Source organism: Peromyscus eremicus, chromosome 2 (genome assembly GCF_949786415.1).
Source record: "Peromyscus eremicus chromosome 2, PerEre_H2_v1, whole genome shotgun sequence".
NCBI classification, from domain to species: Eukaryota; Metazoa; Chordata; class Mammalia; order Rodentia; family Cricetidae; genus Peromyscus; species Peromyscus eremicus.
Window position 1 is genome coordinate 48,900,801 of NC_081417.1, and position 144,179 is coordinate 49,044,979.

The 144,179-nt window shown below is 36.8% G+C and overlaps 1 long non-coding RNA gene across 4 annotated transcripts; it reads left to right on the forward strand.

Annotated features, from left to right (window-relative positions):
• Nucleotides 1-12,567: 12,567 nt before the first annotated feature.
• Nucleotides 12,568-67,904, forward strand: LOC131904633 (uncharacterized). 4 transcript variants are annotated; one of them, XR_009377785.1, is made up of 4 exons: nt 12,568-12,630; nt 17,887-18,184; nt 21,960-22,138; nt 35,187-35,364. It is a non-coding gene; the product is annotated as an uncharacterized LOC131904633 (long non-coding RNA). The 4 variants fall into 4 exon arrangements; XR_009377782.1 differs by lacking the exons at nt 12,568-12,630; nt 35,187-35,364 and adding exons at nt 14,622-14,752; nt 67,709-67,904; XR_009377783.1 differs by lacking the exons at nt 12,568-12,630; nt 35,187-35,364 and adding exons at nt 14,622-14,752; nt 59,842-60,264.
• The last annotated feature ends 76,275 nt before the right edge of the window (nt 67,905-144,179 follow it).

Here is a 144,179-nt window from a genome sequence, read left to right on the forward strand (position 1 = left end):
GCTGTGACAGACTGCAGTCTCAACTGGGAGACAAAATGATCCCTTCTCCTGAAAGTTAACCCCCCCACACACACACACAGTATTTTATCACAGCAACAGAAAATATGGCCAAGCCACAAAGGTCAGACAAAGCTGAGCCTACAAGTGAGACTATTTCATCTGAATATTGAGACAGACTAATAGTTCAGATGTAGTTTCTTAGAAGAAAATGTGAAATGGTGGAACTGACTAAATGATATGATCCTACATTCAGATATAATAAATATAAATTAAATGAGTAAACACATATTGAGAAATAAAATAACTATTGAAGGAAGTCTCTGGAATGTTTGGATCTGACAATATAAGATTGCTAGAGGAAAACATGTGACAAAATGTGTGTAGACAAGATAATGTGACAGAGAGTAAGTCATAAGTAGGCGGCAAATTCATAAAGATAGATGATAAAACACAGTGGCCAAAGAGTTGCTCTCTAGGTCACTTTGGGGAACAGCTGAGAGAAAGCACAAATCTGTGGATTCACTTTATCTACCAGGCTACCACAGTAGCAATGCTTTCCCGAGCTATTGCTTTTCAGCCACAAAACACCGGAAAGTGAAACATTCCTCCTAGCCCCTGCCCCCCCACAAAATGTCTTCTCATATTGTTTATACAAACAACAGTTAGACCGGGTCCCAGCTCTGAAAGGGGTAAGGGGAACAGGCTTCCATCTCTATCCAAGAAGCTATATCCAATTGACATCCACTTGCAAAGCAAATGGGTTTTCTGTAATGGAGTCTAACCCCATGTCCAGCAGTAGATGTTCAGCACAAAATGAACTCGGTGGTATTTTCGTAGACATTTTGTCTCATATTGCTTTATTTGAGCAGTTTTTTGTCTTACTTGCCTTTTGCTTCTATCATGTAAGTTCTGAGTTTGTGTTTTTATGGATTGTGTGCATATTTCTTATATTTCTGTTCTTTTTGTAATTCTAGTTTGTTTGGGTTTATTTTTATTGGCTTGCTTGTTTGTTTTCTAAACACAGAGAGAAAAAGGCTGTAGAGTTGGCTGGGTAGGGAGGTAAAGAGTATCCAAGAGGAATTGTAAGAGAGAAAATGATGAAATTTCTTTTTTCAATTCAAAGAAATGTAAAGGAGAAAAGAAACGAAACAGAGAAGAAGAGACAGAAAGAAATATAGAAAGTCATACTGTAGTTCTCAATTTGGATTATATTTTCTATGCTCTGAAGGTCCACCTCATAATCACACATTTATCTATTTGTCATTAGAAGCATACAGAAATTTAGATGCATTAATTCAGCCCTTTAACTTACAGGACTTTTCTGTAAATTAAAGATTTTTTTCCCTTTTTCTTTATTCATTTCTCATACATTATATACTAACCAGTGTTTCCCCCTCCCTCCTCTCCTGTCAGCTTCCTCTCACATCTCTTCTCTCCCTGTTTCATTATTCCTCCTTTCCATTCAGAAAAGGGCAGCCCTCCAGGGATATTTACCAAACATTGCATATCAGGTTATATTCCCTCATATTAAGGCTGGACGAGGTAACCAAGTAGGAGGAAAAGGGCCCCAAAGCAGGCAAAAGAGTCAGAGACAGTCCCTGCTTCCACCTTTAGGAGTCCCATAAAAACACCAAGCTACATAACCATATACGCAGAAGACCTAGGTGAGGCCCATACCGGCTCCCTGATTGTCACATATGTCTATGCGAACCTCCATGAGCCATAGTTGATTCCGTGGGCTGTGTTCTTGTGGTTTCCTTTATGCCTCTGGCTCTTGCAATCCTTCCTGACCCTCTTCTGCAGCATTCCCCATGCTCCACCTCGTGTTTGGCTGTGGGGCTTTTAATCTACTCCTATTAGTTGCTACATGAAGTCTCTGGTGATGACTGTTTGATAGGCTAAGGCCTATGAGTATAGCAGAGTGTCAGTAGTGATCATTTCATTGTTTTTTGTTTTGTTTTTGTTTAGTTGTTTGTTTTGCTTTTTTGTTTTGTTTTGTTTGTTTGTTTGTTTGCCTTTCATGTTTGGTTCTATCCTAGGCCTCTGGGCTATCCAGTCTCTGGTTCCTGCCCCTTCAGGCAGTGCCAAGGGTGGGTTCCTGCTTGAAGCATGCATCTCAAGGCAGACCAGTAATTGGTTGGCAAATCCCACCATTTCTGTGCCACCTTCACACCAGCACATCTTGTAGGCAGGATAAATTGTAAGTTAAAGGTTTTATGGCTAGGCTGATGTCCCTGTCCCTCCACTGGAAGCCCTGCCTGGTTAAAGAAATTTCAGTCTGGTTCAGGCTCCATGTGCCTCATTAAGAGAAGTCTTCAGGAGAGTCACCCTGGTGGATTCCGGGGAGTTTCCATTGCCCTATGTGTCTACTTTGCCCCCAACATGCCCCCCAATTACATTTGTTTCTCCTCATCTCTCTCCCTTGACCTGCCTCCTACATGATTCCTCCTGCTCCGATCCCTATCATCTATTTCTACTTTCGTTCTATTTCTCCTTTGCAGGGAGATCCATGGTTTTCCCTGCTTGACCTCTCCTTGTAACTTAGCCTCTCTGGATCTGTGAATTGTAGCTTGAATTTTCTTTAGTTCAGAGCTAATAATCACCTACAAATAAGAACATACCATGTTTATCTTTCTGGGTCTAGGTTACCACACTCAAGATTGTTTTTTCACAGTTTCATTTATTTGCCTGCAAATGTCATGCAGTCACTTTTTTAACAGCTGAGTAATACTTCACTATATAAATATACAACATTTTTATTCTATCCAGTTTTCAGATGAGGTACATGCTCAAGTTTCTGGCTATGATAAATAAGGCTGTTATGAACATACTTGAGAAAGTGTCCTTGTGGTGGGATGGAACATCCATTAGGTATATGCCAAGGAGTGGTATAGATGGTTCTTGGAGATCAATTCTCAATTTTCTGAGAAAACTGCATATTGATTTCCAAAGTGGCTCTGAAAGTTTCACTCCCATCAGCAATGAAAGAGTGTTCCCCTTGCTCTGCATCCTTGCCAGCATGAACTGTCATTGGTATTTTTGATCTTCATCATCCTGAGAAGTCTAAGATGAAATCTCAGAGTTGTTTTGATCTACATTTTCCTTATGGATAAAGTTGTTGAACATTTAAGTGTTTCTCAACCATTTGAGATTCATCTCTTGAGAATTCTCTGTTTTGATCTGTATCTCATTTTTAATTGGATTATTTGGTTTGTTGGCATTTAGTTTCTTGAGTTCTTCACATGTTTTAGATATTTGTTCCCAGTCAGATATACACATGGTGAAAACCTTTTCCCATTCTGTAAGCTGCCATTTTGTCCTATTGATGGTGTCCTTTGCCTAATAGAAACTTTATCAACAAAGAGAGTAATACAAAGAATGCATGAGAAAATAAACAAGGTAGACAAACCCTTATCCAAACTAACTAAAAGACAGAAAAAGAATATCCAAATTTAAAAAATGAGAAATGAAAAGGAAAACTTAACAATAGACACTTAGAATACCCAGATAACGATAAGGACATGCTTTAAAAAATCTGTATGATATTATATTTGGAAAATATAAAAGAAAAGGATAATTTTCTCAATTGGTACTACTTACCAAAGTTAAATCAAGACATGATAAGCTATTTGAATAGGTCTGCAACCCTTAGAGAAATAGTAGCAGTCCTTAAAAATCTCCCAACCAAAAAAGCCCAGGGTAAGATGTACTAGAAGTTTTCTTGATCCAGCCCAGCTCATGGTAAGGACAAATCTCTCTCACCCGATAGACCAGAAGTTGCTTGGACTCAAATAAACACAAAAAAGCTTATTTTTTAAAATGAATTCTTTTTATTAAGGCTTATATTAAAACTGATTGGCCATTAACTCAGGCTTCCTACTGACTAGCTCTTACACTTAAACTCAGCCCATTTCTGTTAATCTATATATCACCATGTGTTCTGTGGCTTTACCTGATTGTCATTACATGTTACTTCCTGGATGGTGGGCTGGCATCTCCTCACTCATCCTTCCTCTTCCCAAAATTCTCCTTGTCTGCTTATCCTGCCAATATTTCCTGCCTGGCTACTGGCCAATTAGAATTTTATTTATCAACCAGTCAGAGCAACATATATTCACAGCATACATAGCATCCCAGAGCATTTCACCTTTTCTGTCTAATCAAAATGGAAGGTTTTAACTTAAACATAGTAAAATTACATATAATAGGATAGTTCTCAAGCAAGGATTACAGTTATAATATCTAGTTTATTTGTATTTGGTAAAATTAAAGAAAATATTTTATATATCCTATATTTGTGAGTCTAAAGTTTTATATCTAATTTACCTCTTACCATAACCAAGGAAAACAATAATTATAACTTTCTAGTCTTCAACTACATCAAAGACCTCAGAAGGATATAATATTACCTAAGTAAACAGGAAGTGCATTGTAAGCAACTTCCAAAAATCTAGAATGACAGAGACACCTGCCTTCCTAGACAGTAATCCAAAGTTTCTCTGCAATGTTGGGGCATCCATCTTCAGCCTATAGACCTAGAGTCTCTCAGTCATTTTTTCCTGTGTCCTGTAGAATGTCTGGCAGTTTTGTCTGCAAAGCAGGAATCTGAAGGATTACCTCACCTTACAAAGTTCAGTGGTCACTTTCTTATGGGTCCTGCATGTCCAGTTGATACATTTTGTCAAGCAGTCTAGGCAAGAACAGTTTCTTGTCCAAATGGCTATTTTTGCCAAGAATAAGATAAACTCATAATGAGTGTCTTTGATGTCCATCCTCCTCTTTGAAGTAAATCAGTGCTGCCAGGAGCAGAAGTATCACACTGTCCAGAAAGTCTAAGTTTTTAAAACATTTTAAGTGTCATATTCTGTAGGTCTTTGAACTGTTTGAAGATTATCTACCTAATTGAAATATATCTATGTACACCTAGAAAACTTAACATGACTATAAGTTTGACTATAATAGAAGACTAATTGCTAATCTGTTTCTTAATTATCCCTTACAATTTAAATGAGCTGCACAAACATAATACCTTAAACAAGAGTAGAAATATGTACATACAGTATAACAAAATTAACTTTAAATTTGTATCAATAATCTAAAATCCATAGCAATGTAAAACATTTCAAACAAGTTGTTGCTTTTTAAAAGTAGATTCAATAATCTACCCTTTTATCCTATCATATTTATATCCTATATATCGATATCATATTCCCCTTTCTTCTTTTAGAGAGAGTTTGACAATGACAAATAACAATTTGTAACAAACAACCTAACCATAGACAAACATCCATAGTCCATTTTGGGGGGAATGTGGATGTAGTTTTCTAGGCTGCTTCCTGCTGATAAAGGGCACTGTATTCTTATAGGAATCCTGAGAAAATTAGGAATTATGGTCAAGTCCTGAATAGAAGAGTCTGTGAGGCTACACTGTCTGAGCCAGTTGCCTTGAAGCCATTTTGGATGTTGGATAATCTGGGCCATGATGTCATTGGAGACCTTTCAAGGGATCTTGGCTGGTCAAACCTGATGTATCTTAACCTGGAACAAATCCATAGCCTCTTGCTTCCTATGGAAACAAAAACAGAACCTCCTTTCCAAAGCAACATATTCTTAGATCCAAATTTTGAAGTCAAGATACCTTTAAAATATACATATGGGTTTAACTCAGCAGCCTTTTCAACCAAATGTCTCTCTGCAGTTAAAAATCCCAAACACCATATAATCCAGACTCTCTGTGTAATATCCATCTTTACATGGCTTATTTTTTATATTACTTTCACTGTCCCTTTAAAAAACTTTATTTTTTAAAACTATTTCTTTATACAAATGTCTATATTCATTTTTTCTCTCTTCCAAGCCTATGTACATATTTACAAACACTGTAAACCATTTAAAGTTTTATTCCATCTGAATCTGTCTTATTGTGAGTCTATTGCTTTAAACTGCAGTGGCTAGTACTGAAATGGCAGCTTTGGCTGCTGGCTTTGCCCACCTCAGCTTTCCAACATGGCAGAACTACGTTTACCACCAGCTTTGAGGGAACCGTGTTCACTGCTGAACTCTGGGAGACAGTGGGTCTATGCTTCCATCCAGCAGCATATAACCCAAAAAACATTTTTTTTTTGTCTGTACTAGCAAATTCTAAATCCACCAGGAAGTGTAATGTGCAGCTTGGAGATGCTTCATTCCTACTATGCTGTAGGTCAAGCCCACATGCCACAGACCTACCATAATGTAGCTCAAGCCACATGTTACAGTGTCTTGCCACCTGCATGAGACATGAAGCAGGGACCTGTTTTTGGGTCCATTTAGAATCTTTTTTTTAAGCTTTCTCAGGTTTTAGGTAGAAACTCTTACCCATGTTTTGTTACCATTTGTAGCTAGAAGTTTTCCAGATCCCATCCAGCTCTTGGTCAGGACAAATCTCTCTCACCCTACAGTCCAGCAGATACTCAGACCCAAATAAACACACAGAGGCTTATATTAATTAAAACTTCTTGGCCATTAGCTCAGGCTTCCTACTGACTAATGCTTACACTTAAATTCAGTCCATTTCTGTTAATTTATATGTCGCCATATGTTCCATGGCTTTACCTGTGTGCCATTACAGGCTGCTTCCTGGATGGCAGACTGTTGTCTCCTCACTCATCCTTCCTCTTCCCAGAATTCTCATTGACTGCTGATCCCACCTATACTTCCTGCCTGGCTACTGGCCAATCAGCATTTTATTTATCAACCAATCAGAGCAACACATATTCACAGCATAAAAAAAAATCCCACAGCAGTAAGATGACTTTAGCACAGAATTCTATCAGACTCTCAAAAAAAGAGGTAATACCAATATTCCTCAAATTATTCCGCAAAACAGAAACAGAAAGAATGTTGCCAAGTTAGTTTTATGAAATCACAGTCACTCTGATACCCAAACCAAAGATTCAACAAAAAATAAAGAATTCCAGACAAATTTTCCTCATGAACTTTGATGCAAAAATAGTCACTAAAATACTCACAAACAGAATCCAAGGACACATAAAAAAGATTGCCGGGTGGTGGTGGCACACGCCTTTAATCCCAGCACTCGGGATGCAGAGCCAGGTGGATCTCTGTGAATTCGAGGCCAGCCTGGTCTCCAAAGCGAGTTCCAGGAAAGGCGCAAAGCTACACAGAAAAAAAAACAAAAAAAAAAAAAAAGATTATCCACCATAACCAAGTAAGTTTCATCCCAGGGATTCAGAGGTGGTTCAACACACAGAATTTTGCCAATGTAATTCACCATATAAACAATCTGAAAGAAAAAAAGCATATGATCATATCATCAGATGCTGAAAAAGCCTTTGACAAGATCCAGCACCCCTTCAAGATAAAAGTCTTGAAGTGATTAGGGATATAAGGACATACTTTAATATAATAAAATCAATGTACAGCAAGCCAACAGCCAACAACCAATATCAAATTATTGTCAAACAGGTTTTTTACTTGCTTGGTTAAAGTTATCCCAAGATATTTTATATTATTTGTTTCTATTATGAAAGGTGTCATTTCCCTGATTTATTTCTCAGTCAGTTTGTCGTTTGTATATAGGAGGGCTACTGACTTTTTTTTAGTTAATTTTGTACCTAGTCACTTCACTAAAGTTGTCTATCAGCTGTAGGAGTTCCCTAGTAGAACTTTTTGGGTTGTTTATATATACTATCATATCATCTGCAAATAGTGATACTTTGACTTATTCCTTTTCAATTTGTATCCCCTTGATCTCCTTTAGTTGTCTTATTGCTCTAGCTAGAACTTTAAGTTCTTTATTGAATAGATATGGAAAGAGCAGACAGCTTTGTATTGTTCCTGATTTTAGTGGAATCACTTTGAATTTCTCTCCATTTAATTTTCTTTTCTAAACAAATTGCAGTGTGAAACTTTCTGTTCCTTTACAACCATCAGACACAGACCTGGTGCACTAGGGTGTGGTTGAACATTAGAATATCAAGATCAGAGTTAGAAGGTTGGGAAAGAGTAAAACATGATGAAGCCTGGGAGCTGACAGATGGAGAACAGCTCCAGCTCTCTATGGTATTTTCTGTTTTCCCAAAATAGAAGCAAGAAACCAAATGAGTTTCGAACTTGCTATGTGAGAAAGAGAGAGTGAAAGGGAAGGAAGAGAGAGAAAGGGAGAGAGGTAAAGAGAGAGAAAGTCTTTCTCTACTCCTCCCAGTTCCTGCCTAGTTCCATTACCATCCAGATCCTCTCCCTTCTCTTCTACATTGGAAAATAGTGTGGGGGGGATTGTAAGGGAAAACATTAAAATAAAATATGACAAAACAAAAACTAACACACTAACACACACACAACACACATTGTAACTGGAATAAACACACCACACACACACACACACACACACACACACAGAAGTAAAAGAATTCAAAAGAAGGCACAAGCAAGATACAGAAACCCACTCTTTCCCACACTTGAGAATCCCATAAAAACACTACACTGGAAGCCATAATATTTACACAAAGGACCCGAAGAATAAAAAATATATAAAGAAAAGAAAAAGAACAGATAAAATTTAAAACAAATAAGAAAGCCCTGACACATTATGAGACATGTAACCACCAAAGAGAGTTGAGTTCATTTTCTGTTGGCCATCTACTGCTTGACAGGAGCCTACCATAAGAGTTGTTTATTTCCCCAGCTGGACTCACTTGGAGAAACTAAATTTCTATGTGCAAGTGGTTATCAGTTGGAGATAGCTGTTGGGCTAGGGATGGGGGCATTTGTCTACTCCTTTCAGCTCTAGTTCCCCATCTAGTTCCCCAGACTTATGTAGGCTCTGTGCATGCTGCCTTGTGCCATCATATGTTCATCAATCATATGGATTTAAAGACTCCTATTTTCCTTCTGTCCTCCATCTCTTCTAGCTATTATAAATTTTGGACCACCGTTTTTGTAAGGTTCCCCAAACCCTGAGGGTGGGATTTGATGGAGATGTTCTGTTTAGATCTGAGTGTTCCAAGAATTCTCATTCTCTACATAATGTCTTGTGGTTCTCCATATTTATTCCCATCTGCTGCTGGAAGAAACTTTTCTGATGATGACTGAGCAATGATTTATAAGTATACTGAAGTGTGATTAGGAGTCATTTTATTTCTAAGGGCTTTGTTTGTTTGTTTTGTTTTTTGGGTTTGTTTTTTAGTTATTTTTGTTTGTTTGCTTGTTTGTTTAGAACAGTAGTATTTGTTTTTCCCCTACATCTCTGGGCTATTTAGTCTCAGGTTCTTGGTCATACAAGCAGTGTTAGGTATTGGGCACATCTCAATGAATGGGCCTGAAATCAAGTCAGATATTGCATGGTTCCTCCCACAAAATTAGTGCCAACACTAACCTAGCATATCTTGAGGCAGGACACCATTGCAAATCAAAGGGTTAGTGGCTGGGTTGGTGTTTAAGTTTGTCCTTCAATAGTATGCAGAGTACCTTCCAGTATCAAAGAAGCTAACACACAGGGGTGAAGGCTGTATGTAGGCACCAGCTTGACTTCTGTATGTTCAATGTGTTATATGGGTGTTGTCTGCAGCAATGGGGCTTTGCTAGCAGTTTGTGGGAGCAACCTAGAGTCTTCACAACAGACTGTGTTTGTTTGGATGTTCCCACGAAACCCCCTTTGGCCAATATCTCAAACTGGATATAACTAAATCTCAGTCCTGGAAGCTTTATTTGGTAAATAGTATGTATCAAATTTATTTATTTCTCTTAGATTTTCAAATTCGATAGAGTACAAGGTTTTAATGTATGTCCTCATGGTTTGTTGGATTTCTTGAGTGTCTATTGTTATGTACCCTCTTGCTATTTCTAATTGTGTTACATGGATTATTCTTTTTCTACTGTTTAGTTAATTTGGAAAAGGGTTTGTCAATTTTAGTGATTTTTCTCAAAGAACCATCTCTTTGCTTCATTGACTCTTTGTATTGATTTATTATTATGTATTATTATTATAATTATTATTATATTTATGTTTATTTCAGTCCTGAGTTTGCTATCTTCTCCTTTTGGATGTGATGTCTTCTTTTTGTTCTAGAGCAGTGTTTCTTAACCTGTGGGTTGCAACCCCTTAGGGAGTACAATGATCCTTCCACAGAGGTATCTTAAGATCATCAGAAAACACAGGTGTTTACATTATGATTCATAACAGTAGCAAAATTACAGTTACAAAGTAGCAATGAAAGTAATTTTATTGTTCAGGCTCACTACAATATGAGCAAATGTATTAAAGTGTCACAGCATTAGGAATGTTCAAATCCATGGTTCTAGAGTTTTGAAGTGCACTGTTAAATTACTAGTATTAGATATCTTCATATTTTTATATTAGCATTTAGTACTATGAATTTACCAGTTAGAACTGGCTTCATTATGTCCCATAATTTTTTATATGTTGCATATTCATTTTCATTCTATTGTAGAAAGTTTTTCATTTCTTTTTTAATTTCTTTATTGACATATTTTTCATCAGTAGTGATTTGCTCAGTTTCCATAAGTTTATAAACTTTCTGTTGTTTCTCGTGTAGATGGTATTCAAATTTACTCTGTGGTGGTCTGTGAGGATGCAGGCTGTTAATTTAATTTTCTTATAACTTTTAAGAATTGTTTTGTGTCTCAGTAATGTGGTCAGTTTTGGAGAAAGTTCTATACACTCCTGAGAAGGTACACTTTTTTGTGTGTTTGGGTGAAATGTTCTCTTAATATCTGTTAGGTCCAATTGTCCTATGGTATCAGTTAGCTCCAGCATTTCTCTGCTTAATTCTGCTCTAGATGCCCTGTCTATTGGGAAGAGTGAGGTATTGATGCCTCACACTATGAATGTGTGAGAGTCAATATATAATTTAAACTGTAGTAATGTCAGTTTTATTAAATTGATTACCCTTATATTTGGTATATAGATATTAAGGATAACAAGGCTTTTTTGATGGAACTTTTCTTTGATGAGTATGTAGTATCCTTCCATATCTCTTCTGATAAGTTTTGTTTTGGAGTCTATTTTTTCAGATATTAGAATGGCTAGAATACCATGCTTCCTGGGGCTTACAATACCTTTTTCGATCATTTTACTATGACATCATGTCTGTTCTTGATATTAAGGTCTGTTTCTTGAGTGCAGCTCAAGGATGAATCCTCATTTCTCATCCATTGTATTTTCCATGTCTTTTTTACTAGGAATTGAGACAATTGATGTTGAATGATATCAATGAGCAGTGCTTGTGGATTTCTGTTATTTTGTTGCTGTTGTTGTCTGGATGGTGGTGGTGGTGGTTGTGTGTGTGTGTGTGTGTGTGTGTGTGTGTGTGTGTGTGTGTGTGTGTATTTTGCCCCTCATTTTGATTTCTGCTCTGGGATTGTTTTTCCTTATGTTTTCCTGGGTGTGGTTAACTACTTCTGGTTGTGGTTATTCTTTTAGTGCTTTCTGTAGGATGGATTCATTGGTAGATATTTGGTTTTATCATCAACTATATTTATTGTCACTGAAAGTTTTGCTGGGTATAATATCCTGGGCTGGCATTTGTGTTCTCTTAGAATCTATATAACACTTGTCTAGAACTTTCTGAATTTTAGAGTCTACTTTGAGAAATCTGGTGTTATTCTAATAGATCTTCCTTTATATGTTACATGCTTTTTTTTCCTTTTGCAACTTTGAATATTCATTTTTCCTGTATATTTAGTGTTCTGATTATTATGTGCTGAGTGGATTTCTTTTTCCTGTAAAGTGTACTTGATATTCTCTATGCTTCTTGTATCTTGATAGGCATCTCACTTCATTAGGTTAGGTAAATTTCCTCCTATGATGTTTTTGTTAAAAATATTTTCTGTATCTTTGACCTGTATTTATTCTCCTTCCTCTGTTCCTATTATTCTTAGATTTTCTCTTTTAATAGTGTCTCAGAGTCCCTGAATGTATTGCATAAGGGTTTTCATTTTTCTTGCTCTTCAGATTTAACAGTTTCTTTGACTCAGGTGTTTACTTCATCTATCATGTTTTCACTGCTTTTGATTAGCTGTTCCATCTCACATATTCTGTTATGAGACTTATCTCTGAGGTCCTTTTCAAGTTACTAAATTACTAAAATGAAAATTTTCAGATTTCCCTAAGTTTGTGTTTTCACTGTTGATTCTATTTTCACTTTCAGGTCTGGAACTGTTTTATTTTTTTCTTTGCACTGTTTGTTTTTTCACAGACTTCTTTAAAGAATTTATTCATTTCCTCCTAAAGGACCTCTATCATATTTGTAAAGACCATTTTAAGGTCTTTTCCTTTTGCTTCAGCTATGTTGTAATATTTAGAACCTGTTATGGTAAGAGCGCTCTACTCTAGTTTAGAATTATTGTCCAATCTGTTATTCATTGTCTTTTCATGATGGTGCCTAAAAGTCTGAGGTTGAGAAGATTATAATTGTGGAGTATGATATCTGGTCTTGTCTTTATTGGGTGGGTATTCCTTTGTTTCTGTTGCCTTGTCTGATTCTTAGAAGAATGTGGTGGCTGTGTGATGCCTGGTAGAAAACGATTCTAGAATCCTGGTAGGTTTGGCCACTGGTGGTTCCAGATAAAATGTACTTCTACATATTAGGAGCTGACACTTAGGAATAGGTATAGGTTAGAAGTTGGGGAGGGACTGAGGGGCTCCACAGTAGATGGAATGCAGAGTTTTGTGCCAGGATCTTTTAGTAACCTGGGAAAGGGGTAAGAGTGAAAAAAGACCACTAAAAGTAGTGAGAAAAAAAAGTAGCCTTTTAGGTAGCTGAGGATGAGACTGGGGGATTGGATATGGAGGATAGGATGGCGACTGAAGATCTGAAGCTTGCCTACCTTGTTGTCAGGCCTACTTGCTCCTCTGGCAGGTTTGCCTTGTGGGTTCCTAGAGAAGGCCTGTTGGAATTGGGGGCTGAGACAGTAAACTGAGGTAAAAGGAAGTTTGGAGGAGAAGATCTGTGTGATCTGATGGAGATAGGGACAAACAGTAGGGTTAGATTTCAGCAGATGGTTTGTTATAGTGCTAGGAGGCGGGGTGGAAGTTCAAGGCTCGATTTGGCAAAAAGGAGGAAGAAGTAAAGACCCACAACTAGGATAGTTGCTTCATTGGTGGAAATGGCCTGGTTCCCAGGTAATGCCTTCTGTTGTTGGAAGTTAGGATAATGGGATGAGTTAAGGGAAAGAAATATTGGAAGAGGTCTATGTGTCCTTTCGAGTTGAGGGACAGAGTGTAAGGGAAGACTGCTGCAGTTGGCCAGATACCAAGCTGGGAATGAGATTCCGGCCTTGAACTTGGAAGAACCTGTGGGGAGAGCTGAAAATCTGCAGTTAGCCTACCTGCTTCCATAGTTGGAGAGATCTGTGGATTCCTAGATCATTCCTGCTAGAATTGGGTGCTGAGATAAAGCAAGGAGTCTGGAGAAGGGACTTTGGAGGGTAAGATCTGTCTAATCCACTGGAGAAGGGGCAGGAAGAGGGAAGGAAGACTGCAACAGGCTGTGTGCTTGATTCAGGGAAGAGATCAGGGTATTAGATTTGCAGGAATAGAGGAATGATGAAGATGTGCAGTTATCCTATCTGCTTTCCTGCCTGGAATGGTTATATATTCAGAATATATGCAAATAGATGGCTCCTTATTCAGAAATCAGTTCATTTTTATTATTCAAGACTTTGTCAAAATTTATTTTAGTTTAATATTTGGGAAAATAAATATCATCCTTGATAATTAGTGCAGATATGCAAGCTTCTTAATAATACTTAAAAATATAGGTACAAATTATTTTCTTTTTTTAAATATAACTTTTCCTGTCAACTTAATTACAAATGTACTCTTATTTCTTTGGGTCAAGCAAACATTGTTTATTTCTTGATATTTTTGTTCTTGGGCTTTTGGGGTGGTTCTTTGTTTTGTTGTTTTTGCTTTCAATTTCTCTAGAATGGTGAAATGAAGGCCAGCAAACACAATAAAATTCAGCACAAAGAAGTCCTTTATAATTAGTTCCCCAATATGAAGTCATACTTTAGTGTGAAACTGTATTTTCTGTCCTAAATTGATCATCTCCTCAGACTGTAGCAGTTGTAAGATTTTCCAACTTACTTTGTGATTGTGTAATACCAGCACCATGATAACTCTTCTAGAAATCACTTTGGTGAATGTATTATTTGTTGTCTTTGTTTCACCAAATTCAAGAAAATATTTTAAAAAAAGAAAAAAAAACACAAATAAAAACAGTTTATGAGTTAATATAGGGTTAAAGGTTATATTTGTAGCTTGGATTATAGTTTAGTAGGAATAACTAGTGTATTGAAGGTTGAGTGTAATACCTAGTTTCACCAAAACTAAACCAACAAAAACAGGTGAACACGGAGCATGCACAGCCAAATATTTGGGTTATTCTTTCAATACATAAGGCCTTGTGATGATTTGAATGAGCTGCCTCCATAGTCTTGGACATTTGAATACTTGGTCCTAGTTGTAGACTCTTTGGAGAGGATGAGGAGGTGTGGCCTTCCTAGAAGAAGTATGTTACCAGGGTGGGAAAACTTTGTGGTTTCAAATCACATGTGACATTATTATGGTTGTTCTCTTTATCCTGTTGGTGGTGTGAGATGTGAGTGAGCTCTCAACTGCTTCCATGCCATGCCTACCTGGCTGATACTGTGTTGTTGTATTCCCATCTTGATGGTGATGGATTCTTACCCATTTGGAACCATCATTTCAAAATAAACCATCCCTTCTGTAAGTTACCTTGGTCTTGGTCTTTTAACACAGCAATAAACAAATGACTAATAAGGCTGAGTTGGATATTTAAAACAAATGTAATTTCTAAAATATATGAAATATATGTTTCCTTTCTATTTCTATGTGCATATATATGTTATATATATATATTGTATATATATATATATATATATCTTAAGAAGGCACTAATGATATTCTTAGTCTTGTTTCTTATTTATTATTAAAGTAATTTATAGGGGTCCCATCATTATAAATTTTCACCATCGTTCATATGGAAAATGAATCAAAACATGTCTATAATTTGAATTACCACTAAGGGAAGAATCTATCATTTTTATTCAGTTGAAAAACTGGGACTGATTGGCACATGTCAGAATGCAAAGAAATCCAACTGAGAATAAGCTGTCAGCAGCATAGCAGGCAATTTTAGTGATAGCTGATATTTGTGTACGTGTGTAGACAGGGAGAGAAGGGAGCTGACTAGATGATGACACTATACCACATATTCTGCTCTTGAGGAAAAATAAAATTTAAATAGTAAATCCTTGCCCTACTTATATTTGTCTATAAATTTCTATTTCTCTCTCTCGAAAATAATGGGAAGAATGTTCTGCTCTTATTCATTCTGCACAGTTTTGGTCAAAAATAAAAAAAAACCATAGATTTTAGATATTTTTATTCCAAATAGCACAAGTCCCTCCGAAATAGCTACAATGTTACCACATCTCTTTACCTTGTTCTAGATTTTGAGTCCTTTATATTCTTCTAGGTCCCACTGCTATTTACCTTTTTAACATTAAATTAATACTATGTTCCTACTACATTAAATTCTCTAATAATAGTTTTAAAAAAACTTGTAATACTACATGAAACAGAATTTTCAAGGCAGGTGTCTCTCCTAGAGGTCCACTTGCTTCACCATGACAATAAAGCTGCATTCAGTGTTTGGGTACTTGTCCATGCTCCCTATACTATAGCAAAGTAGGATGTTTCCAATTACGTATTACTCAAAAATTTACACAGCTGTAGTATGTAACCATTTTACCATCTCAAAAAAGTATTCTTTGAAAGAATATTTTATTAAGGACCAACACGGAAAAAAAAATCTTATCCAAACACCTTAAGCAAACCTGACTATGTAGCTACTTTGACATTTAAAATAAATTCACAAAGATAAAATCTGAAACATTTATAATATTTTTGTTGAGTAGTTTAAAGTATTGAACAAAAAAGTTATGTTGTGTTTTCTTCTGTTACTACAAAATGAGATTTAAAATAAAAGCAAGAGAATAGTCTAAGAGATGACTCCAGATAAAATGGCAAGCAGCTTCAACCCACTCTTGTCAGGTTTCATATCAAGATAATGAATAAACTAGATACCACCTAGTAGCTGAATATTTGCATACTTGGAGTCATAGAGTACATGGGTTATGATGGCTAGTCTAGGTAAACAATTGACCAGTGTAACACTTCTGGCAAAGTAATTTCTGTAGGTAAATAAAATTAATTCTTTTCCATGAAGGAAGGCATTGATATATTTCTAGTAGCTTTTCACTCATTTGTTAATCAGTTCAATATTTATTATAGTATTTTAATTGTATTTATTAGTTTGGTTTTTAAATGAATGTTCTATTGTTTTAATATTACAAGTAATATAGTTGGTGCACCTGACCAGTGTGCCCTGGTTTCCAAATTGATGTTGTCTTGAGGTAGGAACTAAATTTTCCATCTGCCTCCTTGTTCTATTTCTTATTTAGAATCTAGGAATTGTTAATGCTGAAACTTTTCCAAACTGCACAATAGTTAATCATTTTGGCTTCATACTTAAGATTCTCAGCTATTCTATTCATAAGCTTAGTTATTATATTCTTTAGTCTAAAGTGCTTTTTTAATGATAATTCAATATTCAAGTCAATTTCTTTTTTTTCTGACATTGAAATCCATATTTTTATTGAGAACATATGATGTTTGTTTTTCTGGGTCTGAGTTATTTCACTCAGTGTAACATTTCCAGCTCCATTCATTTACCTGAAAATTCCATTTCTCTTTACACTTGAATAATTCTATTGTATATTAGACAGCAGTTTCACGATCCATTCCTTGACTAATGGCCATCTAGGCTCCTTCCATGCTCTAACTATTATGAATAGAGTGGCTATGAACATGTGTGAGCATGTGCCTCTGTAGTAGAAAATAGAGTCCTTTGGGTACATGCCCAGGAGTAAGATAGCTGGGTCATATGGTGGATCTATTTCTAATTTTTTGGTGAACTGCTATACTAATTTTCATAGTGGCTGCATCAATTTGTACTCCTGCCAACAGTGTGTGAGGGTTTTCTGTTCCCCTACTTCCTCACCAGTACTTGTCAGTTGTTTTCTTTTTTTTTTTTTTATTTTATTTTACAATATAATTTAATTCTACATATCAACCACGGATTCCCGTGTTGTCCCCCCTCCCACCCCATCACCTTCCCCCCAGTCCACCCTCCATTCCCATCTCCTCTAGGGCAAAGCCTCCCCGAGGATTGAGATCAACCTGGTAGACTCAGTTCAGGTAGGTCCAGTCTCCTCCTCCCAGGCTGAGCCAAGTGTCCCTGCATAAGCCCCAGGTTTCAAACAGCCAATTCATGCACTGAGCACAGGACCCTGTTCCACTGCCTGGATGCCTCCCAAACAGTTCAAGCCAATCAACTGTCTCACCCATGCAGAGGGCCTGATCCAGTTGGGGGCCCCTCAGCCATTGGTTCATAGTTCATGTGTTTCCATTCGTTTGGCTGTTTGTCCCTGTGCTTTATCCAACCTTGGTCTCAACAATTCTCGCTCATACAATCCCTCCTCTTTCTCACTAATTGGACTCCCGGAGCTCCACCCGGGGCCTAGCCGTGGATCTCTGCATCCAGTTCCCTCAGGCATTGGATGGGGATTCTAGCACGACAATTAGGGTATTTGGCCATCCTATCACCAGAGTAGGTCAGTTCGGGCTGTCTCTCGACCATTGCCAGCAGTCTATTGGAGGGGCATCTTTGTGGATTTCTGTGGGCCTCTCTAGCACTTTGCTTCTTTCTATTCTCATGTGGTCTTCATTTACCATGGTCTCCTATTCCTTGTTCTCCCTCTCTGTTCTTGAGCCAGCTTGGATACTCACAACACCAGGGAGGCTACCTGAAAAACAGGACCCCAAGAAAGACATGGGGATCACCCAATGACGGAAAAATGGATGAGATCTACATGAACAGCCTGGACGTGAGTGGGGGTAATGAAGGGCAAGGGTCAAGGGAAAGAGAGCTTGGGGGAGCAGGAGATCCCACCTGGATCAAGTCAATTTCTAAGCAAGGAAATGTTATCTGAAGAAATGTAATAACATCTGCAATTCTGCTTATTCACATCACTGCATGACCTCCTTTCAGTTACTTTTCCTTCATATAGACAGGTATATTTTGTGAATACATTTTATAGTGTTAAATCATTCCTCTCTACAAATGCCTTTTCATGATTTATGCTACTGTAGATTATATGATTTATGCTTCTATGTAGACTTGCTAACCCACAGATAAGTCATTAAGAGAAGAATTGGTCATTTTTAAGAGTGAAAAACTCTGGCATGTAAATTAAAAGCTTGGAGCTGCCTCAACTGAATGTACCAGGCTCTGTTGACTCCCCATGGGAGACCTTGCCTTGGGAATGAGGGTGGGTTGGGGGAGAAGGCTGGGGGTGGGAGGATGGAGGAGAGGGAACTCTGTGGTTGATATGTAAAATGAATAGAAAATCTCTTAATAATAATAATAAAGAATGCAGCAGGTCAAATGCAGGTCTGGAACAAATATAGGTTGCTGTGGGATGGTCTGTATGTCAAGTGTGTTGCTGATTGGTCAGTAAATAAATCACTGATTGGCCATTGGCTAGGCAGGAAGTATAGGCGGGACAAGGAAAAGAATTCTGGGAAGTGGAAGGCTGAGAGAGAGACACTGCCAGCCGCCATCAGGACAAGGAAGATGTAAAGTACCGGTAAGCCACAAGCCATGTGGCAAAGTAAAGATTAATAGAAATGGGCTAAATATAAGAGTAAGAGCTAGACAATGACAGGCCTGAGCTAATGGCCAAGCAGTTTAAATAATATAAGAGTTTGTGTGTTTATTTTATAAGTGGGCTCTGGGACTGGCGGGACTTGGTGGCGGGAGCTGGAGAAAAATTCTCCAGCAACAAATGGCGCCCAACGTGGGGCACGAACCCACGACCCTGAGATTAAGAGTCTCATGCTCTACCGACTGAGCTTTGACCAGCCAAGACCCCCTGAAAGGTCTCCAGTGACACCATGGCCCAGATGATTCAACATCCAGAATGGTTTCAAGGCAACTGGCTCAGACGATACAGCCTCATGGACTACTCCATGATCCTAAAATTTTCTTTCTGTCTCCATAAGATACAGCGCCCCCCTCCAGCAGGAAGTAGTAAGAGAAGCTACGCCCAAACTCCCAAATATACCAAGCTGGCTTTAGAGATGGAATTGGCTCACTCCCCCTCTAAACCCAGACATATTGCTCAAAAAAAAAAAAAATGGTTAAGAGATTCTTGTGTCCCAAATCAGAAGAGCCCTCTGGTGTGGGACAGAGAAAAAACAATATTTTTATTTAAATCAGGTTGATTATAAATACAATCTCTTTCTAAAACAAAAAGGGGGATAGTTTAGATATGATAGGATGAAAGGGTAGATTAATGAACCTACTTTTAAAGAGTAACAACTTGTTTAAAATGTTTTACATTGCTATAGATTTTAGTTTATTGATACAAGTTTAAACTTAATTTTGTTATACTGTATATATATTTCTATTCTTGTTTGAGGTATTATGTTTATGTAACTCATTTAAAATTATAATGGATAATTAAAAAATAGATTAATAATTAGTCATCTATGATAATCATATTTGTAGCCATGTTAGTTAAGTCTTCTAGGTATACATAGTTATATTTCAGATAGATAGGTAGTCTTCAAACACTTCAAAGACCTACAGAATATGGCATTTAAAATGTTTTAAAAATTTAGACTTTCTGGACAGTGAGACATGTCTGCTCCTGACAGCACCGATTTACTTCAGAGAGGAGGATGGGCATCGAAGACACTCCATACGGAGTTTATCTTCACCTTGACAAAAATAGCCATTTGGGCAAGAAACTGTTCTTGCCTGGACTGCCTGATCAACTGGACATGCAGGACCCATACAAAGGTGACCACTGAACTTTGCTTGACAAAATGGTCCTTCAGGTTCCTGCTTTGCAGAGAAAACTGCCAGACATTCTACAGGACACAGAGAAAAGTGAATAAGAGACTCTAGGCCTGTGGGCTGAAGACAGATGCCCCAACTTTACAAGAGAACTTTGAATGACTGTCCAGGCTGCCAGCTGTCTCTGTCTACCCTACAAGACTCCTAAAAGTTGCTTATATCCTTCTCCATTTCTCAGGTAGTAGTATATCCTTCTGAGGTCTTTGATGTGGTTAAAGACTAGATACTTACAATTTTCCTTAGTGATAATAAAAGATAAGTTAGATATAAAACCTTAAACTTACAAATATAAGATAGATAGGATCTCTTCTTTAATATTGTAACTGTAATTCTTGCTTGATAATTGTTTTGTTATATGTAATTTTACTATGTTAAAGTTAAAACCTTCCTTTTTAAGAAAAGAAAAGGGGAAGTGCTGTGGGCTGGTCTGTATGTCAAGTGTGTTGCTGATTGGTCAGTAAATAAATCACTGATTGGCCATTGGCTAGGCAGGAAGTATAGGCGGGACAAGGAAAAGAATTCTGGGAAGTGGAAGGCTGAGAGAGAGACACTGCCAGCCGCCATCAGGACAAGGAAGATGTAAAGTACCGGTAAGCCACAAGCCATGTGGCAAAGTAAAGATTAATAGAAATGGGCTAAATATAAGAGTAAGAGCTAGACAATGACAGGCCTGAGCTAATGGCCAAGCAGTTTAAATAATATAAGAATTTGTGTGTTTATTTTATAAGTGGGCTCTGGGACTGGCGGGACTTGGTGGCGGGAGCTGGAGAAAAATTCTCCAGCAACAATAGGTGATGGAAATAGCCCCGATGAAGCGCTCCAGTTCAGCCTTCCTTTAAGTTATTATTGTGATTAGTAGAATGATGTTCCATTAAATTTAAGCTAGCTCACATTTGCTTTTGTGTTACACATTATTCCCATTATGTTGTTTGTTGAAATAGGTACTGAAATTATTAACACATTTAAACAGTTTGTATACACCACTGTCTTTTTTTTTTTTTAAAGTATTCACCTTTTTGGCAACATATGGTTTTATTTCCTTTCCCCTTACCACTCATTTGCATTACTTCCCAATTTTTCTTTCTTGCTTTTACTTACCCTGGTATCATACAATTAAGTTTTCAGTTCAACACCTGTAAGTCTAATGTAATGCCTCTATTCAGTAGAATATGAGCTTTTAGGGCCCTTTAAGGAACATCAAAGCTGACAAGATGATTCAGTGGATTAAGATTATTGCTGCATAGCCTATTGACTTAAATGCAATTCCTGAAACACACATGATAGAAAAAACTAACTCTGGAAAGTTGTCCTGTCCTCTGACCTTCACATGCACACCATGGTTAGTATACACACACACACACACACACACACACACACACACGAAATAAATAGATACAATAAAATATAGTAAGAAATCTCAGGAAACATTATTTATTAATCAGGTATGTATGCTGGACATTGATACTTATTGATCCATATTTTAGTTAAAATTACCTTCATTATAAATTTCATCCATGATATGCAGCAAAATCATCACAAATTAATAGTGCTTGAACATTAAGATCTTGTGTTGGCATGACTCCTTTCCAAGCACGTTTAGCACAGAAAACTGTTTCAGTTAGTTTATACTATCTTACTTGTGAAGCTCTGTCAAATGGCATAGGCTTTAGGGTGCCAAAAAACCTGAGAGCTATTCTTGCCAAGAATGGACATTTGATGATTAGTTTTCCATGCTGTCTTTAAAACATGTTTCTCTATTTCCAAATTCTGACATATTCCTTTTTCATAGTGTGCATCTGCTCTCCTGAACACAAGCTGAACATTCCTAGCATTTGGCCTAGAGATGTTTCAGGGGCCCAGAATAAATACAGAGACTTCAATTCACATTCGTCATTTTTAGATCTTTGATCTGAGTTTTGTCTTGAGTCTCAATATACAGGGCCAGAGGATGGTGTATTCAGAAACTGTTGTTAACATCAAACAAGCAAGAATGCCAGAGTGTGACAGTAACACAGCCAGCAAAGATAAAGACCATGACAATGGACAAAATGAATGAGGGCAAAAATACTACATAAAACACAAAACAACTTCATCAATTACTACGGGTGAGTGTGAAGAAAGGGGAAGGTGAAAACTGAAAGAAGGACTGTAAATCAAACCCTACCGATTCTTTTAGCCTTCCCTTATTAGTATCTGCAATGTGAAAAACTTTAGGTGTGCATTTCAATTAGGAAGGCAACAGCTCTGTTTGTAGTATTAATTGAGGTCAGTGCCCTCTATAATCATTCATCTGGGAAAATCAAAGCTTTTCTTAATTTTCTCATGTCAAATATGTAAAACAGCACTGACTGGAGATAAAGAGCCCATAGGGCAGCATAAGGAAAATGCTGAGGTGCTGTCTCAGAGAAACAAGAGGAGCCAAGTCAGAACAGGGCTGTCTTTCTAAAGCCCTAGGTCTCATTAAGCTTCCCCAGTGGGGGAGTCTGCATTCTCCAGGTTTGCTCTCTCTGGGGAGTCTAAAAGATCAGGGTCTGAAAATCACATCAACCTAAGCCCTGAGATCAGAGGTCCCTGACTCTGCTGCTCTCCTGCCAGGCACATAGTAGGCATTCATGGCTTCTGCTTGATGAGAGGACCAGTTGTATAAACAGGCAAAAAGCAAGCTAAATGAAGAATACATTGATAAGCTATTTTAGAACGTTTATTATGTTTCTTGTAAAGCTAGTAACTTTTTTGTCTCGCCCGGGCTTAGATGAGTCTCACCTTTCATATCTTCAATGGTAACACCGTTACTGTCACTCTGAGGGAGATATCTTCCAGTACTCTAAAGCTGATGATCTGCTCTATAAAATGTGTTCTGTTGTAGAGACACGCTCCAAGATTAACACATTCATTTCCTAATCTAAATAATTTTCAATGTTCTGCGACTTCCTAAGCATTTTTAGTGTTCCTACCTGTGGAAGATGTCAGTCTTATGAGAGACTGTCAGAGAAGATGATGAGGGGGTTTCTAATCATATACTTTATAGTTAAAAATAAGTACCAGAAAAATAAAATATGTAAAGTCTTATAATTTTAATGCTATTACTATTTCCATATATAGATGAAAATGAGGTACATAAAGGTTAAGGGATGAATATGTAATTTTTTTTATAAATCTCTTTTGTTACTCTTTCCCTATGGGTTCTGTAAGGCTGGGCAAAGCAGTAATAAATGAAGAATCAACATGAATGTGCAACAATTTCATTCAGGCATTTTTCTCATTCAGAATCATTTTTTACTTGATCTCATTTACTACATAAATTGAGAATTTCTATTTTTTGCAATATAGCGGGGAAGATGTTTTGCAGGTCTGTCTACAGTAAGCAATTATGTGCCCAATAAATAGTTTACAAATGTATTCAGGATATCTGCAGATATGAAAATGGAAGAAAAATCAGAAAGCCTGGCCCATGAGTGCACAGAGTCGGCTGTCCTGGGCTGAGCCTCTTGAACCCTATACCAAGTCTGGGAACTATAAATGAGAGCTAGACCAATCTTTACTCCCAACAACAACTAATGAATTTTAAAGGAACCTTCATAATCCTGTGAGTCCAAGAACAACTACCCTCAGTATAATTCTATTCATATCAAACTTTTGGAAATGGTTGGTTAATACAATGAAATGTGAAATGTTACCTCTACATGTTATATTTGTAATCAGCTATGAAGTTGATATTTGCATGATCTTATCATTTAGTCACTTGTTCATTAGAAGAGTATATATTATATTTTTGTTATAAAAATACTTCAGCATATTCAAAAAAAATAGAAATATTACAGCCAATCATTTGTAGTTAAGATCATTGCAGCTAAGCCTCAAATTATGAACATTAATTCATAATAAGATGGATTAATTAATAAATATATGTACATAGATCTTTTGTGTTCAGCAAGAAAAAGTAGTGAGTTTTTTTATCTAAGTGAAACAGCATCATTAAATATCAAAAGCATGGCATTGAGTTAACCACACCATACAAACACACCCATTACAGTTTTATTCATACAAATATCAGGCTGCATAAAAAAATGTAGCAAATCACAATTTATGATGTAGGAAATTGCTAAGAAGAACTGACATAGATATTTTGATTGCTAAGCAGTGAGTTTTGAGATATCTTCAAACTTTCTTTTATTCCTCTGGAAAGTAGAAGTGATTATTTTACTATTATTCTTTAAATGATAGATATCTATTTTTAGCAGGAGCATTAAATATAAGTAATAGTGAATAGAAATATCAATTGGGGATAAGTAAAGGCATAAGTATAGAAAAGAAAGTAAAGCAATAAAATTATTGAGGTAGAATGACACACTACTTTGTATCAACATTTTACAATGTCCACCTACTCTCCCGAATTGTATTTCTCACCTAGCTCTGGTAATCAGCAGTTTCAAAATCAAGACTTCTGATTTCACCTGTGAGTGAAATGCACACTACTTATTTTTCTGTGCTTGCTTAGGTCACATAACACAAATTCACTTGTTTTTCATTCTTGATCTTCATTTGTCACAATTTCACTCTTAATTACATTCCATTTTATGTGAATATCACATGCCTTTATCTGCTTTTCAACAGATGGGTACAGATTGTTTTCAATTTTTGACTACAGCCAAGGGCCTCAGTCAGCAGTAGAGTATGCATCTCTTTACATATTCATTTCATTCCTCCTGAATGTATGAAGCCTTGGGATTATGAGATTATATGGTAGTTCTATTTTAAACTGGTTCATAAAGTTTTTATTTTATTTCATACATATAATATACATTAATTTTATTATATTATATATAATTATAGTTATTTTATGTATAATATATTAATTTTATTATACATATAAATGATGTTTTATATGTGATGTTACTATATATATAATTCACATTTTTCAAAGCTAGGATCAAACCCCAAGGCCTTTCTTAAACTAGTACAACAGTATCAATGAATTACATTCCTGGTCACTATTTTTAATTATTTGAGGAAATTCTATACTTTTTTTTATAATTATTTGAAAAGTACCATTCAAGGATTTATAGCAATTTATTGAATCCACAGATTCATTTGTTAGTAAAGGCATTTCAAATACATCAACATTTCTAGAACGTGAATAGGGAAGAGCATTAGACTACTGTTTTTCAATTATTTATTTACAGTTTCACGGATATGTGGGGTGTGTATGTGTGTGTGTGTGTGTGTGTATGTGTGTGTGTTTGTAAGTGTGTTGTGTAGGTGTATATTTTTGTGTTTTGTGTGTGTATGTTTGTGTGTATGTGTTTGTAAGTGTGTTGTATAGGTGTATATTTTTGTGTTTTCTGTGTGTATGTTTGTGTGTGTATGTATGTGTGTTTGTAAGTGTGTTGTGTAGGTGTATATTTTTGTGGGTTTTTTTGTGTGTATGTGTGTGTGCATGCCTACATTGTGGAAGTCGAAGGACAACTTTTGTGAGTTGGTTCTCTCCTTTTACCATATGAATTCAGAACTGTAAGATGTAGAAGGTAGCACCTTTGCATGCTGAGCCATCCTGATAGCCCTTGAACTTTTAAATAACTCAAATGAGAAAGGAAGAGAGTTTAGAGTGCTTAAAAGCTTGAGTTAAAAATTATTTTAAATATAAAATTCTTTTGGCAAATAATAGAAAGTGGAATAAATGTGCTCTCTGATAAATTATCTTCAAATTGTCTTCTATAGTTTTATTCCTGAAGACAGAAAGTACATTGCCCCAGAGAAAGGAGACAACAAATCAGGAATACTACTTTTTGCTACACAAAAAGAAAGAGAAAAACTTTCAAGATTATGACAAAGGGAGGATTTAGGATCTTAGGCTATTGGGAGCGTGTTAAACTCTGACGACCTTTACCATTGTGGAGGGCTCCTGCAGAATGACCAGAGAAAAGACAGATGAAAACCACTTTAAAAGAACTGCTAATTTCAACATGATAGACACTCTCTTCCTGTGGCTGTGACTGTGTCATGGATATTTCACTATATTGTTCTTCCCTTTTCCTAAGCCAGTCTTAGTATCTTTTTTTTTTTTAAAAAAAAGTATGTATTTTGTAGGAGACAACACAAAAAGCCAGAGTTTCCCTTCCTCCTCAGTTTCTTCCTGTGCTCTCATAGCAACAGGCCTACTTAAGGGCATGGGACACACCTTAACATTCCTTCAGTCATGGCTTGCCCTTCCCAACAAGAGCTGATGCTTAGAACCTGAGCACAGATCCAGATGGGATTGTTTGGTGTGCATAGTTATGATTTGTGATAAGATGTACAGAATCCTCTTTTATTTCTTGGGAAACCTGGGAATTCTTTCTCTATTTCTTTACTTGCCTAATATGGTCCTCTAGACTTAGACCACATCTACTGTCTCTTTCTATAGCCATGATAATCTAACTTTATTTATCTATTTATTTTAAAGAAGAGTGGGAGACAGTCCTCATTTAATCTGTGAGATGTTGAGAAAAACAGGAATTGAGGTCACCACAAGCAAAAAGTAACCATGATGCTTTATTAAGATCTTGTCTGATGACCTAATCAAAATGGAACTGTCTTGTGACTTGGCTGCTCTCTTAATTAATGATGTCATTATGATTTTAACAGCTATGTGTCTTAGCCTCCATCTTGGTATTGACACCATGGTGGCAATGACCATTTGACTTCGCCACTGTCATCTGATTGTGACTGTGCCTTGGTATTTCCCACTTGAAGCAAGGAAGTATTTAACTTATTTTTTGATTTTACAAGAGCCAATGGTTGGGTGATTGAATTTTAAAGAGATTCTATTTGGAAAGACATTTTGAAATTTTTAAAGAGAATGAATTTTAAAGTATTTGTAAGGACTGAGACTTTTTAAGTTTCCAAAATGTTTTATATTGTGATGTTGATAGTGATGTGTGATCTTAGGGATGAACAAAAAAGGAAAGGTTGTGGCTTAACAGTGATGTGTTTCTATGTCTAGTTGGCAAGTGGTCAGTTGTGCTGGATAGTTTTACAATAACATGACACAAGCTAGAGTTATCTAAATTAGGAAACCTCAACTGAAGACATTCCTCCATAAGATCTGGTTATAAGGGAGCTACTTAATTAATGATTGATGAGTGAGGACCCAGCCCACTGTAGGTGGTCCATCCTTGGGCAAGTGGTATGATTATAAGAAAGTAAGCTGAGCAAGCCAAGGAGAGAAAGACAGTAAACAGCATTTTCCATGTCTTCTGCTTCAGTTCCTACCTCCAGGTTCCTGCCCTGATTTAATTCCTGCCTACACTGCCTTTGATGATAAACTATTGAACTGTGAATGAATATACCATTTTCTCTACCTAAGTTGTTTTGGTCATGGTGTTTCATCACAGCAACAGTGACCCTAATTAAGATAACCAACGTTTTGCAAGCAAAAGGCATGAATCAAAATAGATGGAAATAGATGGTGGCACCCATAAAATTTTGTGGTAACACTGAGCTCTCAGGGCATCAACAAAACAATAGAATTTCTAGTAGTAACACTAGCATTCAGTTAAGTGTCTCAGTTCTTTTCTCCCATTTTTTCCCTTTTTAACTTTCCCCTTTATTGGTGTCTAATGGGGTCATATAAATGGAAGACCAAAAGGGGATTTCAAAATAGGATAAAATAACAAGGAAGAAGGTCATTGCATTTTTATATCAAACTGTAGCTGGAGTTTTCTCCAGTCCTGTCCAGCCCCACAGACCCCACAACCACTTATTAAATAATCACTCAGAAGATCATATTAATTAAATAGCCCAGCCATTAGCTCAGGCCTACCACTGTCTAGCTCTTACACTTAAACTCAGCCCATTTCTATTAATCTATACCTTGCCACTTGTGGCTTACCGGTAACTTACATCTTGATACTCATTGCGGTGGCTGGCAGCATCTCCTGACTCAGCCTTCTTCTACTCAGCCTTCTCCTCTCTCCTTGTCCTGCCTACACTATCCTTCCTGCCTGGTTACTGGCCAATTAGCATTTTTATTTATCAATCCATCATAGCAACATATATTCACAGCATACAGGACATCCCACAGCATCAAACTAAGGTGGTAATATCAGACGTCCATGGTGTATTTTTGCTTGTTTTATTTTAGTTTTTTTTTTTAATTTTTACACATTGTTTTTCCTGATATATTTACTGGTACTTAAGTGTTTTCCTAACCCTATGTCTTCGATACTAGCCAGCTCTTAAAGGGAGCTAGCTGAAAGCGAAATGACTAGTCTTGGAAAGCTCATGTGAGTTTGCAATAGCCCAGGAAAAACTTGGGAAAGTACAGATCCAAAGTTGGATTCAATGGATAGATTGCCAGATGCTAGACAAGCTGCTGTCATCAGCAGCTACAACAGCTGGAGGCAAAGACAAATGGGCCTGCTTGGATAGGAAGCTGGAGAGGCAGGCTGTGCTGGCTCGGAATGCCTGCTCTTTCTGCCTGGCATCTCCAAGCCTGCTTTTCTCCACCTGAGATGGAATATTCTTTAAATTTCCCCAGCTTTATCTAAACATTATGCACTAGTTAAAATGACCAAACTCATATAATTAACCTGAGTGCTGGGTAACTGTACTTTGAGCCCTATACTAATGTCATCAGAAGGATTAAAAGGGGAGAATATGCCCCCCTTGCCCTCGAAGAATAACAAAAGTCTGAACTATGGGGCAACGTTCTATATATCCAGTACTTGTGGGAAGTTATCTATTTGATTGCTCAGGGAATCCATGGAGACACCCCCCCCCATCCAGGGAACTGTAACCGGTGTCCAGTCTATAAATAAAAGGGTCAACACCCTGATTTGGGATCCAGCACATCCTTTATGGGGAAAAAAACAGCCTTGCCAAATTACTATCCATTTGTTCCTACAGTTCTTTATGAAGCACCGAGATTATTCTTCCCACAGCCAGCAATCAAAATACTTTAGTATTTTGATCAGCAGTGTATGAAATCTGTGGATCATTTCTGGCAGTACATCCATCACACTAATATTAACTCTCCCTTATCTATAAACACAAGGTTTTCGGCCTAGATATTTTCTTTTCCTCCTCTCCTCTTAAAATCTACTTTCTTCTCTGGTGAACTGACAAATCTCTTACAGTGTCATATAGAGGAAACTTATAAGTCTCTAACTTACCCTGGAACCACTGGTAGATTTTTGAGAATGTTATTTTTTTCATTCATTGATATCTGAAACACTATATTGATGTTACCATATACTTTCAGCAGGATTATGAACCCTTGTAATAGAAGTGAAGCATATCATATGTTATCAGTGGTGATCCAATAACAAATTATATATGTTGCATCTAAAGCTGAAACTTAGCTTTGAATTGCTTAGCTATTCATAAAATATTTTTTCAGTAGCAAGAATTTGTATACCTGATGTCCTTGATTTGTCTCATGTACTTTTAAAGTAAGGCTGCAGTTAATACTACTTTTTGAAAACAAAATACAGGGCAAAACATACTTTATTCACATAAACATAATAAAAGTTATAATAAATTACGAAGAAACATTTTTTGTTTTCTGTAAAAATACAATTTAGAAAATGTGGGAAACAATATATACTTTGTGTTTTTCTTTTCTTTTTTTGAATTTGAATTGTTCTTTTTTAAATCTCTCATATATTACATTCTGACCTGTTTATTCTCCCTCCACTATTCCCAGTCCCTCACTCCCGCCTCCCCTCTCCTTGAGATCCACTCCCATTCCATTTCCCTTCAGAAAAGAACAGACCTCCAGGACTATCAGCCAAAACAACATCAGGGAACTTGTATAAGTCTGAGCTAGGGTCTCTGCATATATGATATGGTTGTGTAGCTTGGTGTTCTTGTGGGACTCCTAACAGCAGGACAGGGAGTGTTTCTGACTCTCTTGCCTGCTCTTGGGACCCTTTGCCTGCTACTGGGTTGCCTGGTCAAACCTTAATATGAGGGTATGTACTTAGTCTCACTGTAACTTGTTATGCCATGTTCAGTTTATATCCTTTGTATTTTTCAAATGCCAAGGATTTCCAAAACTCTTCAAGAATTATTTATTTTGTTTTGTTAATTGTCTTCATCTCCTTTATCATCCACCAAATTCTTATTCATATATAAAGAATCTATTTTCTTTGAAATTCTATCCAGTTCCTCAAGTGAATTTACTTTCTCTCCACTTTTACACCAATAGTCTTCTAAACTGTGTCTATATCAAAATTGTAATAACTGTTTACAATCTTGAAAAACTATACCAGTATAATAAGACTCTTGAGAATAGTGACCCCATTTTGTGTTTATAAATAACTCCAGAATCAGAAAAATCAATGTGTTATATTTCCACACTTTATGGAATCATTTTGGGTAAATTAAGTTAGAATGGTATTGTGAATCCCTATATATGTAAGACTTGGGTTTAATAATCACAAATACATGTCATTGTATACAAAGCTTTAATATTTATCTGAAAAAGATAAGGCCACTTTTCTACCATTAAAAGAAGGTATTTTCATGACTAGTATAAAATGTAGCAATGTGTAATTCCTATCAAACAAAAAAAATGTTCATAAATGTTCTCAATTCTTAATACTTTTTTTGTTTTGTTTCTGTATTTCTTTTGCCTTTGAACTACAATCTAAAAAATGTCCACAAATTGTATGATTAAGAAATATCTTAATCTTACTTTTATAATCCCCCAAAAGCTTGTTTTATTTTCATAAGAAACCAGGATTTCCTTCCATAAGAGTTTGTGCACTATGGGTACATTTCATTACATGTTGTGATAACATAAAACTTATTGCTTTCTAAATTTTATACTTCCTATAAATGTCATAGTTCAATCAAAGGAAAGGCTACATAGGTTGCAAGAATCTACCTATAATTTCCTATTAAATAAAACCTAATACTGTGATTATCAATAAGTGGTGGAGAGAGAGTCATGAAATTGAAAGGACAGCAGAGCTTTTGCAACAACACCATTTTCATCACCTTAATCAAATATGCAGCATGTAGAATTATACCAATTCAGACAAAATTGAACCAAAAATATTAGGAAATCTCTAAAATTTCAAAGAAAAATAAAATTTCCTTAATTCTGCAATAATTTTGTCACTGAATAACACAGAGGGGAAACTATATGACTTAAAAACACAATCATTTTTGTTCATATAGTGAGATTTAAGTGGAAAATATTTCCAAATAATTTTATATTGTTACTTATTTTTTAAAGATTTACTTATTTTATGTGCATGTTATTTTGCCTGAATGTGTGTATACATACCACCTATGTGACTGATGCCCTTATAAGTCAGAAGGAGGCATGGGATCACCTGGAACTTTAGTTACAGATTGTTGTTAGTCACCACATGGGTGCTAGGAACTCAAGCCAAGTCGTTTGCCTGACCAACAAGTGTTCTGTGTTCTTAACTGATAGGTTTACTGTTTATTGCCATGACTAAAATATCTGGCATGTACAACTGAAAAGAACGTGTCTTAGTTAGGGTTTCTATTACTCTAAAGAGATACCATGACCACGGCAACTCATAAAAAAATAAGTTTATTTGGGATAGCTTACATTTTCAGAGGTTTAGTCTATTATCATCAGGTTGCAACATGGTGGTGTGCAGGCAGACATGGTGCTAGAGAGGAGCTGCAATTCCCACATCTTGATCTGTAGGTAGCAGGAAGTGGTCTGAGTATCACACTGAGTGAAGCTCCTGCAAAGCCCACCCCCACAGTGACACACTTCCTTCAAGGTGGCACACCTACTCCAGCAAAGCTACTCTTCCTAATAATGCCACTCCCTATGATTATGGGGGACAATTACATTCAAACTACAACAGAGATGATGGATTTTTTTGTTACATGGTTTCAGAGTGTAGAGTACAAGGCTCCTCACCTCATGCACGCCAGGAGTGCATGGTGCATGAGATTCTTTGCCTCATTGCACTCAGGAATTTTATTCAAAGGATAGGCGCTGGAGGTCAGATATAGGATTCATAGACAGGCCACTTGTGACTTACACTCTCCTTTTAGATCTCACCTGATGAAGATTTTACATTCTTACAGTATAGTGTTACAAGCTTAGGGCCAAGTACTCAAGTATATAAGCCTGTTGGAAGTATCCACACTCTAATCATAACATTATGTTCCTGGCATCCAAAGAGTCATGTCCATATCACAATTAAAAATAAGTTCAAACAGGGCTAGAGAGAAGGCTTTCCCAAGCAGACATCTATAAACCTAGTACATGCAGTATGCTGAACGCTTTATTGCAACTTAGCTTTCATATTCACAAGGATCAAAAGTAATTTTACCCATTGTGCTTTCTGGGGACATGTGAAAGGATCCTGATCCAGCCACATAGGGCTTGATCTCAAGTCTTCCTTTGAGAGTTCAGTAGAAGCTTCTTAGACCCTGAAACTCTTACAGTCTGCCTGCAAAGGAAGGAACGCACAGACAACAACACTAAGCAAGACTGCCAGAATTGCGATACCTGGGGCCTCTTTAGCTATGTTTGTTCACAGCTTCGGTAGCCTCTTAATCTCTAGGTGACTGATTCAGGAAAAATATTCTCTCGTGCAACCTTGTAGTGTTGAAGTAATGCAAGTTCTCTTCACAGGGAAAGTCTTTCAAATGGCTTTATAGTTTTCTGTGTTGGAGCCTAAAGTGGGTAAAAATATGACCGACTTTGGAATGTCAATTTTACTACTTTCTGAGTACTTAAGTTTGCTATTTTAAATTTAATTGATTTCTTGGACAAAAGCATGATCACTGTTCACAGACATCAACTCAATCTTTTTCTGTTTTAGATAACATTAAAAAAAAATTTTCTGGCCTGGCAGTGGTGGCGCACGCCTTTAATCCCAGCACTCGGGAGGCAGAGGCAGGTGGATCTCTGTGAGTTCGAGGCCAGCCTGGGCTACCAAGTGAGTCCCAGGAAAGGCACAAAGCTACACAGAGAAACCCTGTCTCGAAAACAAAACCAAAAAAAAAAAAAATTCTGCTGTGACATTTTGTACCAATCTACTAACAATCTGGCCCAAAGTAGCTAGCAATGACTATGCTATAGTCTGAATGCCAAGCATCTTGAATCTCTTTCTACCTCTCTCTTCTGGAAGAATGGTATTTCATTAAGATGTAGCTGTGTAGCCTACTGCATTGTAGAAAAATAGTACTAAATTTCTGAAACATCAACTTTTTAAACTAATTTACTACAGCTTAAGTCTATGGAAATCAGCAAATATTTTGAGTCAAGTCTCTATTGGTTCCACATACTGCTTTTCTTTTGAATGTTTAGCAGTATACAAAGACTACTCTTACAAATGCAAATGTCTTCAAGAATAAGCAAAGTAACTAGATAACCTTCTGTCACTCAGAAACAATATTTTAACATAATAAAATGCTTAATGAAAAATCTGGCCGGGTGGTGGTGGTGCATGCCTTTAATCCCAGCATTTGGGAGGCAGAGGCAGGTGGATCTCTGTAGCTAGAGTTTTTCTCTCCAGGTCCTGCCAAGCCCTGGCAGTCCCGTAGCCCATTTATAAAATAAACATACAGACACTTATATTATTTAAACTGCTCAGTCATTAGCTCGGGCCTACCATTTTCTTATACTCTTATACTCAGCCCATTTCTGTTAATCTATATGTCGCCACATGTTCCATAGCTTTACATGCTGCCTTTACATGATGTTTCCTGGACATCAGGCTGGCATCTCTTCCTCTCAGCCTTCCTATTCCCAGAATTCTCCTCTCTGCTTGTCCCGCCTATACTTTCTGCCTGGCTACTGGCCAATCAGCATTTTATTTATACAGAGTGATATCCACAGCAGATCTCTGTGAGTTCAAGGCCAGCCTGGTCTCCAAAGCAAGTTTCAGGAAAGGTGCAAAGCTACACAGAGAAACCCTATCTCAAAAAACAAAACAAACAAACAAAAATCTAAGTAAAATTCCTATAACTCTGCATATATTGTAAATATTAGTAGAATTCATCATAAACATTTACCTTCTGCCTTTTGTGTGAGAAAATGTTATATATTGGACCTTGAGCTCTACTAGAGTACCTCATCCCTACTATTTCTATCTCTTTTTTTTAAAATGACATATCTTCTAAGTTGAGTTCATATAAATATTTTAGGAACAACAAAACCCAAACATAATAAGAAACTCAAGGGCCAAGATTGTGATTTTGAAAAATATGTAATGCATATATATCAAACCTGTTGTATATCAGGTGTAGGTTTTCAAGAGTGTCTGTGAAATAAAGACACAGAAGCACCTCAAGGATGTTCTTTTCTTTATTAAGAATTTTTTAAAATTTATTTTACATACCAAACACAGATCCCCCTCTCTTCCCTCTTCCCACTACCCCACTCCAGCCTTCTCCCACCCAACCTACTCCCCATCTCCTCCTCTGAAAATGTAAGGCCTTGCATTGGGACTCAGCAAAGCCTGGTACATTCAGATGAGGCAGGCCTCAAGAATGATATTTAGCCTTTTCTAGCTGCAGGGTGGATTCGTAGCTCTGGACTGAAACTCCGTTGCTTAGCAAAGGGTTTTTTATTCTTTTGCAATTTACACCTTTCAACAAGTTAATTTCCACACCTCCAAGTCTCTTATCTAAGCTCCCCAAAGAGACAATGCCAAAAGCAAATTCCCAGTAAAGAAATACCTGTGATATTCCAGGTTTTTCCTCAACCAAGTTTACATAGGCTTTATACCTCCAGAAAATTCTTGGTAGAGATTCACATAGAAGGTACAGGGAAAAAAAAAGGTAGCAGTCACAAAAGGCAGATTAAAGCTAGGTGCTAACACTCTGAAATTAATCCAGCTGTAGCTCTGTGGGAATTCTCTCAACCAAACCTCCTAATAGAAATAGTTGATTCTAGGTTTGGGAGAAAGTATGTATTAGAAGATTCTGAAACACTATTAAATGGCATGATACAGAATCTATGAAGATCACTAGACTGATAATAAAATAAAATTTAGAGAAATATTTGTCAAAACTATGTTTGTTGCTTACAATTCAGACCATTTTAAATAATAGTATTCTGCCTCGGTATCTTAAAATATTATTTAATTCATCTTTAGAAGCCTCTATAGTGTTTAACATTCCCACCATTGTTCAAAACCTCAAAAGTCCAATGTCTTTTCTCAGAGTAAAGACATACTTTTAACTGTGAACTACTGCAAAATAATAAAATAATCCCATACTTCTAACATACAACAGTACAGAGAAACTATTCAATTCTAAAGAGGAAGTTTGCGGTATATAGTAAGGAAAGATTGGAGTGGAGCAAAGCAACAACAAGAACAACAACAAAACCAGCAGGATTAACATCAAACCCTGCAGCTTCTTGTCTAGTATATAGGGATTTTGTTGGAGTCATCTCACTATAAAAATGTTTGAGCAGCCTTTCCTCTCTAGCTCTGAAGCCTGTGGCACCCATGGAATCTTTCTCAAGTGGGCGGTATTTTGTTCTTACAGATTTCTCCAGCAGGTATCACATGATCCTAGCATCTCTGACACCCTTGGTTCTCCATTGCAAAGTAGAATTCATATTTACAGCTTCATGCAATGGTTTCTCACAATCTCCTCATAGAGACATTGTCTTTTACCTACAGTTCTTGGCCTCAGGAAGTCTTTGCAACTTTGATGGTGTTATGGACTCCTATGAAAATATTACATCTTTTATGCCTATAAAATAGTATCATGTTGATGAAGATGCCATGTTCTGCTACCAGTTCTGAATACCACCTGACTTTCTTCCATCTGCCTAATATGGTGACTCTGATTAAACACATTTCTAGGCATTCTCTGCTTAGTTCTTTCTTTTCTAATGAATTCTCATTTTCATAAGATACAGCCTTCCGTGGCTGGGGTCTCAGCTTCAAGTCATATTTCTATTATATTTTGCATTTTTCTTTGGGGGACAATTTCTTTAACAACCACATTGTTAACAACCACGTTGTCATCACTAACATAAATACATTTTTAAGCTCTTAGTTTTCCCACCAAACTGCACAATTTTCATATCTTTATTTTAAACTTGTCGTTACCTCCTTGTAAACCTGGATCAGAAGACTGAGTAGCAACAATGCTATAGTCTGAATACTGTCTTATCTTCAAATTTATTCTAGTAAACCAATCAGTCCATGTCTTAGTTAGGGGTTCTATTACTGTGAAGAGACACCATGACCATCCTAACTCTTAGAGAGGAAAACTTTTAATTGAGGCTGGTTTACAGTTTCATAGGTTTAATCCATTATCATAGTGGGAAACATGGTGGCATACTTGCAGACATGGTACAAGACAATGAACTGAGAATTCTACAACTTGATCTACAGGCAGCAGAAAAAGAAATGGCTGAGACTTCAAAGCCTGCCCCTACAGAGCCAGACTTTTACCGGTAGGGCCAAACCTTCTCCAACAAGGCCTTCTCCTAATAGTTCCACTCCCTATGGGCCAAATTTTCAAACACACAATTCTATAGGGGCATTCCTATTCGTATCACCACATTCCACTCCATGGTCCCCATAGATGCACCTATAACATAGTGCAAAATGCATTTAGTCCAATTTCAAAAATCTCCATAGTCTATAACAGTTTCAAACTTGTTAAAAAGTCCAAAGTTCAAAGTCTCTTCTGAGATTCATGCAATCTCTCTCTCTGTCTCTCTCTCTTTGTCTCTCTCTCTCTCTCTCTCTCTCTCTCTCTCTGTCTCTGTCTCTCTGTCTCTGTCTCTGTCTCTGTCTCTGTCTCTCTCTCTCTCTCTCTCTCTCAAGATTTATTTTTATGTATGTGTACAGCGTGTTCTGCCTGCATGTATACCTGCAGAAGAGGGCCAGAAGAGGGCATCAGATCTCATTACAGATGGTTGTGAGCCACCACTTGGTTGCTGGGAATTGAACTTAGGACCTTTGGAATGGACAGCCAGTGCTCTTAACTGCTGAGCCATCTCTCCAGCCCCTCATGCAATCTCTTAACTGTAATCCCTGTAAAAATCAAAATCAAGATGCAGATCATATACTTACAACATACTGTGGCAGAAGATATACACAACCATTTCAAAATGGAGGAAAGGGAGCATTTTGAAGAAATACTAGACCAAAGCAAGGCCAAAAACCAGCTGGGCAAACTCCAAGTTCTGTATCTCCAAGTCTGATATCAAAGTTTTCTTCAGATCTCGAACTTGTTTCAGCTTTGTTGACTGCAACATACTTCTCTCTCTTAGGTTGGTTACACTCAATGTTAACAGCTTTCCTCAGCTGGTATTCCACAACTAGCATGTCCAACATCTTGGGGCCTTTAAGGCAATCCAGGCTTCAACTTCACAGCTTGATACAATGGCCCCTCTGGGCCTCCATGCAGAGAGAGTCTGACACACATCTGGCTTCAGCAGCTTTTCTTAGTCACAAAGAGAAATTCCATAACCCATTTTGTGTATTCTTGATTCTAAAAAAGGACTATGTGGCTGAAGCTGCCAAGTTCTGCTACTTGCTGGAGATGGAGCATGGACTCTTTGTTCATTTACTTCTTCACCAGCTTTCTTTTTTCCTTGGTTTCCTTCTCTGCCTAAACTTGGCTGTCCTGGAACATTCTCTGTAGACTAGGCAGAGCCTTGTACTCAGAGATTTGCTTACCTCTGTCTTTTGAGTGCTGGGATTAATGGGATATTCCTCCATGCTTGGACCAAAGCTATTCTTTATTTCCTTTTCGGAAGATGAGAGCTTAGCTGGCTAGGGTTTTGTCCTGAGGTTACTACTCCCTTTATTCTGTTTCTTAATCTATTTATGTCTTTGGGCACAGGAATTAGCTTCATTCTACTTCCTGGGTGAACCCTTTCTACTCAAATTGTACACTTTATATTTTTCCTTTCTCAGCTTGCTCTTTTTCACTATAGATTTTCATAAGACTGAACATTGATAACTATATGACAGAGTCAATACTAGGCTGTTTTGATATTTCCTCTATAAATGAGATTAATCCCAAACTGTTCACTTTAGCCTCATGTAGACTTTTTGGACAGGGCAAAAAGCAGCCATAGTCTTCACCAAAATATCACAAGACTGGTCTCTACACACCATATTAACATTATTTTCTTCAGAAAAATTTTGATCCAGGTCTCCACAGTACAAATCACACTCAGTACCACTATCTTCCATGTTCCTGCTAGGATGGCCCATTGAGCCTCACTTAAAGAGTTCATTCAAATGATTTTCTACTCCAAAGTTCACATTCCTCCAAGCAAAAACAGTTCAGCCTATCATAGCAATAACCCAGTTCCTGGTATAAATTTCTGTCTCAGTTAGTGTTACTTTCGCTACGAAGAGACACCATGACCATGATAACTTCTGTAAAGGAAAACATTTAATTAGTCTGACTTACAGTTTCAAATGTTTTGTCCATTATCATCATTGTGGGAAACATGGTAGTATGCAGGTGAACATGGTGCAGGAAAAGGAGCTGAAAGTTTCACATCTTGATCCACAGTTAACTTACTGAGACCTCAAACCCCACCCCCATAGTGACAGACGTCTTCTAACCAGGCCACACTTACTGCAACTAGGCCATACTCCTAAGAGCTCCACTTCCTATGGGCCAATAATTCAAACACATGCGTCTATGGAGTCCATTCATATTCAAACCACCACAGTCCATTATTATTTTTTTAATAGTCTTACTCAAATTCTTAGGCAATTGGCAGAAGAAAATTTTATTCCAGAGTATAACATGCATGACCTCTAGCCCAGTTCCTTAGATAATCCCTTTTCCCTTCTGAAACCTTAGGAGTTAGGCCTTCACTGCCCACATTCCCTTGGCATTTTGGTGTTCCAAACTTACTTCAGAATGTCCATTAAATTTTAATTATAGCATTCTATGTGTCTTCCAACTCAAAGTTTGAAACTCTTCCATATTCCTCTTACATGGCAGCTCTAAAATTCAAAGAAATAAATAGTCAAGATTTTTAACAAAAATATTCTCCCTCTTTATATCAATTTTATGCATTATTTGCTTATTTCTTTGTACAACAAAATATCTTGAGAAAAGTACCTTAAAGGAGAAATAGCTTATTTTAACTAAAGTCCAAGAATGCAATCTATCCCTGTGGGAATGTAATGGCAGAAGGAGTGGGAGGCAGGTCATCATATTGCGTCTGCTGTCAAGAAGCAAAGAGCAATGAAGACCTAGTACTTTCCTCATTTTTCTTTTTTATTAAGTCTGATGCCTCAGCTACCAGATGACACCATCCAAAGATAAGGTGGTTCTGCCCTTCTCATTAAGTCTTTCTGGAAATACATGCATTGACACACATAAGATATGTTCTGTGATTATTATAAATCTAGTCAAGTTGACAATAGAAATTAATCCTAATAAATAAATGTGGAAAATAAGTGCAATGGATGGTGACATATCAAAAATGTCCCTATCATTGGTTTCATTCATAAAAGTAAATATTTTTCACTTTGTTTAATGTCTATGGAATCACCTATTACTCTAAATATATTTATATCTGTGTGGATAACTCTATTTTTGTTTGTTTTTCTCCTTTGTGTATGTAAGTGAGATTATGTATATGCTTGATTACACCATTTCTATCTAGATAAAGAATCAAACAAAATTTTTACTAATACAGTTTATTGATTTGTTTAATTATATATGTTTAAATATATTTACTGCAAGCAAAAAATAACACATTTTACTTGCCTATTTGCATATGTAATATTAGTATTTTTTAAATTTTAAATCTATTTCTTTAAAATTACATATATTACATATAAGTGTATATATTATATATAATTTAAAAGAAAATTTTCTTCTTGGGAAATAATATTTTCCTAAGGGCCATAGACTACCTAAGGAAAGCCCCAGTACTAGGCATGAGATACCTCTCTTTGCATGTTGATCAGTGCTGTCCAAGAGACTCACCAAACAGTATAGGGTATTACTGTAGCCCTTGGTAGTCTATTGGAGGTCACAGATAAGTCCCTCTTGCTGAAGGCAGCATGAAATTTATACACAAGACTGAGAGGATCCAAGCTGGATCTTCCTTGATGGTACAAGAATGTACCAAGCAATCTTTCAAGGGAGGGAATCAACCAGCAATTCTAATCAGCTATGATGCCTATGAACCACAACAATAACTAGCATGGCACCATGTAGCTAGAGTTTTCCTGCCTGGCCCACAATCAGGACAAATCTCTCTCACCTGCCAGTCCCACAGCCACTAAGACCCGACCAAGTAAACACAGAAACTTATATTGGTTACAAACTGTATGGCCATGGCAGGCTTCTTGCTAACTCTTCTTACAGCTTAAATTAATCCATTTCTATAAATCTATACGTTGCCACATGGCTCGTGGCTTACCAGCATTTTCACATGCTGTTTCTCATCATGGCGGCTGGCAGTGTCTCCGACTCAGCCTTCCACTTCCCAGCTTTATTCTCCTCCTTGTCCCGCCTATACTTCCTGCCTGGCCACTGGCCAACCAGCAATTTATTTATTGACCAATCAGCAACACACTTGACATACAGACCATCCACAGCAGCACCATATTCACATGTAGCAGTGGCATGTCCCAGTGGTAACCAACAGTTCTCAATTGGATTTAAGAGCAGTCCAAGATGGAAAACATGCCTGGTCCTGGAAATCTAGTTAGTTATCCAGGGATAGTGAAGTCATGGATATTGGAGAAGAACCCACAACCACCACATGACTGAACCTGCATAACTCCTAACTGCATTGTAAGTATTTGTCCTTATACTCACATATATGTGTACATCTCACCTCTCATCAAACTTTCTTTTTTCTCTTTGCAAGAGAGACCACTGTTACAGAAAACCATAAAAGATCAAAGAAGTGGCCCTGTGGTACTTAGCACCAACTGTTACATCTACAACATGACTCCCAAACCTAAGTCTCAGGGATCCAAGAGGAGGTGGGAAATGTAGCTAGAAAACCAGGAAGTTTCCTGTGAGATTGTGTCTCCTATACATATCAGAGAAACTGCACTCATGAAGTTTCATCAACACAAATGCACAAGCAAGACCTGAACATGGCTGACAGCATCAAACATGCTAACATGGAAGGAAGAAATATCATGGGGCCTTCGCCTCAAACAAAGAACTACAGGCAGTTAAGGAATGCTAAGAGCAAGAGAAATAGTCTTCCCCAAGGAGGAGACCCCATTGCTGATCCAACACCAGCTGGTCAACCCAGCCCTAAAATGACTGGTACACAAGTAAAATTATATGGACTAAACAGTTAGTATTTACACTTAGGATTACAGAGACACACATACACACACACACACACACACACACACACACACACACACCCCTATAATATCAATATCAACAACTAAAGAAATAGAGGACACTAGTTTGAGAGAAAGCAATGAAGGGTTGCATGAAAAAGAAGAAAGGAAAGGGGAGAACTGATGTAATTACATTTTTTCATCATAATATTTTTACTAATTCTTTGGGAATTTTACATCATACACTCTGATCACACTCACTTTCCAGTTCTTCCATGTCCACACCCTTACCCTTGTGACATGCCCATGAAAATAAAGATAAAATGAAATAAAAACAGAAAAACAGTTCAACTTGTGTTATCTGAATACTCATGGTAACATGGTCAAAATCTCAGCAACCTGCCCCTTAAATTGAACTGAGACATTCCCCTCCCACATCCCAGCCAGAAACAATCAGTTGTGGACAGCTATACCTTAGCATCCTTATCACATTTTTAAAAAGTTCTCTTTGATGGCTTTCTGCTTATTTAGTCTGTTACTTTTGGGGGTGGAGGTGGGGGTAGGGATTGTCACAGAAGCCTTCCATGTCCCATTTTTTTAAACTGTGCATCTACAGTCATTGATATCATCACAAAAGTAGCTTCATTGCTCTTTACACTCAGTGGGAGCATGAATTATGGGCTTCCACATGGCTTCTAGCAACAGCACAGACCAAGAACAGAGCCCCCAGAGGCAGTAAAACCACGGACTCAGACAAGACCCTTGGAGATGGCCCAGACAAGGGACATCAATATAAGCTTAGGTGGCAGCACAAGTCAGTCATGTCAATATGCACCCCCTGACCCCATGGCAGCATGGGGCATGGATATCAATGACTTCAGGTGGTAGCACAGACCACAGACATCTGTATGGCCTTTGGTTGTAACACAAGCCAGGGACATGAATAAGGACCCCAGCCACAGCAGGGTCACAGAACTAGACATGGCCCCCAGCAGCAGCACAGCCCACAGACATCATTTCACGAAAATAAAAATAAAATAAATTTAAAAAGTAAGTGTTCTCCACATATTAAGTGTTAAATAAATGGGAACTGTTTTTCTATCTCTAGATCAATGCACTCCAATTTTCTTCAATATAGGTGACCTGGTTTCTTTTATGTGGCCATCCCATCTCTTCCTTACATACTACATATTAACATTTTTATTATCAAAATTTTATGAAAGAATTGGAACTATAGTAATTCAAACTATTAAGAGCTCTACTTAGAAACATCATAGGGAAAAAAGTTGGACAGAAGATTTCATTTGCTACTGACTTGAGGCAATTCTTTTTTGGACAATAAAGAGAGAGGAGGGGTAAACTTCATGGGTGAAAAGAATTAATGACAATATTATCAGTCATTTGAAAGATAACCCCAAGCACCACGGGCATGGTAAATTATTAAATAAAAAAATATAGCACCTGCCATGGGAAAGCTAATGGTGCATATCCTGAAAAAGTAGAAATGGCCTTAGGTGGTGCTATTTAGACAGTCTGTACATAGAATGTGCAGTTTTTCTTTCAGAATGAATTGATTAACTAGAAAATCCCCGATTGAAGGGAGGGAGCCCTTAACCTCTATAATGAGTAGGCCCCAAGTCACAGTTCTAATGTTCTAAGTCCTCAGTTTATCTTTGTTTCTAGCTGTTTGCCTCTAAATCAAGATTAAAAAGCAAGTCAACATGAGCTAAAATAAAAAGGAGGTCATTTAATCACCCTGTTAGCTTCAAATGATTATTGATTTGTGGAGGTGATGTCTAATTTTGCCAGAAAATCCATTTTAGTAATGACTACTGCCTCCGTTTTATCTGTGATAACAGAGGTTATTAACAGTGGAGGTTGCAAGAGAAGTACACAACTTTAAGCCATTAATATCACATTTCACATTTTTTATTAGGGCATGTCTTTTAGGTCTGCCTTTTAACCTATAACAGTATAAGGTTATTCATTTAGGAATATTTGCTTCACAGGTCCAATTATTATCTATAGTCCCTTGGGAAACAGAAAAACATTGAGATACTGATAGATAAGTAGCAGAGTAGAAAATATTGAATGTAGCTGGAAGTTTTCCCATGTCTCACCTGCTCCACAGCTGCTCAGACCCAAGTAAACACACAAAGGCTTATATTAATTAAAACTGCTCAGCCATTAGCTCAGGCCTACCACTGACTAGCTTAGCTCTTACACTTAAACTCAGCCCATTTTTGTTCATCTATATTTTGCCATGTGTTCCATGGCTTTACCTGTGTACTATTACATGCTGCTCCCTGGAAGGCAGGCTGGCATCTCCTGACTCAGCCTTCCTCTTCCCAGAAATCTCTTTGTCTATTTATCCTGCCTATACTTCCTGCCTGGCTACTGGCCAGTCAGCTTTTTATTTATCAACCAATCAGAGCAACATATTCACAGCATACAGAACATCCCACAGCAATTGAATGTTTTTAACTGCTGACGCGTAACACTCAAGTATTCCTAAAGATGTGATATTATTGTATTGCCTGCTTTTCTCTCGACTTATTTCATGGTCATACATTAAATACCGTTAGAGTCTCAGATTTGCAAATATAGTGAAAACAAATTTCTAAGCATGGTTGAAATAAATACAGACAGTAATATACTTCTGATGCAGATAACTAGATTTAAAATAATACTTACTCTCTGTAGAAATTGTTATGGGTGATGCTCTACCAAATGAGAGCCTTACTTCTTTGTGCATGATTCTGTATTCATGGCTGCTCAGTGAAGTCAAGCAGAAGAAATGTATTACTAATCATATTATTACAGGTGATGGTACGTAGCTTGAATATGTGATTTAATTTCTTATACTCTAACATAGAATAGACTTATTTCTCACTAAGTAGGACTACAGAAACACAACATGACTATTTGAGAGTGGAGAAAACTGTTTGTATTTTGTGCAGCTGTCCGTGGTGGTTAATACATTTAAAAAATAAATAACTTATGACACCCACCAATAAGGCCAACATAAGAGCAGGAGTAATGGGAAATTTATAAACTCATTCTTAAGGAGCATAAGTATGAGTTTTTAATTTGTACGAAATTATAAATTAGGCTAGAAAATGACAAAACATCATTCAAAATTTGTATCATCACATCCCAAAATGTTGCAGAGGAAAATATGAAGTCCTAAAGAGCATTAACTCTCAACTTGATCCAGCCTAGCATCATCTAAAAAATACAGACTTAATTGAGTAATTGACTTCATCAGGTTGGTATGTTGACATGTTTATGAAGGATCATTTTATTTTAACTTATGTAGGAGGATCCAGTTTACTGTAGAGGTACTGTAGAGAAGTTGGAATGACACAGGAAAATACAATTGTCTTTTATAACAATGAACGCATTCTGCATCCAATTTCATGAATAGAAATGACCTAATTGCATGATATTACAATGAGGAAAAATTATCCACATAAGATCTCTTCTTATTATATTTCATTATAATTTTTGCTTATTTTCTCATTTGTTTATTTTATATTTAAGAATAAAATAAAACTATACTATTTTCATCTTTCCCTTTTCTCTCTTCAAACTCTCTAATGTTCCCCAGCTTGCTTTCAATTTGTGGCCTCTCTTTCTCGAACTGTTATTGTTATATACAACTTTTAAGCAAGCATAACTATGATAGATTAGGATATATTCATATGAATATAATCATTAGACTTTGTTCATTTTCCTTCTCCATTCCCTTCACTTTTCCCACTGTGTCTCTCTGGCTGGTTCTCTTTTCCCTCCAAATTCGACCTCATTTCTGTTTTCATGTCACACAGTCCACTACCCTCTCTTTTCCCTCTTCCTCTTAAGAATTTGCTCCCCTTTCTCACAGTCTCCTCTCTATATTCAGGTACCCACACACATATACAGTCATACAAAAAAATATGCTTAATCATGCTAGTTAAAATATATAATTCACATACAAAGAAAGCATTTTATTTTTATTTTTCACTAATCATATAATAGTAACATTTTCCTTATAATAATTTAAAATAAACACCTTTCTCAATCCTTTCATTCTGCTTCTGAGGGTATAATGCCTTCCCCTGACCTTGTATGATGCTACAGATGGACATGATTGGGAGTAGCAAGGGAATAAAGAAAAGCAGCTCTCAGACAGAAAATCTCAGCATCTTGAAAGTTCGGTATGTTTATCACATAGAGTTGAACAGAAATGAAGAGTTTTGGCACACAGCTGAACAAGAAAGTGGGGTTATTATATACAGGAGGTGGGATTTTTGCTATACATCTGGATAAAAGAGGCAGATTTACCTAGTCTCAGTAGGTGCAGTCTCTGCAGGGAAGCAGTCTTCAGGCTGTAAATATTTGGAGGGGGAAAGCTATGATGATATTTCTGCACACACTATCTACATTCGCACTTGGACCAGGAAAGAGGCTTTGCCATTTTTCTTAATCTCACCAGAAGGGGTGAGTTTTACCACTCTTTCATGGTTCTGAGTCTATGGTCCTTGTGAAAACACTGTGGATGTCAGTCAAGCAGGACTTTACTCACTCAGAGCTTCATTTGCTCCCCCAAATGACTAACTTGCTAAAAGTGTTTTGCTGGACATAAAGTGCCCATTTTAAAATTAAGCTCCATGATGGTTTGAATTTGAAATGTCCCATGCAGTCTCAGCCATTTGAATACTCAGTCTCCAAATAATGGCAGTGTTTAGGAGGTTTAAGAGATATGACCATATGTCACTGGAGGGGAACTTTCAGAGTGTACAGTCTCATGGCATTTCTAGCTTGCTTGATCTGCTTTGTGTTTATGGGTCAAGATGTGAGCTCTTAGCATCCTGATCCTGCCACTGAGCTTCTTCTCCCACATCATGAGTCGTCACTCTAACCATCTGGACCTGGTAAGCCCAAACAAGCTTTTCCTTCATGTTGCCTTCGGCATGGTGTTTTATCACAGAAACAGAAAAGTAACTAATACAAGGTCATACAAATTTTGTAATTGATTTTTGCCTTGTGAAATTATCCAAGGATATAAATTGACCTTCATCTTCTGCTACTGGCATAAAAAAGTGAGTTTAAAAATACATTGTTACTGTGAGGATATTTTTCAAAGTGGTATGCGCATACTCAAGAATAATCAAGATATGAGTGTGAGCTTTCCATTGACAGGTTTCTATACTCTGTCAGAGTCTGTCACTGCCATCCTTCCCTACCTCCCTCCCTTCACCTTTTCTTCCTTTCCCATCATTATTATTCTCTCCCCCCTGCCCCGACTTCTGGCACAGTCATATCTGAATGGAATGGTAGAAGTCATAAAGCCAACACAGCTGCTTGACAAAGATCCAGCAAAGCTGAGTCACATGATGGCTGCCATGCCAACTTTGGTTTTCATCTCTACCTGTTACATACTTGGGGCACTTTTAATATTTGTACAATTTGAGGATATTGGATTGATGGAAAATTCCTTATGAATCATTTATGGCTTCTGTCAGGAATGCTGCTTCTAAGTTTACCCAGGAAAGTCCTGAACATACATCCTCCCCTCACTTTGAGGGAGATATCCTTATCTACTTGAAGGTCTTCCTTATGCCTTGGAGGTTGTGACACATAAAGAAGCCAGAGGTCTCTTTGTGAGGCTATTAGGCATTCTTGATACATCTATCTCTGTACTTACACAGGAACAAGATAGCCAAAACAAAGTAAAATTAAAAAGGTCAGCAAGATTTTGTGGGCTAGAGGAATTGTCCGCAATCCAGATTACAAGCCTCTTCCCACTGTACACTCAGACAATTACATGGCATACAACTCTGCTATATACAGAGACATATTGATGAGCAAAGTATGGAATGAAAAGATGACAAAAGTATGAGGTGTTAAGACCTCCCTCTCTTAGAAGTTAGCTTGTGTAGAGCCACTGTAATGTCATACGACCAAGGAACAACAAAATGCCAGGATTAGACATATAGACTAATTTTATAAAGTTATAAATGTGGATATTGATTATATTATGCCAGAATTTGAATAATAACTGAATCAGCTTTAGCCTGAGGAATTTTCCTGGGCACTCTGACCACTAGGAGTTAATAATACACTGCTTGAGACATGGCAAAATGCCCAGGGTGGTTGAAGATTTTGTTTGTCCTTGAAGCAACCAAAGCAACCAGCCTGAGCACAGACTGTCATATGCCTCTACATTCTCAAAAACTGGGCTGTGGGGTTAATGAGAAAGAATGATAACTCTGTTTATTATTGATGTCAAAACTTGAGGGAAAATGATTGGAAATGATAATTCTGTTCTGTCATAGTTTATTAATGACGACTAAAAAATGAGCAAAAGGAAATGAAACACATGTCCAAAACCAAATATTATATGATCTACATTTTGTTACATCATGAATGTATCCCTGCTTACTAAATTCTGTATAAAAAAAGAAGCATTCTGTCTGCTAGTCAGTCAGGCTGCAAGATTCTCTGGACCACCATGGCCTTGCTCACTTCCTTCCCCTGCCGACTCCTTACATCCTCTGCTGGGAGACATCCACTGTCGGGGATGGCTCCTGGCAGCCTTTCTTATCTCCTATTTCTCCTTTAATTAGCAGACTGTTGACAATTCTAAATTTCTGAAGTTTGATTGATTTGTTCAATCTATCCAATGATGGAATGAAAGAGATACCTGTCTTGACGTTTCTATTAAAAGTTGTAAGATTTTATCTTTTTTTATATACATCCCAAGCTCATAAATTGTGGGATTAAAACAAAGGAATCAATCATAAAGCACATGCTTTTACTTTTTGGCCTGGTGTTTTCACCTAGTGCTGTAATTCTGTGATTCACCTATGCTGTAACATATATGTATAATAGTTTCCTTTGTATTTATGTTCCATTAATACACTATATTCTGATAATCTACTGTAAGAGACATGCTGTAATTTGTCTAGCTTTTACCTGCTGATAGAAATTTGGCATTTTCACTTCTGGTGATTTTAAATGAAGTTTTATGAGTGCCAAATACCAATCTTTGAATAGATACACACTATTTTTCTTCTTATATACATATCAAAGTAGAAAAACTGAGTAGGTCTTGTGGTAAACATATTTTTTTTTTCTAAATTGTAGTTCCTTTTGGTGCTTTCACCACCAGAATATGAAAGCCCCAGGTGTTCTATATTCTTGTGACACACTTTTATATTCAGTTTAACTCTGTCATTTTAATGGGTACATAGCTATAATTTGTTATGATTTTATTTTTGTTTGCTGATAAACAGTGAATAATGTGTAGCATCTTTGCACATGAATAGCATCATCAAATTGCTGCCAGTGAGTGACATGTACTCCACATTTAGTTGTTCTTGAAGTACGTCTATAGTTGCTTTAGAATTTGTTTTGTCTTATAGGTGACCTTTTTTGTCCCACCAGCCACTCCCCATATAACAACACAGGGGCTTATTATTAATTATAAATGCTCAGCCAATAAATTAAGCTTGTTACTAACTAGCTCTTTTAACTTAAATTAAGTCATTTCTATTGTTCTATATGCTGCCCCAAGGCTTGTTTATGTCATCTATGAACTTCCCATGTTTCTTTTTCTGCATCTGGCTCTCGACTCTGCTTTTCTTCTTCCCAGTGCTTTCCCAATTTGGCCACTCCCACCTAACCTCTTCCTGCCTACCATTGGCCAGTTAGCCCTTTATTAAGCCAATGAGAGCAATGCATACACATAGTGTATGAAAGGATTATTCTACAACACTCCCTATTGTTTAATAAAAAAACCGAAGCTTTTAAAATTATCATTTTGTTAACATATATGTATCAAAAACAGTTATCAAGTAAGAATTACAATAATATTCAGTACATTTGTACTTGACCACTTTAGGAAAATACTTTATTATCTATCTTACTTTTGTGTGTCTAAAGTTTTATACCTAATTTACATTTTATCATTACTAAGGAAAACTATAAGTTAAACTATTTAGTCTTTAACTCCATCAAAGACTCCAGAAGTTTGTAATACTATCTAATGACAGGGACATCTAGCTGCCTGGACAATCACCCAAAGTGTTTCTGTAATGTTAGGCCATCTATCTTTGATCTGCAGGTCTAGTATATCAGATAGACATTTCTGGGAAGCAGGGAATTTTGAAGGATTGTCCTACCTTGGCAGTTGCTTTCTTTTCCATCATCCTGGTCCAGTTTGGACACTATATTGTTAGCAATTGAGGTAAGGGCAGGTTCTTTGCCCGGTGGCTAGCTTTTGCCACAAAGAATGCAAACTCCATATGGAGTTTCTTCGATGCCTATCATCTTTTGAAGTAAATTGGTGCTGTTAGGAGCAGGCATGTCTCATGGTCATGAAAAGCCTTATATTATTAAAAGAGTTTGAATGCCATATTCTATAGGTATTTGAAGTGTTTGAAAAGTATCTATCCATCTAAATATATCTGTTTAATCTTGAAAACATACCTAAAATGACAAATTTGATTATTATAGATGACTAACTATGAGCCTGCATTTCTTAATTATACATTACATTTTTCAATGAGAAGCATAAGTACAATGCTCCAATCAAGAGACATACATATAGTATAACAAAAATGTTTAAACTTGTATCAATAAGCCAAATTCTATACCAATGTAAAATATTTTGAAATTAATGGTTGCTTTTTGGATTAAAGTAGATTCAATACTCTATCCTTTTATTTCATTATTTCTGTATTATATCCCCATTTTCCTTTAGAAAGAGATCTTTGAATTTAACTTCTTTGTAATGCTTTTTTCCTGATCATGACCAATAACAACTTTTAGCCAAACTCCCTTAAATGATGATAAACATCCATAACTCATCTTTTGGGAATATGGGCTTTGTTTTCTTAGACTGATTCCTATTGTCAGGGAGTGCTGGAATCCTTGGATGTACCCTGAGAAATTCAGGATTCCTTTTATTTGTGGAGCAACAGTCACAAGCAGAACAAATTTTTTTCATGTCAGCCCAGCCCCAATGAGAATACAGAGACAGCTCATTAGGCCACTCAGTACTTTAGTTGACTAATCTGAGAATAGCCTTTATTGGAGTCTCTGCATATATTTCCATCTGTTCTCCACAGACTGTGAACTTGGGTTAACAATAGAGTTAAACTCACTTACAGCCCACATCTTGGATATCAAATCCTCTATTGCTTGAGATTCAAGATCTTCAAAAGTTGTAATTCCTGTGGTCTCAATATTGAGCTTTTTATTGTCAAATTTAGATGAGTTTTCCATAGTTTATGATGATATATTCAAAATAATTTGAGCTTGTGTGTGAGTGTGTGTGTGTGTGTGTGTGTGTGTGTGCATGTGTGTGTGTGTGTGTGTGTGTGTGTGTGTGTGTGTGTTTGGAATGTGCATCAGAAACTTCCACTGAGTCCTTTGAAAATAATTATCTCATAAATTCATGACATTCTGATTATAATTAATTAAGAAATACTAGTTTATTGTGCTTTCATTTTACTTAATCCAATCAAATTTAACAAGGAGGTAATAAGTAAGAATGATAAAACTGTGCATCCATGTCTGCTCATAGCCATGGCATACACATGAGCTTTGGTTAGTTGCAAGAACAGCTCTTTTGACCTATATGACCTATATAAGTTATGCCCACTCTCTCTAAGTGATGGTTAAACAAGCTACATTACTATATAAGAGAGAGAGTCAAATCACTTATTCCTAACCACCTGAACAAAACACTCTAGAATGAAGACTAAATTTAAACACTAAAGAATTTAGCTTAGTTGTTATTGCAGTAGGTTATTTGATGTAATAATATAAAATGCTTACTTTATTTTTCTTAGTTTTGTCAAATGAAGAAAATCTTGCATGATTAAGAGTTTCTGAAATCTAATTCTAAGTGATCATCATACATTATTTCAGGAAGAGGAAATCATGAAACACTGTCTTCTGTTTAAAACATAGATTTCATGATCATAATTAATCAACTAATACTTCTTTGTTTATGTCAGATCCCATTGTACTTTACATTTCCTCCATGTTTTACAAAAATCGCTATTGACATTTGCATGGGAAGAAAAAGAACCCCGTGCAACAAGCTGAGGACATGAGATCTATAAATGCTAGCCAATATTGTGTTTCATGATTAAGTGGAACAATTATGAAGGAGCAAGTTGGCGCCAGCAGACCGGTGTACATCGTCAGTTAACTCATTGTCAGACTCACTGTCTGCTGATCATTGTCTTGCTCAGTTTTACACTGCTGAATCATTGCAGTGATGAAACATTTTATACTTAAAATTCCCAACCAAGGCACGTAGATATTTAATCTATCCTATTTGACACTTTGATAGAAACTTTCTTCTTTAATTATAATAAATATTGTACATCTTGTATTTTAATGGACTAGTTTTACGATGTATTATTTATTCATGTTTTCTTTAATTGACATATCAAGTACTTCATAATTCTAGTACTGTTGTTTGTATTTAAGACACACTACATTAATTATTTCAATTTGTTTTCAAAGATTACACAACATTAATCAATTTAAGTTATGTCCATAAATTCTCACCAACATGACTGCTCAACCATGAGCTAAACAAGGATGACACCAATGGACATGCCAAACTGGATGGAGAAAAGGCCACAAGGCCTAGAGCCTACACAGAGGACTATAGGAGCCTTGGAAAACTGAGAACAGGAGAGGTGGCCTTCCCCAGATAAGAAAACACTAATTAGCTGTCCAGAACCAGTCAGCCAGCCCTTAAAATTTATATAGAAATAACATTATATGTATTGAAGAGGTTATATTTAAGACTACATATGTAAATACATAATGCATGCAATAATAGTCAAAAGGAGGGCAGTAAATTAAAGAAGCATGGGAGATGAGGTGGGAGGAGAAAAAGGGATGGGAGAAATGTAATTAAATTGTAATCTCAAAATAAAACTTTTTTTTATTTGTTCAACACATCTTCTAAATGACATTCATAGTTTAAAGACAGGAAGGAAATAATTTTGACCATTTAATATGGCCTCAGTATTTCTCAACCAAGCAGTGGAATCTTTTAAAACAAGAAGAAAAGGCAGAGAGTGATGAGCAGGCAAAAAAAGGAGCAGACTTAGAAAAGAAAAGGGAGGAGGTAGGATCCACTGATACTCCCCAATATAGAAAATTAAGATATGTTAAACAGCACTTATAATGTTCTACATAATGTTATTTTAATATAGTGTAAGACTAAGAAAAAGAGGAATGAACTGATAGAATGACATGTATATGTATAACTAGACATTTATCCTGTTCATCAAGGGAGCCCACAATTGCACCTGTACCTATTTGTTTGACACACAGGTGGTACAGTCTACATTTACAGGAGTGTCTGCCAGCATAAAGACTCTTTGTTGTAATGAGTGTAAGCCATTGTGATTATAGGCACATAAAATTCAAAAGAAACCATTCTTTAGTCCCTCTCACTCCCATCTGTTAGGTTCCACTTCTCAGGTGTGATTTAGACAGGCAGATATGCAATCTGGGAATCCATCCAAGCTCACTTTAGTTTCTTCCTCTTTAAGAAAAGAAAACCATCCAATAATATCTTCTAAAAACATTTTTGTCTCTGCTTGTGTTCTGTTCAATCTGTGATTATATTTTAGTCTCTAATCACAACATGGAAGATGTGGGTCTAAAAGCAGTAGCACTGGGCTTTCCTCATACCAGACAGTACCACCTTGGGGCTGCTTTCAGTTTTTCTTCAGAGAACCATCCTCAGCTACGACTGTGTGTCTCTGGATAACAGCGAGGACCAAAGAAAATTTAAACTTACATGAAACTCCTCATAATCTGTCCCTTTAGGCACGCCGATAGTAACCACAGCCAAATCATTTGCATAATTGACATAATAAAAAGTTTAGGGCTCTTTTACTAACCAGACGCTATTGGAATGATTAAATAGCTATCATTAAAATTATCAGTGCAGGAGCATCCAGAGAATGAAAACAGATTAATATTTTAATTTTTTATGATCTGGGGCATTAACCAGGATAGTCTCTCTTATTCAGTAGTAACTAAATTAATGCAAACTTCTGAGTGCCCCAAAAGACAAACACTGAGCTCACAAACATCACAAAGTAATTGGACAGAATGGGCATATAATATCATTCCATAGCAAGTTGCAAATATATATATATTTCAATGCATACTTTGATGTTACTTATGATATCTCATAACTGACATATTTAATAATACAACTATAGATCAACTAGAGACAGTTCTCCATGGTTAAGAGCAATGGGTGCTCTTTATACAACCTGTGCTTGATTCTCAGAACCTGCATGGCACCTCACAGCAATCTGTAATTCCAGTTCATCTTCAGCACTGGGAATGACTCAGAAATTCTGAATTCCAGGAGATCTGTGCAGACATGCTGGCAGTGTGGCTAACCTACCACTTATCTGAAGTTTAATACTTGTAACTCATTTGGGAGAAGCTTTGTGACCTTCAAAGTTTCTGCTTTTGGAGACCTGTAAATTTTGTTTACTTCCTGAAGTTTTATAGTTAAATAATATTTTATTTATTCTTTGTTAATTTCATACAATATAAGAGCATATTCAAATGATTGAACAACATATAATTTTGATCATATTCATCGCCTCTAACTCTTCCCAGACTCTCTCCCATATCTCTACCCACTCTACTTCATGTATTTTTCCATTTTTTTGTGAACTAGCTTCTCCTGAATGCATGGCCAACCTTGGAGTATGGTTGATATAAAAGGTTTAAGTCCTTCAAGGAAACTGACTTCCCCTTTCTCAGCAGCAATCAAATACAAAAGCTCCTCAGGAAAGGGCAGAAGAAACTTCAGCCTGTGCATATCTTGTGAATACTGTCATAATATCTACGAGTTCATATATGTGTCTTCCCTGTGTGTCTGGAAAACACTGTTTTCTTGAAGTTTTCTGCCGCCCCTGACACTTATAATGGTTCCTTAGCCTGTTCCGTGTAGAGTTCCAAGGTATGAGTGGAATGCATATTGTGGTGGTTTGAATGAGAATGGCCCCCATAGGCTCATATATTTGAATTCTTGATCCCAGTTAGTGGAACAGTATGGGAAGGATTAGGAATTGTGGACTTCTTGGAGGAGCTATGCCATTGAGGGTGGACTCTGAGGTTTCAAAAGTCTGTATCAGGCCCCGCGACTGACACTTTCTGCCTACAGATCAAATATAAAAGTTCTTAGCTAGTATTCCAACACTATCTCTGTCTGCTTCCTGCCACAATGATAACTGACTGTCTAAAACTGTAAGTAAGTCACCCAAATTACATGCATTCTTTTAGAAGATTTACCTAGGTCACAGTGTCTCTTAACAGCAACAGAACAGTAACTAGAACAGAAGTGATATAACACTCCATTTAGGCCCTACCCTTCTGAAGTCTCATATTCTTTGAGCATTGAGCAGCTGTGGGTTCCGGTGTTAATTGCCATCTACTGCAAGAATGGAGATAGCCATACATCATCAGGAATACTTTTATCACCTTCTTTTTAGCAGAATAAAACTAGTAGTTTTTTTTTTCTTAGTGTCCATGAACTATCTAGCCACAGGTTCTTGACCTCATTGGCAGTGTCATATATGGGCTTCATCTCCTGGAGCAAGCCTTGAACCCAATAAAATCATTAATGGTTACTCCCACAACATTTGTACCAGTACTGCACTAGTGGACAAACCTTGCCAGGCAATAGCTGTGACTGATAATGACATTTCTCCTCCAGGAGTATGTATAGCACCTTCCAGCACTTAGAAGGCTAAGCTGTAGCTTCCAGATGATGCCAGCTGGATATCTCCACATCCCGTATCTCAGCTGTGCAGGGTCTCCAGCAATACAGCCTTATTGTCACATTCTGGAGGGTAAGTCATAGATCACCACCTATTACAGGTTAGTTTTTCCTGAGTCTTAATGAGGCATTTTCCAAGATGGACTACTTCAATTTGGAAGAAGTTGTTACTCAACAAATATTTACTACCTTCGTTTGATTCTGGAATTCAGTGGGCATTTCTGACTTATTAATAATTCTACACTCATCACTAAACCCAGTGGTTAACTTATCAAACTTCAGGTTTCTCATACAAACATCATAATTACTGTTAAATAAGATAGAGTCACAATTATTGGGTCAGATAAATTATTGTTTTATCTCAAAAAGTGACAGTTAACGATTATGGAACCTGAAAAATTATATAAAATAATTTTAAAAACTTTCTTATTTTACTTATCAGTTCAGATTTCAATTGTGTGTTTGGATGATTACTTTCAAAAGATCCTTTCTTTTTCATATGTGTACTGCTTCTAGTACCTGGATTGTTTTTTAGCTATTCCTTAATTACTCATTATAGGGATCATGTTCAGTTTGCATTTCCCTTGTTTTTTAACCTACATATTAACCTTTACATTTCAGTAAGTTTATATTTTGAAAGCTTTAATTTATATACTATCACTTCTGGGCCCTGTTCTGTTTCTCTGAGAACCACTGACATTTTTTTTTTTTTTTTTGTTTTACCAGTGATTTGTCTTAAACAGCATCTGAACACAATCACACATATAGATGCATTATTTGAATGGTTGTTTAATGCTTTATAAAGAACTGGTAACTCCAGGCAAGACTACCAGTGGTGATATTGAGACACCAACTCATCCTTATAACCTTCGACCTACAATCTGTCCTGCCTATAGGATACGTTGGGGTAAGGATAGTGTAGAGATTGAGGGAATGACCATCAATGACTGGTCCAGCATGAGACCATTAGCACAAAAGTGAGCTCACCCATGACACTGAATGGAGCATCACGACCCAGAGACTGGATGGCCCAGAGACCTAGGATAGAACCACACACGACTGGAGAGAAAAAAAAAGTCAATGATACCTAACAGTAGTCTGCTATACTCATAGATTGGTGCCTAGTCCAATAGTCTTCAGAGAGGCTTCATCCAGCAACAGTTGCAAAGACCCCACAGTCAAATATTAGGAGCTCAGGGATCTTACTGAAGAGCATGAGGAAGGATGGCAGGAGCCAGAGGGTTCAAGGACCCCACAAGAAAACCTGCAGAATCAACTAACCTGGGCTCATAGGTGCTCACAGGGACTGAACTAACAACCAGGATGCATGCATGGGACTAACCTAGGCCCTCTGCATAGATGTTAAAGTTGTTTAGCTTGGTATTTTTGTGGAAATCCTAACAGTGGGATTAAGGACTGTTTTAAATGCTTTTGTGGGCATTTAGGACCCTATTCCTCATATTGGGTTGCCTTGCCCAGCCTTAACACAAGGGGGGTATATAGTCTTACTGCAACTTGATATGCCATATTTTGTCAATTAATGGGAGGCCCGCCCTTTTCTGAATAAGAAGTGAATGGGAGAGCAGAAGAAGAGAGGAGCTAGAAGCAGAGGAGGGAGGGGAATCTGCAGTTTACATGAAAAATAAATAAATATTTTTTAAAATTGTAAAAATGAGGACAGGAAGTTGAAAAGAGTATAGAGAAGGATCTAGGAGGTGTGGTAAATGTTACCAGACCTCTTTAAATAAAATATTCAAAGGATTAATAAAAATATTTAATTTATACACGCACACACACACACACACACACAGCTGCATACTATCTCAATTAAAAAAAAAAGCTGGTCACTGTGAGCCTGCCTCAAATAATTCTACACTGAGTATCAACCAGAGAAATGGGAGTAGTTTACTTGAAAGTTTTGGTTAATTTCTTTGTAAATTTTTTTTGCACTACTACATATCCCACAGTATATAAATTTATCCAACCCATTAGAAAATGTTTAAGTCAGTCAATTGCAGAGTTTGAAGAAGCATTACAAACTTCCTCATCCCACTCACTGTCATCCTCTCTGTATTTCTGCGCTCTGTCAGCAATCTTATTTACCACACAGTGTGTTTTGTTTTCTCAGCACACATGTCAGAGAGCTGGTGGTGCATTTGGTATTTGCAAAGCATTTCCTCTCACCACTGTAGTGGTGGCCATGACCTCTGTCCTCCATTTACTCAAGTCATTAACAGTGCAAACCTAATATTTGGCCTGGATTATGGCAGAAGACTCCATTTAGCCACAAGCTGATAAAATTAGCTATACCTCATTCTGCTTTTCTTCAGGACGCTTCACAAATCTTAGTGGGTTTGCCATTACCTTGTATTCTGCTTGCTTTTTGCTCTTTTATTTAATTTTAGAGTTTATAATTGGAATCTGTAATAAGGCAAATAATTGGGTTGCTCTACCATAACCAACATCCACACCTTCTCCTAAAACTCTCTAACATATTTTCTGTATCTTTTAAAATATAAATGCTTAGATGTGCAATTGTTATATGGAATTATTTGATAATACAAAACATATCACTAGTGATCAGCATAGAATGGAACTCTGGGTATGGTAATTATGAAAGTAACATGATCGAGGAATAGACAAGAAATATGCAGTTTGACAACAGCCATTAATTATGAGAGTGAATTATATTTAGGAATATATTTCCTCTTGAATTCTCATCACTTTTGATTGTCTATAACAATAGACCTGCAAAAGAGTGGTTCTCTATCTACCATGAATTAGGAAAGGGATCATGAGATTATGTGCCACCCTCCAAAGATACAAAATAGTTAAGAATTAGGGGGGAGCTCACAATGTCACACCTCGTTCTCAAGTATTAATAGACAGTTAATGTTTGCTTGGGGCAGGACAGTGAGTGGTTTCTTAGTTGTGTTCCTACAAGTAACCCCTAATTAAACTCATTAGTTCATCAAGCAAGATGTCATTGAAATCCTTTCTTTGGTCTGTTGTCTATGCACTATCTAGGACAAATGAACATTTTATTTGTCTCTCCAGGAAAATTTAATGCAAAAATTGTTCTGCAAGCATTATATTGTTAACATGTTTTCATTAGTCAAATAGCTGATTTGTGTGAAACCATTTAAAACATGATATTTGCTTAACAGAAGTAAATTTGGTATTCTGAAATGACATCCACAATTTTTATTTGTTGCAGCATTATTCACAATAGTCAGATTGTGGAAACATAAGTGTCTATCAGCTGATGAATAGATGATACAAAGATACTACATACAGACAAATAGGATAGTATTCATTCATGAAAAGGAAATTAACCCTGTCTTTTGCAAAAGCATGGATGTGATTGGAGGCCATTTTCTGAAGTAAAATTAGTCAGGTATAGAAAAACAAGTATCATTTCATCCTTCTCCTGTGAAATCTAACGTACTTAACCTCATACATATTGAAAGTAAAATGGTGGTCACCTGAGGCTGAGAGGAATAAATAAAGTGGAGATACAGGAAAATCAATCAATAGACACTGTTGCAGTGAGATGTAAGACTTTCTTAATGCTGTTGCTATGGAGTGTGACTGTGGTATGATAAAAAATACACTGTACATTTTAAAAGCTAGAAGAAAGAATTTTGAATTTTTTTACAATAACAGAATAAAAAATCTTAAGGATAAAATGTTGTGATCCTCATTTAAGCACTATACAATATAAATATGTATGGAAACTTTATATGTCATTTGAATATAAATACTTTTATTTTTTAGAATTTCTTATACAAGTACTGTTAGTTGTATCATCTAACTCCTTTCTCTCCTTCCTACAAATCTTTCCATGTTCCCATCATTCCTTCTCAAATTTGTAGCCTCTTTTTCTTTAATTATTGTTGTTACATGAATAGACCTGCTGTACATACACACAAAATACACACACACACACACACACACACACACACACACACACACACACACACACACTTGAGTCCCTTTAGAATTCTTTGTAGGTGTATGTAGTTAGAACTGACTAGTTAGAATTGGCTAAGCTATCATGGAGCTCATCTCTGTAGAAGACTGATCCTCCCTCTCTAAAGAGCCATTAATTGCCTTTATCTTTTCATCTTGGGGTGGAGCCTGCCAGATTTCCCCTGTCCTAGTTTTTTCCTAGTTGTGATGCCAACTAGTGTTTTTTTCTTTTCAGATCTTGTTCAGTCAACTCTATTGTTGAGATTTTCATGAATGTTGTTTCACTGTTGTTTACAGAAGAAAGCATTTCACAGACTTCCTGGGCTTCTGGTTCTTTTAATCCTTTTGTCCCTCTTCAAGATGTTTCAGGTGTTCAAAGTGTGTGGTTTCTTCAGCAAAATGGTTTTACATTCAATTTCTGGGGGGCACTCAAACACAAGTACAATAGCAATGACCTTGTTTGGGAGTTTCTTGGAGTCCTCTGACCAAAAATTCCAGGGAACATTTCACATACCTACATAAATTGTGTTTCAATTAAAATCATCTAAATTAATATTGGATAAACAAAATATTCGATGTAACTGAGTAACAACTCTTACCTTTATTCTTTCATGTTAACATTGATGGCTAAGATTTCAGTAGAAATTTATATAACACGTGTAGAAAACATTTACACCAACTGATTTATTTGAAAGACCAATATAAATTTAGCACTCTCAATTTCTTCTCCTATTCTTAATGTCTCTTTCAGATTCTGCCTCACATGATTCTGCTGTTTGTCTGCATTACAGGATGATATCACTCTCACTCCTGCACAGCATTTTCCTGCAATGTGACTCAGTTCTTAAGATGTTCCTGTGAGGAATTCTTCCCACCTGTGCTTCTCCATTGTGCTAATGGGGATTTTCAAGCCCATCCCTCAGCACTCAATTCTGTCACTGGGAATAATAGAAACACAAACAAAACTGGAAATTGCATTTGATGACATTCTTAAATATGAAATAATTAGAAGCTTTATTGTCATCCAGGCTCTAGTTACTGAATTTACCAAGAGAAAAATTTAAGCATTTTAGAGAGGATGTATCTGACAGATATTGGCCGTGCTGATTTTTGCACACCTGTCTTAAAATTGGAAAAAAAAAGCTTGCTAAAAATTAAAAGAACTTGCTTTTCATGTGGGATACTCTTGAATTTCATAATTTTAAAATCATTTTCTATCTTGTATTCATTGAGCACTCTTTAAAAATACTTTAATTTATTCTTTGACAATGTCATACATGCCAAGAATTATTTTGATCATATTTACCACACCCCTTTTAATGATCTCTTATTCTCTTTCACTGCTCTTCTTTCCAAGATGTCCTTATCCTTTCACAGCTTTTGGGGGCTGTGTGTGTGTGTGTGTGTGTGTGTGTGTGTGTGTGTGTGTGTGTATGCGTGTATCTGTCTGTCTGTGTCTGTTTCTCTGCATGTGTCTCTGTGTGTGTGTGTGTGTGTCTATCTACCTGTCTGTGTGTGTGATCTGTCACTCTGGGTATGTCTGTGTTTCTGTTTCACTGAGGACTGAGAACTGCTTGCATAAGCATGCGTAAGAGGTCCATGGAATGTGTGGAAAGAAAGAGGCTTTAGTTAATTTACCAGTGGCCACATCAGTGAAGAAAATGACTTTACCATCAAGGAAACATTAACTGCCACTCTCTCTTTAGAGAGATACAAGGCTTTATGATTCCCTTCTACATACATGATGAATATTGAAGGCCTGATTTTGTGCATGTCTTGTGTAGGTAACCACAACTGCTGTGAGTTTATGATTAAAGAGTCATGCTATGCCCAGAGAACAGCATTTCCCAGCACTGCTTCTCATTCTCAGACTTCTAGACTCTTGTTGCTCCAATTTTTATGATGACTCAAGACTTGGAGGATGTGATATATATGTTCAGTTTTGGACTGAGCACTCATGAGTCACTCATTCTTAGCAGTTTAACCAGTTATGTTCCTCTTCATTAGCTGCTACAGAGTGCAAAAAAAACTTAGATGATCATGACTGATATCAGCACTAATCTCTGTTTAAAGGTAGATATTTGGCAGGCAGTTTGGTAACACCTCCATTTAGGAAAATGGCAGCAATAAGTTCCTCTCTAAAGGCTATGACCTACATAGCCACGGGCTTTTGACTAAGTTTACAATATCAAGCAGGAATTCTTCAGGTGAAGCAGGACAGTAATTCATTCGGAAAGCAGTAAGCTATACCATAGCACTCTTGCTACTTTCATGCCTCAGAGTATATTTTGATTTGCTGCTCACTATGATGATAAGGGGTGTCCACAGGTAGTTAAGACTATCAGTGCATTATCCCACTCATCAGCCTGTATATAGCATGCACAGTATGAGAGGTAGCCAACACGAAAGAAGCTTGCAATTCAGTTCCACCCTGATTTCTCAATCTCCTGTAATTAAAATGTATGGTGTCTTTAGCAGTACAGGCTGTTTTAGTTACTGTTCTATTGCTGTGAAAATAAACCTTGACCAAAGCAACTTATAAAATAAATCATTTAATTGGGGCTTGCCTTTGAAACTGAAGCAAGTTCATGAACAGCACGGCAGGGAACATGGTACCAGCCAGGCGGGCAGACATAGCACAGGATCAGGAGCACAGAGTTCACATTGCAGATCCTTAAGATGCAGGCAGAAAAAGAGAGAGACTAAGCCTGGAGAGGACTCTTGAAATTTCAAAGAATATCCCACAGTGACACACCACCTCCAACAAAGCTACACCTCTTCCAATAAGGCCCCATCTCCTAATCCTTTCTACAAACTGGGAAACAAATGTTCAAATGTATGAGCATATTGAGGCCATTCAAGTTCAAACAACCACCAGGACTTATTATGTAATTATGCTGTTTCTTAAAAATCAATGACAAGAGCTTATATTGTTTTGGTGCTCTGGGATCTCCCTGACCAACTACACAGGGAATTATCCCACACTTGACACTGGGATTTTCGTTTAATACCCTATGTTTCTGGGAGCAACATTACCCAGCCATCATTTGAAAATAAAAATTGATCATTTATACAGAGTCATAGGTTTGCATATAGCATTTCAGTTAATATACTATTAAAAAACTGATTTATTAATACAGTTTGATAGTATATAACCTCAGATCAGGTGGTATGATGTCTATAGATTTTTTTTCTTTTATTCAAAATTGCTGTAGCTTGGTGTCATATTTAACAATTCTATGTATTTGAAAATACATTTTCCTATTTCTGTGCAAACTGTAACTGCAATTTTTAAAGCTGATTTTATTTCCATTGGTTAACGTATAGAAGACCATCCTTCACTGTAACAATTCATTTATACAGAGGATACATTTTAATCATTTCATCTTTCCATTGTCAATTATGTAGTGCTTTCATGTCAGAGTTTATTTTTGTTTTTGTTTTTGTTTTTGTTTTAAATGAACTATTCATAGACTGATGTAGGTGACATGAATATTTTTTTAAGAGTCTTCATATACAGAAAAAAAAGAATATCTTATATTTATGAGCTTTGTTTTCAATGTGTTCATTACTGTCTTCTCAAATTTAGTTGACAGGTTTTCATCTTCTTGGTTGAATTTATTTCGGAATTTATTAGTAACTCTTTGTTGCTATGATTAAAAAGGTCATGACTAAAATGGACTTATGAAAAAAACAGTTCATTTTTGTTTAGGGTTCCAGAGGGAGAGTCCATATTGTTGGGGAAGAAACAGGAGCAGGCAGCAGGAAGAAGAATGTAGAGATCATGTCTTCACTCACATTTAGGAAGCCGAAAGTGAACTAGAGGTGGGGTGAAGTTGTAAACCATTAAAGCCCAGCCCAGTGACATATGTCCTCCAGAAAGTCGAATAAAGTAAAAGTTCGAAAATATCCCTAAACAGTGCAAGCAACAGAGGCCATTTATGCAAATACAGGAGGCTATAAGGGTTATTTCTCATTCAAGCCACTAAACTAAATATGGTTTTGCTTTGTTTTGTCTTGTATATGTGTGTGTTCCTTATCTTCTAGGGAAATACTCAACATCAAACGTGGATGTTGATGATAACAATGAGTCTATCTTCAACCACCTATCACATATGGCCTTATTTTATAAAAATTAAATTACTTTTATATGTTTTTAAAGAAATATTATGTGGAATGAATATTAAATATTGTGAAGTGTTTTTATAGCTATAGTATATGTGGTTACATGTATTTCCCCTCATTATTTTCCTTTAGTAGAATTACATTTATTAACATGTATGCATTCATAATACTATATTATATTCAGCAGATAAAATATTTCTCATTGTGAATAGTCTTTTAAACACGTTATGTATTATTTTTTGCTAAGATTTTTTTCAGGATATTTTATTTCTATTTACCAGTGTGGTGGTTTGAAAGAAAATGGTTGCGAAAGGGAGCAGCACTATTAGGAGTTATGGCCTTTCAGAGTAGGTGTGCTATTGTTGTAGGAAGTGTGTTACTGCAGTGGTGGGCTTTGAGGTCTCCTTTCCTCAATGTGATACTGAGTCCACTTCCTGTTGCCTGTTGTTCAAGGTGTAGTCAGCACCATGTCTGACTTCATTGCCACCATATCCTATCATCATGATAATGGACTGAACCTCTGAAAGTATAAGCAAGCCACCTCAATTAAATGTTTTCCTTTATAAGAGTTGCTAGTCATGACGTCTTTTCACAACAATAGAAACTCTAAGTAAGACAATCAGGGATATTGGCATTTAATTTTCTTTTCTTGCAGTTTTCACATAGTCTTATCATTAGACTGTTGATGGCTTCTTAAAATGGATTTAGATGACTACAAAAATGTAGTGCATTTTCTAGTCATGGAGTTCAATCTCTCCTGTTGTTCAGTATACTATTCTTTGGCTATTCAGTATTTTTGCAGTTCAGTACAATTTTTAAGATATTTCTAGTCATGTAAAAAGTTCTTTGGAGTTTTAAGCGGCATTGAATGTGAAATCTATTGTAATATATATATATGTATGTATTGTAATATATATATGTATATATATATATACATATATATATATATATTAATATTGTGAATACTTCACCCCAAGATCCCAGGCTGTCATCTCATTGTTTTTTGAACCCACTATGTAACAGCTGAGGACTTCACTCTAGGTTTGAATCCAGCTCTGTGAGCAACCACAGGCTGTCAAGAAAATACCAGCAATTCGAGGAATGCAAACGATTGTTCTCTCACAGCAGTGAAAGGCCTCAGTAGGAAGAGAATGTGGATTTTGCCTTTTAAAAAGGTCCTCCTGTTTCAGCTGGGCCTCAGTGACAGTACTCAACTCAACTTTGTACCATGAAACAGCCATGGATAATTCATAAGGAATGTGGTAATATTTTGTTGCATTAGAACAGTTTACAAAATATAGGCAATCAAACATATAATCAACTTGTATTTATAAATATTAACTAATCAAATTAATAATGTTTTCTAAAATGGCTTTATGAATATGTAGAGAAAGAAATAACAAATCTGCAATTTCATCTTATTTCCAAATAAAGAAATGAGAAAAATATCAACTTATTTAACTGCTTATCATTTCCATTATTTTGGCAAACATAATTATTTGAAAAACAGAAATACTTTATAGTTTGTACAACAGGATGATCTTCTAAATGTGGCTTTCTGTGTCCTTGTAGAACTGCAAAAAAAAAAAAAAGGTGCCTGATTTCCCTGAGTTCTCAATAAATGGAATCCATAAAAATAAGATTGTTTTTATTCACAGGAAATAACTTTGAAAATAGTCTATTCATATTGAAATCAACTCCTGACTAGGGTTTTTGTGTTAGCAAAGAATGTCTATTCTGTAATGATTGACATCCATGTAGCCTCATGTAGCACAGGACTCGATTAGGCAGTTATGCAGTCCTATTAACTCTCTTAACTCCAATGTCACATTCAGTATTAGAATGTAAGTAGAACATCCATTCAGATAAATGTATTGAACCCATAATTTATTTTTTCTCTATTTAATATGAAGACATTTTTGTAATATCAGAAGAATTTATATGATTTCATTAGGCAAATAACACATTTTAAATTTTAAAATAATATATTGCAAGGTAATCATGTGATTATAAGTAATATTTATTGGTATCTTTTATACAATATTTCCTAAATAAAAACTTAGTTCATGTAAAAATATATCAAAGGGATTATTAATTAAGATAAAAAGTGTTTTGAGACAAATCAGGACTGCATCTATTTTGTAGAATCAAGTGTCACACAGTCTCACCTGCTTCTCTATGTAGTTGAAACTGTAATCATGTCCCACTATGCTCATCATCTGTTTCAATATGTATGTGAGTATACGTATGTAAATATATATAAATAAATATATAAATATATTACTACTCATGTTTAATCATATATATATATATATGTTTAATCATATATATATTGAGACAGGGTTTATCTATGTAGCCCTGGCTCTCCTGGAACTCACTCTGTAGACCAGACCAGACTCAAACTCACAGAGATCCATCTACCTCTGCTTCCAGATTGCTGAGATTAAAGTCATGTACCACCACTACTTGGCTCTTCCTATTTTAGTATATCTAGGTTCATAACTTTATTAAGTTATATATTCTGGTCTACTCCATCAACTCATTCTAAGTGGGGAAAGTTATGTGATACCATTTATATGTTAATAGCCTAAGACATACACACACACACTTAGATCCAATCAGATAGTAGTTGATTATGCCCCTGACATTTGTGTCACTATCCAACAGTCACCATATTTTGTCAGGCCAGTCATTATGCATTCATTTAGGTATGACCCTGAAGAGTAAAGTAAATGAGTGAAGAGGAGACATAAATGTGAGATGAAATGTTGGTAAGTATAACGGTGGAAAACTATACTAATATCCATAAAATATAAGGTACTTAGGAAACTCAAAAGTAAAATACCACAGCAAGCAAATAAACAAAAAAGTATTAGAAATTTCCAATATATACATTTTGTCTAAGAGTAGTGTATATTGCATCTTCCCTCACCCAGAAACCTAGCTGGTAGGGATTAATGTTCCAGGTGCATAGCAGCTTGATTTCTTGGTGTTCTGTAGCTCACATTTGTGATACCTTCAGCAAAATGCTATTACTAAAAAGTTCTGGAAAGTAACCAACATCAAAGACAGCAGGCTATTTGGGGATTTGGGAAATCTTATAGGCAACAACCACTCCAAAAGTAATCCATTCATGACACTGGACTTTTGATTTGTTAGCCTTTGGTGTCTTTTAAGGCCTTTGTTGTCCTATTATATGTTAACTACATCTTAACTTATTTTATAAATGGGAATTATTTTTCAGAAGCTTCTATGGTGGTATGCTTCTATATGATTCTTTCCAAATGTCTTTAATGTTGCTTATTTCTCCCTTTACAAATAATGATAAATTTGTTTTTATGTGACATTAAAATGCTAATTGAAGAACACATAACACATATAATGATCATAACAAAGAAGTATAGGGACTGCAGATTAGTGACACTAGACCCTATCTCTAACCAGTTATAAAAACTACCTCAGATTGTAATGAGTTATAAATGAACTATAAAATAAAAAAGACAAAAAGTGCTTTAAAATATTATAGTTTATCATTGTTACATAAACTCACATAAACACATGGGACAAAGAAAGGATTTACAAGTTGGATTACCTTAAATTAAAAAGATCCTGAAGAGTGAAATAAACAAGGAAAGAGGGGACATGAAGGTGAGATGAAATGTTTGGTAAATATACAGTAGAAAAGAGCTAATATCCATAAAATATAAGGGACTCAGGAAACTCAAAAAACAAAATGCCAAGGCAAGAAAACATCAAAAATTTGCAATAGATACATGTAGATATTTATCAAGACATGCAATTGGCCAAGAAATTTGTGAACTGTCCTTGGTATTCATACTTATCAGAGATACAAAAATTAAAACAGCAGGAGTTGATAGGGGTACTTATTACAAGAGGCTGAGTGATGGCATAGTAGTTTAGAGCACTTGTTCTTACAGAAGACAAGGGTTTGATTGGCAGCACCCACATGGTAGCTCACAACCATCTATCACACCAGTTTCAGGGGATCCAACACCCTCTTCTAACCTTTGTAGGCTGCAGACATGCATGTGGTGACAGACATGTGTACAAAACAATCATACACCTAAAGTAAAATAAATATAAAAATTCTTCTTAAAAGAATAATTATTAGAAAAGGCAAAGATAGGGGTGGACACAGAATTTGCAAAAAAAGAATCTATTATTCAGAATTGGTGCACAAATATATTAGTATAGCCATTAAGGTAAAGAGGATATGGATTATTCAAATAACAAACTGCGTTTTTTAGATTTATTATATATTTTAATTATGTGTATGTCAGTGTGTGGATAGCCATGAAGGCCAGAAGAGGGTACTGGATACCACACAGCTAGAGCTACAGGCAATTTTGAACCACCTGACATTGGGGCTGGGATTTAAATTCAGATCCCTTGAACGAGTATCATACATTCTTAAACACTAAGTCTTCTGTTCAGCTCCAGTGAAAACTCTTAATGTGACATTTTCATTACAGGGTATATGTTTAGAAGAAATTATTTCAGTTTGTCAAAGAAACATCTGCTGTCAACTTTTGTCGACCTATGCAGATCTGTTTGCGATATGTCAAGACCTTAAAGAATGGAGCACACTACAATCTAATACAGGCATAATGCAAGAAAACAAATACATTGGATTGATGTGATAAGCATCACTGGAGACTACCAGGACCTGGAGAATGTAAGATGAATCACTTCCCAGAGGAGCATTCAGAAACTCCATGCTTTGTAGACAATCAATTTTCCTAGTTTCAGCCTCTAGAGTTGGGAAAGAATGTATATCTATCATTTTAGCCTCTGGTTTATTGTGCTTTGTTATAACAGCCTTAGAAACCTAGAGTAGGTAACAAATGTATTTGGAAGTAGGAGATGGGCTATGGGTAGAAACTGATGTGGCTACTGTGTCATATGGGACAGTTATGATGCACCTGTGATTAAAAACTTGCATGCTTAGGTAAATGGAATAGGAGAGACCAACATTTTTGTATTGTATAAAAGCCTTAAAACAATATGTTGAAAAGCCTGAAACATATAAACCTACTTCTTCTGATAAGTTTTAGTGTTCTAAGATTGAAAATTCAGTCATGGCCTCTAGGACCTAGGTCCAGAGGTACAATCTATACCCACCCCCACCCATCGTTGCCTTGTTGCAGGCCAGGAGGAAAGACACCTGAAGGCATGCCTCCCCACCAGTATCCCTCATCAGACCCTGTAATCTACAAGATCCACCTCCTACCCCAAACCAACCCATCCTCCTGCAACCTCACTGGCTCCCTGAGACACAGAATCCACCATCTCTGATTGGACCAAGAGGTGAGTGACTCTTCTCCCACCCAGAGAGTCCTGCCTCTGGGACCTAGGCCCTGGAGTACAATCCCTAATCTACCACCCCTACTCATCACTGCCTCAGTTGCAGGCAAGCAGAGAAGACTCCTGCAGGCACAAATCCCTATCAACACCTCCCATCAGACCCTGAAATCTACAAGACCTACTCCCAAACCCAAACCCACATATCCCCTTGCAACCTCAGTGGCTCCCTGAAACACAGAAACTGCTAGCTTTGATTGGATCAAGAGTGGCTCCCTGAGACAAAGAATCCACAAGCCCCAATGAGACCAAGAGCTACCATTGGACCAAGAGTGGTCCCTTCAGACACAGACACAGCAAGCACAGATTGGTCAAAGAGCAGCTCTCTCAGACACAAACACCTCTTGCACCTGTTGGAGGAAGAGATGGGTAGATGCCAGTCGCAAAATACACTCAACAACATAAAGAGCAATATGGCACCACCAGAACCTAGTGGTTCTACAACAGCAAGACGTGAACATCACAATGTAGAAGAATCAGAAGAAAGTGACCTTAAAAATAACTTTATGAAGATGATAGAGGCCTTTAAAGAGGAAATGAAACATTCCCTTAAAGAAATTGAGGAAAAGACAAACAAAAAATTGAAGAAATCAATAAATCCCTTAAAGAAAACCAAGGAAAAGCAATTAAACAAGTGAGTGAAACAGTCCAAGATTTGAAAACTGAAATAGAGGCAATAAAGAAGATACAAATTGAGAGAACATTGGAAATAGAAAATCTGAACAAATGAACAGGAACTATAGCTGCAAGTATAACCAACAGAATACAAAAGATGGAAGAGAGAATCTCTGACGTGGAGGATATAATAGAGGAAATAGATTCGTCAGTCAACAAAAACACTAAAGCCAAAAAAAAAAAAAAAAAAAAAAAAAAGCCGTAACACTAAACATTCAGGAAATCTGGTATGCCATGAAAAGACCAAACCTAAGAATAATACAGACCAATCTCCCTCATAAACATTGATGCAAAAATACTCAATAAAATACTGACAAACTGAATCCAAAAACACATCAAAAAGCTTATGCACCATGAGCAAGTAGGCTTCATCCCAGAGATGCAAGGATGGTTCAACATACAAAAATATGCCAATGTAATACACCATATAAACAAATTGAAAAAAAAACACATGATCAGCTCATTAGATGCTGAAAAAGTCCTTGACAAAATTCAGCACTCCTTCATGATAAAGATCTTAGAGAGTTCAAGAATACAAGGAACATACTTAACATAAAGGGAATTTACAGCAAGCCGACAGCCAACATCAAATTAAATGGAGAGAAACTCAAAGCTATTCCACTTTTCCCATATCCAATACAGTACTCAAAGTTCTAACTAGAACAATAAGACAACAAGAGGAGATCAAGGTGATACAAATTGGAAAGAAAGAAGTCAAATTTGACCTATTTGCAGATGATGATGATGATGATGATGATGATGATGATGATGATGATGTGTGTGTGTGTGTGTCCCCAAAATTCTACCAGGGAACTCTGACAGATGATAAACACCTTCAGCAATGTGGCATCATACAAAATTAATGCAAAAAATCAGTGGCTCTCCTGTATACAAATAATGAAGGGTCTGAGAAAGAAATTAGAGAAACATCACCCTTCACCATAGCCACAAATAATATAAAATAGCTTTGGGAAACTCTAACTAAGCAAATGAAAGACTTACATGTATACTGTATGTGTATTTCTGCTCTTGTTTAAGGTATTATGTTTATGCAGCTCATTTAAATTGTAAGGGATAATTAAGAAATATAGATTAATAATAAGTCTATGATAGTCAAACTTATAGTCATATTAAGTTTTCTAGGTATACATAGATATAATTTAATTAGGTAGATAATCTTTAAATACTTCAAAGACCAACAGAATATGGCATTTAAAATGTTTTAAAAATTTAGGTTTTTCTGGACAATGAGACATGTCTGCTCCTGGCAGCCCCAATTTACTTCAGAGAGGAGGGTGGGCATCAAAGACACTCCATATGGAGTTTATCTTCTTCTTGGCAAAAGTAAGCCATCTGGGCAAGAAACTGTTCTTGCCTGGACTGCTTGACAAAATGTATCAACTGGACATGCAGGACCAACAGGAAGGTGACCACTGAACTTTGCAAGGGGAGATGGTCCTTCAGGTTCCTGCTTCACAGAAGAAACTGCCAGACATTCTACAGGATACAGAGGGAAAAGAGTGACTGAGAGACTAGGTCTATGGGCTGAAGATGGATGCCCCAATGTTACAGAGGAACTTTGGATGACTGTCCAGGCAGGTAACTATCTCTGTTATTCTAGATTTTTGGTAGTTGCTTACAATACTCTTCCTGTTTACTTAGGTAATATATCCTTCTGAGGTCTTTGATGTAGTTGAAGCCTAGATAGTTATATTTTCCTTAGTTATGGTAAAAGATAAATTAGATATGAAACTTTAGACTCACAAATATAGGATAGACAAAATATTTTCTTTAATTTTACAAAATATAAACAGACTAGATATTGTAACTGTAATTCTTGCTTGATATATGTAGTTTTACTAGGTTAAAGTTAAAACTTTCCTTTTGTTTAGAAAGAAAAGGGGAAGTTATGGGAGAATGCCTTTTTGTATGCTGTGAAAATATGTTGCTCTGGTTGGTTGATAAATAAATCTGTTTGGCCAATGGTGAGGCAGAATAGGGTTAGGTGGGACATTCTAACATTCTAACTAGAGAGGAGGAAGGAGAAAGGCAGAAAAGAGAGGATGTCATCAGCCACCATGAGAAGCAAGATGTAAAGATACTGGTAAGTCACAAGCCACATGGCAAAGTATAGATTTATTGAAATGTGTTAATTTAAGATGTAAAATTTAGCTTGCAAAAATCCTGAGCCAATAAGCCATACAGTTCATAATTAATATAAGCCTCTGTGTATTCATTTGGGTTTGAGCGGCTATGGGACCATGAAGCCACGGGAGCTGGATGGGCACAGGAAAAACTTCTGCTACACCTGTATGACAAGAACTTTAAGTCTTTGAAGAAAGAAATTGAAGAAGCTATCAGAAAATGGGAAGATCTCCCATGCTCATGGATAAGAAAGATTAACATAGTAAAAATGGCAATCTTACCAAAAGCAATCTACAGATTTAATGCTATCTCCATCAAAATCCCAACACAATTCTTCATAGACCTCGAAAGAACAACAATCAACTCCATAGGGAAAAACAAAAAGCCCAGGATAGCCAAAACAATCCTGTACAAGAAAGCAACCTCTGGAGACATCACCATCCCTGACTCCAAGCTCTACTATAGAACTATAGTAATACAAACAGCTTGGTATTGACATAAAACTGATATGTGGACCAATGGAATTGAATTGAAGACCCTGATATTAATCTGCACAACTAACTAATTTTTGACAAAGAACTCAAGAGCGTACAATAGAAAAAAGAAAGCTTCTTCAAGAAATGGTGCTGGCATAACTGGATGTCAAATTGTAGAAGATTGAAAATTGATCCATATCTATTGCCATGAACAAAACTCAAGTCCAGGTGGATCAAAGACCTCAACTATCGGGGACTAGGGGGGTCCAGTCCCTCGATAGTCCCCTCCCAGGTTCCGGGAAGATTCTACAACCAGCTGATAATTAATCTTTGAAGAAAAGAAATGAATCTATGTACACGAAACTCCTTAGTTCATACACTTTTTTATTCTGTGATAGTTCTCTCTCTACACAGATTCTATTCTGCTCTCATGTCTAGCTTCTTTCTTGCCTGATTTCTCTCTATATTTATTTACTGTCCACTCTAGGTTCTATCTTAATTCCTTCATCTAGTTCTGTCCCTTCTGGGTTCTCATCCATCTAGTTCTTTTCCCTATCAGCTCCTCTCCCATCTCCTTCTCTCTCATCTGGTTCTTCCTCATCTTGTTCTTCCCCATCTGGTTCTTTCTCATCTTCCATCTTGTTCCTCCAGTACTCTCTTCTAGCCCTTCAATCTAGTTCTTTCCCATCTCAGTTTGCTCCTCTCAAGTTCTTACCCATCTAGTTCTTCCACTCTCTTTTCTCTTTTCCGTCCTCAACGTGCCCTGGAAGTCCTGGTATAAAAAAGGAGGGTCTGAGTTAAATTGTACAAAGCTATTACTATTAATATTAAGTAATGTCCACCTGACCTAGGCGGTGTCCCCTTGTGGAATTTACCTTAAGTCAGGAGACTTGTATGTGGGCTTTTATCATTGTTAGTCCTCGGAAGTTGGGCAGCCACCTGGGTGGTGTTTCCTGTAGTCCTTGAAAGTGGCTAAGGGAGATATCTGATTCCAGAGAAAGCCTTTCCTGAGGCTGTTCTCCAAATACCTGGAAAGTGTATGTCCAGAGAGTGATCAGTCCACACTGTTAGCACTTCTTGGGGAAAAGTCAATTGGGAAAACTATGAAGGCACACATGATTTTCAAAACAGAATACAGCTGATACATAATAAGCCAAGTAACACCAAAAACTCTTTGGGATTTGGCTTCCTCTGGAGGAATTCCCTGATTCCTCCAGGTAGTGACTTTGCCATAACCAGCTGAGTTCTTATGATATATTCCTGTGGCCCACAGCACTCCACATAAATCCAGGTACACTGAACTTGATAGAAGAGAAAGTTGTAAGTAGCCTTGAATGCATTGGCACGGGAGACTACTTCCTAAATATAACACCATTATCATAGACACTGAGAGCAACAATTAATAAATGGGACCTCCTGAAATTGAGAAACTTCTGTAAGGCAAAGGATACAGTAAATAAGAAAAAACAATAGCCTACAGAATGGGAAGAGATCGTCACTAACCCTACATCTGACAATGGCATCATGAAATTTGCAGGCAAATTGATGGAACTAAAAAATATCATCCTGAGTGAGATATCCCAGACTCAGAAAGACAAACATGGTATATACTCACTCATAAGTGGATACTAGAGGTAAAGCAAAGGATAACCAGTCTACAACCCACAGCTCTAGAGAATCTAGGCAACAAGGAGAACCCTGAGGGACACATAGATCACCCTGGGAAGGTGAAATAGAGGAAATCTCCATGAGTAAACTGGAGGTGAGAAGAGGCAATGGAGAGTAGGGGATAGGAGATGAGAACACAAGGGAACAGGATGGTCAAGCTGGAAGAGGGATGAATTAGAAGAGCAAAGAAAAAGATACCTTGATAGAGAGAGACATCATTAGGATAGTGAGAAACCTGGTGTTAGGGAAGTCCACAAGGATGACTGCAGCTTCGACTACTAGCAATAGTTGAGAGGGTACCTCAGCTGGCTTTCCCTAGTAAGCAGATTGGTGAATACTCAACTGTCATCATAGAGCTTTCATCTAGTAACTGATAGAAGCAGGTTCAGATATCCATAGTCAAGCACCAGGCCGAGCTCCAGGAGTCCAGCCAAAGACAGGGAAGAGAGATTCTATGAGGAAGGGGCATCAAGATTACGATGGGGAAACCTACAGAGATAACCAAACCAAATCATGAACTTTAGACCAACAGTTGTAGAGCCTCCATGGGACTGTACTAGGCCTTCTGCATAGGCAAGACAGTATTGTAGCTTGACCTGCTTAAGGGGTCCCCTGGCAATAGGATCAGCATCCATCCCCGGCACAAGAGCTGGCTTTTTGGAGCCCACTACTTATGGTGGGACACCTTGCATAGCCTTGATGCAGAAGCAAGGGCTTAGACCTGCCTCCACTGAATGTCCCAGGCTCTGTTGACTCCCCATGGGAGGCCTTCTCTTTTCAGAGGAGGGAATGGGGGTGAATTGAGGGGGAAGGCTGAGGGGGTAGAAGGAGGGAAAAAAGGAGGGTCTGTAATTGGTATGCAAAATGAATAAAAAATTCTTAATTAAAAAAAAAGAAAATTCACACTCATTTGATTGCCAATTATCAGGTTGGCTAATATCCATTTACAAAACAGCCCTTCCTTGCTCATCCTTGTTTTGAGTGCTAACTGACACATCAAATTATAAGAAACATATTGAAACTCAGACAAATATGAACTCTTACCAGCCTTTTCTAGATTTTTTTTGTGGTATACACTACTTCTTTTTCTATTTTCTCAAGTTTCTTTATAAGGTCAGAGAAAATATCTCATGATTTTCCCTCAGAATACACTGATTTCAAATTTCTAAAGGTGAGAAACTGTATATCAAATATCTCAAGACTCCTAGAATATCCGCCATAATAGTTTTTAGATGGTTTTAAATGAGATAACTTTTGCCAGAGTAAAAATAAGAATCATCTAGATTAGTATTTCCTGCATTGATCAGAGTTTAATAGCATCTTATTCTATTTAATAAATTTATTGACACCTTTTATTTCAGTCTGTGAAGCAATGACATGGGCATTTGGAAAATTTTAATTTAATAAATTATGACATGGGATTTATTTAAAGCACTTTGAATTTATATTTGAGTAAAATAAAATAATCAAAGAAAAGGAGACTACTATAATACGGCTCTTAAAAGGTCTTATTAATGAAAAAAAAAAAACCCAGAGCCAGATAATGGGTAAATTCTGAAAGATTAGAGAAACAGAACAAGCCACAGCTAACCTCACCTCACCAACTCTTCAGTTGATTTTGTTTCCTCAGACTGAAAGCTTCTGAGTCCTCATCCTAATAGATCACAGCCTCTAGTTTCTGGTCCTCACGCCTTATGTATCTTTCTCTTCCCTGCCACCACTTCCTGTGATTAAAGGCATGTGTCCTTTTCAAGCAAAGACATGAGATCTCAAATGCTTGGATTAAAGGTGTGTGCCACCACACCTGGCTCTGTTCCCAGCCTGAACTCAACATAGATGCTGATGGATCTCTGCCTCCTGAGTGGTAGGATTAAAAGCATGTGTGCCACCACTATCTGGCCTCTATGTCTAATCTAGTGGCTGGCTCTGTCCTCTTATTGCCAGATAAGGTTATTAAGGTACAGTATTAGGGTACACAATATATTAGGGTGCACAATATATCACCACAGACAACTAAGTCAAGACAGAGGAACATGATCGAGATTGGAGGAATGGTATTTGGGAGGGTTTAGAGGGAGGAAAGTGAAGGGAGGAATCAATGTAATTCTATTTTAATTAAAATAGAGCTTTATATTAAGAAGCAAAATACAAAATATGTATTAAAATGAGATCTTCCAATGTTCTACCCAGTCGAGTTGACTGTTTTAGAAGGTCTTCATTTTCATTAAACTTAAATTTTCATTATGTATTTTTGAACACCATCTTATCCATTTCATGGCTGGTAGAAAAGAAAACAGGGTTAGATAAAGTTAAAATGTAACATTTGTTTATTTCATGGAACCTCTGCCTAGAGGTCAGTTAGAGATGTGCACGTTAGTGATTGCAGTGAGATGAGGACTTATTTGAGATTTTCTTTCATTCAAACTCAGCTGTGTTCCCTTTCCCAGGGTAACTGAAAGCTGAATGAATCATGAAATGACATCGTCCCATCTGTGTATTTGAAATGGTTCCGGTGGATGCCAGTTAATACCCCGAGCACCAATCTACATCTGACTACAGCATCAGTACTTTTGTAGTAAAAATACTCTTTCTGAATGTTTTGATGATGAGTTTCATAAACTGATAATGTAGATAGTATATTCAGCACACACTGGATAATAATGTAATTTCAAATAATTTTTTATTGGAGAATGTGATTGATAATTATCAAACTGATATAGTCAGAAGGCTATATTTTTTTTCTTTTTTGAATATAGTAACACCATAAATATTCATATATTCTAATTTAGTACAAATGTATTTATTAATAGTCTTACCTGAAAACTTCAAAAATTCAAACAAATATTTAATTCAATTATAAATAGGGCTCAAAACAAATGAAACTTAAAATTTCAAATGCAAAAACATTTGCATAAATACAAGTTAGTTTCTGGATATTTCACTATACTAAATAATGGAAATCAGGGCACATACTATCAAGTAAGTATAAGTTGTTGAGTATTTAACACAGTGGTTTTGATTGCATTGACTTTCTAATTTTATTAAATGACATTAATCATTTGCTTTCTTTTTTTTTTTTTTTTTTTTGGTTTTTTCGAGACAGGGTTTCTCTGTGTAGCTTTGCACCTTTCCTGGATCTCGCTCAGTAGACCAGGCTGGCCTCGAACTCACAGAGATCCGCCTGGCTCTGCCTCCTAAGTGCTAGGATTAAAGGCATGCACCACCACCGCCCGGCTTCATCATTTGCTTTCAAAATACCTTTATGGACACTTTTTGACCTTCTCAGCAAAATTGATACTGTGAACTAATTGTGTCATTCCTCTGTGTTATCCTCTTGTTATATATGAAATAAAATATTACCCCATTTAGTGAAATGTAAAGACAAAGCATTTGAATTTTGGTAATAAAAACATTAAGTTTTTGTACCTTCACTATTGACTTGCTTAGAGATAAGCTAAATGTGATTGCACTTAGGCTAGAAGAAATTAGAAGTATAAATGAGAAAATAAAACGATAATTCTACAAACACATGTTCTATTGTACATGGATGGACTAAAATTTTATCCATCTCTCAGAATGAATGCTTTATCCATGCCACATTTGTATGGAACATGTGGACATAAAGAGCAAGCTTTCTTCCAGAGATATGAAAAAAATAAATATAGATCTTTGAATAGTCTCCAAATTCTAGTATATTAATGGGTAGTTTGAATTTTATGCATCATTTGAACTTCAAAATATTTCTATGTTATAAACAAGGGAATATGATTTTTAATCATGAAAGTCCATTAATTACTAATAGTATTATTTTCTTCAATAAAATTTTGAGAAACAGACAGAATGCATTTTCATTCTTGAATTGTGCTCTAGGATTATATTAGATAAATTTATTTTCAGTTTTAACATTATATATTTTTGTTTTATTTTACTCAGTGTTTCAAGGACACAGAAACATGTCTCTACTTTACTTCTCTAATTTATTTCTCACATATTCAAAGCCAGCCTGACTATATCACATGCTGCGTTTGTGACCTAGATTATCTGATCTTTTCCATGGACCAATACGGCATTGATGTTACAGCTCATATTCCATTCATCATCTGTCTGACTTCTGCTCCCTAAACTTTCCCCTGAATTCTGACTTTCTGAGCCCTGACCTAAGGAAGTCTTACTGTTCCCTCAGCAAACTAAGCACTCTGCTGTTCTTCCCAATTTCTTATTCTGAGATAGAGACTCGCCATGCAAAACATGTAGTACTTCCTACTTCCTCAACTCTCCATGCAAACCATCTACTTACTTCCTACTTCTTGTATGTCCCATCTCAAAACAAGATATAAGGGAAGCTTTCAGTGGACAACCTGCCATAATTTATAATCTACCAATGAACTCAGTTGCTTTTGTCTGCTGAGTTTTTCCAATCATAGCATAAATACACCAAGAAAACAGGCACTTTCTCACATTTTGTCCATTTCTGTATTCAGAGTTCCTAATATAGTAATATAAACATAATACCCACCGAGCAAGCAGTTCCTGAGTAAATGCATGGATAAATAGTTGACTTGTCTCCTTAGATTTCTCTTGACCTTGTATGAACATTTCATGCTGACATTCTCCAAACATTGTAATTAAACCCATGACCAACTTTATTTAAACCTTAATTCCAACTTTTTAAACAAATTTATTTTTAATCTAGCTGATACTCTAGACTTTTTATATTCTTATTTATTTTTCTAAAAGATATACCTTATTCAGATAATTTACCTTATAGTATATTTTTCTTTCTTTCTTCACCAAGGATTTGAATTAGTCTTTTCTTGGCTTTCCTTTCACAAATAAAAAGCAAATAAATTGAGCTTTTCATTTTCATTTATTTATGAAATTTCTGAGAGTATAAACTTCACGATCACGTTTTAAATGTAAAATTGAGACCACTACTTTCAATTTTACTGATACACGTATTCAGAAAAATTTCATCATGTTCATTTAATGTTTATCAAACATATGTTGCACATAATTTTCTCTTTCAAAATTTACAAAATATTAACATGTGAGTTAAAAGAGGTAGGTCCTTTCCAATACTAGAGAGACATTTAAATATTATTCTCATGTAAACCTCAGAAATATTAAGCATATTTAAAAATTTTAGGTATGATATGTATATAGCAAATGATATCATTAGAGAACTCTCAAAAGAATAAAAACCAATAACAAGCATATGTAAACTTGCTCAGTATAATTATACATTAGGGAAATATATATCGAATATAAAATACATAAACATACATACATATATACATATGCCCATACATGTCCATACATATGTGTACATAACAACATTTAATTAAATAAGAGGCCATGAATTTGAAGATCGAGAAAGAGTGCACTGTAGGGTTTGAGGAACAAAATCGAATGGGGAAAATGATCTAATTATATAATCTCAAATATGTAATTAGAAGAAATAATTTAAAAAATTTAAAGATAATATAAAGTAACATTAAATAAAAATACAATAAAATATATTTGTTCTCACAGTTTTACTGATATCTGTCTGTGTGTGTTTGTGTGTGTTTCACAAATGTTGTCCAAAGGGATTCTTACATATTTACACTTTGTGGGCATTTAAATTAGTAAGTTATTTAGGAAAACAGTATGAAGGGTCATCAAAAAATAAATAAAAAGCTATCTCTTGGCAGATTGTTGAGTACTTTTGTTTTCTTTGTTCATTAATCTTTAATCTTTTAACATACTGTATGTTTCTTCAACAAATGTTATGTCTGATGTATACAATTTCTTAGAAGTAGATATGTAGACAGAAACACTGAGTGGAGACCATGGTAAGTTTTAAACCTCAGTTGTAATGGGGATCCCAAAATGTTATCAATGGAAGTACAATAGGAGGTCTGTCAGAGAGAGTTGCAGGCATGAAGTAGACCTGGCCTAAGAGAGAAGCTGTGCAGAGCCAGAGAAATGGGGATGCCCATGCCCTTTGGAGACCAGAAGATGAGACCAAGAGGAAGAATTCTCGACTGCAGGATTTAGTTTTGTTGTGATGTGATTGTTTTATGATGCCTCAGTTCTTCCTTTTTAAGGAATGAGTCAGTAACTTACATTTTATTGGAGCTGCTTTTGTAGTTTTTCTTTTCTTTTCTTTATTTTTTAAAAAGCTTTTTTTTCATTTTACATACCAATCCCAGTTCCCCCTACCTCCCTTCTCCCCCTCCCTCTCACCTCATTCCACACTAGCATCCACTCGTCAGAGAGGGTCAAGCCTCCCTTGAGGGTCAACAAAGTCTATCATGCTAAGTTGAGTCAGGACCAAGCCCCTCCACACTGTGTCAAAGCTAAGCAAGGTATCCCACCCTAAGGAATGTGTTTCAAAAAGCCATTTCATGCACCCTGGATAAGTCCTGATCCCACTGCCAGGGGCTTCCCAAACAGATCTAGCCACATAACTGTCACCCACATTCAGAGGGCCTAGTTCGGTCTCATGTGTATTCCCCAGCTGACAGACCAGAGTCCATGAGCTCCCACCATCTTGGGTCAGCTGTCTCTGTGGTTTTCCCCATCATAATCTTGACCTCATTTACTCCTGTGATCCCTCCTCCCTCTCTTCAATTGAAATGTAGGAGCTCAGCCCAGTGCTTGGTTGTGGATCACCACATCTGCTTCCATCAGTTACTGGATGTAGGTTCTATGATGACAATTAGGAGAGGCACTAATCTGATTATAGGGGAAGTTAAGTTCAGGCACCCTCTCCATTATTGCTAAGAGTCTTAGCTACTCTCATCCTTGTGGATTCCTGGGAATTTCCCTAGCACCAGGTTTCTCCCTAACCCTCTAATTGTTCCCTCTACAAAAATATCTCTTTCATTGTTCACCCTCTCCTTCCTTCCCTCCACTTGGCCATCTCAGTCCCTCCTTTTCCCATTCTCATCCCTTCCATTCTACCCCTTCCCTCCCGGTTTATCCTAGAGATTGCAACTATTTTCCCTTCCCAGGGCCCTCCATGTGTCCTTTTAGGGTCCTCATTTTTACCTAGCTTCTCAGGGGTTGTGGATTGTAGCCTGGTTATTCTTTGCTTTGCATCTAATATCCATTTAAGAGTCAGTATATACCATGTTTGCTTTCTGGATCAAGATTACTTCACTCAGGATCATTTTTTTTTCTAGTTCCATTCAATTGCCTGCAAATTTCATGATGTCATTGTTTTTTACTGCTGAGTAATACTCCATTGTGTAAATGTACCACATTTTCCTCATCCACTTTTCAGTTGAGGGGAATTTAGATTGTTTTGAGGTTCTGACTATTATGAATAATGCTGCTATGAATAAGGTTGAGTAAGTGACCTTCTGGTATGATTGAGCATCTTTTGGGTATATGCCCAATAGTAATATTGCTGATTCTTCAGGTAGGTTGATTCCTGATTTTCTGATAAACCACCATACTGATTCCTAGAGTGGCTTTACTAGATAAGTACCACATACCAAAATTAAATCAAGACCAGATAAACAAACTAAATGGACCTATAACACCTAAGAAAATAGAAGCAGTCATCAAAAGTCTCCCAACCAAAAAAATCCCAAGGCCAGATGGTTTGAGTGCATAATTCTTCCAGAATTTCAAAGAAGAAATAATACCAATACTATGCAAATTGTTCCACACAATAGAAACAGAAGGAAGATTGACAACACTTTTTACAAGGCTATAGTTACCCTGATACCCCAACCACAGAAAGATACAACTAAGAAAGAGAATTACAGAACAATCTCCCTCATGAACTAATGAACATTAGTGAAAAAATTCTCAATAAAATACTAGCAAACTGAACTCAAGAACACATGAGAAATATCATCCACCATGACCAAGTAGGCTTCATCCCAGAGATGCATGGATAGTTCAACATATGAAAATCTGTAAATGTAATTCACCATATACACAAACTGAAAGATTTTCTAGTGTTTAAATGTCAGAATTTTTAAAAATTTGTAACTTTTAAATCATGAATTTAACATGAGAATGTGAATATGGAGAAAAAGTATGGTTTGTATGTGTGTGTGTGTGTTAAGGGTGGGTGTGTTTGTCACATTGACAAGGAATGGATTGTGAAGGTTAGTCTTAAATGTCAACTCACCACAACTCAGAGAAGCTCAGTGGAGAACTTAAGATCCTTTTGGCCAGTGGACTTGTCTATGGGATATTGTTCTTAGGGTTAACAGAAGTGATAAGTCCTACCTTGAATGCCACCCCTTAGTGGGCTAGACCATGAACTTCAAAGCTGGAAAGTTAGCAAACAGACAGTACAATGGCATTCACTTCTTTGCTAGTGGATATGGAAGTGTTGTGAGCCCCTGCCACTGTGCCTTATCTGCTGTAATGGACTTTAACCTGTACATGTAAGCCAAATAAAACATTCTTTGCTTTGTTAACTTCTGTCAGGGTATTTGTGACAGCTACAGAAATGGAATAGGAGCAATGTGCTCTTTGAGTTTTATATATATATATGCTTTCTCTCAGTTAGTGATTTATTAGTTGTGTTTAAAAAAATTAATAAACCACTTACTGCTTATGCTGATACTCTAAGTTTTGACTCGTGTTCTTGTTTATGTATTTGTTCTCTTTTAATTTTCTGTCACTTCTGCCTTATTCCTAAATACATTCACTTTTTCATCAGCTATTTACAGAACACTTAATTGTGTCAAAAATTGTAATGGTATATGAGATATAAGTGAACAAAAATTATCAATGTAGTAGAAATAAATAAGTATTAAGGAGATAAGGTAAAGTAGAATTCTGGAAAATTTTGAGGGGGAGCTTAGAGACTGGAATAAGAAATGGAATGGCCAGAGGTAATTAAAAACCGAATGTGAGGGGTGTGTGGCATGAAAAGGAAGAAGAGATGAGCAAATGAACTAATTATAAAGGAGCATAGATGGGGTTTTTCTTTTAATTTTTTTATTTACTTTATGTATTTATTTTAATTTCCTATAAACTTTCTTCAGCAAAATAAGCCAGTCTGTTAGACTGTGAATTGTTGGCTCCAGCTCTAAATGGCAGATACATTGGATGTTTTGTTGGTAGCGAATAGTTGTCTTTTAACCAAGAATCCCTTAAATAAAGGCAATTCTTGACTACTGAGCTCTTTCCTATGGCCCAGGTCACTTTTATTTTAATATATTTTCTCACTGGTTCAAGATAAGGAAACGAAGAAACAAGTGAGAATTAAGGATTACTTCCATCATTGTAAGAAAAGTGATAAGGGCCGGGCGGTGGTGGCGCATGCCTTTAATCCCAGCACTTGGGAGGCAGAGCCAGGCGGATCTCTGTGAGTTCGAGGCCAGCCTGGGCTACCAAGTGAGTTCCAGGAAAGGCACAAAGCTGCACAGAGAAACCCTGTCTCGAAAAACCAAAAAAAAAAAAGAAAAGTGATAAGGGATCAGATACAAAGTTGAGGAAGATGATTAATATTCAACTAATTATATCACAATGATTCTCTGTGCATGTAAAGTAAATAATTCCAATACCTAATTGTACTGCAATTTCTCAACATGGATGGAAATATATGGTAACTGAGATACTGATGCCTAATTGCTGAATGTTGGAAGGGAGAGAAGAAATTAATAAAATATAAAAAGGATTAGAAAGAATGAAGAAACAATAAGGGGAGGGGCCAAGGAGGAATAATTAGATAATTCTGTGAGCCTGTAACACAAAGAAATACCAACTTTATGCAAACAGTGGCAGTAAGAAACACCATGATCCACAGGTAATTATGAATGGAAATCTTCACACATACCTCCAGAATTCAGCTTTGAAAGTAAAAACAATTGAGAAAATGCAGGATTCTACAATTAGATAATGAAGTTGTAAAGAAAAGTCTAATTCAGAAATATTCAGTCAAGTGAAGTCCCTCAAAGAGAAGCCTGTGGTCTACAGAGAGTTGGCAAATGCAATTGCGTGTGAGATGAGGAATCTCCCAGACACTGTTCTGTGTGTTCATTTCACTAGAGCAGGAATAAGAGCTCCAATTTCTCAGCAGTAAAAAAGCCATAGAAATTACCCATCATCTAGAATTGTGAGAATGCCTTGCAATGTCATTCCAAAGTCTGTTCATTTGCTAGGAATGAAACTGAAGATGCTTGCTTATAATTGGTCTGAATTTCATTTTCTTTTGCCAGAAGAAAGGTTTTTAGATACTTTACTAAGTTAAAGAAAACACAATTAAATAATCTTGAGATGTAGCAGAGAATAAAACTAGGCAAAATATTTCTTCTATGTCTTTTTTTAATGCCTTGGCTTATTGGAGTATGGATATCACAGAAATAATGTATTGTTAATATTTAAAATGAAAAGCATGCAAAACACCCACTGTAACACAAATGAAGATATATATATTCCCCCCTTTGGAGCCTTTCCTGGAACTCACTCTGTAGCCCAGGCTGGCCTCAAACTCACAGAGATCCACCTGGCTCTGCCTCCACAGTGCTGGGATTAAAGGTCTGTGCCACCACTGCCCTGTGAAGATGTAAATTTTTAAAAGTTGGTAATACTACAGAGTTCCAAATTCTTTCATGCATTTTCAGTGAGTTATCTGGGAGACCAAAACTCTATGATGTAGCTATTAGTTCTGTCCCTGTTTTACAGATGGAAGTAAAACCAAGCACTTGAGATCCATCTACAATGACCTAATGTTTACCATAGACTATTAGACTCTTGGATAACTATTGTCTTATTTCTATATTGTGGGAGCCCGTTCTCGGGTTCCTCGTGGCTTTACCCAGCAGGTCCTCATAGAGGATGATTAGACCACGGGCCTGAGTGCAGGTGTCTGGGATGGTCTGCACTTGGCTGTGCTGGGGGAGGAGGTCTTTTGCTCCACCCCTTGGCGTCTCTATAAAAACCCTGGGGCAGAGGCAGTCGGGGCCCGTTGGAATAGGTTCCAGGCCCTCTCGAGGCTATCCTTTATTTTCTATCTGTTTATCTCCGCGATATTCTCCGCAATAAATCCTTCTATCTAATATTTCCTGCTGCTCGCACTCAAGAAAACTCTGGGGAACTGTGGGGGTGGTTGGGTAAACGCCCCACAGAATGGCGCCATGAACAGGGACTAAAGAAAAAAGAAAAAAAGAAAAAAGGGACTAAAGAAAAAAAGGGGGGACTAAAAAAAGGGGGGACTAAAGACAAATGAACAGGGACTAAAGACAAAGTAATAGGGACTAAAGATAAAGGAAAATAATAGTTTTATTACAGAGTTTTTGGCGAAAGTGCTGAGTTCAGCTCTGCCAGTGGATGAGGCATGCCGGTGTTATGGAAAATATATATTTTTTATATATTATTGAGAGGCAGGGGTTTTATCCTCGAGAGAAAAGGAAAGCGGACTGGAAGGATGTCCGATGCTGCAGCGAAATTCTCTTCTGTCAAAATTTTCTATCTTCTATCCCTTAATTTCTATCTGTGAAAAATAAATATAAGGTATAGCGTAGTAATATAGTTTAGGAAAAACTTAGAAGTGTAAGATTGTGTAGGAAAAAATAAGTAAGGCAACTAGACAGAAAAACTCAATTTTCTAACTTTGGGGGGTTATGAATGCAAACTGGGAAAAAAATCTCTTTGGGCTTTTTGGGTAGTGTAAAAGCTCTTTGAGCTTATGGGGAAGAAAGAGTTTCCTATGGAAGCTTTTGTCCTGGGGACAGCTGAAATGCTAAGTCCAAGTGGCAGGAGAAAGTACCTTCTCCCTGAGGCAAAAATGGGGGTGTAAGAAAGTTGCGAAGTTTTGGGAAAAGTTGGTCTTTCTCCTGGGGAAAAAAATCTTTCTCTTAAACTAAAAGCTTTTCTTGGAAAACTTGGGAACTCTCTAAAAAGCCTTAATCTTTCTCAAAAGCTCTCTTAAACTTAAAAACTAAAGCCTTTAACTTTCTCAAAAGGACAAAAATTAGAATCACCTGAAGATATTAATATGGGGACCACCTGTGATTAGCTCAAAGGGAAAACAAACTTAAGACAGCAAAACCTCTAAGTTCTCTTTCAAGCTTTAAAAATCCTCCCTGCAATGCAGGAGGCAGGGACAAGTTCCTAAAAACCTCTTCTAAGCTCTGTCTCTTCAAGCTAGTAAAAGACAGTGGGTCAGAGTACCCTGAGGGAAATGCTTGAGAGAGTGTGGGTAAAGAGCTAGGGAGAGCCCAAAAGGGCAGGAAACTTTACCTGAGAAAAGCAAAAAAGCCAAGCTTTTCAGGTACAGCCTAGCTGAGGCATCAAGGGTTTTGTTTGTGAGTGAGCATCTTTGAAAAGGTGCTCCTAATTGTCCTTATGCAAAGATCCCCTGAAGCAAGGCAAACTGTTAGCATCTCGATTCTGACCAAAAACCCAGAGGCGACTGGCCAGCAGCGTCTCTGAGTTGGAGTGCATTTCGGGGATACTAGGGTTCCTGCAGTTGTAAACTTCCTGGAGCACAGAGCTGAGGCAGGAAGGTGCAGGACCCACGGGAAGATTGCTAATGAACAAAACTAAAGCCAGTGGGAACAGCACAGTTGCCTGCTTTCCTACAAGTCCCGGATTGATAGGTCCACAGCTGCAAAAAGAAATCTGAGAAAAAAGCTTTCCTATCAGAGTAAGGACCTTTCTGGGAAAACAGTAAAGCTGAACTGTGTCTGAAGCAGTTGTGCTGCTGAGTCAGAGAGCCCAGCCAGGGCAGAACAGAACTATCCAGGAGTAAAAGTCAGAAAGCATCTCTTAGAGAAAAGCTTTGTTTCAACTGACTCCCATGAGATGAGGGAGTATAGCCCTGAGGGGTGATTGCCTCTGGCATAAGCTCTGTCCTTGAGCACCCAGACAAGCAAACGCAACCCACTGGGGGACTGGGTCAGGTGAAGGCCTGATGAGGCAAAACGCCTGTCCTAATGGGAGTTTAGAGATGGCAAAACCTCCCTTGTTAGACTTTCAGTCTGTACGCAAACCACACAGACCCTTAAAACAGAAACAGACAAAAAGCCCCTACCTTCAGTAGCAGGGAAAGCCGCCACTGTAGTGTCGGAAACTGTTTCTGGGGTAGAGGGGATAAACTGAGACCAAACTGGGAACTGTCTGGGAGAAAGACTCTAAAGAAACAGAAGAGACCGATTCCTCCCCAGAAAAATAGGACCTGAAAAAGCTGCTAGAATTTGAGGCAGATTCGGGGGGGAGAAAAAAAAGCCCCTACCTCCAAAAGCAGCTAGGAGGGGAACAGAGCCGCAGACAGATACCTGAAGCTCTGCATCTGGGGAAGGGAGGAACAAGCAAAATGAGATAGATCAGTGGGAGAAAATCTCTCTGAAAGAGCTATGGAAAAGCTGTTGTACATGATCTTGTTTTTCACTGACTGGCTAAGACAAACACAAGCCCCTAGGAAAGTTGCTATCAGAAATGCCAGCCTCAATGCCGGCTAACGAGGCAGGTGTGGTTCTGATTTGGGGCCAGTGTCTGATGAAGGAGAAACACCTGTTAAAGCCAGTTGAGGCGAGAATAGAAATCTCCCAACGTGCCATAACTGAAAATGTAAAATGCTTGTTCAAATCTCCCGTTGCAAAAGCAAAAAAACTTTGTTCAAACCTCCCGGGCAAGAATTTGTAAGCAAGTCTGGTAAAAAAGAACTTAAAAGTTGACTCTCAGACCCAAAAAGAACTATGGGAAATGACTGATATAATGGAAATGATATAAAGAAATGATATAAGGGACTGATATTATTATGGACTGATATAAGGGAAATGCATTCTGGAAAAGGTAGTTTTTCCACTAAAGATGGCGACGTTGTCCTGAAACACTTTTGTCAGCTCGAAAATACGTTCATGGTAAACTTAAAATACAGCTTTTAAAAGAATAAGGAGGAAAATCGTCTAAGAGTTTAAGTGTCAGTTCCAATGAAAAATTGAAAGGATATAGAACTAGGTGCTTCGCGGTTTGGGGCTCCGTTGGTAAAATGACTTATTTACCCTAATAGCTGTGCAAAGTTTTAACGGTAGTTGGATGACAGAAAGCTACCTATAAGAGCAAACAAGCCACTTTAAAACCTTAAAGCAGGAGAGAGCAGTTTATACACTGAACGTTGTCTTAGATATGAAAAAACTTATGTGAAATTAAAAGTTATTTACCTCTTGAACAAAGAACCTGCAATGAGTGATTCCTTTGTAAATCTAATTAAGGGGATAAAAAACAGGCATTCAAAAAAATGACTGCTTTATAGATGGGAAACAAACTTCAGAAAAGCTGTCTTGCAAGAGTTGCTTCACCTGAAAGTTCCTTATAAGAAATCAATGCTAAATATCACAGCTGCTAATAACATCAGGAGTTAAAGCTAATGAAATGAAAATACTAAATCCTGGAAATGCTTTTTCTCAAAGTAAGCTAATGAAGGATATGTTTCATGAAAGAACATTTATGTTCTTGACTCCTTTGAATAGTAACAGTTTTGGTTAAAATACTGGAACTAACAACAATCCAGTCAAAATGTTTCAACAATTCCAAGATGCTATTCCACAAAAGCAAGCTGCCATGCTTTGTGGGCCATATTAGAGCTCACTCCAATCTTCCTGGTCCTTTAGCTGAGGGTAATGGGAAATGGAAAGATCCCTGCTCGGGATTATGGAAGGGTCCCGATCCTGTGCTAATATGGGGTTGAGGACATGTTTGTGTCTTTTCACAAGAGGAGAATGAAGCTCGGTGGTTACCGGAGCATCTGGTAAGAAGCGTGGAACTAAGGAAAAGTCAGCTCCAATGACGTTCCTATAAAGGAACCAGAATGAAAGTGGCTCGATTAGTGTTTCTGGGGTTTTGTCACTGGTTGATGCAAACAGTGAGGAAATAGAGTTTGGAGCTGTGCCGCTTTTGGCTTTACTAGCTCCTTTGGAAAAATACTTTATATCACCTAATAACTGTGCGATATTTGGCAAAGAGCTTACAGCAGCTAAATACGGTAATTTCACCGTCAGCGTGAAGGGAAGTTTTTCGGTAGAGCAAACCAAGAGTACTGCTGTAATAGAAACATTTGTCTGAATTGAAGCACTTAGGGGAACTATTATGAATTTGGGTGAAGGGACAGCCTCTAGTTAAACACCGTCTACCACTGACAGTGCATCTCTGCTGGGTCCGGAACGGCTGAGAGAACTGGCAACTTTGGAGTGTGGCGTCATCCTGGGAAGGTTACAGTCCCCTAGCAACAACTATCACAATTCTATAACAACAACACTCACTAAATCCCAGTGCTTTATAACAAAGCTGACTATAAACTCTAAACTTTAGAAATGATGTACATACTTCCTGTCTAGTTAAGAGAATCTGTCTAATAGAGATAGTACTAATAATTAAGAGTAAGAAATAGAAAAAGATGAAAATAAGATATGTGAGTTTGTAAAAATTATCTTGTTAGATCTGTGTTAAGAAATCTTTAGGTGTTTGCTAAGTTAAATATATGCTAATGGTAGCCCTGTATAAGTTTGTAAAATAGATCTATAGAGTTCCTTTAAGAAAATAAGCTTGCAAGAAATATCTAAGGTAGTCTTAAGACATGTAGTGATAAGCTTGTAAGAAGTAAAGATGTTAGCTGTAAATGTAAGTTTAAATAAGAATAAGATGGAATGAATATAAGAAATATATAAGTAATAAGAAATATATTTGCTAAAGTAGTTCTATAGTTTCCTTAAGGAGTATAAATAAGTAGATGTTAATACGTTATATGTGAGTTTGTAAAATGTAGATGTTGAATGTGAGTCTAAATGCTTTGCAAGGCAAAAGGTTATATGTGAGTTTGTAAAATGTAAATGTTAAGTGTGAGTCTATTCTTAATGTATATGGTGAAAGAACCTGAGACATACAGAAGTTAGTGTCCTAGCAGACTGCAAAGCACGCAGTCTGAGCAGTTTTTCAAAAGCTCCAGAAGTCGCTAAGAAGCTAAGAATGGCGGACGCTAGAACTAGCACAAGGCATCCGCAGCTGAGATTCATGGAAAATCGACGCAACACAGAAAAACCTGAGCTAACATCAAAAAACAGTGCAGTTTAGACTACTACTGTACCTAAAAAGGTCGGTCTGTGAGAACCAAAGTTGCAGAGACGCTTGTTTGAAGTAAAATTGTTAACGGCAAAAAGTTTTGGTTGAAAACCATCTCTTCATATTTGGAAGTGAAAGCCTGATACTAGAATTTATTTCTTGTTTGAACTTTTTGAACTTAAAATGAGATAAAACTACAAAAAGACTTTGGTTATGGATTTCTTCATATTTGGAAGGCTAGTACCAGAATTTATCATTTGAATTTTGGGACTTAAGAAATGAAATGAACAACAGAGATTTCATGCAATGGACAATTTTGAGTTTACTTATAGTAATGACCTAGGAACTGTTTGTTGGAATTGGGTTAAAAATGGAACTGTTTAAACAGAAGTTTGGGTTTTCTAACTAGGCTTGAGATTTTGCTTAAAAAATTATAAGAAAAGGGGGAGAGTTAATATTCCTTAGTCTAATTTCAAAAGTTGTTTGAGTGAATTAATGTCATGTTTTTGTTAGTTAGAAATGCAAATGGGGTATATTAAGAGACTACTTCTAAAGTGTAAAGAGTTTTATTAAGAAACTGCTTTTGGATGTTTTGCTAAGTTTTCAAAGTGTTCATGGTTAGACTGAGAAGATTGCTTTTCAATATGGGTTTATAGGAATTGTATAAGTTTGGGTTCCTCTAACTAGGTTTGAGATTTTGTTTAAAAAATTATAAAGAGAAGGAGGAGTTATGAGATTGAATTATGTTTGCAGAACCCTATTGATATTAATGCACCCTGGTTTTGTGGAGTTAAGGAAATATTTAAGTTTGATGTGAATACATCGAAGTTTTTCCTATGTTCTGTTAACAAGAAAATTCAAATGATTGAGTTAAAGTTGTAAGATGGAGAAAATTGTTAACTATATATAGTACCATATATGCTAATTCAAATGGTTCTGTTAAGAGTTTGCTTTGAGTTGTAAGACAGAGAATTGTGGCTATGTATAGCAATGTTTATGTTAACCTGTTAATGGTAATGATAAAGCTAAGGGATTCTTTAAGTTTGTAGTCGCCTTAAGAGTTTTTGGCTTAGTAAGGGCTTGAGGCAGCTAAGACTGCTGTAGTCACCTTGGACCTAATTCAAAAGAGAAATGCCATCTATATCATCCTCTACTCCCATACTGGGAGGTGTAACAGCTATGGAGATTGCTGTAAGCCATTATTAGTTATTTTTTATATATTAAGAAAGGGGGACCTGTGGGAGCCCGTTCTCGGGTTCCTCGTGGCTTTACCCAGCAGGTCCTCATAGAGGATGATTAGACCACGGGCCTGAGTGCAGGTGTCTGAGATGGTCTGCACTTGGCTGTGCTGGGGGAGGAGGTCTTTTGCTCCACCCCTTGGCGTCTCTATAAAAACCCTGGGGCAGAGGCAGTCGGGGCCCGTTGGAATAGGTTCCAGGCCCTCTCGAGGCTATCCTTTATTTTCTATCTGTTTCTCTCCGCGATATTCTCCGCAATAAATCCTTCTATCTAATATTTCCTGCTGCTCGCACTCAAGAAAACTCTGGGGAACTGTGGGGGTGGTTGGGTAAACGCCCCACACTATATCTGCTTCCTAAATGGCCCTTTGCTTTGGGGAGTGATTTTACTAGGGTTTTGTTGTTGTTGTTGTTGTTACTCAAAGATCCATCCTCAGAGACTATTCCTGACTTTTCTCTTTCATGAGAATTTATTGGTGTTCATTTCCAACAAGACTCATTGGAGAAATATTACTTGGAGGCTAATGGAGTAGATTTCCTCTCAGTTCACAGAATTGTATTCCAAAGGAGATATTAACATATCGTGTTCCTTTATGGAGAATAATTGGTGCTGATTGACAATTTCAGGCACCTACAAGTCTCTTTGCTGATACCTGAAGTCATGTAGTCGTTCTTTTTGCTCAGCTTTTAATATTCTTTGCTAAGTATTCAAGTCATTCCAGTAAAAACTGACTTTTAAACACTTGGGTTCAGAGATGTTCTAAATAACAAGCTTGTCTTGGTGATCTGAAGTTACCACATTTAGCAACTTGTTAATTTTCAGATGATGAATCATGATGTTTATAAGTGTTTTGTTCTGGACACATTGGAGACCCATGGATAAGTTGCGTCTTTAATCTCTGAGCAAGTGTTAAGCTGATGTCAATGAAAGAAGCATTTTTAACACACTCGATTACAAGGAACTTTAGGTAATATTGACAAAGAAAACTAGACAAAAGTAAAGTAAACTCATAAATATTAGAAATGTCCAAGGAACCGCCACACTAATTTCCATAGTGACTGTACAAGTTTTGACTCCCATCAACAATGTTTGAGGATTCCTCTTATTCCATATCCTTACCAGAATGAATTGCAACTTGTTTTGTTGATCTTAGCCATTCTGACATGTGTAAGATGAAATCTCAAAGTAGTTTCGATTTACATTTCTCTGAAGGAAAAGGGTTTTGAACATTTCTTTAAGTACTTTTCAGCCATTTTAGTTTCTTCTATTGAAAAGTCTCTGTTTATATCCATGCCCAATTTGGGGGTGGATTGTTTTCTTGATATCTAGTTTCTTGTGTTCTTAATATATATTGGCTATAAGCCCTCTACGAGATGTGAAGTTGCTATGAATCTTTTCCCATTCTGTAGGCTGCAACTTCCTCCGAATGATGATGTCCTTTGCCTTACAGAATTTTCTCAGTTTCACAAAGTCCTATCAATGAATTATTAATTTCATTCCTGTGCTAAGAGTTTTTTGTTCAGAAAGCCTTTTCATGTGCTAGTGTGCTCAAGGCTATTCCATACTTTCTCTTCTATCACATTCATTGTATTTGTTTTATGTAGTAGTCTTTGATCCATTTGAAGTTGAGTTCTGTGCAGGATCACAAGTATGAATCTCTTTTCATTCTTCCACAAGAAGGCAACCAGTTTGATCAGCACCATTTGTTGAAGATGCTGTTTGTTTTTTCACTGTTTATTTCTGGCCTTTTTTTTTTTAAATCAAAAATCAGGTTTATGCAAATGTATAGAGTTATGTCTGAGACTTCAATTCAATTCCCTTGATCGATGTGTCTGTTTTTGTGCCAATACCATGCTGTTTTTATTACTATAGCTTTGTAGGAAAACTTGAAATCATGGATGGTGCCACCTTCAATAGCCCTTTATTATTCAGGATTGTTTTAGCTATCTTGTGTAGAAGGAAGTTTGTCTGTGTCCCACCCGGCCCCATGGTTGGGCTGAATCTCTCCTATTCACAATCCTGCAACTGCTTACAAAATAATTACACAAAGGCATATATTAAGTACAAACTGTATGCCCTATGGCTTCAGCTTCTTGCTCGTTAACTCTTTCATCTTAAATTAATCAATTTTTGTAAATCTATATGTTTTTTGTAAATCCACATGGCCATGACATTACTGGTCTGTAGACATCTTGTTGCTCCGTGGGCAGTGGGCTCACATCTCCCCCCACCACCACCACTCCACCCTTCTTCATCTTGTATTCAGTTTGCATGTACTGATTAACATTATCCTGCCCTGCCATAGGCCAATGCAGCTTTATTTATTATCCAATGGGAGCCACACATATTTATAGCATACAGAAAGACATCCCACAGCAATTCTGGTGTGTGTGTGTGTGTGTTTCTATAGGAAACTGAAATTGTCCTTTCAAGATTTTTGAAGAATTGTGTTGGAATTTTGATGGGAATTGCATTGAATCTCTGAGCTGCTTTTGGTAGGAGATGAGTATTGATTTACCTCAAGATCCCAATATACCTCTCTTTGGCATATAACCAAAAGATGATTAATCCTACCACAGAGACACTTACTCAACCATGTTCATGGCTGCTCTGTTCACAATAGCCAATAATTGGAAACAATCTAGATGTCCCTCAACAAAAGAGTACGTGAAATACATGTGCTATATTTATACAGTAGAATATTAGCCTGTAAAATAATGAATTTTGTAGCCAAATGCATGGAATAAAAAAATAGTACATCTTGAGTTACATATGCCAGAGACAGACAGACAAATATAGTATATATTTTCTTATATCATTATATTAGCTCTTAAGTCAATGATAATAAAGCTACAAGTCATACATCTGCAGTGGGCAGGTATGGTTGTTTGAAAAAAAAATGGTCCCCAAAAGAAGTGGCACTATTAGTAGGTGATACCTTGTTGGAGTATGTGTGGCTTTATTGGAGGAAACATATCACTGTGGGGTTGGGCTTTGGGGTCTCCAATGCTCAAGCTATGCCCAGTGTGACAGTTCACTTCCTATTGCCCAAAGATCAAGAGGTAGCACTCTCAGCCCCTTCTCCAGCTTCATGCTTGCCTGCATATTACAATGTTTCCAACCATGATGATAATGGACTAAATCTCTGGAACTGGAAGCCATTCAAACTAAATATTTTCCTCTATAAAAGTTTCTGTGGTTATGGTATCTCTTCACAGCAATTGAGATTCTAAATAAGACAGCATATCTTAGAGTAAGCTACAATTCATAGATCTGCACAAGGCAGGTATGATTGTTTGAAAGAAGTAACTTGCTGGGCGGTGGTGGCGCACGCCTTTAATCCCAGCACTCGGGAGGCAGAGCCAGGTGGATCTCTGTGAGTTCGAGGCCAGCCTGGGCTACCAAGTGAGTTCCAGGAAAAGGCACAAAGCTACACAGAGAAACCTTGTCTCGAAAAACAAAAAAAAAAAAAAAAAAAGAAAAAGAAAGAAAGAAGTAACTTAGAGTAAGGGACTAGAGGGAACAGATATATCTCATTAGGAAAGATAAATAGAATAGATAGATATGGATGAAAGGGGGTTCTAGAAAGGAAGAATCAAGTGAGGATGGAGAAGAAATACAGGAAGAGACAACTAAATTAAGTGGCATTTGTGGAGTAGTAAGAAAACCTAATACAGTGGAAACTTGATAAAATATATGAAGGTGATCTAAATAAAATCACCAATAATGGGGAAGATAGAGTACAACATGTCCATCTCTTGTCATCAAATGAAGCTTCTAGTATCAGGGAATAGATTACACCTAATTGAGTTATTAGCCAAAGGGGTCCCATGGGGCTTTTAAAACAACCCAGGCTGTTGTCAAGATTATAGTTTGGTCTTCACAAATTGGCATCGAGGACCCATTGCTTAAGACAACAGTGAACATGGAGATGTCAAACTGGTGCCTACATGGATCTTCACCCCTATGAGCTCTCATTTTTGGTAAAGCAATGTACTTTCCACATTCTCAAAAAAGAAAGAGGTAAACACCAAGGCAGACTCAAAACCTTTCTCTACTATAGTATTCTACCTGTAAGATGTGGTAGGGCAATGGTGGTACAAAGCTTGTAGGACTGACCATCCAATAACTTATTTGACTTTAGTCCCACTCCATGAGATGGAACCCATACCTGACACTGCTTGGATGACCAAGAACTTAAGACTAGATAGCCCAGGGACCTAGGGCAAAGGCAAATAATACTGGTATTATATATATATATATATATATATATATATATATATATATATATATATATATAAATGTATATATATATACATTTTTTTGGGACAATAACACTTTATTTTTCTGACATACATAACATATAAAAGGAAACATTTGCAAATTTACAGACAAAACCATATTTATATGTGTGTGTGTGTATGTATGTATGTATGTACGTACACACACACACACACACACACACACACACACACACATTCACAGATGCACACATACTCCCAAAAGCTCTTGCCAGGCCAAGTTTTCATTTCTAAGTACCATTCTCCCACTTGGACTCTTCGGATCTGGACCCATAAGCTCCCATGTAGAATTTGGTACTAATATACCTCTAAGCTTAATCTCCATGAACATTAGACCTCCTCTCTGTCCCATCTCTTGTCTTTCAGTCTCCCATTATCCACCAAGGGAATTCAGGAATAGTCTTCATTCCAAAACACACAAACAAACAGAACAGTGCTTTCTTACTCAGGGATATGTCTGAAGGATTACCACCAATCCCTGACTTTTGCCCACAGTGGGGGGGGGGGTGGTATGTGTGTGTGAGAGAGAGAGAGGGAGAAAGAGATCAAATGACTCAATGATATTCTGCTGCTATTCTCATAGATCAGTGGATCATCATTTTCAGCCATCATCAGAGAAGTTATGTTCAGTCATCATCAGAGAAGGATCTCTTGAAGCAGATGGGAACAAATATAGGGACCTACATCCAGACATGCAGAGAGTCAGAGAACTTGGGACACTCAGCCCTAAAAGGTATGTCTCCATCAAACCCCTCCCCTCTGAGTTCAGGGAACCCTGTGAGAGAGGAAACAGAAAGACTGTAAGAGCCAGAGGAGGTGGAGGGCACCAAGAAAACAAGGCTCTCTAAATCAACATGAGAAAAGCTCATATGAACTCACAGATGCTGGAGCAGCATGCACAGGGCCTATACAAGTCTGTACTTGGTCGCCTGTATTATGGCTTCCAGTTTAGTGTTTTCATGGAACTCTTGAATGTGTGAATGAGTGGATCTCTGATTTTTTTGCCTTCTCTTGGAATCTATTCCTTCTGTTTGTTTGTCTTGTCTAATTTAAATTTGATAGTTTTTGTTTTATATCATTCATTTTATATTGTTAGGGTTTTTTTTAAGAATGAGTGAAAACTTAGCTGCTAAGACAAAGGTTAACAACCGAACAGTCACTTATACCTGCTGAGAGAGGGAAAGAAAATCAGTTGTCTCTAATAGAATGACGTTGAACATACCAACCACTTCAGGACACGCCTAATGGCACATAAATAGCTGAATGATATATAACAGACTCTATAGTTTTCTCTGTGTGTTTTCAATATGGTCATACACTGTTGGTTGTTTTTTTTATGTTTCTGTTTTGGGTATGGTTTTATTTTGTTTTCTTGATTTGGGGGCTTTTGTTGTTATAATGGGCTTTTGTTTGTTTTTTGAGAAAGAACTTAAAGTTAAGTGGGTAGGGAAGGAGAAAGTATCTGCAAGGGCTTGAGATAGTTAAGAATATAATCAATATATGTTTAAATTTAAAAACTGTTTTAAATAATAAAATACATAATCAAAGAAGAATTTCTGAATATCTTACTCTTGGGAAAATGCATATAGTACTATCAAGACAATTTCTGCCCTGGATTAATAGTGGAAAGTACCCATGATCAATTACACAATATTTAAAACTCCTGATTATATATTATAAGTTACTTACATGTTTTCAAATATGGTTATTCAAAATATATGAAAAGAGGCATGAAGGTCAGGAAGATTCTCGTACATTCGTTTTGTGATTTATATAAATTGTTTAAACTGACACTGTGAACCTGTAATGTGTGCCCAACAAACAAGACTGATAGACCCATTTAAAAATTACATTTTCTTTTTCAGTTTTGTGGTACAGGTGCCAGAAAATATGGTTCGTGAAGGCTAGGCAAGTTCATCATCACTGATCTCCATTTGTAGTGTTTGTTTGTTTGTTTTAAATAAAAAATGTAGTCAGGTCTTGCTAAGGTTTCCAATCTGGTTTTGAATAACTCTTACACTTCAGAAGGGCGTTTCCCTGTAATACTCTGTCTCAGCCAACTTAATAGCTGAAGGTAGAAGCTTATACCACTTTGTCAAAAATTTTAGGAAATTGTTAAGAGCCTCAAAATTTCTCCCACTTTGTAGGTGAACACATCCATAGTTGATTCTCTTTTAATTTATAGAAAATTTAAGTTCATATGCCAAAACTCATATTGTGACAAATAATGAAGTACTGAGTTCTGGTCCATTGGATTTCTGTAAGTCAAATTGCTAAACGGTCTTATTAATAAAAAAATCCCAGAGCCAGATATTGGGGTGAAAAACTGAAAAATCAGAGGAATAGGACAAGCTGTAGACACCTTCACCTCACAGACACCTCAGTCTCCAAAGAGACCTACTTCCTATATACCTACACCTATATGCCTTTCTGTTCTGCCATCTCACTTCCTCTCTCTGCCCAGCTACATTAGTTCCTATCTGTCTGTACAGACCCCCAGACCTTTATGGTTAACTCCTGTCAAAATTTAAGGCATGTGCCACCACACCTGGCTCTGTTCCCAGTGTAACCTTGAACACACAGAGATAAGGATGGATCTCTGCCTTCCAAATGCTAGGATTAAAGGCAGGTTTGTACTGCAATTACCTGACTTCAATGTTTAATATGGTGGCTGGCTTTTTCCTCTGATCCTCAAATAAGCTTTATTAAGGTATACAATATATCAGGGGACACAATGTATCACCAGAGATTTATGTATTTACAACAGCATATACAATATATATATATACATACATATATATACATATATATATAATAGCATATAGGCATATACAATATGTATATAGTATATTTAGCTGTGGAGCAAATTATGGAAACATAGGAAATTATGAAATGGGACAGGCTTTTGATTGGTGTTCATTTTCTGCTATGAATTTGTGTTTCTTTCTCATAAAGTAATGAACTTTAGAACTATTCTCTTTTATACCAATTTCTATTTCATGCTTATCTCTATTTCCCACCTCCTTTATGTTACTGAGCATGAGTACATATATAAATAGGTATAAAACACATATTAAACTTATCCCCAAATGGTCATAGCTACCCCCTCACAATCTCACCATTTATTAGCTACTTCTGATGGACATTACTTGTTTTTGACATGGAAATCTATTTTTCCTTCTTGGAAAAAATAAGCATAAAAGTTGGGCAAAAGCTAATCCAAGAAGCTGTCATGTAACCAGAAGGCATGATAGTTTTATTTTTAGAGGAGAAAACAAATGCAAACAAGCAGGAAAACACATCAGAAGGAGTTAGTGTGACTAATAGGGTTCATAGAAAAAGAAAAGCCATGTGTACTCTGTATTTTCAGTTTGTAAATTTGTAACAATAAATAATAACTAAATTATGAGATTTAAATGATTGCATTCTATGTTTTCCTAACATCAATGTAGGAATATATTACCAGCAATGCATCAGATTCTCAGTGAAAACCAGTAAATGCCTTATTTGAATCTTGGGTGAGAAGGCAAGATACACAGGAAATGGCTGGCATTTACCCTGTACAGCAAGAAGCAAACCATTCTGAAGATAATAGACTTTCCTGAAAGAGTCAAGAGAAGAGCATACAAGGGTTAATCTAGAATCTGGAAAATGATAACATGATGATTTATATTTGTTATCAACTTCACACCATGAGTCACCATGCTGAAGAAACTGTGGGCAAGTTTATGATTGTTTCCTCGATTAGATTAAGTGAAGTAGGAAAACTGACCCTCACATCTAAACAGATGGCTCTCAACCTGTGGGTCACAACCCCTTTGGCAACTCTCTATCGCCAAACATAATTTACATTATGGTTCACAAGAGTAGCAGAATTACAGGTGTGAAGTAGCTACAAAAATAATTTTATGGTTTGGGGGTCACCCCAATGTGAGGAACTCCATTAAATGGTCACAGAATTAGGAAAGTTGAATACTACTGTTCCATCATAAATAAAAAAGAGAAAGCAAGCTGAGTATAGCATTTGTCACTGTTTCCTGGTACAGTGTGATGACCAGACACCCAAATTTCTGCTGCTGGGATATCCCAGCTGTGAAGTAATTTGGTAATGCCATGTTCAGTCCATATCCCTGGTAGGCCTGCTCTTTTCTGAAGGGAAATGGAGGAGGAGTGGATCTGGGGGAGAGGGGAGGTGGAGGGTTTTGGAGGAGTGGAGGGAGAGGTGGCTGTGGTATATTTATAAGAGAATACATAAAAAGAAAATAAAAAATGTTCTCCTTATCTTCTATTAGGCAAGTATGAAGGTGAGGACAGAGATGATGAAGGGTAACAGCTATGCTGGGATTGGAGTTCATGGAGCTGTTTATGGAAAGTTTGTTTTGGACCCAAAATTGATACTAATACCAATAAAGAAAAGAAGAGAAAAACTGGAATTCTAGTGTAATGGCTATTTATAGGATGATGAAGAGGTGGAGATATAAAATAGTGAGTTGATACATACTAGTGGCATAAGAAATAAGGTGACAAAGGAGAAATACTTTTATAAATTGGGTAAATGAAGCCATAAAACTTTGGCTTCCATAAATTCTGTATGACACACATTAAGATGCCCCTCAAGAAGTAACTTAATATCTTACTTAGGAAGACAACTGTTCCATAAAGATGATTAATTAATATCACAGTACAGAACGTGTGAAAAATCCACACTTACGCTTAGAGCTTTTCCACCTAAGAGGGAGTCATTTCACTTTTGTGATAACAATTGAAATGGTAGAAAAGATTAATCACTAAAACTGTACTGTGAGTTTGGGACCATGCAGAAGCATACAATGATGATGTAGAAATGTTAAATGATAGGAGCCTTTTTATTTGAATTCATTTGTACTGTCAATCTGAAAGACTATTAGCAAATTCATTATACTGCATTTTTGTGCATTTTTTTGACAGAGAATAATTAGGGCTTTAAAGTTGTATTCATACTAAACTTAAGGTTAAAAGAAAATAGTATTGATGGCTCATTTTTGTCCATAATCAATTTAGTGCTATCATGTCCTTCTTAATGGTGGAGGATCTTAAAAAATATGTTTAGAGGAATCTGTGAAACGTAATTGGTGACTTTTAAAAGTTCAGAAAGAGTTGTTACGGTTTATTTGGAGATAGCACATAGTTTACTGAAGTCTCCTGGTCTTGTTGACATCCCAGCACTTTGTGAATGAGACCCTTTTTCTTCTCCCTTCATTTGTTTAGCTCTTTACCTAATTGATTTTCTGTGCTAATACACTAAAGGGCTGAAGAAGGCAGTGCCTCAGGTGTGACAGATGAAATAAGGTGCTTTTAGGCATTGCTTTTATCTTCCATGTCTAATGTGTTGGTTACAGCTGTGCAGTTTAACAGCAAAATCGATACATCATTTACTGCCAGTACCTGAAGGAATTTGGAAGCTCTTCACTATTTTAACTATTAGATTTCCTCTGAAGTTTTATTAATACTTACTTGTTTGCTTTCTGTTCCTGAATGCCACTGGTAAGAAGCTGTTTTATCCTCCCAGCTTTCTTAGGCATTGTTATTTCCACTAGCTAGTTAAGTTACTTTACTTTGGATCTTGGAACATCTGCCAATTAAATGAATCCTAGAAAGTGTAAAATAAATGTTTAAAAAATCTTTTCAATTTTGTTTAAATTATTTTTGAGCTAAAGCATTTAGCATTTAGCATATGTTCCACTGCAAATGGAAACACTGTATTGTGCATGAAAAGCAGGCTGTGTGGGGACACTGGGGCAATTCTTCATGCAAATGGACATGTTTATTGCCAGTTTACCACTTTGTATCAGCAATGTCATGATATCTACATGAAGTAGAAGCAAAAACTATTTTACTTCACCAGATCATTTACTCTGTCCAATATTTCCCTGCCCTCCCTCCTCTTCTCTCTCTATATATATGTATATATAAATTTTGTTATATATATATATAATATATATAATTCACACACATACATATATATGTATGTTATGTATGTATGTGCATGTGTGCGTGTGCTTGTTTTCTCATTTGTGTTTCTCTAGTTGTTGAGTTCTTGTTAGTTTCACTTGTGTGCTTCCAGTGCAAATATTTAAAGTACATGAGATGTGCTCTGCTTCTCTCTCTCTCTCTTCCATATATATATGGATATATATATGGATATATATAGAAGAGAGAGGGGGAGAGAGAGAGAAAGATGGACTAGATGATAGATGATAGATGATTGATAGATAGATAGATAGATAGACAGACAGACAGACAGATAGATGCTACCCTTTACTTGAGTCCAATTCCTCATGTGTACAGCTTCCATATTTGTTCAAAATGAAGATCATGAAGCAAGAGAAACTTGAGTCACATTAGTTCTATTTCTCCCACAGTGTTATTTGTTATTTGAACTTACACTCCTTTAATGAAGTATGTCTAAATTTTATTAGTATTATGTTATCAAGTCTAACAATTTAATACTATGGGCTCATTGTTGGTTGACAAAAAAGTTCAACATTATCCATATTTGAAAATTGCTTTTAACCAGTTAGTTACTGTATAGAATTCATAACTATACATAAATATAAATAATTAGTTATTAATCCATTCTTGATACAATTTGATAAAAAAGAAAGTATATATTGATATAGTTATATACAAATCTATGTATATATCTGCAACATATGTATGTATGTATATCAACATTTACTTAGTGTTAAGTTTTTACACATTATCCAGACACACTAAACTTGTGGCTAGGCAGTTTCAGTTTTATTTGGCACTGGACAAACTTCAGCTTTATTTGCTTTAAGGGCAGAGAGACAAAGTGAAACTTATTCAGACCCAAAGCTATCTTTACAATGAAATAAATAATTTCCTATTGAGAAAGTAGAATTACAGTTTTTTCTCATTATTAATTTCACATATTAGCAAGCCGGTGATTTTGCTCATTTCTGAAAAGAATCATTCCTCTGCCTATTATGTTTATGTCTGTATTTTCCTCTCATGGATTCATACATAAAATAAAAGTCACCAAGAAATTTAGGTGAAGAGAATTGTGAATCTAAAAGTACATTCAACTAGAATACTTACATAATTGAATCTGAAAACTGGTTCAAAGTACTTCATGTTTTAGACAAATATGCAAGTAAGAAAAAAATTTATATTTATATGAAGATATAAATCTCTTACTATGGGAAATATTTCCTTACATACAGCTAAGATGGTGATAAACAGTCTCAAGCTGTGCCTCTATCTGTATTCCAAGCAGTACATTCAAACAGCTGTACACAATATTCTTTAACTCACTAAATTGTTTAAAGTGGTGAACTAGCCAGTTTTATCATTATTATCTTGCCAAAGATTGAACTATCAATTGTCTGAAATACATAGCTAGAAACATGAATTATATGTGGTTTATTCATCAAGAAATGGGAAAATAATCTCACAGAAAGAAAAAACACAAAACCCTTAATTCTGTAAGGATGAAACAGTTTTTCCCTATTTCCAAAATACTTTTTTTGTTGTTGTTTTTGTTTTTTTCATGACAGGGTTTCTCTGTGTAGCTTTGCGCCTTTCCTGGAACTCACTTGGTAGCCCAGGCTGGCCTTGAACTCACAGAGATCTGCCTGGCTCTGCCTCCCGAGTACTGGGATTAAAGGCGTGTGCCACCACCGCCTGGCCCAAAATACTTTTATTAAATGTAACAGATATGCACACACACACACACACACACACACACACACACACACACACACACACATATATATATATTAGACATCACATCAAGAATTACATCAGTATTTTTGAGAGCTACTAGTATGTGATACTGCAGGTCTAGGCGATCCACAGAGGAAAAGAAAATGATCACTGTGTACTCAGAACTTACAATGTAGATTGGAATGTATTTATGTGTACAAACAGAATTAAACAATGAAAGGAAACCTAGTTAGGGTTACTATTGCTTGATAAAACACCACAGCCAATGCAACTTGGGGAAGGCAACAATTCATTAGTCTTAGACTTCCACATTTTATTCCATCCTTGAAGGAAGCATTATAAGAACTCAAACAGGGCAGGAACCTGGGTGCAGGAGCTGATTCAGAGACCATGAAGTAGTGCTGCTTACTGGATTGCTCAGAATACTTTCTAATAGGATCCAGGACCACCAGCCCAGGATGACACCATCTACAATGGATTGGACCCCCCCACACACACCATGATCACTAAATAAGAAAATGCTCTACATCCCAATATTATAGAGGCATTTTCCCACTGAGTCTCCTGCCTTGTTGATGACCCTATCTTGTGTTGTTAACATAAAATTAGCTAGTGCAAGACTTATAAATCATAGTCTGAAAACTGGACTGCTCAGTTGCTAGGGTATCCACAGTCATTCATTTGCTTAATAGCTCTTTGTGTCATAATATCACAGCCTTCTCCAGTCACATACTGAACTGATTTTGCTGTTCTTAGAAATCTGGGTTTACATTTATTTATGATATTTATATTGGTACTATATACACTGATCCAATTCTGTCCATGTCTTAACACTACTTTCATAGTATTTTATAATATATTTAAAATAAAATGTCAATAATTCACAAAGAAGTCTTACCTTTATGATATTCTACAATCATTATAAATAAAGTATAAACGTGAGAAGAATATGTGTGCGTGTTTAGTGCATGTATGTGGGTATGCAGTGAATGCACACAGGGAGGCTAAAAGTTGATGCTGAATGACATTGTCCATCATATATTTTAAGACAGGGTCCTCATTAAACCTGGATCTTGTCATTTAAACCAGCTTGGCTTGACAGCAAGACTTCAGGACCTCATTTCTCCTACCCTACAGTACTAAGCCTACAGACATGTGGCATCATATTCAGCTTTTTCGTGAGTGCTGACAATTCAAATTCATATCCTTATGCTTGTCTATCAAGTATGATAGCCATGAAGGCATCTCGTGAGCCACTCCAACCACATTTTAATGTAAATTCTCTTTGTCTGAAATTATGTTTATCAATTTAATCTTTAATCAAAGTTTGGTACTTCAGAGTTATGTTCAGTGTTTTGTTGTGTTGTTTGCTTAGCTACATTTTTACAGGTAAAATAACCTGGAATAACATATTGAAAATGTGAGACATTGGCATGGTCTAAAAACTTAAAATGCTTGTGGGTGAACACAGGACATGGAGATAAGTTTTGCTTAAGTTACTCCCCACCTTCAACACCTTATGTAGTAAGCAGTGCTTTAAGAATCTGTGGTGTCTACAAAATTGTAGATGTCCTGACTGCTTTCAATGGAAGTATAAAAGAAACATAGACTTCTCATGACTGTAATAATCATTTTGAGTTACAAGCCACTGTATGCAGAATGTGAATAACATAGCTAAAAATTTGAAGGCAGGATAGGTAATCAACTTGTAAATTTGATCATATTTTAATTAAAATATTTATCAATATTTTAGTTGCTATTATATAAGGAGGCTATGAGAATAGAAATGGATCAGTCTGGTAAAATTTCACTGAAGATGAGTTAAGGGTGTTTACTAGGGAAACAGAACTAATTACTCTCTGAAATGCAGATGGTTCTTGGACATTATATTGTACAATCATCCAAATAATGGCATTTGAGATAAAGCTTGGAGACTACCCTATGATGTAAATCAGTCATGAACATATTCGTGGGGATGCTAATTCTGTGAAATGGATTAAGGTAAGTAAATAAAACAAGGGCAAAATACACAAATAACATCGAAAGTATCCAGTTCCTTGGAAATGAACTCAATATATTTCTTTCTCCCCTCACCACCATTTTTTTTTTACTCCTTCCTTATTTAAAACTGCCTAATATCCCTCTCGTAACTATCTTTCTAGTTCATGGCCTTCCTTTTCATTAATGATTTCATTAGTCTTTTTCTTCAGTATAATTATACCTTTCTCCCTTCTTTTTCTTCACTCAACACTGCACCAAATATCTCTTCCATCTTTCAAATTCATGACCTCTTTTTCATTAATCCTTACTAAATGCATATATGTATACACCTATATATTTGTAAATACAGCAAATGTTGTTTATATGTATGTTTTCAGGGCTTACTGCTTAGTATTGGACAACCAATTATTGTATCAAATTGGATATCACCATCTACACTTCAGTTACTACCACATTTAAGTACATAGACAGAAAACATGTTTTAGGGGCCACTATTTAAAATTTTCCCAAAACAAGCATTGACCAAAGAGATTACAGCGGAAGTAAAAGGTCATAAACACTCACGCATTTAGTAATGACTTTGAAAGTGATTTAATTTATGAACTTTTGAGTCTCTAAGTATTTTTAAGTAGCTAAGTATGAGTTATTTTATAACACACACACATATATGTATATACACACACATATATAATATATGTGCATTATAATTTATATATATACGTGTGTGTGTGTGTGTGTATGTGTGTGTGTGTGTGTGTGTGTGTGTGTGTGTGTGTGTGTAGAGCTCAAACCCAGGGTAATAAGCTAGGCCAATATTCTATAACTGAGTTATCACCAAGCCTACTATGCTCTTAATCTTCCAACCATGGTGCATATGCAAGTATGACTTCATTTTTGTCTAATAACAAAAGACAATCAAGCCTATTACCTTTCTAATTTCCACTTGGTCACAACTAGTCAGGTGGCCTATGTCTTTGCCCAAATAGACTTATTTAGGTATATGTTGTATTATAACTGACAAAGCAAAATGTGGAATTTCCAGATTTAATTTTTTTAAATGCTGAGAGCACAAATCTTATAATATTGGAGTATAGGAGCCAATGGTGAGCTTGTTACAAAATAATTGATTTCCTAACTGCTTTGGGTTTTTCTTCAGGATACCCAGATTTGCATCCTCTGAAGACTATTCAAGGAATGGTTCTACATAGTTCTAGGATAAAAAATACGTGGGGGCATGAGTCTGTAGAGTAAAAAGGAAGGAAAAATAGGTTTTTATCTTTTCCCCACCACCCTGTCCTGTATGGACGGTTTAGTTTCTGTAAGTTGTGCACCCTTCCAGCATTTTGTTTTGCCATTGTTTGTAAAATCTTATAGAAACAGAAAGAATCAGATGATGAGGATTACTTTCTGTAGTGGTTTATTGCACAGTAAATCGCTTATTATTGAGATAAAATTACAAAATTGCAGACCATTTTAGTTAGGGTTCCAACAACAGAGTTGTAGATTGATATAGCCATCTGAATATTATCAAAGTAGTAAGGCTTTAACTCGTTCTTTTGTCTAGATTTTCTATACACTTTTGCTTACATTAGATTTAACTCTAAATTCTCTACTCCATAATGTGGAAATCAGTAAATCTAGAAAATTTTTACATTACTATTTCAATAAAAACAACAACAACAACAAAACACAATTGTGGGAGACAATGGGGTCAACTTTAATGCAAAATAAGCAATATTAACAAATTCTTGTTGTAATATGAAAAGTCAAGGAAATGAAAGCCAATACCACATTGCTCCTTTTTATTTTTTGATACACAAGCTGTAGATTATAACTCACTTGTGAGGTAGAAAACATAAGTGAATGGAGTTCATGTTGGAGTCATTTTCAGCACAAGTCAAGGTGATTTTCTGTATATTTTTTTAATTACATACCAAGTTGCTGCTTTACATCTGTCACCTGTGAAAGTTAGTCACTTCATCAAGAAATTCAAACTGATGAAAATCTGTAGTTCATTCAATGCTGGGTAAGATAAAACAGCAAGTCTTAAAGTGATAAATGGTGAATTATACAGGTAGGTATTTGGAAAGTATTTGTATTGTAGTAGTCCCACTGTTTTTCATGATTTAGTTTGAAAGTTATTGACCCCTAGAATCACAAAGAGAACTATATTTGTGTATTCTAGAATATTTTTCAGACACTCAGACTAGCAAATATGTAATAAAATAACTTAAAATAAAGCATAGGACTTCTAAGAGATGATATGTTAAGTACTTTAATTTTTTTATAGTTTTATATTATTATGGGCATGGAATATTCTGGGTTGCTTACTTCATTCTTAGGAATGTCATTCATCTTTGATTTTCCTTTAGAATGAGTACAGGTTTGGTTCTATTCTTTACAAGTGCTCTCAGAGAAAATTCAAACTAGTTAATTGAGATTCAAATGATAAGCTTTGAATATCACATACATCTAAAATACTGATAAAGTTTCAATGCACTACAATTTTCTTGAGTATATAAAAATGACACTGTTTTATTTAAGCCTCCCCAGTAACTAGGTATATTTTAATGATACACATTTAGTATGTTATAATTTTAATTAGCTTTTCATTTCAACTGTAATTTGCTGGACATCATCAAAATATAGTATTGTGTTTGCTTTTTAAAACAGATTTTTAGGTATCATATTATACTATGCCTAGATGCTTTGAAACAGCTGTGATACTGGAGTTCAAAGGAAGTATCATTTTAGCCATGGTTGAACTGTGTCCTATGTATACAGCCCCAGAGCTTTCTCATTCTTTATGATGTAGTGCCAAAGAAGTATAATTCAGGTCATTACCTCTAGTGCTTTTCAGGGAAGAGAAGTGCATTATATTAAATTAGAAGTGGACAGATGAGGGCTTTTTCTACACAGTATAGCAAAGCTATAAATTTGCAATATTACTGATAAATTCAAAACTCTTTTATGGGTCATTGAAAATTATTTTCAAAGGACCACATTGTGATTTCCAAGGAGACATTTGGAATATTGTCATTCTTTCTTGAAATCCTACTTTAGAGAGAAGACCTTTGAAGAACCATGGTTTTTCTTGTGTGTGTATAAAATCAAAATATTAACCTATTGTTCATCAAATAAACTATTTTAAAACAGTCACTGTAGTCACGATGATTTTAACCAGCCAAGATGCATTGGGTCCATTTTTCAACGTTTTAACTGGAAACATCAGGGTCATAAAATAGTTGTCACCATGATCATCAGAAGGAAAAGAAGGAGGTACAGACTCTGGCTATAAAAGAAAAATATTCTCAATGCTTATCCTCCTATTGAGAGCTTTTAAATATCTATGGTTGAGGAGGAGAAAATGACTGTTTTCAGCTTATGAGCAAAATCATGGTTTGTAATCTTTGAAGAAAGGGAAACAAATGAGATGTGTTATGTGTTTGCGCCAATATTTCTCCTGGGAAAATTTTCAGATTAAAAGAAAGGAAAGTGGATTTTTCAGTGCAGTTAAAACACCTCATAAATATGTATAAATTTACCTTTACTCTTTGACAATATAAATCCCTAAACATATGAGCATGGAGCATACACAAATTGAACTTTGATAATATTGACCACAGATTAAATATGAAGATGTAATAGTTCTCTTATTCATACATGCCTGATTACATCATTTGCTCTTCTTCTAGTCAGTTTGCATTAATAGTGAATTAAGAGCATTCAGTATAGATTGGAAGGATTATTCATCAGTGGTGTTGCTAAACTTGTAAAAAGCTACAGGTCATTTTAGTAATGACATTATGAAATTTCACAAAGGGCAAATGATGACAATAAAAGTAACTTGTGGTTATCAGAGAAATTATAAGTAACTTTTTACGTACTTGTCAAATTAAGGTCTAACTTATTTTCTTAGTACATGTATTATTCTACAATATGACCTCACTATGTACTACATACAAGCATTAATGGCCACACATAAGAATATAAAATAAAATATGAATGTCAAGATAATATTTAGTCAACCCAAATCCATTGAATAAAACTTTCCAATATACTCTAGTGTACTAATATTAACATTTTATTATACTATGTTACTTAATATAAAATGAATACAAAGAGAATAAAAAATGAAAAATGTGAATATAATATACATCAGAAACAATACAATGTACAAAATAAAAATGTTGTAGAATTGATGATAAACTTGCTGTTTCAAAATGAAACAATAATGAATTTATATACATGGAAATATAATTTGTTAAAATTATACATAGTTTACATGCTATGGAATGAAGAAAATTAAATCTTACTAAATTAATAGTAGAACACTTATCAGAAAAGTAAATAGGAAATAAAATAAACTTCAGGAACACAAACAATGACATAAAATAAAGACATTGACACGTGATATTTATCTACAATATGAATAATCACTTTAAACACTGCAGATCTAAGTATATCAATCAGACATATGTTATAATACCACAATAAAACACACAGCTATATGTTGCATACATGAAAATCAGTTCAAATATAAAGGCACAAAAGATTAAAAGTGAAAAAATAGAGAAATAAATACCATTTTAGACATAGTCAAAATATTTCTGCCATACTATATTAATTTATGTTGAACCAAGTTTAAAAAAAAATAAAAATTTTAAGGGTTAAAAATGAAAAAGAGTGATAAAAGTAAAAAAAAAAAAGACAGAAAAAATAAAGGATGTGCTTTAAATTGAACCTAACAAAAATAACCAAAATAAAGAAGAGAAAAATGGGTATAATTGCAGAGAAATATACAAATGTACTGTTAAACTTGAGGATAATAACACATTTCTACTAGAAATGACCAAATCTAACAGGAAGATTGTACCACCAATCTTAAAAGGTCTTATTAATAAAATCAAACCCAGAGCCAGGTATTGGGGTGAATGCTGGAAGATCAGAGAAGCAGAACAAGCCACAGCCACCTCACCTTGCCAGTTCCTCAGCTGATCCTGTTTCCTCAGACTGGAATCCTCTGAGTCCTCACCCAGAATGGGTCTCAGCTGAACTGTGCTGCTCAAAGCCTAAAAGCTTAACCAGACTCTAGTTCCTCATCCTCATGCCTTAAATACCTTTTTGCTTCCAGCCATCACTTCCTGGGATTAAAGGCTTTTGTTAACTGCTTTGAACTCACAGAGATCCAGGCTGGACTCTGCCTCTGGAATGTTAGGATTAAAGGCATGTGTGCTATCATTGCCTAACCTCTATGTTTAATATTGTGGCTGTTCTGTTCTCTGACCCCAGATAAGTTTATTAGGGTGCACAATATTTTGGGGAACACAATATCACCACAGTAGATATAGAAAGTCAATAAAGACTTAAAGACATGAAAAATGGAACAGGCTAAATGCTGAAAACAAAAGTAACTTGTATTTATCAGAGAAATTGTAAGTGACTTCTTATATACTTGGCAAATGAAGATCTCATAGATTTTTTTACTAGCACATGTATTTAGCATTCTACAATATAACATCACTATGTAATGCATGCAAGCATTAATGGCCACACATGAGAATAAAAAAGCAAATATGAAAATAACATTATTTTTCAATTTGATATTCTGTTGATTGACTTGCATTGTCAACTTGCTAATATTACATGCACTAGCTAGAAGCAAAGGAATTCATCAAAACTTGTTTTATGAGACTATCATTATACTAAGAGTAAAAGTAGAAAAAAATTACACACAATCACATTCACAAATACAAATGCCCAAATTATAGAACAGTGTATAAGTTCAACTAGCTATAAAAATATTCCAAATTAAGAAGCAATCCAATGATTGCAATTACATATATCCAAACACATAGGCTAAAAGAAGTACTAAAATCATATTGTCACATAAGTAGACATTATAGACACATAAAAACTTTTAAATAAACCAAACACAAATTACCAAGGATACCTTTTAGCTAACCTTAGACTCAACAGAGATTTCTTTAACTTGATAATGTATGTCCAATGATCACATGATTTTGAGTACAGATGATGATATCTACATTCAACACTTCTTTCCACTGTCACATACAATTTTTTGACAAATTCAATAAACAACAAATAAGAGATATATAGATGAGGATGGAGATACTAAACTGAATTTTCAAAGATTATATAAGTTACAGAGAAAAACAAAATAATTTGAAAACACACTTAGATTAGTAAGCAGCTGAAGTAATGTTATAGGATATACAGTTAATAACACAAAGGCTGATTGCTCTCCTATTGCTAAATAACAAAAATATGAAATTTAAAATTTTAAGTACAATGGAATTTGTATTAGCACATTAAAAATAAAGTGTTCAGATAATAGAACTAAGATAAATAAGTGAGACTACAAAATCTGAGGAATATCAGAACAATGAGTAAAAATCATATAAGTGGATAAATATCCTATGTTCATGATTAATAAAGTTTGACATTGTAAACGTTTCCATTTATCCAAACTTAATGTATGCATTCAATTAGAAAGAAATTAGCATTGTAAGTATGTCACCTATTTTTGAGGTTTATTTGGAGGTAAAGAATATCTAAATATAGGAGGTGAATAAAGTCAGAACACAGACGTTATTTGATGTAAAGATTTACCATGAAGACGAGTGTTCCAGGCAATGAGATACTGGGGTAATTCTACACAAGTAGACCGATAAAATAGAGGCATACATGAAGATTGTGAGGTGACTTTGGACCATACGAGTGAGTGACTAAAATAGTCTCTCCAAGAAAAGAGGTTTGGAATAAGTGATCACCATTGGAAAAAATGACGTTTAGTAGAAATGCTAAAGATTTTTAACATAACATCACAGACACAATGCACAAAAGAAAGAATTGAGAAGCTGAACCTTATAAAACTAAATTTATACATTGCTTTAATTTTTCAAAAATTGTTTAAGTGCAAACATAACTTTATAAGTTTTATGTTATTCTCCTAATGCATAAACTATAGCGATAATATCAAGAAAATACAAATATAAGAAAAATGACCTGTTTCCTATGTGCTACCACCAACTTAAGAAAGAGTCATAGCTTAGAACTTGGGTACAGTTAGATCATCATTAGTACAAGTTCAAAGTTCCTGAGAAAAGTGCCAGTCATCCAGTACCTTTTTGTTTCTTTTTCCTCATCGTAGTCATCATTTAACTTTCTATGTTAAGAGAAATTTTCCTTGAAACTATCTTAGGATAATGAATGTGTGATACTGGATAAAAGATAAAAGATTCATTAGCTCCATAGCTTCCTAGTTCTAGCCAATGTGTGGTCCTCAAAGACAAGAATTTCAGGTTAAATATTGGGAAGTCATTACAAGGAAAGAAGAAACAAGAATGGAGGCCTAGTTAGTCCATCTGAAGAAATAATTCAGGAACTTGCTTTTGATTGGTACTTTACAAACCTTTGGTTTACTCATAAGGGAGGTCGATTGGGTTGTGATAGAAATAAACGTGTATGGATTTATTTTCTCTGATGTCTTTTGAAATTTGTATCAAGTATGTGGAGCAGTATGTTACACACAAAGAGGGATATCTGTTCAAACATATAAAAATTATACTTCTTGATAAAATCTCCAAAGAGCTATGGAAATAAAATTCCATTACAGCTCAGATACCCAACATTGTATCTGGGCTCATACTGAAATCAATGCTTTATTGCCATAATGGGTGTCATTTCATAACTTTTCCTAAAATCAACTTAGGAACCACCAAATTCTAAAATCAATGATGATTATTATGGAAAGTTTCCTGTAGAGTAAGATTTGTAAGGTTAGCAAAGTAACAATAATTAAGAATATGCCATTTGACTACGTTAAAAAGATCTAAATTTCCATAAGTTCAGCAGTGGATTAAATTTTTAGGAGAAAAACTCCTTGACTTGAAGTTGAGTAAAATTAAAAACAAAATGATGGATTAGAGACATTATAGTATCAAATTATTGTAGCCTAATCATTTAAGGAGCTATGATAGATATATCTTCTATGACTTGATTAAGGTGATTTGATTAAGAGAAGCTGGAGGAAGCATCCACCAGAATCTCCCATAATAATTTCTGAAAGTCATCAAGTATTTTTAAATTGTCTTATCTAATGGACAGTTGTTCTAGTAACTATTAGTCCCAAATATTGCACAGTGTCTCATATTTGTACCTTTTTAGGAGCAATAATAAGCCTATTTTAATGTAAGATACTCCAACTTGTCACACACACACACACACACACACACATATACTGTACCTCTTTCTCTTGGAGGTGGCTAATGGGTTATCATCAATATAGTGAATAAGCATGGAGGAAGGTCTGCCTCAAAGGCTCTAAAACATTTCAAATATAGTATTGACACATAGTTGAGGAGTTTTTCAGGCCTCGAGGTTTTACAGTCCATTGATATTGGAGCTGAGGTTCTTTATGAATGAGTGAGGGAAGAGAAAAATAAAAATACACCTTATCATCAGGATGAATAAGTATATTATAAAAGCAATCTTGTAAAACAAAAAACATAGAGATCTCTTTTATTTATTTGCTGTAGAAAATCTCTTCCCCAAAGATTAATTTGAACATGAATAACATAAGATTTTAGGACTGCCATGATGTGTGCTGGAATTGTGCATTGTAATTGTGTAGCACTTTGTTTAATGTCCTTAGAGCTCATAGTTTCTAGCCCTATTAGGGTTGAATTTGTCTCCATAACAGGGCATTCAGAGGGCCATGCTTCTATGGTTATAAGAGAGACATCATCTCCAGAATCATTTAATTCTGCAAAAGTTTTTCCTTTTATTTTTAAATCTAATAATGTTTTATCATTTTATTTCAATAAAGTGATTAAAGCTACAGGTTTACCTCTAGTACCAAATCCTCCCTCAGAAAGCATACTTTTCAGTGAAGGAACTCCATAAGGCAACAATAATTGTGCTTTTTTCCCCCTCATGCTTTAAATTGCCAGTAAGTGAGCACTGTGACCATGACTGCAATTTCCCCTACATAACCTTCACCAAAGATTTCTGTATAAATTATGATTTCTTTCATGAATAAACCACTGTGATGCAAAGAAAAGCTCTTCAAGGAAGTATACGTCTCCAATATTCTATGTGTAACATAAAAGAACATTAAAAAGGGAAACGGCCATGTTTTTAGGGCAAGGACTATCAGTAGAACGACTTTCTTTTTTTCTTTTTTCTTTTTCTTTTGTTGATAGGATCTTTTTTATTTTTCTTAAATTAAGATTTTTTTCATTCATTTTACACACCAATCAAAGATCTCCCTCTTCACTCCTCCTGCCCCCAGCCTCTCCCTCCCAACCCACACCCCTCTCCCACCCACAAGAAAGCAAGGCCTCCCATTTGGAGTCACATCCAGTAGAGGCAAGTCCAAGCCCTTCCCCCTACCTGCTCATGCACCAGAGATGGATTCTGATCCTACTGCCAAGGGGCCTCCCAAGCAGATCAAGCTACACAACTGTCTCTCCATGCAGAGGCCCTAGTCCAGGCCCATGTAGGCTCCACAGCCATTGATCCAACTTTCATGAGTTCCCTTTAGTTTGGTGTGGTCATCCCTGCATGTTTCCCCATTATGAGCCTAATGTACTTGCTCATAGAATTTCTCTTCCCTCTCTTTGATTGGTCTCCTAGAGCTCTATCTAATGACTGGCTGTGGATCTCTGCATCTGCTTCCATCAGTCATCAGAGAAAAGCTCTGTGCTGATACTTAGGGTATTCACTAGTCTGATCTCTGGGGAAAGCCAGTTCAGTTCAGGCACCCTCTCCACAACTGCTAGTAGTCCAGGCTGGGGTCATCCTTGGGGATTCCCAGCAAATTCCCTAACACTGGGTTTCTCTCTATCTCCATGATGTCTCTATCATGGTATCTCTTTCATTGCTTTCCCCCTCCCTCTCTGTTCCAGCTCAACCGTCCCATTCCCTTATGTTCTCATGCCCTATCCCCTACCCTCCATTGCCGACCCCTCATCCCCAGTTTACTCATCGAGATCACATCCATTTTCCCTCCCAGGGCAGTCCATGCATCTCTCTTTGGGTTTTCCCTGTTAGTTAGCTTCTCTGGAGTTGTGGTAATCAGTTGCCTGATTACCCTTTGTTTTATGTCTAGTAACCACTTATGAGTGGGTACTTACCATGTTTGTCCTTCTGAGTCTGGGTTACCTCACTCAGGATGATATTTTCTAGTTCCATCCATTTGCCTGCAAATTTCATGATGTCATTGCTTTTCTCTGCTTAGTAGTACTCCATTGTGTATATGTACCACATTTTCTTAACCCATTCTTCAGTTGAGGGGCATCTAGTTTGTTTCCAGGTTCTGGCTACTATGAATAATGCTGCTATGAACACAGTTGAGCATATATCCTTGTGGTATGATTGAGCATTCCTTGGGTATATGCCCAAGAGTGGGATAGCTTGGTATTGAGGAAGATCGATTCCCAATTTTCTGAGAAACCACCATACTGATTTCCAAAGTGGCTGTACCAATCTGCATTCCCACCAACATTGGAGGAGTATTCCCCTTGTTGCACATTCTCTCCAACATAAGGGGTCTGCAGTGCTTTTGATCTTAGCCATTCTGACAGGTATAAGATGGTATCTCAGAGTCGTTTTGATTTGCATCTCCCTGATAATTAAGGATGCTGGCTATTCCTTAAATGTCTTTTGGCCATTTGAAATTCTTCCTTTGAGAATTCCTTGTTTAGCTCTATGGCCCATTTTTTAATTGGATTGTTTGCTATTTTGATGTCTAGTTTCTTGATTTCTTTATATATTTTGGAGATCAGCCCTCTGTGGGGTTGGTGAAAATCTTTTCCCATTCTATAGGCTATTTTGCCTTATTTATTGTGTCCTTTGCCTTACAGAAGCTTCTCAGTTTCAGGAAATCCCATTTATTAATTGTTCTCAGTGTCTCTGCTCCTGGTGTTATATTTACTAGTGGTCTTCTGTGCTAATGCATTCAAGATTTTTTACTACTTTCTCTTCTATTAGGTTCAGTGTAACTGGTTTTATACTGAAGTCTTTGATCCACTTGGACTTGAGTTTTATGCATGGCCATAGATATAGATCTAGTTGCAATATTCTACATGTTGATGTCTATTTATGTCAGCCCCATTTGTTGAAGATGATTTCTTTTTTACATTGTACAGTTTTGGCTTCTTCGTCAAAAGTCAGGTATTCATAGGTGTGTGGGTTAATGTCAGGGTCTTTCAATAGATTCTGTTGGTCCACATGTTGGTTTTTATGCCAATACCTAGCTGTTTTTATTATTATAGCTCTATAGTAGAGCTTGATGTCAGGTATTGTGATGCCTCCAGAAGTGGCTTTGTTGTACATGATTCTTTTAGCTATCCTTAGTTTTTTGTTTTACCAAATGAAGTTGAGTATTATTCTTTCCAGAACTGTGAAGAATTGTGTTGAGATTTTGATTGGGATTGCACTGAATCTGTAGATTGCTTTTGGTAAGATTGCCATTTTTACTATGTTAATCCTTCCAATCCATGAATATGGGAGATCTTTCAATTTTCTGATATCTTCTTCAATTTCTTTCATCAGAGAACTAAAGTTCTTATCATACAGTCTTTCACTTGCTTAATTAGAGTTACCCCAAGGTATTTTATATTATTTGTGGCTATTTGTAACACAAATCTTAAAAGGTCTTATTAATAAAAACAAACCCAGAGCCAGGTACTGGGGCCAATGCTGGAAGATCAGAGAAGCAGAACAAGCCACAGCTACCTTACTTTGCCAGTTCCTCAGCTGATTCTGTTTCTTCAGATTGGAAGACTCTGAGTCCTCATCCAGAATGAATCTCAACTGAACTGTTGCACAAAGGCCTAAAAGCTTAACCAGCCTAGTTCCTGGTCCTCACACCTTATATACCTTTCTGCTTTCTGCCATCACTTCCTGGGATTAAAGGCATGAGTCACCATACCTGGCCATTTCCAGTGTGGCATTGAACTCACAGAGGTCTGGATGGATCTCTGCCTCCCCAGTGATAGGATTAAAGGTGTGTATGCCACCATTTTCTGGTCCCTATGTCTATTTAGTGGCTGTTCTGTCCTCTGACCCCAGATAAGTTTATTAGGATGCACAATATATTGGGGGACACAATATATCACCACAGCTATTATAAAGGGTGATATTTCTCTGATTTTCTTCTCAGCCAGTTTATCATTTGTATATAGGAGGGCTACTGATTTTTTGAGTTAATCTTGTAACCTGCCACATTACTGAAGGTGTTTATCAGCTGTAGGAGTTCCCGATAGAATTTTTGGGGTCACTTATGTATACAATCATATCATCTGCAAGTAGTAAAAGTTTTACTTCTTCCTTTCCAGTTTGTATCCTTTTGAACTCCTTTTTGCTGTCTTATTGCTCTAGCTAGAACTTCAAGTACTATATTGAATAAATATGGGGAGAGCGGACAGCCTTGTCTGGTTTCAGATTATAGTAGAATTGCTTTGAGTTTCTCTCCATTTAATTTGATGTTGGCTGTTGGCTTGCTGTAAATTGCCTTTATTATGTTTAGGTGTGTTCCCTGTATTCCTGATGTCTCCAAGACCTTTATCATGAAGGGGTGTTGGATTTTGTCAAAGGCCTTCTCAGCATCTAATGAGTTGATCATGTGGTTTTTTTTCTTTCAGTTCTTTATATGGTGTATTACATCGACAGACTTTCGTATGTTCAACCAACCTTGCCTCTCTAGGATGAAGCCTTCCTGTTCATGGTGAATAATCTTTTTGATGTGTTCTTGGAGCTGGTTTGCTAATATTTTATTGAGTATTTTTGCATCAATGTTCATGAGGGAGATTGGTCTGTAGTTCTCTTTGTTTGTTGCAAATTTGTGTGCTTTGGGAATCAGAGTACCTGTAGCCTCATAAAAGGAGTTTGTTAACCTTTCTATTGTGTGGAACAATTTGTCACAGCTTGTAATGAAATAATATATTGGTTACAATTTGAAGCTGGTACAAATATTAATGTTTTTGGATTTAGATGCTCTAAATTTAAGGTGCTAGAGAAAAACTCCTCAATCCATTTCCCTGTTGTTGACTGGCATTATTATAGCTAAGGAATCCATTGCCCTCGTTCCATTTATATATATGTTCCTTAACCTCATAATTCCCTTTCTTACTTTTAGGATATATGCTAGGAGGTCATTGACTCTGAGTGTTCATTTGTTGTAGGAGCATTTTACATTGTTTATTTAAGTGGCCAGGTCACAACAATTGAAATACTTTGCAGATATCTGTCTTTGAATAGCATAGGTTTCTAAGGCAGCTAATTTTGCTCTAAGTTTGAATGTTCATTTATTTCTACATAACTTCAGAAAGATCATTACATTTCCCATCTCTCTCTGATGTCTGGTTATTTCTTGGCAATATTCACTGGCATTATCAAAATCCAGCTGTTTTAAGGATAAGTCTTGAATTTGTTCTCCTTTTACTTATTTCTCAATAGCATCCTTGAGTTCCGTTATGAAATCCACATAAGACTCAGAGGGACTTGGTATAATTTTTACATAAGTAGACCTGGAGTCAGGTCATATATTAATTTTCATCTAAGCAGCCATAGTTACCTCCCTAACATGTGGGAGAGCTGCAGGAGGCATATTAAGCAACTGATGATCTGTTGATACCCATCTACCAGGCCCTCTCAGCATTTCATAGGTGTCATTTCCAGGATCACCCCTTAGTCTTAGTTGTTGAAGTTTTTCATGGGCTTCATTTGCAAGTCACATTTGCCATTGATGAAACTGGGATGGCTAAGAACTATTTAAGTGATTTAAAAAAAAAAAACCTTATTGTAACTATTGTGCATTATTGCTCCTACCCAATAGATAATAATAATCATGTTAAAATATTTCATTATATCCACATCTAATCCCTAATAAACATTTTGATTTTTCTGAATTTCACTGCAAATACTAAAGCCAGGAGGAATTGATAAACAAATTCTTTTGCCCTGCTCTGCCCTAGGTTGAATAGGTTGTAAAGTTAGCTTTTTCTTTTATTTTTGTATATTTTATAATTAATTTAATTTTACATATCAGCCACGGATTCCCCTGTCTTCCCTCCTTTCGTCCCCCAACTGCCCTCCCTCCAACCCACCCCCTATTTCAACCTCCTCCAGAGCAAGGACTCCCCTGGGAATTCAGCTCATCCTGGTAGATTCAGTTGAGGCAAGTCCAGTCCCTTCCTCCCTTCACCCAGGCTGAGCAAAGGGTCCCAGCATAGGTCCCAGGCTCCAAAAAGCCAGCTCATGCACTAAGGACAGGTCCCCGTCTCACTACCTGGGGGCCTCCCAAACAGTTCAAGCTAATCAACTGTCTCACTTATCCAGAGGGCCTGGTTCAGTTCCATGGGGGCTCCTCAGCTATTGGTTCATATTTCACGTGTTTCCACTAGTTTGACTCTTTGTCCTTGTGCTTTTTCCAACTATGGTCTCAACATCTCTCACTGATACAATCCCTCTTCTCTCTTGCGACTGGACTCCTGGAGTTCCACCTGGGGCCTGGCCGTGGATCTCTGAATCCACTTCCATCAGTCATTGGATGAGAGTTCTATCACGAAAGTTAGGGTGTTTGGCCATCTGATCACCAGAGTAAGTCAGTTCGGGCTTTCTCAACCATTGCCAGTAGTCTATTGTGGAGGTATCTTTGTGGATTTCTGGGGACCTCTCTAGCACTTTGCTTCTTCCTATTCCCATGGGGTCCTGTCAGAATGGCTAAGATCAAAAACACTGCAGACAGCTTATGCTGGAGAGGATGTGGAGCAAGGGGATCTCTCCTCCACTGGTGGTGGGAATGCAAGCTTGTACAGCTACTTTGGAAATCAATATGATGCTTTCTTAGAAAACTGGGAATCAATCTCCCCCAAGACCCAGCTATACCACTTTTGGGCATATACCCAAGGAATGCTCAATCATACCACAAGGGCGCATGCTCAGCTATGTTCATAGCAGTGTTGTTTGTAATAGCCAGAACCTGGAAACAACCTAGATCCCCTTTAACTGAAGAATGGATAAATAAAATGTGGTACATATACACAATGGAGAAAAACAATGACATCATGAGGTTTGCAGGCAAATGGATGGAACCAAAAATAATCATCCTGAGTGAGGTAATCCAGACTCAGAAAAACAAACATGGTATGTACTCACTCATAGGTGGATACTAGATGTAAAACGAAGGATGACTAGACTGCTACTCACAACTCCAGGGAGGCTACCTAGTAAAGAGGACCCTATGAAAGACACAGGGATCACCCAACGATAGAGAAATGGATGAGATCTACATGAGCATACTGGATGTGACGGAGAGGGGGGGTAATGAAGGGCAAGGGTAGGGGAAAAGAGAGGTTAGGGGAACAGGAGATCCCAGCTGGATCAAGAAAAGAGAGGGAGAACAAGGAAAGAGATACCATGATGAATGAAGACCCCATGGGATTAGGAATAAAGTTAGCTTTTTTACCGGCTCCCCTAAGGAGTTGAGATCAAAAAGTGGAAAGAATTCAAAATTTGATTGATTACTAAATTCCTCACCCATGTTTAAGGATTGTTTTGATTCAATGGAGGACACATATTTAAAGGAGGTTCCAGTAATGAATCACCAATGCAGTTGGTGGTGATGCTGTTTTATCTTTAGATTTTGCCTGAATAGGAAAATCCTTTTTTTTTATTTTAAGTTTTGATCATCCAGTTTATATTCATTCAAAAAATTAGCTATCTCTTCCTCATGATTAATATCTTCCTTAAGTACTTTGATATCAGTCCAAATTAGTGCTCAAGTGACCCCAAATTGAACAGGAATAATTTTGCCTTTTTTATATGCCTTTTAAATAATCTTACATACTATGTTTCACATATCCTCATCCTTCTGGAAATCAGGGCTCATAATCATAAAAAACTTGCAAATAATCTAATAATTATAATTTTAATACTTGTACTTCTTTCCTTAAATAATGACACACAAGCTCAACATAAGGCAAAACCTTCACTGATTTCTGCCCCATTATTCTCAGTCACCTCCTTCTTTGAGGGTTTCCACTCTATTTTCTCACAGCCTACTTCAGATTACTCTTAGGGGGCCACTTGTCACTGCTCTAGAGCCAGTGGAACCTGAGAGAACCGAGCTTATAACTGAGACCGACTAAAGATTCATACAATATCTCACTTGATTCAGAGACTCAGACAATTTATACTCTGAGGGTTAAGAAACTCATAGGAGTAAAGTGGTCATGGGTTCAAGCTATATACAACCACAAGGATAAGCTACAGATGGCAACCATAAAGGAAAAGGAAATATAGTTTAAACATTTAATTGAATAACAGCAGCAAACAATAATGAATAATTGAAGTAAACTTACTCCTATCCACTATACCTGGGAGGAACACAAAAACACATTCTAAGAAAAATTCTGTGCTTTGAAGAAATGGAGGTAACATGTCTCTTGTCTTGTTCTCTTGGAGTACTCTCACAAGCACTCAGATTTCTCCTTGCATGACTCCACTCCTGGACAAGTGGTTAAGAACACTTGATGCTCACAATCATTTGTAACACTTGTTCTAGGGGTTTTCAACACTATTCTGACCTCTGTGGGGACTGCATGTACATGGTTCACATACATACAACAAATGCTCATAAACATAGAATAAAAACATGTATTCAATCTTCTTATTTTGTACTATAAACCAGGTGATGAATAAAACATTAAAGGACAAGGAATAACCATGCTGCTTTGCTTGTGAATGCAAATCTGAAAGGACACACAGGTGTACCTAATGATTCTGCTGAGCTTCTGCATAATCCTTCCTCATAAATGACCTCACAGGCTAACTTCTTACCGACTCTTTATTTCCATCAGCATTCTTTTTAGACTGCCCATGAGATTGCTTGACTAATATCTTTAAAAACATAATACCTCTTTTTAGAAACATCAAACATAATTATATTAAAATTTGGTCTAATTATTCTCTGCTAGCTAGGACCATTGCTTCTGTACCTTACAAGAGAGCAGTTCTTTTATGAAATGATATCCCTGTCATGGTAAAGTACGGCTCCCATAAAACACTTAAATATTTCTATATACATGTCTTTAGCTAGTGAAAGAATGATAAGTCTTAGCATTCATACTTAACTCAATGGATAATGGAAATATTTCATTGTATTAGTGATCTGAAAATGAGAGAGAAAAGAGAGAGTATCAGTTTTTGTATTACTGAGAATCCCTAACTGAGGGTATTACCTTTGTTGTTTTTTCCTTGAGACTGAAGCTCATCATGTGGACCATGGTGGTCTAGAACGCTGCAGTCATGCTTTAGCCTGTTGAAAGGATATCAACAGAAATTCTGAGATTATTTTGCAAGCCACATGTTGAGAGAGAGAGAGAGAGAGAGAGAGAGAGAGAGAGAGAGAGAGAGAGAGAGAGAGAGAGATTTAATTCTTCATTAGATTTCTGTCCCCAGAGATGCGTGTGCCAGCTTTACTTCATGGTACATAGATTTAAACTATCCATGTGGGATAAAGAAGTTATGTAACATTATGAAATAATTGTATTTTCCCTGCTGCAGCTCTGTGGATGTGTTTTGAGATTATCTTTCAATATTGCCATCCTTAATAGCATTTCTAAGATACTACACTTGGAAACTCTACTGAAATACATTTCTTTTCTGTTCTTAGAAGGTAAAAGAAGAACAAAACTGAGAATAAGCGCTAAAGTACATCGAGGATACATTTAATACAGCAGAGCTGAACCAGCACAGCTTTCCATACTGCCTCTGAATCACCAGCTCCTTTAAGTGTGAAGGAGGCTTAGGAGCCTCATAGATACCTCCATGAGTGTTACACCAACTTGAGGGTGGAATTCAGAAAGCAAATGAAGTGTTGATGGCATTAAAGATGGTATAGAAGACATTTTAATGACAGTGTAATCAAAGATTGCACACCAGCTGTCACAACCAAGGCAGCCATAGTAATTGGGGGTGACCAGAAGGTTTTCCAAAATAAGCTTCTTCAAATACTCTACTAAAATCGTCACCAAAGAACTGTTGACATTTTAAGTTTTTCCTTAGATTGAGAGTTATTTTACAATATTAAGTTCTTTTTTTTGTAGAGCATTAGAATTCAAAGCTTTATCACCCTTCTCTATAGTGATTCATCAGAAACAGATGCAATGAATATGGAAAATATTTATATGGTGAGTTTTTTATTGAATTGAGGCCATTTAAAGGCAAACATTGAAATAATTCATTAACAGTTTACTCTACATGTTGCCATAGATATAGTATGCATATTTAAAGTTAATATTTAAGTTCCTAATTTAATTTGTAACGTATCATTTCTTGATTGGCTTCTAAGTAAATTAGTGTGTACATGAATTAAATCTGTTAAATAAGTTTAAAATTTAGGCTCAGAATGCAAGGATGCTTGCTTCTGAGCCAGCCAGATTCAATCCCTGAATACCACATGCTAGGAAAAGACAAACAAAATAACCAATCCACAAAGGTGACCTTTGATCTGCACATATGAGTCATGGAACACACCACACACCACACACACACACACACACACACACACATAAACACACACTCATACACATACATAGACACACACACTAAAATTATAATCTAGCATTTATTTCATTATTATGTTTAATTGATAACAGCTCTTGTGATGGCCATCTCTTTCAATAGTGTACAAGTGGATAATCACTGTGCATTGAGCACTTGCAATTTTATCTTCCCTGATAACTTCCTAGGTACACAGTAATAAGAGTTCATTTCACAGTCAACTGAATGTATTTTACCAAACACATTCTGCAGATTTGGACTCACTTCTCACAGCAGCCCAGTTAATTAAGATGTGAAAGAGAGACTCCAAAAGATTGAATCTTCCAGATTATATAATAAATAGAGAGTGCACCTGAGATTTAATTTTGGTATTGTCAATATGCTTGTTTATTTTAAACTATGCATGGTACTTTACTGTGGTTTAGCCTTTCTGTAATGATAACTGGGATGGATCCTCTCAGGTGTTCACCATTCATTTGTATCCAAATATCTGTTAACAACATTGAACTATTTTTAAAATGAACAGCTTTTCTGTTTTTTCAAACTTGAGTTTTGTGTAAGCTGCATCTTTTGTGGCATGCAATAATTCTTTTATATGTATTTTTGTCTATCTGCCCCTTATTTGTTCAATTTTTTCATTGTTATTCAAACAGAAGATTTTCTTTATTGTAAGCTTTAAAATGAAGTTGGGTTTATTTTCTTGATTGTGCTTTTAACATTAAATATAAGAGAACATTGAGTATAAAAGATTTTTCCCTGATGACAATTAGGGTAGTCACCAATCTGATTACAGGAGAAGGCCAGTTCAGGCACCCTTTCCACTATTGCTAGAGTCTTAGCTGGAGTCATCCTTGTGGACTCTTAGGAGATTCCCTGGCACCAGGTTTCTCCCTAACCTCAAAATGCTTCCCAATTAAGCTATCTCTTTCTTTCTTTTTTTTTTTTAAATTTTATTTTACACTACAATTCAGTTCTACATATCAGCCACAGATTCCCTTGTTCTCCCCCCTCCTTCCCCCCTCCCCTTTCCCCCAGCCCACCCCCCATTCACACCTCCTCCAGGGCAAAGCCTCCCCAGAGGACTGAGATCACCCTGGTAGACTCAGTCCAGGCAGGTCCAGTCCCCTCCTCCCAGGCTGAGCCAAGCGACCCTGCATAAGCCCCAGGTTTCAAACAGCCAACTCATGCAATGAGCACAGGACCCGGTCCCACTGCCTGGATGCCTCCCAAACAGATCAAGCCAATCAACTGTCTCACCCATTCAGAGGGCTTGATCCAGGTGGGGGCCCCTCAGCCATTGGTTCATAGTTCATGTGTTTCCATTCGTTTGGTTATTTGTCCCTGTGCTTTATCCAACCTTGGTCTCAACAATTCTCCCTCATATAAACCCTCCTCTTTCTTGCTAATTGGACTCCCTGAGCTCCACCCGGGGCCTAGCCTGTGGATCTTTGCATCCAGATCCCTCAGTCATTGGATGGGGTTTCTAGCAGGACAATTAGGGTGTTTGGCCATCCTATCACCAGAGTAGGTCAGTTCGGGCTGTCTCTCGACCATTGCCAGCAGTCTATTGTGAGGGTATCTTTGTGGATTTCTGTGGGCCTCTCTAGCACTTTGCTTCTTCCTATTCTCATGTGGTCTTCATTTACCATGGTCTCCTATTCCTTGTTCCCCCTCTCTGTTTTTGATCCAGCTGCTATCTCCCACTCCCCTAAGGTCTCTTTCCCTCGACCCTTGCCCTTCATTACCCCCACTCATGTCCAGACTGTTCATGTAGATCTCATCCATTTCTCTGTCATTGGGCAATCCCTGTATCTTTCTTGGGGTCCTGTTTTCCAGGTAGCCTCCCTGGTGATGTGTGTAGCAGTCCAGTCATCCTTGTTCCACATCTAGTATCCTCCTATGAGTGAGTACATACCATGTTTGACTTTCTGTGTCTGGGTTACCTCACTCAGGATGATTTTTTCTAGATCCATCCATTATTCTCCCCCTCAGTCCTGCCCCCAACCTACCCAACTGGATTCCTCATATTCCCATCCCCCCATCTCCCATCTACCACCTGTTTACCCAGGAGATCTCATCTATGTCCCCTCCCCAGGGAAATCCATCCATCCCTCTTTGGGCCCTCCTTGTTATCTAGTTTCTCTGGGGCTATGGATTATAGTCTGGTTATTCTTTAATTTACAGCTAATATCCAGTTATGAGTGAGTACATACATTTTTGTCTTTCTGTATCTGAGTTACCTCACTCAGGATGATTTATTTTCTAGTTCCATCCATTTACTTGCAAATTTCATGACATCATTGTTTATTGTTGTTGTTTTGTTTTCCACTGAGTAATACTCCATTGTGTAAATGAACCATATTTTCCTTATCCATTCTTCAGTTGAGGGGCACCTACGTTGTTTCTAGGTTCTAGTTATTATGAGTAATGCTGCTATAAACATAGTTGAGTAAGTGTCCTTGTGGTATCATTGAGGTCATGATGGGGAAACCCACAGAGACAGCTGACCTGAAATTGTGGTAGCCCACAGACTCAGGACTGATAGCAAGGGAGCCTGCATGGGACCAACCTAGACACTCTGTATAGAGGTGACAGTTGTATAGCTTGTTCTGTTTGTGGGGCTCCTAGCAGTGGGATCAGAACCTGTCCCTGGCACTTGGGCTGGCTTTTGGGAATCAATTCTTCCTGCTAGGATGCCTCACCCAGCCTTGGTGCAGGGGGAGGAGGTTGGTCCTGCCTCAACTTGATATGCCATGCTTTGTTGACTCCCATGGGAGGCCCGCCCTTTTCTTAGTGGAGATGGAGGGAAGGAGAGTGGATGGGGGGTAGATGGGAGGTGGGTGGAGGGAACAGGAAAAGAAGAGGGAGGGAAATTGGTCAGTATATAAAGTAAATGAAAAAATAAAATAAAAATTCCTATGTCAGCATTTATCATTTGAGTTCATTTTTACCATTTCACACTTATGGTTTGTGTCTAAGATATATTTATAGTACATATTTACATATAAGATAACAGGTTTGGCAGCTTGAACACACTCACCTTCCCCTCTTTCTCTGTGTTCTCTGAGCCTTGGGAGAGGCTTAGTAATATCTTCTTCAAGGCTGAGTATTCTGCCTTCCTGTCATTGTCAAGTATCTGTTGTGTCCCTTGTGGACTCTCTTACTGTCTTAGTTAGGGTTTTATTGCTGTGAAGAGATAACATGATAATAGAAACTCTTATAAAGGAAAACATTTACTTGAGGGTGGTTTACTTACAGTTTCAGAGGTTCAGTCCATTGTCAGCACGGTGGGAAGCATGGCAGCATGCAGGCAGACATGGTGCTGGAGTAGCTGAGAGTCCTACATCTTTCAGGCAACAGAAAGTTGACTGAGACACTGGGCGGCATCCTGAGTATAAGAAAATCCAAAGCCCAACCTGCCAGTGACATGCTTCCTCCAACAAGGCCATACCCACTCCAACAAAGTCCCACCACACTCAGCTCTAAGCTTTGCTTTAGTTCCTTTTCATAGGTTGGAAACTTATGTGTCGGATCTTGCTTTTAGGTCACCACTCCATTTATTCCATTTCTTAATCCGTTTATCTCCTTAAACACAGGACTTAGCTCTATTCCACTTTCTGGTGCTCTTTTTCGCCTCAATTTTTTTTCTTCCTCAGCTTGCTCCTTTTCATTATACATCTTCATTAGAGTTAACACTAGTAACCACAAAACAGAGTCTACACTACTCTGCTTTGAGATTTCCTCTACCAACATAATTAATCTAAAATTCTTCACTTTATCCTCAAGCAGACTCTTCGGGCAAAGGAAAACAGTAGCCAATATCTTCATCAAAATATTATAAGAACCATCTCTGGGCAACAAAATAAAATACTTCTCCTTTGTAGCCTCTTGTGCAAGCCACCCAAAGTTCATCAAATCATATTCAATGCCACTGTCTTCCATGTTCCTACTATTATGGCCCATTAAGCAGGACTTTAAGTGTTCAATGGCTTTTCTAATCCATATTCCCAAACTCTATACTACTCCACACTAAAACTTGATCAGGCCCATCAGAGCAATACCCCAGTGCCTGATACCAACTTCTGTCTCAGGGGGTTTATTGCTGTGAAGAAATAACATAACCATGGCAACTCTTATAAAGAAAAAAATCATTTAATTGAGGTGGCTTTCTGTTTCAGAGGTTTAACCTATTATCATATGGCAGGATCATGGCAGCATACAGGTAGAAGTGGTGATGGCTACATCTTGGCTTCCGGGCAACAGGAAATGGCCTAAGACACTAGGCAGTATTTTAAATAAAGGAAAACTCAAAGCCCATTCCTGTAATGACAAAATTCCTCCAACAAGGCCACAGACACTTCAACAAAGCCATACTGCCTAATAGTGTCACTCTCTATGAGATTATGTGGGCCAATTATATTCAAACTACCATACTTAAACTCATTCAAGAACAAATGTAATATAAATATTTTTAATTTAAAGTGAATATAGGAGCCAGGCGGTGGTGGCACACGCCTTTAATCCCAGTACTTGGGAGGCAGAGCCAGGCGGATCTCTGTGAGTTTGAGGCCAGCCTGGGCTACCAAGTGAGTCCCAGGAAAGGCGCAAAGCTACACAGAGAAACTCTGTCTCGAAAAACCAAAAAAAAAACAAAAAACAAAAAAAAATAAATAAAATGAATATAGGAAAAGGAAGACAGTAAAGAAAGAATAACATAATACACAAATTTATCAAAATGTGTATGATATCTGTATGGCAAAAACCTTCAAAACAGGAACAAAGAAACTCAAAACATGTCAAATAAATCCAAATAAGAATTAAACATATGGACACTTTGTCTAACAATATCACATATCTTCATAACTATACCTTTTTATTAACCACTGAAATCAGCTATCAAAAAGACAGTTTTAAACCTTCTTTTCAAAAGTCATAAATATTCTTGTCTTTTCCATTTTCCATATAATTTTCAAAATGCATTGAGAAGAAAACATTGTTTAGATTTTGGTTTGCAAGGATCTATTTGTGGATAATTATAGAGCAACATTGTTTCTTCCAATCCATGAACAAAATGTCCATATGTTTAACTCTTATTTGGATTTATTTGACATATTTTGAGTTCTTTTGTTCCTGTTTTGAAGTTTTTGTCATACAGATATCACACACATTTTGATAAATTTTTTTATTATGTTCATTTTTTCTTTACTGTCCTCCTTTTTCTATATTCATTTTAAATTAAAAATATTTATTATTATAATTATTCCTAGTCACATTCATACATATACTCAATGCATGAAGTTTTTAGTTATCCAAGTGATTATATAAACAGGAACAGATTGAAGACATTCCCTCCAGTTAACATTTCGATTGGAAGGAATAGGTTATAAGGCAAAGTGCCTAATCCAAATCTGGGGAAACCCATCAATCCCAAATACAGAGAAAAGATCTGGCTTTTTGCTAAATTCTTATAAGGCTTTCCAATTTGTTGGCCAGGAGGATGGCATTCTTTCAGAAATTTCTCCACATTGCTAAAGGATATTTCTTTTCAGTGGCCAAACTGTAACAGAAGACGTCTATTGTTATCTTATAGTGTTAGCACTTTTCTCTTGCTATAAAGTAAGGGGTTGAGAGACAGACATGTGACACAGTGACAAGAATTATACAGCCACAAAGAAAGGGTTTCCAGATACCACCAGAATCTGGAAGATAAAGGTAAAATAAAGGAGCCCAAAGCACTAGAGGAACTTGGTGTGTAAGAGACTAGGGAGCGGGCTTGCAAACCTATCTCCTTACCCTCAAGAGTGTTGCTACAACTATTTCAAAAGAGCTGTGAGTGGGATAAACTCTATTTTTGGTAATAATTACAAGAGATTTAACTGTAGTTAAAGCAGATATTGTATCTCAACTTGTGTGAACTAAGACTGAGAATGTAGCATTGCCTAAGAAAAACCCATTTAACAAATTAAAAAATATATTGAAATGAAATCTAATGACATATAACTATATATTATGGGTTTGACAGATTACATAAGTAGGGATATTATGTAATCCGTCAAATCCATAAATTACAAACTTCCATGTCTCAGAACATCATTATTTTTCTACAAATAAAGATCATGAAAAAGAAAATGAAGAAGTGTTGACTTCTGGAAGAAAACATTACCATGAGAGGATTATCAATTGTTCAATTTCCACCAGTTAATGGATGAAGGCTCTCTGGTGACAATTGTGGTAGTCACCAATCTGACCACAGGAGATAGCCAGTTCAAGTTACTTATCCACTATTGCTGGGAGTCTTACAAGGGGTCATCCTTGTAGATTAGTAGGAGTTTCCCTTGCCCTAGGTTTCCACCTGACCCTCAAATGCCTCCATATCAAGAAATTGCTTTAATTATCATCTCCATCCACCTCCAACCCATTTGTCATGTTCCCATTCCCACCAATAGGCAGTCTACCTAGGAGATCACTTCTATTTTTCTTTCCTAGGGAAATCCATGCATTCTGAATAGAACAAGGATAGCACGGACACTAAGAGTGACAATTAATAAATGGGACCTCATGAAACTGAAAAGCTTCTGTAAGGTAAAGGACACCATGAATAGGACAAAATGGCAGCCTATAGAATAGGAAATGATCTTCATCAACCTCACATCTGATAGAAGACTGATCTCCAAAACATATAGGAAACATAAGAATCTAGACATTGAAAACCAAATAACCCATTTAAAAATGAAGTACAAATCTATACAGAGAATTCTTAATAGAAGAATGTCAAAGAACTAAGACACGCTTAAAGAAATGTTCATCATCCTCAGCCATCAGGTGTAGACAAATTTCTAAGCAGAGTCTTATTAAATAAAAAACACAGAGCCAATCACAGGGGTAAAAGCCTTAGAGATCAAGGAAACAGTGAGAGCCACCAACCAACCTTACCTCACCAGCTCTGCAATTTCCAAAATGCCATGACTTTCTGTCTATCCAGGCTTTTATTGCCTTACTGTTCTGCCCTCTCATTGGCTCTTAGCCCAACTACCGCACTTCCTTGTCACTGTCTGTCTGTACAAACCTCCAGGTCTCTATGGTTGGTACTGGGTTAAAGGTGTGTGTCACCAAGCTTGGCTCTGTTGTCTGGTGTAGCCTTGAACACACAGAGATCCAGATAGATTAAGGGCATGTACTACTACTACCCTGCCTGACTTTTATGTTTACTTAAAACTGCTTTCTATTTCCTCTGATCTCCAGGCAAACTTTATTTATTAACATACAAATAAAATATCACCACATTTCAGCACAAATAAAATGTCACCACAATCAGGGGAATGCAAATCAAAATGACTCCAAGATTCAATCTTACACCTGTCAGAATGGCTAAGATCAAAAAAACAAAAAAACAAAAAAACTAACAATAGCTTATGCTGTAGTGGTTGTGGAGCAAGGGGAACACTCCCCTACTGCTGGTGGGTGTGCAAACTGGTACTCTGAAAATCAATATGGTGGTTTCTCAGAAAATTGGGAATTAATCTATTTCAAGATTCAGCTATACCATTCTTGGGCATATAACCCAAAGATGCTCAATTATACTACAAGGACACTTCCTCAACTATCTTCAAAGCAGCTTTATTTGTAATGTAATAGCCAGAACATGGAAACAAGCCAGATGCCCCTTAATAAAGAAAATAAAGAATTAATAAAGAAAATGTGGTATATTTACACAAATGAGTATTCATTACTCAGGTGTTAAAAGCAATGGCATCAGGAAATTTGAAAGTAAATGGATGGAACTAGAAGAAATCATCCTGAGTGACGTAACTCAGACCCAGAAAGACAAACATGGTATGTACTCACTCATAAGTGGTTATTCACTGTAAAGCAAAAGATAATGATGCTATAATTCATAGCTCCAGAGAGGCTAGGTAACAAGGAGGGCCTAAAGTCATGGAAATTTTTTTAAATGATCTTATTACCTACACCCTTTCAATAAGGAACTTCAAGTTTGGTTGTTTTTCTGGTGAGTTTTAAGTGAATCTTATACACTCTTCTACAAATAGAGAAGGAATATTTCCTTGACACCTTAGTCCAGAACTCTATAAATATTTTATAAAAGAAAAACTATATACCAACCCAAGATGATAAACTTTAGAGCTACAGGCTCTGTGTGTGCTTCTGGTTGCCAATCATCTGACTCTTGAGCTTTCTGAGGTCAGGTGGTACGGATATATAAAGTCTCCATAGCTGATGGAAAAAAAAAGTTGAGGTCTTGTCCCAGAGACTTGCAGAACTATAGGCTATTTTCAGATGCAAGAATACCAGGCTAAAATGCCACCTGTGTCTGTTTGGTGCTGAGCTGAGCTAGACAAGATTCTGAAGGTAAGATAGCACTTAAAGATGACACAGGCAGATCTATTACTTGGAATGGCTCTGCATTATAGAGGTTTAGATTATGTAATTTCTCCTATTCATGTCACTATATCTAGCCATAACACCTTGCTTTTTGGAAATACTGGTTTTGAATCTAGGGCCTTGTCTTTGTTGGGATTTCTATTTCTGTGACAAAACACTATGACAGAAAGCAACTCAGAGAGAAAGGATTTGTTTCAGCTTAAAACTCTCAGATCACACTCCATCACTGAAGGAACTCAAGGCAGGAACTGATGCATAAGCACTGCATACTGACTTGCTTCTCATTGCTTATTCATCATCATATATTTGTAGCAGGAATCTTAAATGGTATTATTCACAAGAACAAACCTGGAGCCAGGTATTGGGGTGAATGCTGGAAGAACAGAGAAGCAGACCAAGCCACAGCTTCCTCACCTTGCCAGTTCCTCAGCTGATCCTGTTTCCTCAGACTGGAAGCCTCTGACTCCTCATATCTGAATGGATCTCAGCTGAACTGCTGCTAGAAGCCTAAAAGCTTAACCAGCCAAATGCTTCTAGTTTCTGGTCTTCACACCTTATGTACCTTTCTACTTTCTACCATCACTCCCTGGGATTAAAGGCTCACTTTCTGGGATTAAAGGCGTGTGTCACCATGCTTGGATGTATCCTTGAACACACAGAGATCCAGGTAGATCTCTACCTTTGGAAAGCTGGGATTAAAGGCTTGTGCTAACACTGCCTAAACTCTATGTTTAATATTGTGGCTGTTTATTAGCGTGCACAATATTTTGGGGAATACAATACCACCACATTTCCCCTTTTTTGTCTAAAATTAAAAAAAAGCTTATAACTAATACAAGAAAAACTATCCAATAAGTATATATAATATATACAGTCAAGAATCGCATTAACGATGTCTAGTCTATTAACATTTGACAGATTCAGATAAACTCATATATATATATATATATATATATATATATATATATATATATTAACAATGTCCAGTCCAGTAACATTTGATAAACTCAGACAAGAAATTTCATTACTTATCCTATTTTTTTTTCTTTTTTTGAGACAGGGTTTCTCTGTGTAGCTTTGCGCCTTTTCCTGGAACTCACTTGGTAGCCCAGGCTGGCCTCAAACTCACAGAGATCCGCCTGGCTCTGCCTCCCGAGTGCTGGGATTAAAGGCGTGCACCCCCACCGCCCGGCTACTTATCCTATTTAAAACAAGTAGTTCCTTTTTAAAAGTAGATTTAATAATTGACCTTTTATCTTATCATATCCATATTCTCTTTTTTCTTTGTCTCTCTTTTTTTAAACAAAATCTCTGAATCTAATCTCCACGTTCAGCTTCTTTCCTGACCATTAACAATTAACAACTTGTAACCAACCATCATAAACAATGACAATATCCATAACTCATTAAACAACCAAAACCTCCCACCCCACCTCTTGGGAATGTGGGCATCATTTTCTTAAAATTACTTCCTGCTTTCTGGGGGTGAAGTCATCTTTAGGGAATCCTGAAAAGAAAATGTTTGGATTAATTGTCAAGTCTTGCATCATTTGTCCATTCGCTGCACAATGAGAAAGTGCAGGGCTTGTTTTAAGTCCTTGTTCAAGTAGCCTGTCAGGCTGGATCATCTCAGCTAGCCATCTCAAAATTGTCCTGAGCAGTTTGTCGTCCAGAGTAGATCTTTCCATGGTATTAATCAGCTTAATGGCTTTATCATAGTCCATGTGGAATCATTGTTGTGGGATCCTGTCATTTTTTGAAGATTTCAAAGTCACTGTTAGGAGTCGTCATGGTTCCCTGCAGACAATTTTTTTTTGGCTTCCCCTGTGGTTTGGAGCAATCAGTCTGATAAATGTCTGTCTTTTGGAACCACGAATGTTCTTCTCTAGAAGAGAAAATCTTCACAGCAAATTCTCCCCACCATTTGTCTTGCCAAACTTTTCCAAACTGACTTTTGCTGATGCTTTCTTGTAACACGATGGTCCTGGCAGTTCTCTGAACAAGCAGCAGTAAACCCTTTGTCCCAGGTAGCAGCATCACCTTAGTCACCAACATGATGAAAAGGAGCCAGCAACTTGGAGCAGCAGCCGATGCCTCCATAGTCCCACAGCTGCCACCGTTTGTAGCTAGGCCCCAGCCAAAGCCTCCTTGGCCAGCCTCAAACTCGGGATCCTCCTGCCTCTGCCTCCTTCAGTAAATCCTACCAGTGTGCCACCACAAACGGCTGAGGGTAGCAAACTCCTGTACTGAATTGCAATTAGGATACAGGACACAGAGAAACAAGGCTGGAACTGAGTGGAAATTTTCTTTGTGCTTGATCCATTTTCTAGTGCTGGAAGGTACAAGGCAACAGTCTGGGGAGAAACTGTCATATACAGTCCTGTTTTGTTGTGAACCCTTTGTTCACTACACCAAGTATGTGTGCCTACTGGTGGCATAGGGGTGTATAGGTTATAGGTGCTATCAACTGCTTTCTGATTGAATGAAAAGCTGACTTCCCAGGAGAAAATTCCTGTCTGCTATTATTATCCTGGGAAAAATCTCACAGCAGGGACATTCATAGAACTCCGTGGGTAGGTATCAATTTTTGTTCTTTTGTTTAATAGATGACATATGTCTGTCAAATTGCTTTCTAAACATTTACATTAATACCAATAGATTGTTGATGTAACTCTGGCCAGGGGGAGAAGTATTTATCTATTTGATTGTTTGTTTGTTTGTTTGTTTGTTTATTTTTGCAGTAGATAGTGGCCACCAGAAATACTCATCTTTACTTAAGCTCCCGAGACTGTTGCTAAGTTGATAGACAACTTCTGGAAGATGGCATAGAAAAAAACGTAAGAGCTAGAGGAAGGGGTAGACTTTTAAGTAGCTGTTTTCTTTGAATTGAAATATTCACTTTTGTAATGACGTAGAAAGGATATAACCATTGTGAAGTAAAAACAATTTGGAAGGCTTGGAAGTAAACAAAAGTTACTAGGCCCAGGAAAATGTTAGGTGATTCACAAAGCCCCTCCCCAAAGTCACATGTGCAGCAACTGCTTCTGGGAAAAGGGAGCTGTATAAGCCGCTAAGTGGCTGCACATTCAGGATGCAGCTTTTAGACACTTGAAAATTTAAAGAGAATGGATTCTGTCCCCTATGACCCTTCCCCATGCCCAGGCCATCCAAGCTTGCCCCTGGCCTTGCTGCGGCTGGGCCCCCACCCTCAATCCCAGCAGACTGCTGCCACTGAGGCACAGAACATGGGAGCTAGAATGGGTGTGTGACATGCCTACTAGTGAAACTGCATCTCCACCTGGATTCTGCCCCCGTAGACCATTTCCAAAGTCCATGCCATCCCAGCTAGTCCCCAGCTCCTCTGGCCTATGTCCTCCTGCAAGCCCAGAAGATATCCCCCAAGCAGGCCCATGCCACACAAGCCATAATGGGTGAGTGAACCACCTAGCAGCCTAACTGTACCCCTCCCTGGATTCTATCCACTGAGACCCTTCTCCATGTTCACATTGTCCTAGCTCATCCTTGGCCCTGTTGCTGCGGGGCACTCACACCCCAATCCTAGAGGACTTCTGCTACTGAGGCACAGAACAAAACACACCAGTCAGAATACCTGGGCCCTTTCCCCAACACCAGTTAACTTCTGCCACTGAGATGCAGGCCACACCAGCCACACTCTTATCAATCTACAAGTGGCCCTTCCCTAGAAATCCAGCAGACTCCACAGGCCCAGACACAGTTCACATCAGTTGGAAGAATAGACATTATATGCCCACTTATAGTCTACACCATTTGAAAGAACATTCCCAGCAGCTCTACTGGAGGACAGGCTTGTCCTAGTACCACAGAAGAAAACTCAGTATTTACTGGAGGACAGAGAGGATCAAGGGACCCAAGGACTCCAAAATCGCAGCAGAGATATCCTACTAGAAAAGAAAACTCATCAATCACCAGAACCCTTGGCCACTTAGGTCAGAAGACCAAAGAGGAAACAGAAACCAAGGAGCAAAATACCCATTCAGTAAAGACAAACACAGGAATCAACACCTAGACTGATAATCACCCCAAATCTAAATGCCTAAATGCCAAGGTAAGAACACAATCAATAACAGAAAGGGCAATATGTCATCACCAGAACCTAACTCTCCTACAACAGTGAGATCCCAACATCACAACACAGCTAAAACATAAGAAAATGATCTTAAAAACAACTTTATGAAAATGACCGAGGTTCTTAAAGAGGACATGAAAAAAAAATTCCCTAAAGAAGTAGAGAAAAAGAAACAAAAAACTGGAGGAAATCAATAAATCACTTAAAAAAGAGTGTCAAGAAAACCAAGGAAAAAACAGATAGCTGACAGAAACAAATAAAGCTGTTCAAGGCCTGAACATAGAAATAAAAGCATTAAACAAACAAACAAAACAAAACAAACAAACAAAAACAGAAACCGATGGATTTCTTGAAATGGAAATCCTGTGTAAGCAAAGAGGAAGTACAGATGCAAGCATCCCTAACAGAATAAAAGAGATAGAAGAGAGAATCTTAGGCATTAAAGATATGATAGAGGAAAAAGACTCATCAGTCAAAAAAAAAAAGAGTTTAAATATAAAAATATTCCTATGACAAAACATCCAGGAAATCTGGGACATTGTGAAAAGTTCAAACCTAAGAATAATAGGAATAGAAGAATAATTCCTGCTCAAAGGCCCAGAAAATATATTCCACAAAGTAACAGAAGAAACTTTTCCCAACATAAAGAAGGACATACCTATAAAGGAACAGGAAACTTACAGAACACCAAATAGACTAGACCAGAAAAAATAAGTCCCCTTACTGAATGATAATCAAAACCCTAAACATACAGAATAAAGAAAAAATATTAAAAAGCTGCAAATGAAAAGAGCCAAGAAACATATAAAGACAGATGTATCAGAATTACAACTGACTTCTAATTTGAGACTTTAAAAGCCAGAAGATTCTGGACAGATGTTGTGCAGACTCTAAGAGACCATGAGTATAGTAGCACAAGTGAGCACAGGTTACTATATTCAGCAAACTTTCCATCATCATAGATGGAGAAAACAAGATACTTCATGACCAAGTCTAATTTAATTAATTTCTATCCACAAATCCAGCTCTACAAAGGCATTCAGGCAGTGGGACCGGGTCCTGTGCTCATTGCATGAGTTGGCTGTTTGAAACCTAGGGCCTATGCAGGGTCGCTTGGCTCGGCCTGGGAAGAGGGGACTGGACCTGAGGGGAAGGTGAGGGAGGCGGGAGCGGGGGAACAAGGGAATCCGTGGCTGATATGTAGAACTGAATTGTATTGCAAAATAAAAAAAAAAAAATAAGGGAACTAGAAGGAAAACTCCAACAAAAAGCAGTTACCTGCACCCACAAAAACACAGGCAATAGATAATCCCCAACCAGAGGGAAAATACACACACACACACACACACACACACACACACACACACACACACACACACACATACCACCGCCACCACTACCACTACCACCACCACCACCACCACCATCACTAAAAATAACAACAAATAACATGAATTACCCATCACCAGTCATTAATATCTCTCAATATCAGTGAACTGAATTTACCAATAAAAAGACACAGGATAACAGAACGGATATGATAACAGGATCTATCCTTCTGCTACATACAAGAAATATAACTCAATATTAAAGACAGATATTACTTCACAGTAAAGTGTTGGAAAAAGATTTTCCAATTAAATAGATTGAAGAAGCAAGCCGGTGTATCTATACTAATATTTAATAAAATAGACTTTAAACCAAAATTATTCAAAAGAGATGGAGAAGGACATTTTATTTTCATCAAAGAAAAAATCCACCAAAATGATGTCTCAATTCTGAACATATATTCCCAAAATACAAGGGCAACCCCACTTATAAAAGAAACATTACTAAAGCTAAAATCACATACTAAATCCCACACATTATAGTGGAAGTCTTCAACACCCAATTCACATCAATGGTCAGATCATTCAGAAAGAAACTCAAGACAAAAATAAGAGAATTAACAAGTATTATGACTCAAATAGACCTAAGAGATAGCTGTAGAACATTTCACCCAAACACCAACAAATTATTATACCTTCTTCTCAGGATCTCATGGAACATTCTCCAAAACTGACCACATACTCAGTCACAAGCAAGTCATAACAAATGCAAAAAAAAATTGAGTAACACCCTGTATCTTATTAGATCACCAGGGATTATATTTGAATTCAACAACAATTCAAACTACAGAAAGCCTGAAAATTCATGGAAGCTGAACAACTCCCATCTGAATTACCAATAGATCAAGGAAGAAATAAAGAAATAAATTAAAGACTTCCTAGAAGTCAGTGAAAATGAATTCACAACATAACCAAACTATGAAAATCATACTAAAAGGGAAGTTAATAGCTTTCATAAAGAATCTGGAGAAATTACAAAGCAGCAACTTAACAGCACACCTGAAAACTCTAGAGATTTCTGTAATGGTTTCCTTCTGCTGTAGAAAGAAGCTTCGTTGATGAGAGGTGAAATCTAAGCCTATCTGTCCTACTTCATCAGGCCCACCCACTGCATTGATCAGGGACTATGTTGAGTATGAACCCAGGGTTCCAACCAGAACTTCAGATCTGGGATCAGTCAGAGTCAAAACCTTAAAAGCAAGAGTGGCTCCAAGAATGAAAATCAAGCATCATTCTTGTGTTTCACAACCTATCAGATTGTTATAACAGGGACCATATCACTCTGGCTTCATCACATATGTTACTTAATCCAATAATCTACATCTGCAAAGAAGGGTGGTATCTTAACTTCATGAGCACTCTAGAGGATTAATAAATAATGCATGTAAAACTTTTATCATGATGTGGATTCAGACATTAATTAAATATAAATATCATTGTTTAAAGGATTTAAAAAGTCTCAGAAAGTGCAGAGATAGGTAAAATGTAACACTCTTCTATACTGTGTTCCAAATTATTTCTAAAATTTACCTGTCACTGTGAAACATAATTTTGAGCGATTCATAGCATTAACTACTTACTATTCCTGCTGTTAGTCTCTATATAATTGAAAGATAAACTTGGATAAACTACAGGATATATGCTAAAAATAACAGATCTTAATCTTAGGGTACTTAACACAACCATGAAAACATTATAGCATAGTTAAGTATTAACCCATTACTTAGTATAACTTACTAGTATATTCTTTAAATTTTCTAACTTGAGCAGTTGACATAGCTCAGTGGTAAAGGTGCTTGTCACCAAGCCTAATGACCTAAATTTAATCCATTAAACCCATATAGTGAGAATAAAAGGAATCTCCCAAACTGTCCTCTGATTTCACCAGCACACCATGATACGTGGGCAATCCCCTATCCTCACACTCACATATACACAGAGAAAGAGATAACTATATAACTGTAATTAAAAAAAACTGACCTGATCAATATTCCTCACATATTAGTTTTCTTTTATTTTGTTTGTTTCTGCATAAAATAGGATAAAATCAATAAGAGGAAAAATAGTTGCTTTGGAAGTATTCTAATAACAAGATTCATTAGTTTATAGTAAATATAATTTTTGTCTTTGTCTTCCAATAATACCCTCATAATCCAAGTCAACAAGATGCATAACAATTTATAAACATAAACATACACATACACACTGTATATATATACACATATATATATGTATATATATGTGTGTGTATGTGTGAGTATATACACACACACATATATATATATACATACACACATACACACACACACACATATATATATATACATATATATAAATGTATGTGAGAAAGAAAGCTTAAATACTCCTAGAAATCTATTCAGACCTGAGATTTTATATCTGTGTTCTGTCTTCTACTCTCAGATACATGTTAGCTATAAAGCGTGGATCATTAAAACAGTAATTAGAAGGTGCTGTGTTGAAGATATCTTTGGTTGAAATGGGAAATAGTACCACTTACTTTAAGCCACAGGGCTTAGATGCAATTTTCTTTTTCTTTCTTTTTGTTTTCTATTTCTATTTTTTTTCTTTTTGTTTTAGGAGACAGGGATTCTATGTGTAAATGCCCTGGCTGTCCTGGAACTAAGTTTGCAGACCAGGCTGTTCTCAAACTTACAGAGATCTGTCTGCTTCTTCCTCCCAAGTGCTGGATTAAAGGCATGATCCACCAAATCTTATTAGGTGCAGTTTTCTTATCTTTCTCTCACACAGTGTACCAGTACTTACTACATGAACACTGTAGTTTGGTTACATTACTTTTTTGATCTCATATTGAATTGTATAGCTTTATTTGAAGAGATGATGAAAAATCATTATTTTGAAAGTATCCAAGTGATGATAACTATATAAAACAATTATTAATATCTGTATTTTCAGAACCATATCTTTTTCAACATTATTATTAATTTACTCTATTGGATTTATGTAGCATGAATCTTAAAAGTTCTTATTAATAAAATCAAACCTGAGCCAGGTATTGAGGTGAACACTGGAAGATCAGAGAGACAGAACAAGCCACAGCTAACCTCACCTGGCCAACTTCTCAGCTGATCTTGTTTCCTCAGACTGGAAGCCTCTGTGTCCTCATATCTGAATGGCTTTTAGCTGAACCATGGTGCTCAAAACCTAAAAGCTTAACCAGCCAAATGTTTAACCAGCCAAATGCTTCTAGTTTCTGGTCTTCATGCCTTATATATCTTTCCTTTCTACCATCACTCCCTGGGATTAAAGGTGTGAGTCACCATGCTTGGCTGTATCCTTGGACAGATGGATTTCTGCCTCTGGAATGCTAGGACTAAAGGTGTGAGTGCCACCATTTTCTAGCCTTTGTATGTAGTAGCTGTTCTGTCTCTGACCCCAGATAAGTTTTTTAGGGTGCACAATATTTTGGGGAACACAATACCACCACAGATTTATTTATTTACTTTGTTGGTTTTATTCAAGAGGAAGCTAAAGTCATTGTACAAGGTTTTTTTTTTCATTTCTTTTATTATTAAGAGATTTTTCTATTCATTTTACAGACCAACCTCAGATTCCCCTCTCCTCGATCCTCCCACCCCCCAGCCTTCCCTCCATCCCATACCCCATTCCCACCTCTGCAAAGGCAAGGTCTCCCCTGGGGGGTCAGCAGAGAGCCTGGTGCACTCAGCTGAGGCTGGTCCAGATCCCTCTTCCCTGTACCCAGGCTGTGCAATGTGTCCCACCATTGGCACTAGGCTCCAAAAAGCCAGCTCATGCACCAGGGATGGGTCCTGAGACCACAGCCTGGGGGCCCCCTAAACAGCTCAAGCTAAACAACTGTCTCACCTATCCAGAGGGCCTAGTCTAGAACCATGGGGGCTCCTCAGCTAGTGGTCCACAGTTCATTCACTTCCAATGGTTTGGCTGGTCATCGCTGCATATTTTCCCATCATGATCTCCATGTCCCTTGCTCATAGAATCCCTCCTCTCTCTGATTGATTGGACTCCTGAAGCTCGGCCGGGTGCCTGGCAATGGATCTCTGGATCTGCTTCCATCAGTCACTGGATGAGGGCTCTATGAAGACAGATAGGATATTCAGCTATCTGATCACCAGAGTAGGCCAGTTCAGACACCCTCTCGACTATTGCCAATAGTCTAAGATGGAGAATTCTCAACAGAAAAATCCTCAAATGGCCAAAAGATTTAAGGAATTGCTCAACATCCTTAGCCATCAGGTAAATACAAATCAAAATGATTCTAAGCTACCATCTTACACCTGTCAAAATGGCTATGATCAAAAACACTGATGACAGCTTGTGTTGGAGAGGATGTGGAGCAATGGGGAACACTCCTCCACTGTTGGCGGGTGTGCAAACTTGTACAGCCACTTTGGAAATCAGTATGGCAGTTTCTCAGAAAATTGGGAATCAATCTTCCTCAAGACCCAACTATACCACAAGAACACATGCTCACCTATGTTCATAGAAGCATTATTTGTAATAGCCAGAACCTGGAAACAGCCTAGATACCCCTCAACTGAAGAATAGATTAAGAAAATGTGTTACATATACACAATAGAGTACTACTAAGCAGAGAAAAACAATGACATCATGAAATTTGCAGGCAAATGGATGGAACTAGAAAATATCATCCTGAGTGAAGTAACCCAAACTCATAAGGACAAACATAGTACGTACTCACTCATAAGTGGGTATTAGATGTAAAGCAAAGGATAACCAGACTGCAACCCACAGCTCCAGGGAGGCTAACTATTGGGGAGGACCCTAGGAAGGATGCATGGATCACCCAGCAAAGGAAAAATAGATGAGATCTACATGAGCAAACTGGGGTGAAAGGGGGTAATGGAGAACATAAGGGAAGGGGAGGTTCAAGCTGAAACAGGGACAAAGTGGGAGAGCAAGGAAAGAGATATCATGATAAATTAAGACATCATGGGAATATGGAGAAGCAGAGTGCTAGAAAACTTCCCAAGAATCCACAAGGATGTCCAAGGGTTTTACAAACTTCAAACTCAATACTACTGATGTTGTTTTGTTGCTTCATTGTGGTATTTCTTTGCAGAATATGAATAGATTATTCAACTAGGCATTTTTTTGTCTGTGACTTCAATTTTAGGTCTGCAAGGAGTATAGTAGTTTTCAGAGCTTCTCTTAGGGTAGTATCTTACACAGGTAATCACTTTTTGACACAATTATTCTAAAATCCTATTAAAAGTAAGAATGATAAATCATGATCGATATAATAATTTACAAAAAATTATGTAGGTTATCTATTTGAGAAATGAACACTTTCATTATGATTCATAGTTTAAGTTTGTTACTCACATAATACTGCAAATAAACATTCAAAGACTAAATAAATCTTGGCCAGGTAAATCAGTTACTATGTGTATATAATGTAGCTTTTGGTCACACCCAGGATAATAAATTATAGAACAACTGAAAGCACCTATGTTAGATGTAATATATTCATTCTTACTTTGTTAGATTGTTACTCAAATTAAATCAGAATTCAAAGCTTGTATTTTTCTAAAATTATGTATTATATTGTATATCTTTAAAATTAAGTCACACAGACACATAAAACGTGTGTTTTTTTTTTTTTTTTTTTTTTTTTTTTAGTCAGTGTCTCATTATATGAACCTGAGTTTCCTGGAACTTATTATATAGTTCAGGCTGGCCTCGAGCTCAAAGAAACCTGCCTGCACCTGCCTCCTAGGTGCTGGGATTAAAGGTCAGCAGCATTATGCCCTGTGAACAGAAGTATTGAGCAAACAGTACCATGAGAAAAAAGTCAACGTCTGAAATAATCAAGATTGCATTCCTATGTAACTTGCATATTCACTGGACTAAAAGATGAAGGTTTAGTGGAAGGGAGGAATGGAGTGGTAAAAGAGAAAGTTTAATCAGTAACATAAAGTAGTTTTCATTACTATAAATAAACCCAGCATAGCCACTCAGCTTTAGTACCTTTCACCTACTCCAAAGATACCAAGATCCTGATACTTTCAAAGCTTCCTCAGCTATAATGCTCAATTCATACTGTAGTGGTCATGTGGAATAGTAAAAATTTAGAAACTCATTACTCAGTATCCTGAGGAGACTTCAAGACAGATTTTACTCTTTTTATTGCAATCCTTTAAAATACAGAAAATTGGTTATCATAAGAATTCATGTTATATAGGTAGAAGACTATGGAATTCCACCACCTTTTAATAATCATGCTGCAATTTATTTAGTGTCTTGAGGAATTATTCTGTATTGAATTGGCAGCATAAGAATAGTTCCTTTAACCTGAGGTGGAAATATCAGCTAAAAGGAGTGAACAATGTGGAAAGTTCTTAAGAAAATACCATGGGTATTTCATTTTTTGTATTTATTTCATTTTATAAGCTTGAAGCTTGTACAACAATGTACAACAGAAAAGTGCCTAATTTTAAAGGTAGCTAGGAAATTTATCCAGGGTCTTTCCTAGGTGAACTTGATAGTATGGTGTCACTGGAAAACTTAATGAGTCCATATTGTCATTAAAGAAAAACAGGTCAGTACTTTCTTTTAGTTTATTCTTTAGGATTCTTGTATCTGTGCATAGTCCCTGGAACCAGAGAGCACCCAACAAACCAGAAAGTGCTTTCAACACAGCGGTAACTCCAACTGTGGAGTCTGCTTCTGTATTCATTCCTACCTAATTTAGAGTGCTTTATGAAGTCTTCACAGTTGGTAGTGTAGCTGTTCCCTGTGCATTGGTTCTTTATTAATTATTTGCCCCTCTTCCACTAAACTGGTGCTCTGCAGGCTTCTATTGT